Below are 137,880 nucleotides of genomic sequence, written 5' to 3' on the forward strand. Positions count from 1 at the left end.
AATTTTTCTTCTTGTGTAGATATTGAAGCATTCTTTTTCTCTCTTATATTTCATATTTGGTAAGCAGTAAACTATAGGTCCAAACTACAAAGAGTTTATGCTTACTGGGAATTCTTCTGCATGGTTCTATTTTTCTTTATGACAGTTTATTATTCTTTTTCTGGTGTTCAACTTGATGTGCAACTGTATGTACATCAATAATTATTGTACAAATTTGTACAAATCACACTCCCAATTTTTAGGGGAAAAAGGAAATACATTATATCTTGGGATCTCAATTCAGGAAAACATTCAGGAAAATAATCAAAATTGGGACTCTCTTAGTACATTTTATCTTAAAATATTGTTAAATTGGGGTGTGCTCCAAATCTTTAGGAAACAGTCATGAAATAGCATCCCCATCTGGGATAATTTCAACCCCCAGTAAAAATTCCAAAATAGGTGAAATGTGGTTTCTTCCCGAATGTGTTTACCTAAGCATGTTTTGTTGCAAAGCATGCCGGGCTATCCTTCATTCTGCGAGACATTTTGCCACATCCATTGTACACAGGTCATGCTGTTTGGTTAGCTTCCCTTCCAAAAACATGTACTCAGGGATAATTTTGCTGGCTTCCCTTCAAAAAGCCTGTAATAGGGGGTCCAATTCCTAACCCATTTCCACCCTTAAAGGATGTACCAGTATCTCCGGGAATCTGGAACATACGTATGTGTATGGTTGACTTCCCGATTGGGGGTGGGGGGGATTTCAACATGCAGAAAAAATATGTCAATAAACAGAGAGAATCCAAATTAAGCAAAGAAGGCCTATGTGAACAAAAGAAGAGTGTAAAATTCCTAGAGTACATTTGCTCTGTACAGTATGTCAAGCACTGAAAACAAATTTGGTCTAAACTTAAAATCAAAAAATCTTGCGAAACTCACACAACCTTACCCCTTGCATATTAGGGGTACTCACATCAGCTATGATAAACATGAGGCAATCAGATGTAGTGACTCGGGAGTGAATTTGCTACAAAAGCACATTAGATTTCCACAGATTTTGAATCTGTTCTCTCTACTTTATTATAATAACCTTTCAAAAGATAAAGAACCTACATGCATACGTACATCTTGTTCATCATCACTATGCCATACAAAACCTGTATAACAAAACTTCGTAAGTTCTTCACTCTGAGCGAGCAAACATCTAACTAGATACCAAAACAAAACAAAAAACAAGCTATTACATCTCTTGAATCTTAACTGCACTTTTAAGAGCACTGCTTTAGTTTTCTACAGCAGAAGAAAGTGAGCACCAACTAATTCAGAGAGAGAAGAGGAGGAAGAGGATCAAGATCGCAAGACATGTGGTATACTGTAAACGGATTGGCAAGCATTCACCATCACTTACTCATCTTACAAATTATTACAGGTATGTAACAAAGAAATCTAATGGAACATTTTCATAACATACGTTACACGCAGCTGCCAACAATTGTGCATCAAAATCAGAGAGTTCTAATGAGACAAAAGAGAGACTTATACTGCCTATCAAGACATGAAGATACAGTGTACATGTATATCCATTTTTTTTTTTTTTACAGAACCTTCCGCAGATCAAGGGAAATTTGACATTTCTAAGTCCATCTAAGATGAACAAGCTGGACCACAAATCTCATCTAGCTTGGATGATTCAACGTACAAAACTTCTTGAAAAAAAAAATGTAAAGGGAAATTTGAAGATCTTGCCTCATACCTTACTTGGATATGTATGAGCTAGAAATGAAAAGGTCAATGCTTACACTAATGCAGCATTATCTGTATTTACGTTGTGCCTGAAGTCTGCATGTAACTTTTCTACTTGCTAGTCAACCTTGCATTCATCAAATCATCATGGACTGGACATATCAAATCCGGTAAAAAAAAAAAAACACACACACCAAAAAAACAAAAACAAAAAAAACAAAAAACAAAAAACCACACAAACATCAGCTTCTTGTATGTTTTCTACACAAAACGGTGAAGTCAAATTCTTCTACAAGCATCAATTTATACAGGCTTGGCACATGAACAATAATGGCCATGTTTGCACTGAAAGATAAAATTGACCTTAAATTTTGGTTAATCTTACATACCACTGACTCCATTTGCACAATCATGTAACAACAGGAGTATAATGAGATGAAAATACATGAACTTTTTTACAATTTTTTTAACTAGGACACATTACACAATGAAAACATACACCATAATTTAATAAAGTAACATATACACGTTCTACACAGCGAACCATCCCAACTAGCACAAGAAAGACAAATTTGTGTGTGAAGGAACTACATGTACTAATAATGCAAAATGAAGAGAGAGGTTACGTGGATATTCACATGATACATGGAAGGCTTACAGTGTGTATCATGAATAGTTTAAAGATAAAACATAGTTTACATAAGGCTGCATAAACTGTCAAGTTTTGCTCCAAACTGGACACATATGAATGCAATATGTGCGAAAAACTATTGCAATAACACAATTTCAGTTGGGTAATGACAAAAATGTGAAAAATTAGCCAAAAAAGTTCGCTGACAGCATTTTAATCTGAGTACATATCCAATTGTGGTTGCTACATCATATTTCATGACCGATTATCGATAATCGGCAAATCAGGTCATGGTGGCATTCATCAATCTTCCGAGCAAGAATGCAGCTTGTCGGGAAATATCACTACAAGGGCATGGGTGATCATCAAGTAACGTTCTACCGACCCACTACTGAACGGGCTGGGCCGTTTGTTTTAAGAATTGAAGTTGTGTGCATACGCTTAAAATCATTTTCACTCTTTTGATCTCACAATACTCCCAAACAACTCATTATCCTTGCAAATTGCATCAGTCAGACAAGTTTCTTGGTAGACTTTTTTTTTGACATATTGGAAGCATAAATTCCAAATAGTGGAAGATGACTTTTGAGCCGTTGTGAGAACTATGTTTTAGCTTTAATACTCAGTCAATATCTCATGAGGTCAACTGTCAGGCTTATGTCTTATGCCGTAGTCTGCACTCGACTTAAAAACAAAGGAACCTGTGAAGAGGTCAGACACTACAAAACTCTCTTTCACAAAGTGATTTGTAGGTCCAAACTCTTTAGTAGGTTTTTATGCTTCCATATCCTGATATAGTGATAAACCTGATATTAACAAGGTAGTACACCATTTCTTTAATGTACTGCAATTTATGGATATTTCTTTTCCTTCAGCCTAGTAACAAACCATTTCATTCTCCTGCTCCCTCCAATGAAGTTCCTTTAGGCAGGAATTCATTTCTTTCTTGCCTTTGGTGGGCAAGCCTCCAGCAAGCTTTGTGGTTGATTAAGGGCAACTTTTGTGAACTTGAACATGCATAGAACTTGAATACATTACCAAAATGGTCTATTATCACGGATCATAGGTCACTTGTTTTAACAAATTTCCCCTGCACACGCAAACCTCTATTGGCAATCGCAAAAACAACAACAAGAAGCGCCTTTAGCTTTTAATCTATCAGAACAATGACATGCTTTGCATACAACATATATAACTTCCATCAGGCTACTACACAGATCATACTTTTAATAGGCCTACATGCATAGACTCTACAATGATACTATTCATAACAGTCTACTGATGACATTACAAGGCAATTAAAGGAAAACTTTGGCACTATTTTGATGGTCATATTGCTCTCCTTAACCAGAAGCTTACACAATTAGGACAGACCGACAAATGAAAGTATGCACTATCAGACACAATGGAATGAATACAAGAACGTAAAACTCTTCTACTGCTACAAAGACATGAGAGACCTGGGCCCCGTTTCATAAATGATGTTAGGATGGCAACTCTTGCTGGAATGACAACTTTCCATAGCAACAGCCAATCAGGAAGCTGCATTCTTGTCGTTACCACGTCAATTGCCATTCCATCAAGAGTTGTTATCCCATCAACTTTTTATGAAATGGGGCCCTGATGTATGGCGATGGTCTCAGAGCATCACAATGCGACACATTTTGTGCAGAAAATGAAGCTTTTGTCACACATTCTACAGGAGGAAGAAGAGCAGAACTTCAGCAAAGTAGGGAGAAGGATAAATACAATGTAGCTCTGCAAGAAAATGACATTTTTAAAACTAACCCACAAATCTTTACATGGTAAGTTAAACGCGGCAGCTGCTCTGGGACTAAAGGAAAAAAGTGTCTTCAAACAATCACTATCGTAACATGAGCCTAATTGCTGATACAAGCTTAGCATACAATGTTGAATGAATGAATGAATGAATAAACGATACAGATTAACAATGAATCCAGCTGCATATTCATCAGGAGTACTTATCTCTTCAAAATTGTCTGTCTCTAGAAAAAAAATATCACATCAAGATCTCATTAAGAAGTCGTGTGGAGTAGAATCCAAAATATCCCACTTTTTCAAGAACAAGTTTAGGCACTTTCTCGGCACCGAAATGCTGCCACCATCATCTAAAGTTACAGGCAGAGTGTGAAGTATCATATTTGTGATATTGTTTGAACAACACGAGTCAAGAGCACTAGAACAAAAAATGAATGTCTCAAGATGTCATTGGGAACACAACAGGGTAGTAGGGAAACCATGATTACATACAATGAGGTCTATCGACAGCAAGTTCCTATTTTAGAAAGGTACCATGGCATTGCGTAACATGAGCACAAGACTTTTGACTCTGCAATATTTAATCACAGGTATCCTTCATCTGTGAAAAAATGTGAAGGGGGTGTTCTGGTCACCAAAAGTGGGTTAATGCTAGTTTGGTGTGACATCCATGTGTTTGACAGACCATGGCACTTTGTTTTACAGACTACAATTATTCCCTGATGATATTAAGCCCATTCATTCTTCAGAGCTTAAGAGAGATGTTATAAACCTTGCATAAAACAAACAAACAAACAAAGACTGATTTCATCAATCACACATTCATTTGCAAGACAGAATTTGCAGAGCCACTTGGATCAAAAACTTAGATTTCATGTTTTGTCATCAGTCACTGTCTATGATTTGTTTGAAAAAAAAACCCAACAACAGACAAATGAGGGGGTGACTGAAGAAAAATGTAATGGAGATCTACAAGGGCAAGAATGAAAAAAAAAAAAAAAACCCAAAAGAATTTGTGAAACTATTGTAACTTTTCATTCAACACAAGGTCCACAATGTTCACTGAACTCAGTGGTTCTACCTACATATACATGTCATTGAATAACGGTGAAAATGAGCAGGGAATATCAATTGATGAGGTTCATACATGCAGTGTAACAGCTTCGAACTACCAATTTTGTTCTTTTCACTTCACTTTCATTTATGCCCAGACTTGGGATTCTACAAAGTCTCTTTAAATTCAAAGGTTTGACTGTGTACCAACGATGTCTAACATGGATTGAACAGTCTGATGATTTACACTTCAGCAGGTTACCAATTGTAAAACCATGATGGATCCACAAAAATTACTTTTTATTCACACATCTCGGACTCTCTATGTCTATCTACTGTTCATAAATGTGTGTATATGTACGTAAGGGAACACATGCAAAGATCAAACTGAACGAAAGATGGTGAGAAATGCCGATAACTACAGAAATAATGTTTATCTCCTTTGTTGAGAAGACAAACACATACACACTTTCAAACACACACTGACACAACATCTAATGAAGAGCAATAGAGTGTATCTCAATCTAACTACATGTACATGCTATAGCATGCTGTTTTCCTTGGTATATAAATAATCACTGCGATATTCACAGCTGGAATGCACAAAAACTTAACAATTTACACAAAGTTGAGCAAGAATTTATATGGCAAACAATTCTTTTTTTTCTTCTTTTTTTTTCTTCTTACATCTGTAGACGTACAAAAAGCAGAAAATTGCTAGCATGCACTGCCAGCATTATCTTACAAAATCATGATCAGTACCTATACCATAAAAGATCTTAGTATCAAATCCTTAGTATTAAATCCTTGCAAGAATCCACATTTGCCCCTGCCCAGCAAACACACACACACCCAATTCATTCAACTATACAAATAAAACAAAGAAAGATGATCTGATAGCCAGCACACAAACAACCACATAAATATGAATATACAGAAAACCGATTGTTACCTGCCTCTTGTGTAGTGGAATGCATTTGAAAGACAAAACTGTTTGTTTTTCATTTACAAATTGTAACTCCTTGCTCGAATATGCAAAATGTCATATTCTACCCCCATCACTCTGAAGATTACTTTGTCTCGAATTCTGACAAAAATAAAAATGATAGCTCCATATGATGTCTTGTTTTGACAAGAGAGGTTACCACAACAAATGAGATTTCTATATTGTAACTAAAACAATTGAATTTACAACATACAGACCTGAATCTGGTACCAAGTTAAGTGACCCTTCTGAGAATTAATCACTTCTGGAATAGTTTCGTTATTCATCAGAAAAAAGTACAGCTACAATGAGGTTTTTCATCTGGAATATATACTTTGAAGCGGAGAGAGGAGGACTATGCAATGAAGATGTTGATTCAATGTGATTGTCTAAAAAAGAAAAGAAAAAGAAAATCATACAAGACGCAGAAGCCAGCAGATATCAAAACTATAATTCATGTACAAAAATAGAAATGCATGAGAAACTATCAACATAAACAAAAACTTTATGTAGCATGTAGCATGTAGCATGAGCCTATACATGAAACAGCTGTCCACATTTGGTATTAATTTGGTGTATCTGCTTGTTGTTTTAGACATGGCTAGATGTATGGTAATTACATGTATCATATGATACCACAGTAAACACATAAAGTCACTAACAGGTGAAATGTTACAAGGGTCCTATGGACAACTACAAACACACACACACACACACACACACACAAATAACACAAATATATATGTAAATCTTCCACACATGATATATTAATGCAAAGTATACTACATTTTGGTCAAAATTAAGAATAAGAACATAAATAACCAAAGTATTACACAATTTCATGACAAGATACGTGTATGCTTGTGGCAAACACCCAACAGAATCTCCATAGAATAGTGAATTCAATGCTACAAACGACAACACACCCAAGGGAACTACGCCAAGTGATACACATATAATAACAATATACCAACACTTTGAATCTTTGAATAAACATACACTTACATACGGTTTTACCTACAACTTACTTCCTCATCATGGCAACAGTAATACCACTATGTTAAAATCTGACATAGACATAATTACTGCAGTAACCCAAGTCACATCTTCAACTAAACAACACATACAATCTAAAAAAACAAACAAAAATAGCGAATGAAGTAGTCTTCTCCACTCAAGAGTTGATATTGCCAATACAGCACAGGGCAAAAGATGTGAAATGAGTTTTGTGCTCATATCAGCTCTGTATCTCAGCACACTGCTTGCGCGGAAATGGGGGTCTGCTCCAAACATGGTGCCACGGTCTCCTTCCGTCAAACCCCCCTCCTCAGCTCCGGAATGGGGGGAAATTTCGGGCCTCCATCACGCAGTCCTGGTCCCGGTACTTCTTGAGGAGTTCCTTCCACTTGTGGTGGGTCTCCAGGAGGTGCTGGTTACCTGCAGGGCGGAGTCAAAGATGGTGGAGGGAGAGGCTGTTACAAGTAGGTGGGACCAAGAGTGGTAGACATGGTAGGTTGCTATGTAACAAGGAGTATAAAAATGAGGCAGACTTGTGTGTTTGTGTGTGTGTGTTTTGTACAGTAATACCTAAATTAAATTGCTCTTTTTGGTAAAATTTGAAAGGAAGTGAATAAATATGGGGGGGGGGGGGGGGGGAGTATGCCTCTGTGTATGCAGGTAAGGGGGTTGAAAGTGGGTAAAAGCTGAGGTGGGAATAATTTCGTTGGGAAAGGTATTGGCAGTAGGCAGTGCACCAGTATGGAGGCTGGGGGGGGGGGGGGGGGGGGAGGCGTAGGATGGGGCTTTTGGGGTGATGATGATGGTGGTGGTATAAAGGTGTGAGAAGGAGGTAAAGCACAGTGTTGATAGAAGGTTATGCAGAGTGGGGCAGGGGATGGGGTGGAGCCTATTTGGGTGCATTGGAGTGGAAGTGGTAGGAATAGGGGACTGGTGGAATAATCTTGGGGTGCGTTCGAGCGCTCTAAAGCGAACTGTACCGAACTGAACTCAAGTGTATCGTACTGTACTGTGTCAGATTTGGAGCGTTCGAGAGCTCTGTTGAGGAAGCGCACCTCATGAGTTATATTTAGAAAACGTCACACTTTTTTGTAGCAAGAATGTCATTCACCTGGCATGCTTGAACTACTTACAGCTGTCCCGCACAAAGAAAACGATGCCTTTGCATTGTGACGCATGCGCATGATACGCGCATGCTTTACAGCAAACTTTTGGTACGCTTTTGGTACACTTTTGGAGCACATCGGGAAGTGGTCCACTTTTGGCTCGGTAGTTTATAGGTACGGTACACTTTAGGAGCATTCGAGTGCTCCTCTGGTGCGGGTATGGTACGGTACAGTATGGTTCGCTTTAGGAGAGCATGCGAATGCACCCTTGGAATGGTAGGAGCTGAGGTGGGGCATGTGGTTGGGGGGGGGGGGGGTGGATTGTGATTTAAGGTCAGGCAGAGAGCCGACAGTATGCCCTATCTCCATGCATCCAAAGAGGAGGAACTGACGAGCTAGAGCATTGGGGGGAGGGGGGGGGGGGAAGGAGAGGGGCAAATGGGAGGCAATGGTTGTGGGGAAAAGCATGGCGAGTGGTCGGAAAGGCAGACCAGTATGCCTGCCAATTGGGAAATGGAGAACATCATGGGTTCACAAAGGAAAGTCATTCATACAGCACCAAAATGGATGAGCATGTCCAATATGCCTTTCTCCCTCTCCCCCCCCCCCCCTTCACCGACAGACACAAATATGGCTCCAGTGGAGGGTGGTCACTCACCTATGATGATGAGCCCTCGCTTGGCGCGGGTCAGAGCGACGTTCATCTGGTTCTCATCGATGATGAAGCCCAGGTGTTTGCGCTGCCACCCCTTGCCCGGCTTTTCATCGATCTCGATGCGGGGCTTGGAGCGGACAGTGGACAGGACGACGTAGTCCCACTCACTCCCTGGTGTGAGGATGAGGAGAAGAAGACAGTTAATACAGGAGAAGAAAATGAAAATAGAGGACAGCATAAAGATAGAGGGATATATTAGAGGCTGGGATCAAAGAAATATACCAGTATTACACTAGCAAAAAAAAAGAAAAAAAAAAACATGTAGAGCCATTTTTGCCTACTTCAACTTTTTTCCCTTTTGTTTCCAACATGTTTATGTAGGAAATCATTTTTCAGGTCGGAGAGCTGAATGCTGAGTGGAAAGTTGTGATTTTGCTCTTTGACAACTAAAAGGTTGATAATGATTTAAGAAAAGTCCTGGTCAACAACATCAACAAAAAAATAGAACAGTACTGAATTTGGTGACAAGGTTGAGTGGAGAAAATAAAACACATAACATTCTGGGAGGCAAAATTGCCATCCCATGACAATAGGAAGTAACTCTGTGAAATTAGTTTCTTAGTAAAATGAAGAAAAATGTCATTGCTTTATGAAGAAAACTGTAGAGTTGCTTCCTCTGGATATGTCTATATTTCGGAAATTAGGGGACTTGTGACCTCAATTCCTTCACTATCATGTAGAGCATACAAAACTAGATATATCGCTACGGCTACTGATATGCCTCCGCCATAATGCATGGTTCTCCTAATAGGTCTATAGTACAATGTCTTGACAATGTGTGATGACAGTTTCACACAAATGGCAAAATACTAAAATGACAGGTTTGACACAAATGTGCTGAATGTTCACTTTCCTAGAACTAGGTTCAATTGGATGAATGATTAAAATGTCAGAGTGCAGGTATTTGGGGAACTGATGATTTTTACTTGACTTTTGACCCTTTTATAAGTTTATGCATTGAGTAATTTTCAAGGTATTGAGAAAAAGTATAATTTCAGTATCAAATGGGAAAATAGCATTATCTAAACCTGGCCTTTGACCTTTGACCTCACAGTTCCAAAGAGAATCACTGTTAGGTTGAACATGCATAAATATGTAAGTTTCATGATGATACATGTACCTCGAGTTACTTTCGAGTTATGGAGGAAAAAGTGCAATTTAGCACTTTCACTTGACCTTTTACCTTTTGACCTTTGACCTTTTGGCAAGAAACTTCCCCAAAAATATATATTGGGTAATACATGCCATACATCAAGTTAAAAAAAAAAAAACAACCTTCAGGCATATTGCATTTTAAGGAAAGTAGTGATATCTTGAGGAGTTGACCTTGACCTTTGACCCCTGACCTTTGACCCATGACCCCCAACTTCCCTAGATAATCACTGCCCATCGGTACAAGCATATATACTAAGTTCCATGAAGATACCTTGAACCATTTGCGAGATATGGAGAAAAACATGAAATTTCAATTTTTTTTTTCACAAAATAACCTGTGACCTTTGACCTTTGACCCTGTGACCCTAAAATCCACACAAAGTATTATCCCCCAAGGATATACCCTCATACCAAGTTTGATGTAAAACCACCACACGGTTCTTGAGATATCGACAAAAAAAAAAACGGGACGGACGGACGGACGGACGTACGTACGGACGGACGGACGGACGGATGGACGGACGGACGGACGACCCGAAAACATAATGCCTCTGGCCACTTCGTTGCGGAGGCATAAAAATACCCCCAATCAAGAAAAAATTTGATTTAAAATAATTTAAGAGTTGCTTCCTTTTGTCATGGGAGGGCAGAAATGCCTACAAGATATGATGGACGAATGAAGAAGAAAAGATGGTGACTGAGAGGACTAGGGCAGGACCAGGGGGGCTTGCTTGGATATATTATCTAAACAGATGGAGGGCACAGATAGCTGACCAGTGCATTGTAACCATGATTTGGCCTTAAGGGGACGGTACAGTATTAATGGAGATGAGTATTGGGCTTTGGACTTTGTGCGAGATACCAAGAAACCACTTATAAAATAACACAGAGCATACCATTCTAAGAGGAATTTAAAGTTTGTATGATGAAAACTGGTTTTGGAATGGCTGAGACATCCAAAAAACTAATAAAACAAAGCAATCCAAATAAAAGGTTGTGTTGTCTGTGTTGGATACCTCAGCCATATCAAAACCAATTTTCATCAAATAAACATTGAATCCCACTTGGAATTACATGCTCTTTCATATTTCATAAGAGGTTTCTCATTACCTAAAAATATTAGAAACCCGAAGATGGGATTCACCAAAACTATATGATCCCTTTAATGTGAAAGTTGCCAAGGCTGACCACCCACACAGCCGGTCAGTGTCCCTCACCTTGACTGGTGACCACCGTGCTGACTTTGACGCCGGGGATCCCCCTTTCCTTGAGACGTTGCTCTATCTGTGTGCACTGCAGCTTGTATTGTGACAGGACCACAATGTCTCGAGGCATCGCCCCCTTCTTCAGCAACTGAGCGACTATCCTGGTCTGTGGAGGCAAGACAGAGAGTATGGTTGCAATGACGTATGGTTCTGAAGCATGTGGCCATCAAAATTCTGAAACCTTAAGCTTTCATTCTGATGTCTCGGAAGGGAATGGGGAAGATGTTCATCACACCTGCATGAGGAGTATCCTGCAGACACCTCCAACAGTTCCATTATGTTACTGTTCCCTTATGTCAATGTTAAAGAAAATCTTTCGGCTGGACTCTTAATCTAACATCTGATGGCACAACAGCAAACACATTTACTTGTTGGCATTCATCCAGCACCTAGCACAAGCATCCTGGAGCTAACTGACAGTAAGAAGGCATGACATTATCATTTTAATCTTCATCACTGAATCACACAGGCTTTTCTGTAGAGCTGTCAAAGAATCACTCTTTCTGGGTTGCCAATATGGGATAAATGTAAAGTGGGGGGGGGGGGATGGATGGCAGTGATTAATCAAACACTAGTATAAGGTGTCTCAGCAAAATTGCAGCTCAGTGCAGAGGCACATTTTAGGATAACAAAGAAACATTCATCTTGCAAGAGCTGGAAAATTATTGCTGGTTGAAAGAAAAACAAAAGGAAAACACACACACACACACATCAAACCTGTCTTTCACAAGATGTAGTCATCTCTAAGAAGGAAGATTCACTACTCACCGCGTGCATGACCTCCGCCATGTTGCTCTTCGACATCTCGTTCCCTTCCTCCGACTTGACTGTCAGGGTCTCCTCCTTGCCGTAGACGTGGCAGAAGACCGTCGGGGTGCGGCCCTTGTTGGGCCAGATGGCCCGCAGTGGGTCCGGGCTGCGGCTCTTCACCGTCTGGTCTGTCTCCAGCTTGTCTTCATAGAAATTCTGCGAGGGGAAGGCGCAGATTGCCTCGTGCTGTGGATGGATAGCAATAAGGAAAAAATTCAACATGTTAAACCATCAGTGTGCTCACTCAGTTGTTTAGCTATTGGCAAGGTGGTAATGCCTCCAATATCAGATTTACTTTGGGACCCAGGTAAGTAGAAGTTGTACTAGTAGGTATCTGACAAGAGAATAATGTAGAAATGCACAAACACATAAACCTCTGGGGGCTGAAATGAATTGCAATATCAGTCATGCACACAAAAACATTTGCCAACAAAAATTTTGTTAACAAAAATCTTGTAATGTGAAGGTGTCAGTGTTTTGGTGTGCATGGTTGCCCTCTACACGTATGTATTACAGTTAGTTACTGTATAAACTGTTATTTTCACGAGGGTTTAATTTTTGGAAATTTTCGCGAATCACAGTTGGACCGCGATTTTAACAACACACGAAAATGTCTCCATATGCTAAGGTAATAGTGTGCTTATGAAGGCCTCTGAGTCAATTTGCGAAAACAACATCTCACGAAAATGTCCATGACCTCCTCATTTGCGAACATATCTGTACGCAAAAATAACAGCACATACAGTAACTTCTAAAAGCCAAGATCTACCATCCTCCACCTACCATCCGGTACTGAATTGTCAGCATCTTTGCCTTCTTCTGGTACTTCTCCAGGAGTGACTCCTCCATGCCAAGGTCTCTGGCGTTGTTCTCCGTGATGATTGGTCTGCACACAGACAAGGAAAAGGTTGAGAGGATGTTCAGCAGACAGCAGTCATCGTTACATCAACATCGACCTAATCTTAGCACTATGATACTGTAGAAAGGCACATTTAATAAATGATCATCTTTGCTAATCATCATCATCATCATCCCTATCATCATCATCACCATCACTTTCCTCATCACCACCATAATCATCACTTTCATTATCACTTTCATCATCACCACCATAATCATCATCCTCTTTACTATCATCATCAACATCATCACTGTTGTCATCATCATTTGAATTTCTGACATGATCTTCATCATAAGCCATAATCAAGCATGTACAAAAAGAAGAACACCAAACAATCAAATAGACAGCAGTTTCATCACATCGATCGGAAAATTGCACACAAGACCAGTCTAGGAAGCCATCAAAATTTCCAAACACATGACGGTACCACAAGGTAGCAGACTACAGATGAGCAGCATCTTGCACCTTCTACTCCAGTGGCATTCCAACATGACCTAATCCTCCCAATCACAACCATGCTCAGCTCAACCACTCACCCAACCGGTGTCAAACATGACCACACCCATGTCATTTACACCCATCCAGCCAGTGCCAACTATGACCACACCCAGATCCAACCACCCACCCCACCAAGACGAACCACCACCACATCCAGCCAACATCACCACAACCACGCCCACGTCAACCAACCAACCAACCAGCCAGTGTCACGATTCAATGAACATACTGTGATGAAGAATAAATGAAGAGTTTGTTCGCAAAAACTGATAAGTCCATATTTGTCAAATGGAGATATTTGCAATTAAAGGTCAAGAAAAATACAGAGAGTAATGAGAAAAATTTTGCTTCTTTTGACCATAACTTCAAAAATGTAGTCCTTTTTATGTAGTGACCAATATATCATTTAAAAGGTATTATTTTGTACTTTATGACACAGACCATACTTTCAAATCTTCAAAAATGGACTTATCAGTTTTTGCGAACAAACTCTTCACATGGAAGCTATGGTGATGCAAAGCACCGATCAACTCAAACAAGGCGACGTACCTCAGCTGCTTGTGATCTCCAATCAGTACAATCTGGTGCGGGAGAGTGTTGGTGAGAGGAATGAGCGTCTCAGGCTCATTGCACATGCCAGCCTCATCTACGATGCACTGGATGATATTCGTGTATTTCCTGATGCGCCCTGCACCTGCTGCATTGCATGTGCAGAGAACGACGGAATGCTTCTTCAGCTCTTCTTCCTGTGAACAAGAAAAATAAACATAGAAAAACTATTAAGTGACATCTAAAGTGACGTTAGACTAGATAAATAATCATGGCTACTTTCTATGAAATTTCATTGCTAGGAACAAAGAAATCTGGTATACAAGATATTCAACCCTAACTAGGCGATGTATCGCTATCGCGAAAAGCTATCGCCATGACGTTTCATGCTTTTTTCTTTTGAGTCTCCCGCATCTTTTGACACCAAATTTGCGATGCCTGGGAGCGGTTCCGAAGTTGCGCAATGTCAGACCAAAAAATGCTCAGAAAGTGAATTCGTGTACAATTTCAATGCAAACTGTGTTTCCAGGCAAATTTCATAAAAGCATGATTATTTGGGGGTTTTATTGATTGAAATCAATTAATAAAATATTTTCTTGTTCAGAACAATGTCGCGGAAAAATTTCATCGAAAAAACGATGAAAAACATAAAGTCAAAAAAACAATGAAATACATAAGATATTAAAAAAGAACAATAAAACACTTTTTTCTCTTACATTCGCTAAGGACACTAAAAAGAACATTTACACAAAAATGTGCCTGTTTTGAGCTTCATTTAGTGATTTATACCAAATTGTCTCATTTTATGCATCATTACGCATAAATTAGCATAATTTAGCATAAATGACAATTTTTCAAAAAATTAACTTCATGGTACTTTAGATTACGTCATAGGCAATGTGTGTGCCAATTTTCATCGTGATCGCACAGTCGATGGCTGAGATCTGGAGGGGGGCCTGGGAGCCCCCCCCGGCTCTATCATCTACGTAAATAGCCCGGACTAGTTAGGGTTCAGTCTTGAATGACCTTCAGATATGATGTGCAACTTGGAGACAATATGTTTTAACCAGGGAGGTGAGAGGAAAAGGAGTGGGCACTGGATTAGTGTCTTTTGAACCATCCTCAGAGCCGCACTCCCCAAGAGACCACTCCACTAACTAGATTACTGCCGCTTGGCCGCACAGTGCACATGCGCAATCCTTGTCAACAGGCTGGTGGGTCTCACCCCTCCCTGGCCAGAACCTGGATTACTCCACGTGGTACTTGTGGGTGGTGTATACTGGTGCATTACTGGTGCATTACCCAGTGCTGTGCCTGCAAACAACACTGGTGCATTGTGATGTGCAGTGAACTGGTTGCATGGTCACATTTTGAATTTTGCAGCTAGTATTCAAGGTATTATAATTTATGTGCATTTACATGTCCATGTACTATGAGATTTCTTGGGAACAAATGTACTTTGCATGCTATTATGGTGAAATAACTTTTACATGAAATGGAAACAAATTAACACAGACTTAAAAACATTTAATAATAATGATTAGCAGCACCAATGATAATATACTGATTGTAAGAATATGAAGGAAACATGAACAGCTGAGTAGTGGAACACAGGCCCTAATAATGTCTGATGATAATAATAATTTTAATATACCAAGCTAGCACAGAAAATACCAACCACAACAGCAACAACCATCATACAAATACCCATTCAGCTTTCAAATAAGAACATGAACAGCCGAGTAGTGGAACACAGGCCCTAATAATGTCTGATGATAAATACCAACCACAACAGCAACAACCATCATAAAAATACCCATTCAACTTTCAAATAAGAATAAAACAAAAACAGAGAGAGAGACAAAAAAAAGCGCCATGGTGAATATCTTATCAGGCATACAGTGATACAGGACATGTGAGATAGTTCAGCTCTCACTGAACTCTCACATGTTTTCACCATACACCAGGCAAGGAGGCAAGTTATTTCACCAAGATTAGGTCCTATAGTAGTCTCCATCATGACCATTCTGTTGTAGATTCGAGCCCTCCTGCCTCAATATATCCCCAGCATACAACAACAAAAAAAAAACATTCAAATAGTGTTTTCATCCCCTGGAGAACTAAAATTGCTCACTAAAATATGTTAGTGGGACCAGAAAAAACATGTCTTGGCGGATGTACACAAGTTTCCCAAAAAATATGACAAGAGAACCAACAAGAGCGAACAATGAAGTGATACATCAGACTAAAGAAAAACCCCAACATCTGCTGATCTACAGGAGAATTTTGTCAGCACTAGTCAGGATTTACACTTGACATTGCATCGTAATTTGATTAAGACAAGAACAAAACAATGGCTATTGTTAAACAGTTACATTGTCAAAACTCAACTTCTTCTTGGCCGATTTTCAAAATGTTTGTATCTATCGAGAGCTGAATTCTTAGACTAGCAGGTCCCAAGAGTATATGCCGTGTGAGCCTGCATAAAGAATGTAAAACCCTCATACACGTCCTTGTGAACACACACAAGTCAACTGGCCTGTCCATACTCCTAATGATAGAGGGCCAAATCACCGCGGCCCCGAGGATCGGACATCAAACAGCAGTGATAACGATCAGACTGACCTCCTTACGTAAGAGGTCGTTTACTTGTTCGTTGGGGCACTGATCCCTTGTAATCCTGTGTTGAGTGATAGGGAAAACCCTCAGGGCAGAGTGCCCACTCCTTTTTGTCTCACCTCCCTGTTTTAACACATATCATGCTGAAGTTAAAGGGTAACTGCAAGGAAATGATTTTGTTTTTGCTTTATGACAGATAAACCAGTCATGCAAACGTATTACAGTTGCTATCATCAAAAATGTCTACGGACTTTGTTAAAAAAAAGAAATTATGAATTAAACATTTTGTTGGATTGATGTTCTGTGCCGATACATCACTTGATGCAATTGATGTAACATAGAGGGATATACCATGGGCTCCTGCACATTTAAAATGTCAAAGTATTTTAGCCCCCCCCCTCGACGTTTCGTGTGATTATTCCGCAACGCGTGATGCTCTCGCTGCGACATTTCATGACTTTTTTCTTTCAAGTATCGCACAACTTTTGAGACCAAATTTGTCGCTCCCGGGCATACCGTTTTGAAGCCACGCCCCTTGAAAAAAATTTGTCGACCCAAAATTGCTCAAAAACATGATTTTGTGTACAAATCCAATGTAAATTGTGTTTTTGCAATCAATTATATAAAAACAAATATTTTTATTTTCAATGGCTGATAATGATTTATTTTAGCCTGATTATGCTTTTAAAAAGTTATGCGACAAATATTGGCGAAAAAACAAAAACAAAAAGGAAAAAAAGGAAATACATAAGAAATTCAATAAACAATAAAATACATAAGAAATGATTTTGAAGCCGAATTTTTGCTTTAATACTATTATTAAGGATATTGAAAAGAAGATGTTCACCAAAAATAGAAGTCTTCGAGTTTTATTTTTTTTATTCATAGGCAAAAAAAATCATTTTGCATAAATTAGCATACATTAATTAATATAAAATGCATAAATTAAAATTTGAAAAATCTAACTATACAGTCTTGTAGATTACATTGGCCTCTACCTCAGTGCAAATTTTTGCGAGGATTGCGCGATCCACGACCGAGATCTGAAGGGGGGGGGCCAAAAAGGCCCCCCCGGTGGTTTCACGTCGCTCAAAAAACCCGGTGGGATTAGGGTTAACTCACTGAGAGACAAGAGTTAAGATAACAAACTTGAGATTATGGAACAACTATCAGATGTGTTATATTTCCTTTTGCCAGTACAAGGCATCCTTTTCGGCATTTTCCTCTATTTCGAAGTAGGCAACTGTTGCAAGCCAAATCTGGTGACAGGCTGCATGTATCCTTTGACAGGGAGTTGAAGTCCCTTTACCTTGTATCACGGAGGCATTAAGATACCCATACAAATAGGAGTAATGTAATTGGGGATGATCATGCCCTGTCTTAATGACGTGTTAAAAAAAAGAAAGAAAAATTTTGATCTGTATGTCCGGAATGTCGGTCACACAAAATGAGGGCATCAACACTAACCATTGCCAAAAGGAGAAGCTTCTTGTATTTTTTCTTTTCAGCATACGACACGCTGGTCATCCGTGAGAATTTGAGCTCCATTGCGCGGATGTCCGCTGCGTAGGGCGCCCCCGGTCTGCGGATGAGTCGGTGGAGAGTGATGTCTTTCAGATCCTCGTCTGCTCCAGCTTCGTTGGCACGGCGCCACTTGGACGAAACACTCGGCATGCCCGGCAGAGGAAACTCCTTGTTCTCGATCATCTCGCTGTACACGCGCACCACCGAAATGTCAAACTTTAGCAGGTAACCTGCGAGGCAAGAGAGACAACAACATATTGATCATTGGCGAAATGTCGCAACAAGTGAGTTTTATTCCAGTTTCTTGATTCGACTAATAATTGATCTTGTAAAGCCTACCACACGCAACTCTTGATTTCCTAGGCAATGAATTAGAATGGAAAACTAAGTGGGGAGTGAAACGGGGATGCGCTCTTGATAACAGGCTGTGGGAGCAGGGGCCAAGTATTAGCTCAGTCAAATTAATAATGGGGTCTAAGAAGTTAAAACTAAACAACCCCCACCACATACACTCATACTCAAGCTGTTTCAAACAGTGATCACTTCTGCTTTTTAAAAAGAAGATAATTTTGGCCACAAAAACTGACAGAATTTCTGTAATACCAAATTGTATCTATGTTTCTCGAAAAATAACAGGCTCATCCTAACTTGAGACAGTGTACCCGATAACACACTTGGGGTACAGACCTACATGGGTCAAGTGGCCCACAATGTTCTTTCTACCATCTTGTAATTATTATGTTTCTCTTTGCATATAACTCAAGGCATCTTCTCTTGAATCACAAATAGTTATAATGTCTATGACATGAGAATGCTAGAATCAGAAATTGAACTCGGAGGATGAGGGTGGGGATGCCAATAAACTTTGGGGAGCTGGACTACAGAGAAGACAGAATGATACACCTGGGTACTATAAAGTATATCTCATGTGTCCTCTTACTAGCAATGACATCCACTGCCTTGTTGGAGGGTCCGCAGTACAAGACCTGGGGTCTCCCTTTCCCCGTCGGTGGGACATGCTGGTTCACCAGGGTGAAGAAGTATGCTAGATACGCACCGGTCACTGTTTTTCCGGTTCCTGCACACATAGAAACAAGAGAATCATTTGTTTTTAATCGAAAATATACTTTCCTGCCAAGTTTTCAAAATTAATACCCTCGTCACGCTTATTCGGAATCAGCACGAATCAAGCAGAACCAGCCGGAATTAAAGATTTTCCAAATTCGTGCCACATTCGGGGAAAAAATTCAAATTCTAGCAGTTTGGTTGGGAATACTGTTCGAATACTTGGAATGGACTTCGAATCCTTCTCGAATCATTCTTGCACATTCCAAATGAATTAGCTCTCTAATGCTGCTCAAATGTACTTGGAACGCTGGAGGAATATTCAGAATACTGTTAGAATGGGGTCAGAATCTTTAGAAAGCACTTTGAATGCCGCATGAGTGCGGTGCGATTGCTGCCCGAAGTCTGATGGTCGGTAAGTGTCTCGCATGCAGTACAAACTCATTTCGAATGCGGTCAAAACGTTCCAGGAATGGCTACCAAATATACTTTGAATGTTCACGAATTCAAACAGAATGCAGCCCAAGAATTTTGAATACACTTAGAATGTACTTAAAATGCAACACGAGTGTCCCGTGTATGTCAAGAATTCCACCGGAATGGTCTCCAATAGCGTATAAAATGGTGATTTTCACCAGTCTTAACCCGATCATCCTTGGACCATATTGCTACAGATTGCTGTCCTCCAGCAAGACCTTCTTGAAAGAGAGTGTCTAGGCTAGTTACCCCCTGGGCAATTACCAAAGACCCTTCCTATGACCCTAACCCTAACCCTACTCCTAATCCTGAACCTAATCCTAACCCTAACCCAAACTCTAACTCTAAAGCAGTATTTAACTGGGGGTAATTGTATGAGCATTTGAGCATTTGAGATATTATGGCAGAATTTGAGATGCAACACTGTTCCGATTCTCCCTCAAATGAGATCAGATTGTTTCAAATGCTGTTAGAATGCCGTCAGAATATTTAGAATGCCGTAGAAATATTTAGAATGCCATCAGAGTCCAGTTAGAATATCTTTCGAATAAAAATCGATATTTCTCCACTTTGAATGCTCCTCGAATGTTTTAAGCATGCTTACAACATTTGGGCTGGCCACATGAATGGGCCCGAATGTTTGGAACACACTCAGAATGTCATCAGAATTTTTAGAATGCACTTCGAATATGCGGGAAGGCAGGAAGAATTTTCATTCCAACGGCATTCCGGCTCATTCTGCCTCTAGTGTGACGGGGGTATAAAACTTTAATCAATTTCCATGCTTTCAGGCATATCAAATCACTTCATGAACACAAATGTGAACAAGGAAAAGTAGAAATTACGCGGTGCGTAATACATGTCCCCGCCGGAAGTAGCATTTTGTAGCAAAATGTACAATATAGGTCAAAAATCAAGGTCAAAGGTCAAAGAAGTCAAAGGTCAAAATTCTGTGTAGAAGTTTTGAAGCCCTCACCTAGTGCCATCACATAAAGCAAACGGAATCAAAATTGGGTAAGAAATGGCGAAGGAGTAGCATTTTGTAGCAAAATGTACAAAAAATGTAGGTCAAAAATTAAGGTCAAAGGTCAAAGAAGTCAAAGGTCAAAATTCTGTGTAGAAGTTTTGAAGCCCTCACCTAGTGCCATCACATAAAGCAAACAGAATCGAAATCGGGTAAGAAATGGCGAAGGAGTAGCATTTTGTAGCAAAATGTACAATACAGGTCAAAAATCAAGGTCAAAGGTCAAAGAAGTCAAAGGTCAAAATTCTGTGTACAAGTTTTGAAGCCCTCACCTAGTGCCATCACATAAAGCAAACGGAATCGAAATCGGGTAAGAAATGGCGAAGGAGTAGCATTTTGTAGCAAAATGTACAATGCAGGTCAAAAATCAAGGTCAAAGGTCAAAGAAGTCAAAGGTCAAAATTCTGTGTATAAGTTTTGAAGCCCTCACCTAGTGCCATCACATAAAGCAAACGGAATCGAAATCGGGTTAGAAATGGCGAAGGAGTAGCATTTTGTAGCAAAATGTACAATATAGGTCAAAGGTCAAGGTCAAAGGTCACGACTGAAATTCTGTGTAGAAGTTTCAAAGCTCCCATGTAGTGCTACCATATAAAGCAAACAGAATCAAAATTGGCTCATAAATGACAGAGAAGTAGCAATTTGAAGATTTTGATCACACACGGACGCACACACGGACGGACACACGGACACACGGACGGACGGACGGACACACGGACACACACACGTACGGAGCCCGTTTCATAGTCCCCTGCTCGAACTCGTTCGGCGGGGACAGCAAATGAGATAATTACACATATTCAAACACCAACAATACGTAGCTACAATATGTTGCTGATAAAAACAAATATCAAGGCAATTACTACCGATTATGCTCCTCTGAAAACTGAAATTTCAAATTGAATCACGTCTGTCCCAAGTAAGTTTCTCATGCCACATTTGGACAACTGGGGTGTGGAGGCACTTTTCATCTGAGACTTCTTAATTCGGGGTGCACCTCTATATCTTGACTGCATGGACTTTCAAAACGTTAAGTGATTGGACATTTCATAGCTCTACATATGTCGAGAAGCATGTTCAGAAATGTACTAGGAAATAAGTTATTTTGTGAATGTGAAATCCCTAAAACCCTGATCAAAGTGAAATGCAGTTCTCATGCGCCTGCAAAACTTTTGATTTTCTTCTAAAATGTACTCATATGCATTAGAAATGTGTGAAATAATGCTGTAATAGCAACATTTCAGTTGAGTAGATACAAACATGTCAATGCTTAGCGAAAAAGGTGTGCAGAAAATACAATAGTCTGAAAGCATACTTGATCGTGGTTGATACATAATCTTTAATAGTCGATAATCTCTTACAGTGTGTATCGACAAATAGGGCAACAGCAGTACTCACTGATCTTCCGCATAAAAGTGAATCTGATGCAGCTTGTTGGAAGGTACGATTACTACAGCATGATCAACTGCCACATATTGTTCTACCTAACCATAATGTTTTAATCTCAAAATACTCTTAACAACTTATTACCCTGCAAATCATATTTGCCAGGTCTATCTTGTTTTTGTTTTTGTTTTGAAGACCCTTTCCGAATTGTGTAAGTTGAGAACTGCACATATTACGAATTTTGAGTATTGTTCTACCTACCCATAATGTTTTAATCTCACAATACTCCAAACAACTCACCATCCTGCAAATTATATTTGCCAGCTATCTTTCTTTTTTTTCTTTTTTTCTGAAGACCCTTTCCAAATTGTGGAAGTTGAGAACTGCACATATGTTTTGAATAACTAGTGTATTGATGGCTTGCAGCAGAGTGATTTTTCCTACTTGAAGCTTGGGTGAAAATACATTGTACCTCAGGGTCTGCATTTTTTGTTTACCTGGTGGTCCCTGGATGACCGAGAAGCTGCTCTTGAGAGCCACCTGGACGGCTTCCTGCTGAGATCGATTGAGGGGATGCAGTGTGGTCCCCTCCACTCGGAAGTTCTTGAACTTTGCTCCCTTGTCCAGGGCAATTTTGGAGATTTGGTCTACGGAGGAATGCAAGAGATGGATAGAAACTATTAGACAGACGAATAGATAGACAGATATGGAGTAGATAGAGAGATAGATAGATACGCACATACATACCTACCTACCTACCTACCGTGCATACATACATACAAAATGTACATACATAATTAGATAAACAATAAATAGATAATTACGATGTAAATAGACAGACAATTAGACAGATATATATATGTATATATATATATATATATATATATATATATAGATAGATGGATGGATATAAAGATATATAGAAAGATAGATGAATAGATAGATAGATGGATGGATATAAAGATAGATAGAAAGATAGATGAATGGATAGATGGGTGGATAGATACATAGATGGATATATATATGGATAGATAGATGGATGGATGGATAGATAGATATACAGATGGAGAGAGGAAAGGAGAGGATGGGGAATGAGACACAGTGAGTCTTGGCTGGTATCGGTATAATCATTGTTCAGGAGCCCTGTGGGAATTAATGATATATTCATTGTATTTCTTTCCCAGAACATGATTTTCATGTTTAATTTTTGTATCTGTTGACTATTTTAGATACCCTGAACTAGAAGTAGCAGTGGTATACCAAATTTATTGGTTGTCAGTGGTGATAAATAACTTCATACGATAACTGGTAAAATTTCCTGAACGCTACTGAATGAGTAAACAAAGGGTCTTACCATGTAGCACTTCCGTCACTGAATTTCTATCACCACATTTTTATTTATTTTATTCATTTGATTATTTTTTGTCTCCCATGCTAAATTTAGGCAAGGGAAGACAAAGACTGTATTATGCTGTCATAAAAATAAAAAAAAAGTAATGAAAACCCAATATCTGGTTGTGATATCAAATACGTGAACTAAGCTACATGTATATAAAGGACAGCATAAAGTCAACTATAAACCAACCATCACTTGGCTTGCAAGTCTTGTGTAGACAGATGCTACGAATCAGGGCAGTAGAGTCTGGCAATGAGCGAATGGCACTGTCCAAGCGTCTGTAGAAAAAAAACACAAGCACATATACACAGTTGTAACTCAAAATGAAGATATGTGAACTCACAAAAATGCAAAGAAGGAGGAAGAGAATGTTTCCTACATCTATTTTGATGTCCCTGTGTTTGGGTTTTATATCAATTTGGCTCCTGGTATAAAAAGATAGGTGGCAAAACAAAACAAAAACAAAACAAAAAACAAAAAACAAAAACATACATTAACAAGTAAAACTTTCTGTCTTCTTAGGATCAGAGGTACATGAATGACCAACTTTGTATAATATGAATTGCATTAACCTTCATGAAAGCACAATACCATATGTCCAAAAAAAAAAAAATTACGAGGAGACCCTCCACCACGGTCACTTTAAAAATAGCGAACCAATCCAAATACAAATTCAGGGTATGAAACTATAACTTATCACCCACATCTTACAGTAAACCCCATCCGATTTGCTCCTGTGATCAAAGAGAACTGAGGAGTTTTGTAGAGCATGTCGGGAATCCCATCCTTCCAAGTTCTGTCCATTGTGTTCACACATCATGCCATTCCAAGAGCATCAATTATTCAATTTGGAAGAATCAGACCAATGACATGCTTTACAAGATTCTCATTTCTCTGTGACCACTAAACCAAATTGAATGAGGTTTTCTGTAAAATGTACGTAAGATGTTATATTTTTAAGACCCTGAGGTGGCTTTTAGACAGTTAATTATCATATTGGATATTTTCAATGCAAAAATCTGGTTGATTTTTTTTTGGACATACTGTAATACTCTTGAGAGACCCTAACTCACCTTCCTGGCTCTGGTACGGGAATGAGTTCCACAGTGCATGTTCTCTGCTTGCCCTCCGCCTGATACAGCAGCACATCCTTTGGGAATGGTATTGAGGTTGTGTGCAGCTGAAAGGTGACTGTCATAAGCTGTGCCTTTGAGTCTGACTGGACATTAGTGGTGTGCCCATGGGCCACGAAGGTCTGCTCGGACCAGGCGTGCCGGTTGTACGGTCCGATGGCCTCCTGCTTCTTGGAGCGGCTGTCCAACTCCCGCATCCTCAGGTGCTTGCGGCTGCTGACCTGCAGATGAGGGTATCGGATGCAGAGGAAGTCAAACTGGACATCTTCCTCTTCCTCCTGCTGCTTCTTGTCATCTTTTGCAGGCTGAAAAAAGTGGATGTCACGCTGCTCAAGGAAGTCAAAGGGCAGATTGAAGTATCCTTGGTAATTGTGGCCTTCCAGTTCTTGCCAAGTAATGGTGACATTGTGGATAACGATTGTGTCATCATTAGCTACTGCATCGTGGGCATTGACCATGGAGATGATGGGGAGCCAGGCCTTCTTATAGGCTACTATTGACTTCTCCCTTCCTGGAATGGTGGTGGCAACATCTGAAAAGCATGAAACTGGGTTATCGCGGTGCTCAGCGCAGATGTCCAGCATTGGGGTGAGGTTGAACAGCTGTATGTGAGGAGTGATCACTCCCTTGAACAGCCGGGCGTACATCTGAACCTGATTGACGTCTCCCCTGCGGAAGGGCCGGTGAAAGTCAATGAACATCTGCTGCGTTCCCGATTCATTCACATACTCGCAAGTGACTTCCACAGATGACAATCTGTCAGAGAACTGGCTCATCATGTCAGCAAACTGGTTCAATTCAGGGTTTCCACTGTCAATAGCAGACCTCACGGCCCTCTTGACTTGTGCAAAGTCTCCAGACTTCACACTGTTTTGGATGTCTTCCCAGTTGTCTTCTGGCACATGAACAATCCATCTGCTGGCATCCAGTTCCATTGCATCTCTCCGGAGACCCTGTCTCTGCTGTCCATGGCAGTCATAAATTCTGTTCTTCCACAGAAGGTCGGCACAGTCTGATTCTGGACCTGTCTCCGGCCTCTTTGATGGCTTCAAGGTGTTGAAATTCATCTTGCTCTGCATGGGGAGGATGTACGGACGGTGTGGAAACTGGAGCTTCAGACCCCTGTCAGAGAAGGCTTCAACAAAGGACAAGAGTTGCAGAGGAGCCTCTTGCAGCTTGAGTGCCAACTGAAGCGACTGGGACTCCTTGGAGAACCTTTGAGCATGGAAAGCCCGACTTGTACAGTGATGTGTGATGTTTGCCAGTTCTCTCGCTTCGTAGGGGCACTCAAATCCTTGAGCAAGGCTATTGATGAGCAGCCGATGGACAACCAGGTCGATGAACCTTCGGATAGGACTGGTGAAGTGTACATATGTCTGCAGCTGAAGGGAATAGTGGGATCTCTGTGCAGGATCCAGATGGTCGGCCGAGTTGATGTACTCAGATCTTTCCATGATGTGATGGAATTCAGACAGAGCAACTGCCTGGAGTGGATGGTTGGCGTCAATGCACACGAGGTTGCGTACTTTATCCAGTCCTTTCTGGGCAATGTCGTCATCCGATGCCTTCACCAATTCCTTCCAAACCTCTTTTGTAATGGGAACTGTGGGCTCATCATCCTCACTTTCATCATCATCTTCAGCAACATCTTGTTCTACCCTTGTAGCAGCAGTAAGCCAGATGCTGTTACGAACACCATCTTTGTGAGTCACCTTCCACTCCTCAAGTCTTTCTGGATCTGGTGCCAGTTGCCTTCGCAGTGGCGTGCAATCTCCATATCTTGTGAGGAGATGTTCTCCAATGATTTGGTTGGCCATGATCATGAATTCCTCAATCAGGCTGTGAGATAAGGGATTCTTCACATCTCCATCATCATCTTCTGCATTGAAGATGTGCCTCTTCTCCCCAAGACGTGCTGCCCGTTTCTTGCTAGCCAAATCATGCAAGATCCGAATGGGTTGAACTAGGTCTTCAAGGCCCTCAGGGCAATCTCCATGAATAATGTCTTCTGCCTGACTGTAGGATAGCTTCTGACATGACCGAATGATTGAACGATAGACGTTTGGTGGGGCAACAGGTCTACCTAATGAGTCAAGCACAACTATCAGTGATAGAGCCAGCTTGTCCTTTCCTGGCTGCAAGCTACAAAGCTCAGTGCTCAGTCTCCTCGGCAACATGTGTATCGGTTTCTCATGGAATGAAGGGTAAAAGGACGTTGCGTGTAATCGAGCCTCTTCATCCAGTTCTGAACCCTTCGGAATGAAGTAAGAAACATCAGCAATGTGAACCCCAACCTCAAACCTGCCTTGTCCGAGAACTACCACACTTACAGCATCATCAAGGTCCTCTGAATCTTGGGGATCAATGGTGAATATCTTTTTGTCCGTCAGATTAGGTCTCTGTTCGTACTCTGCCTTTGGAATAGTCCATTCAGGTGGAAAGTTAGCTTGAAGGTAATTATCCACAGCTACCTTGAATTTGTCTTTCACACCATGCACCAACTTCAGAATGTGGAGGCCTTGCTTAGCAGTTGTTCCTGGTTCCAGCTCTTCTACAACAACTCCCATGGGATAAGGAGTTTTTGGATACCACTTCCAAAAGCGAACAACAAAGAGCTTGTGTGGACGCTCCTTGTTGGTGACATAGACATTTCTTTCTGGCTGATACTTGCCTCTAGTCTTGGCAGCTTCTCGCGAGATGGTGTGAATAGTCACTGTGACAACATTCTTCCCCTTTGTTTCATTTGTACCCTCTTCATTCTTGACAATGAAGAGCTTGGGGAATGTTCTGTCAACTGGCACCATCAAGTTGTTACTGAAGGGATCTAGAGTACACACTATCTTGCGGAGATATGGGTCCGTGTCTCTCTTCAGTATATGGACAACTTTGCCATAGATCTTATTATCTTCTTCTTCCTGCACAGACTCCTCCACTCCCTCCAGAATCTCTGGTACTTCTGTGTCTTCAATGATTTCAATGATGACCTCATCATTGTCCAGAGCTTGACCTCTGCGCTTCTTGCTTGTGATGGAAATGACCTCCAATGCCTTGCGCTCCACTGGAATGGCATACGTCATTCCCTTAAAATCATACCTGAAAGTGCAGATCTTGAATTTCTCAGGTTCAGTCACTGTCTTTTCCAGATAGGTATCCTCTGTCTCTCCGCCTGGTTCTCCGCATGGCTCATCTTCATCTGAGTCGTAATCTTCTACCTGGCTAAGAGCCCTCCTCGGCAGATGTCTGGGGAGAAGAGCAATGCGGCCTGCTCTCTCAACCATGCGGAAATTGGTACCAGCATTGTTCTGAAGATCTACATTCGCTACAGGAGGAGCTGCAGGCTGGGCTGCAGGAGATGGCTTGGTGGTACGCTGTGCATGTGCCTGTGGTTGTACTTTAGGCTGCGCATTTGTCTCTGGCTGTGCCTGTGGTTGTGCTTGGGGCTGTCCATGTGCCTGTGGTTGTACTTGGTGGTGTGAATGTGTCTGTGGCTGTGCATGAGGCTGTGTAAGGGGCTGCTGCTGCTGCTGCAATGGTGGCGGTGGCTGAGTCTGTTGGTGATGCTGCCAGAAGTCTTGTTGCTGATCTGGCAGCGGTGTTGGTCTCTTCAGAAAATCTCTCTGGTATTCATTCACTTCAAAGGTATCTTGAAATTGAGGCTCTGGGATATCTTCACCTCTTCTCACAATCCGAGGAGGTGAGGGTTCTGGGGAAGAGTCAATTTCTGAATCTGCAGCATCTTCCTCAGTGGACTCACCAGTTTCACTTCTTTCGCGGAGCTCTTCTTTGGTATCCACTTGGACCTGCCTACGTAGCTCTTCCAGGAGGTCATCATCTTGGATGTCCTGTTCAAAATCCTCAAACTCATCATCATCACCAGAGTCGTCAATGTTCTCTGGGGCAAGGCTGCCTCTTGCATTTGCTTCTGGAAGTGTCGGAAATTCATCACTGTTGAGGCGCATGTACGCGGCGTGATGTCCACTGGCTCCTGGCTGAATGAACGTTGTAGATTTAGTCCAAATGTTTTGTCCTTGATTCCACGAGGACACGATGTCCTGCGTCTTGCCATTGACGGAAGGAGCGCTCGCTCCTTTCTGACGGGTTGGAGTGGATGCTGCTTTGCGTGGGTGGAAAGTAGCGGCACTGGGATTGAGCCGTTGCTTGGCAGCTGCGATCTCTTCCTGGATCATCTCCATTGTGGTTTCTGGGGGGACAATGCTGTTGTTCCTTTGGCACTCCTGGAGATACCGCACCCAGGTCATGTGACAGCTTCCCACAGAGCACAGTGCTACTGGATCACCAACGACAATGATGAGTGATTTGGCCCGGGTGAAGGCTGTGTTCAGCAGATGCTCATCTGACAGGAATGCGTAGTAGAATTCGCTCTCGTGCTGAGTTCCTGTGCCTTGGGGAATGGCTGTGATGTGGGCTTTATTGAGCGTTTCACGAGTCCGAACAGTGCTAATCACAATGGCGCGGAACTGCTTGCCTGCACACAAATACATAGTCAAGGAAGAGTTACCAAGGTTTGTCTGTGCAAGACATTATATATATTTTATACACATACATATATATATATATATATATATATATATATATATATAACTTTATTTTAGTTGACAAAAAAAAAAAAATGCATTCTCAGGGGAATGACACATTGAATTAATTTGACTTGGAAACCACATTAGGAACTGCTCACAGTTTGGCATTCAACTTTAAGTGGGACCCTGCAGTATACTTGTGAGGGATCAATTGCAATCAAAAAGTGGCATAGCCCTCTGTCATAAGTAATAAGTACAGAGCATTTTGAGGAGTGAACTGACTGCGGTCACAGACTTTGCCATATCTCTCACTCTCTCTCTCTCAGTAGCTCAAAAGTAGTCCATCAGTCTGTCCCTTACATCTGACATGACCAAATATCATGACTTGCAGTTTCAGAAAATGGGTTCTCTGAAGGTGGAGTTAACAATATGGGGAGGTCACTCAAGTATGAACATGCAAACTCTCTCATATTTTGACAATGATGATGATCTTCTCTCTCGTGTACCTTGTACATTCTGCACAGTGTCCACTGTGACAGATCCGAGGCCTCGTCGACGAAGCTCTTTTCGGATGAGGTGGACCTAGGACAGGGTGACACATCAAGATAATAATTAACATTCCCAAAGTTTGCAGGCTTCAGAGTTTATGCCACCTTGGTTCCACAAACAGGGTAACACTTACACTCCACATTAGCTTATTTTGGTGTTCTCTTTGTCCTTAATCATCTTAAAATTTTTCAGCTGTACCACAAGAAATTTCTTCAAATGGAGATATATAATCAAGCCTTTTTATGCCAGAAACTTTGAACAGTGCATAAAATGCTAATTGGTTTTCTGTGCTAGATGCCACACTTAAAGCAAATAAAGGGTTAATCAATTCAAACACTCTGCTTTCTAAATAAGCAAATAGATGATCTTTTCATTGCTAAGTTTCTCACACTGGAAAGTTAGTCTTTACTGAAATTGCCAAAGAGGCATGATCAAATCGAGTTCCAGACACATTTCCTTTAATATTCCTTCTCAGAAAATGGAATCGTGATGACACACATTGTATGGATGTGCTATCAAAAAATCATTTGAAATCTAACAAAATATATCACAACATATTAGAGACTCTGCTACTTCTGAACAAGACCCTGGATCCTACCTGAAGGGTGTAGGCAGTGAGGACAGCCACTTTCTCTCCCTCTAGCTCACCCCACGATGGGGGCCAATTCTGGATGAGGTCCTGCACTATGAAGGCCACTTGCAGCATCTCCTGGTTGTTGACGTACGACGTTCCCACCAACCTGTCCTCCCCCTTCACCAGGTAGAAGTTGAGGGGGTAGTAGAGCGGGTGCTTGGGGTGCGAGCCTCGCGCCTCCAAACGGGTGCGGTAGTAGGACACTGCAAGGAAGTCCAGGATCTCTGCACAGGTGCGGTAGTTGTAGGTCAGCAGGAGGTCATAGTAGCAGTGCTTCTGACGACTGAAGGTGAAGAGGCGCTGGAGGAGAGAGATGTCAAACCTAGCCTGCCTGGCTCGGGCTGAATAGACCTGCAAATACACAAAAATATGCAGACAAACAGGCGATATAAATGTTGTATATAGTAAATTTTCTTTTCATGCTGTAAACCCAGATAGGTGCCCTGGGCATTTCTTGGTCAACAGTTAGAACCATGAAGGCACGAATGTTGACATGTAAACAAAACATGGGTATCTGAATTGGAGAAGCGCTGTATCTGCTCATTAAAAATGATGTGTTCATGTTTTCCCTATAAAATTATGACTTATAACAAACATAGCATTCCCTCTTTATGTGCCAAGGTGTTACCCCAGTGTGCAAAATTATTTGCTACTCCAACGCAGATATGCTTTGAAAAAACATGTTGTTAATCTCAATATAACTTCTCATAGATTCTTTTTTTTTAATGCTTGACATGTAATGAGCATAGTTGTACGGAAAATTCCAAGCATAGATCTATTGTGAATCTCATGACAAATCTATGATTATTTTTCTTTCAATTGACGAGTAGCTTGAATATTGTTCAGGCATGAGTTTTGTACACAAAACTATGATTCAGCATTTACTTGAACAGGGCAGATCACTTGCTACAATCACCAGACAATGCAAGATCCATGTGAGAGGAATGCATCACGAGTGAAGCTTTCCTCATACTGTGGCATTTGGCGAATTATTGATTGGCTTGGATTTTCACCTGACCCCTAATCCTTAACTCAAAAATTCTCAAGAAAATCATCATTAGGCAGTACATATGTATGTACATGTACCAAGTTTCATGAAGAGAGCATGAGCCACATGGTTATGGGGAAGAATAGGAGATATTCTAGCTTTTTCACTTGACCTTTCACCTTTGAATTTTGACCTCATGGCCCAAAACTTTCCCAAGAGAATATTTACGTTGTCATACATTTGTATGCCAGGTTTCATGAATATACCTTCAAGCATTGCAGAGAGATGAAGAAAAAAGTGACATCTTAAGAATTTGTCCTTGACCTTTGACCTTGTACATCCAACAAGGCAAGTGCCAAATTGTGTCTCGCCCATTCGCGTACAAGGAATTTATATATTTTTATAACTCCCTGAAGTTAATTGACCTGCTTATGACCTTTGACCTTGTGGTGATCTTCAACACCCCAAGGGACATTTACCATCCAAGTTTGGTCACAAACGGACAAAGGGATCAAAAGTAATGAGCCATAATCGAAACTCACCATAAAAACTTAACATTGGCCCTAAAAATTTGTTGACCCCTTTCTGTGACCTTTGACCTTGTGATGACCTTTAACTCCCTAAGGGACATCTACCGTCCAAATTTGGTCACAAACGGACATAGGGTAGGGATCAAAAGTTATGAGCCACAATCAAAACGCACCCTAAAAACATAACATTGGGCCCTAAAAGTCTGTTGACCCCTGACTGTGACCTTTGACCTTGTGACGACCTTCACCTCCCCAAGGGACATCTTCCATCCAAGTTTGGTCACAAACGGACATAGGGATCAAAAGTTATGAGCCATAAACGAAATGCGCCCTAAAAGTTTGTTGACCCCTGTCTGTGACATTTGACCTTAAAGTAACCTTCAACTTCCCAAGAGACATCTACCATCACTCAAGTTTGATTGCCATTGTAGCAACATGTGCTGAGTTACGTGTGATAAGAGAGTCTTGCAAGTAAACTTTAATGTATGACCTCAAATGACCTTTGACCTTATCATGTGACCTCTTACTGCACGATAACATGACGGCACCCCCAGTGCATCCATCACCCAAGTTTGATTGCCATTGTAGCAACATGTGTCGAGTTACGTGTGATAAGAGAGTCTTGCAAGTAACTAACGTATGACCTCAAATGACCTTTGACCTTACCCTGTGACCTCCAACGGCACCATAACATGAAGGTACCCAGTGCATCTATGACCCAAGTTAGGTTGTAATCCAAACAACTTATGTGAAGTTATTGGTCAATAGAGAGTCTTGCAGGTAAACTTTAACATAGAAAAGAGAGTCTTGCACATAATCTTTAATATGACCTCAAATGACCTTTGACATCATCACATGACCTCCGACAACACCATAACATGAAGATACCCCTAGTGCTTCTATCACCCAAGTGTGGCTGCCATTGCTGTAACAGTTGCCATGTTATGTATCATAAGAGAGTCTTGCAGGTGAACTTTAACATTTGTGACGGACGACAGACGGACGACGGACGGGCGCCATTTGGATCCCTTAGTCTCGCCTTCACCTCCGGTGGGCACCTCCGGTGGGCAAGACAAAAATTGATGGGCACAACTTCATCCATACATACAGCAAGTTGCATTGGATACCCGGAAAACATCTTAAGTTATGTGATTCACAATATTGATTACAGATGGAAAGGCGGAAGGATGGATGGACAGACGGATTACCGGACAACATAATGCCTTCAGCGACACTTTGTGATATTGAATAAAAGATAAATCATACATTAGTAGAAAGCTAGAGAGCTAAGAGAATGAAGTATTCCAAAACCAGATAATCAATATTCAGCAACATTTCAGGTCTTAGATGCGTTGGGTCACAGGCCTTCTCCTTTTATTACTCCTGGACTTTCACGGAAAGGAAGCAATCTGCACAACTGCAATCATTCTGTAAGTGTAGCTTGCATCTGCAATGAACCAAAGGGTGGGGTGGGGGGTTGTGGGAAGAAATAGCATTCTGTGACCTCTGACCTTTGGGCTGATCTGTTTGTGATCTCCTGCCAGCACCACACAGGTGTCATTGGTGGCCAGCTGAAGGGGAATGATAGCCTCTGTCTCTAGGGCTTGTCCCGCCTCGTCTATGATGATGTGGGTGAAGTACTCGCGGAGGCTGTCATCACGGGTAAGGTGCACAGCTGTTCGTAGTGTTGCTATGACGATATTTGGCGTCCTCCGCCGCTCCTCATGTTGTGTCTTGGCGTACGCGGCCCAATCTGCAGAGGTGATGTCACAACATATCGTGCAATAAAATATTCATGTTAATAACTTTGTTGAACTTAGTTTGCCAGTCTAAAGGTATGCTAGATTACACTTTTTACTAAAGCAAGTTTGTTGCAATCATACAGATATGACAGTTTTGACTATTGTGGTCCGTTTATTAGAAGCAAATTGGTTGAAGATGAGCATGAGTCAAATTTCAACAAGTTGCGCAGCAAGGAACCAGAGCATTCTTCTTTATGTACACATATGCATCTACAAGCATTCCCTGCCTGTGATCTGTATTCTAATGAAAACCAACTCACCGTGAAGTTCGTCGTCGTATGGATGCCTCAGGTTGCCTGCCTCGTCCAACAAAACGTACTTCATGACCGTCTCGCTGATCGTCGACTTCTGCCGCTCGACGGCATACATGCGGACCATCCTCACCAGATCGCGGGTCTCCTGGCAGAATTGATGCAGGTGCTCAGTGATGTACAGGTCAGCAGCACTGCCAATAATGAGTCCAAGAACAAGACCAATTTATCAAGGAGGATGGTAATGAGGTATTTAATAGTAAAAGGAAGGATTACAAGATTGACGTGAAAGGCGAGAGGGTTTTAATGTATACAACAGCAACATCAGTAGAACACATCAGTGAAAGTTTGAGGAAAATAGATCAATCGATTAAGTTTTGGTGTTGGAACTGCTGGATGAGGAGACTACTAGAGGTTGCGACATGTGAGTGGACAACAGAATTAAGAAAATATAAAGGGAATTCCACAAAAATTACTTTTTCATGAAAATTACACATTCCATCAACGTGACACTGACATATCTTAAGGGTAGCGATTATTCCCCCTGCTTTTTAAAAGCGGTTAGTCATATGCTCTTTTACTATGCTAGAAAAGTGAATTTTTGTGGAATTCCCTTTATATTTTATTATCGTTGTCCATTCATATGTCAAAACCTCTAGTAGTTTCCTCATCCACTGGTTCCAACACCAAAACTTTAAAAATTAATAACTTTTGCACCAATTGTCCGATTTTCCTCAAACTTTCACTGATGTGTTCTACTAATGTTGCTGCTTTCACTCAACTCACATTTCTCTTTGGGTTTGGGTTTGGGTTCCCTTAAACTCTGATCTCAGTATCGATCAGTGTTTTAGTAGTAGCCATGATAAAAATCATGGGCGTACATACTCGAGCAGGATTCAAACCTACTACCTCGTGATCACTGGACAGGCGTCATCTCCACTAGACCACCGAGCTTTCGCCCGACAGCAAGTGTTGGTTCTAATCCTTATAGCATGCAGCGGGTACTGCGTAATTATTCAAATCCATGAAATTCTTCCTCCGAAAACTATGAATTTCCCTAACTATCAAAACCCCAAGGCTCCACCCGACGTTACAGTGCAACCAACCTGTTGGACTGCGTGCAGATGAGGATGCGGGAGTCATTGCGGATGAGCAAGGTGCGCATGATGGATTTGGCCATCGTGTACGTCTTCCCAGTGCCAAATGGACCAAAGATGATGACTGGTCCCTTGCCACGGAAGGAAGGGTTACCACGGAGACCACCGGCACTGCAGATGTAGCGGGCCGCCTTCTCTTGACGGGGATTCATCTTTTCCGCCCGATGCTCCACCTCATGCCACTTCACGATCTCAAATCTGCCAGTGTATACAGGAAAATTTAAACTACAATGAACACTACTTACGTGGTTGCTATAATATTTGTTTGTTGTTTATTTTGTAATTTCAGATCTTGTCTGATCCCTTGTGGTCTTGGCTTGAACGCTTTCAGTAGCAGAGCTGCCAGCTATCATGCCACATTAGGAAGATTGTAGAAAGCTTTCAAGGGGATTACATGGTGCATTACATGCATCTCAACGGGTAAAATGTTTGATGGAGTGCTATCGCAAGCTTTAAGTCGCAATATTATACACTTTCATACTAGCAAGTTCTGACAGGCAAATAGCTCCCAGCCTATGTGATGATTTCTGTCACCCATGATAGACAGCAACTTCTCTTTTTTTTTCTTTTTACCTCCGCCAAGGGAGGAGGTTATGTTTTTGTTACCGTTGGTTTGTGTGTTTGTTCGTGAGTTAGTTAGTTAGTTAGTTTGTCTGTGTGCAAAATAACTCAAAAAGTAGTTAACGGATTGGGATGAAACTTGCAGGAAAGGTTGAGAATGACACAAGTAACAAATGATCAACTTTTGGTAGTGATCCGAAAATTTTGGGGGAATTTATGAAGGATTTTTGATATTTTGGCAGGTAGGGTCAATGAACTTGGCGAGTTCAGGCTGCGCGTATTTGAGGTTTGCATGCGCGCACTAAAGTGCGTGCTCTAGTTTCTGCTAGGGCCAGGCGCGCCGTGCAGCAGACGGTTTATGACGTAACAAAGGCTTCTATATTGGGAAATCAGGCGACTTTCAGCACACAATGCTATAAAATACGTATGGGTGGAAATCACTGATATCTCTATGGAAGAACAAGATCAGTGGTGAAAATGAGCTGCATGCTTGGCGGAGGTCTGCGCTCTCAGAGTGCTTTTCTAGTTTTTTGATGCGACAGGACAGATCCCTGCATTGACTCACTTGTCTTTCTGGGGATAGGGCGGGAAGAGCACCGTCATGCAGGACAGATGGTCAATAGCATGGTGCATATAGACAAAGGGGAGACGGTCAAGCTGAAACTGGACGATGACTGGTACAGATTTGTTCCCCAAGTCGTTTCCGAAGCTGATGTGGGACACAAGATTCTGCTCGTCCACGCACTGCTTGCTCAGCTGCACACAGACGATGTCGTCAGAGTTGCTCTGCGCTATAGTGTTCTGTGCATCCAGAGAAAGAGAGAAACAAACATTTTCCTATTACCTATTCTACAGCAAATGGTCACTGACTAGCAGCCATCATATGGACTGCATTGTGGGAGATCTCATAAAAATGCCCTCTGTGGTCTAAGTGATAGCTCGGCTAGCCAAAAAGTACTGTATACACCAAACATTTGGTGAGGTTTTTGTTTTCGTGAATTTTGCGAAATTAAAGATATGCGAAAACATTGACACAGATCCTGGTGTAAATGTGATGTATGTTTGTACATTTCTCCATTCAGTACAAGACTCCATGATCGCGAATTTAAACACTTTCGAAATCATCAGGAATTCCAGATTCGCAAAAATTTAGACTCGCGTAATATATGGTGTATACAGTAAAATACACACATATGAAAGGTATAGACTGACTTTATCATCACAACTGCATGTGCAGTAGTTGCAAATGTGTGCATGCAGGGGTCAGCAATATATAGCTCAACTCTGCATCAAGAGATATATTGTTACAGAGTGTAAACCAAGGATAACATTGCTCTAGTTTGTCTACCAATACTGCTGAAGTTGGTAGGAAGATTTGACATAAAAATTGTTCTGAAAGAGAAAAAAAGTACATATCCATCAATGCAATCAATGTGATGCTGCAGAGCTTCGACCTGTACAAATGATGTCCTTTCGTGGAGTCAGCAGGAATTTTTGAGCTGAAAATAATTGTGACATGTGTTTAATAGTAATGCATTTCATCACATAGCAAACGCAAAGCCCTTGGTGGACTTTAGGGATTCAGGTGCCACAGTTGGGTTTGACCCCAGCATCTTCTCTTTCAAACCAAGCGCACAATCTACTCGACCGCAAGACTTCTAGGAATCACCCTCGTCCTTCAAACATGGAAGCTCCCTACCTTCATAATGAGAGCCTCGTACACTACGTCAGTTTCCTGGTTGAACTTGATCAAGACTCTGGAGACCTTCTGCTGGACGATCTGCGACGCTTCCGAGTCGTCAAAGAGGGAGTGCTCCAGCTTGATGGTGCCGTACAGCTCACCGTGCTGAGCGTAGTTTGTCCCGTACGGGTAAGAAAACTCCGCTTGAGGAGACACCGTCATTTCTGTGGCTGTGCAGTATCTAGTCAAGAGATAATACACATAAGAAAAAGAAAAATATATGCATGGTGTAGATTGTTTGAAATTAATTTTTTGCACTGACTGGACAGATGTCTGAAATCTAATTGCCGATGAATAGAGTTATGGAATCCCCTTAATCCTTATTGTGTCCCTAAGGATGTCCTGTTAGACTGAGGCACATTGCTACACCTAAGTGGTTTTGGTAACATGGAGTTTTATTCACTTCTGAATGTTTTAATACAATTTGTTTTTGTTTTCTTCATTCTACGATGCATGACATCTCTCTGTGAAATTCTTTAAAGCACTGATTAACAGGTATCACACCTTGTTATAGAATGAACCATTGCGAGCCTTATCAAGTTGTTGTACCAAATAAGTGAAAATAAATCAGGGGAATATGTAATAAATCAATAAGCTGTACAAGCTTGGTAAGAACTAATCAGGTATGGCTTAAGAATGGATTTCTACACAAAATGCATCATATTTGGAGATTGGAAACATTTCCATTTTAATTCAGAGGGACTTCATATGCTGTGGCACAAACACAACAACACAAAAACAACAACACAACACAAACAATGTTTACAGAGGCTAAAGCTGTGTCTCCTCTTTAACCCTGAAAGGGGCGGGGGGGGGGGGGGGGGGGGGGGGGAGGGGGCAGAATCCCCCCAGACGTTTCGCGCTATAATTCTGAAATGCGAGAAGGCCTCGTTGCCAGGCTTCTTGACTTTCTTTATTCAAGTCTCACGCAACGTTTGAGATCAAATTTGCAACGTCCACATGTCCGCCCCCTCCAGTTTTAGCATAGCCACAAAAGCCCGGCCTGATTAGGGTTAAGGACCTCTGAGCAGAGTTTGAGAAGGCCCATCCCCTTTTCAAATTTCAGTAATGAAGTAAAACAAATCAGCTTACCTAGATACGAAAAACCAAAGACACTGAATCTTTTTCAGATTTTATACACTGTAGATGTCTTTTCCTCCATATTTTATTGGTAACATGTTTACGTCATTGGAGACTTATTCACAGGTGCGAGACCTTCAAAGTTGAAGTCTACAGCACCCCCCAATAGCAGGATGGCCAACAGAATCAGTCTTACTTTGTGAGCCGATCCATGCACTCCAGCTCCTCAAGGTTCAGCATCCTGTGCATGTGGATTCGGTAGTTCTCCGAGTTCATCCTCCGATCCTCCTCAACGTCCTCCAGACCGGACAGTGTGCTGGGTTGCTTGTACTCGGCCACCAGCCTGCCAAATGGAAGCAGATGTGAGAATGTAAGAAACAGGGGGAAAATGAGCAAAGAAAAATGGGATTCCACTGGGACTCAAACCCGAAAATTTGTAAATTTGTAAGCAACTAGAAGCAAGTGCAGAGCACAAACCTCCGCCAAGGCTGCATTGACTGAGTCACAAGACATAGAACTGTGCTCAATTCCTTTCAAAATATAATCTTTGATCCCAATTATGATCCACATTGACACCACAGAGTAATTACCTCAGTCTTTTTTTTTTCCCACAATAGACTATCTGGATACATCAATATCTATACGTCCATAAGTTTTTTTAAAGAAATAATGTGGGAAGACAAACAAAAAGCCAGCAAAAACACAGTTACTTTGATGAAGGTAATAATAGCCACTTCTACCAGCAGATTGATGTGCAGCACTATGCTTTAATTCAAATTGATTTGTAGATGTGTCCAAACATAATATGACAGTTATTCACACATTGTATAACATGCAACCACTTACAGAGTCAACATATATGTATGTTGTGTGGTTCCCCCCAGGTCCAAGTCTCAGAAATAGCTTTTTATTAATATCATTTCATTCTTGTCGTGTCTCCTATTGGTCATGCTGCATGATTTTTTTTTTCTTTTTTTATTTGAACGAAAAAACAGAACCAAGATGAATCAATAGACCCAAAGGCCCGAAACTATGGTTTAAACCATGCACAAAAACCAAGGAGCACCAAGTGTCGCATGGAATATTTCGTTATGGAATCAGTCATTTCGTCGATGAAATGATTACTTTGAAACAACATCAAAACATTTTGTAACTAAATGAACATTTTGTTAACGAAACAGTCATTTTGTCGACGAAATGACTAATTTCGTAACGAAATATTACGTGTGACACTTGGCGCTCCATGGTTTTTGTCCGTGGTTTAAACGATGGTTTCATATGTACCACCTTCATGAATTCGGGCCTACGAGAGAGAATCAGGATGGGAAAGATGAATTCCTTGGAAGAGGAGAATGAGGAGAGGATGAACAAAAGAAAGGAAAATATACAAGAGGAAGGAAAAAGGAATAAAAAGGGAAATGAAAAGACCCTCCCTCCAGCCAAAAAGGAGAAAAAATTGCTGAGTTGACCAAAAAACACTCACTTTTACTTCTATGCATGCATCTCCAGCTCACAAGTAGAGGGAGTATATAGCGCTTCCCTTCCCCTACTCCCCCAAAAAGGAGAGAAAAAAAAATGCCAAAAAGGTGAACGACGACTTACGTCTTCTCCCAAGAGTGCATCTCCGTCTCGCAGCTCGGAGAGACAAACTTGATGATCTGACTGTTTCCGCTGTCCCAGAGTTTGATCTTCTTTTGAGTCTCCCGCTGCTTGGCATATCGCTCCAGCTCCAAGGAGGAACCGATGTGGATCGAAAGCTTTCTTACCAGCACTGGCTTCTCTCCTGAATTGCCAGATCAAAAAGAAAAGGAAACTAGAAATGTCGCTATGGCGACTGATGCCTCCACCATAATGCATGATTCTCCCAATAGTTGTATAGTACAATGTCTTCACAATATGTGATGACAGTTTCACATAACTGGCATATATTGATATGACAGGTTTGTCAGAAATGTCTTCAATGTTCACTTTCCTCAAACTGGGTTTGCTATAAATGTGTAAGAGTGCAGGTACACATATTTATATTTGGGGAATTGAGGATTTTTACTTGACTTCTGACCGACCCTGTTATAAGTTCATGCATTGAGTAATTTTCAAGGTATAAAGAAAGAGTGTAATTAGAGTACAAAATAGATTTCTTTTTTTTTTCATTTAAACCTGACCTTTGACCTTCTGGCTGGAAATTTCCCAGAGAATCTCCATTAGGTAATAATATCAAGTTTTACAACTAATAATGCAAGCATTGCATATACTAGTATATGAGGGAAACAGTAAAATTTTGAGGAGTTGACCTTGACCTTTCACCTATGACTATTGACCCATGACCCCTAAATTCCCTAGATACCTTGCCAGTCAGTACATGCATATGTACCAAGTTCCATGAAGATACAAATTGTACATTGAACCATTTGCGAGAAAAGTGAAATTGCCACATTTTCACCTAACCTTTGACCTTATGACATGAAACTCTCTCTGGAGAATCTTTACGCAGTAGTACACGTCTACACTAAGTTTCAATAAAATACCTTCGGGCATTACATACAAAGTAAATGGGGGAAATAGCAACATTTCTAGCATTTGACTTTTGACATCTTGCCAATGTCACTAAAATCTCCTCAACTAATTGCCCCATCATACATCATCCTTGGACCAAGTTTGGTGAAAGCTGCTTCGTCCAGTTTTGAGTTATCACGTGAACAGATAGATTTTAGGATTTGACCTTGATCTTTGACCTTTGACCTCAGTCTGATTTCACTAAAAAACTAATCATGTAATTGTCCCATCATATATCATCCTCGGACAGTTTGGTGATATTTGCTCGATCCGGTCTTGAGTTATCGCGTAAAAGGATACAATTTCATGATTTGACCTTGACCTTTGACCTTTGGCCGATTTCACCCCAAATCTAATCAATTGCCCCATCATACTTTATACTTGGACCAAGTTTGGTAAAATTCCAGTCAATATTTCTCAAGTTATCGCGTAAACGAATGCGGACAGACGGACGTACGGATGGACAGACGGACGTACGGATGGACGGACGGACAGTCAGATGGACGGACAACCCGAAAACATAATGCCTCCGGCACCACTTCGTGGCGGAGGCATAAAAATAATTCATAGAATGGTGACTGTCGATTATTTCATACAAACCCAAAGTCCTTGCCAGTCTATATGAAATGTGACTTTGAGAGATGAAAAATAACAAACTGAATGATGGATATTCCTTTGAACTTAAAACACAATGTACAACATAAAATTATGAATTGTTAGATATTTATACAAGGAAAAGTAGAAATTACGTGGTGCGTAATATATGTCCCCGCCGGAAGTAGCATTTTGTAGCAAAATGTACAATACAGGTCACAAATCAAGGTCAAAGGTCAAAGAAGTCAAAGGTCAAAATTCTGTGTAGAAAGTTTTGAAGCCCTCACCTGCTGCCATCACATAAAGCAAACGGAATCAAAATCGGGTTAGAAATGGCGAAGGAGTAGCATTTTGTAGCCATTGTACAATATAGGTCAAAAATCAAGGTCAAAGGTCAAAATTCTGTGTAAAAGTTTTGAAGCCCTCACCTAGTGCCATCACATAAAGCAAACGGAATCGAAATCGGGTTAGAAATGGCGAAGGAGTAGCATTTTGTAGCAAAATGTACAATACAGGTAAAAAATCAAGGTCAAAGGTCAAAGAAGTCAAAGGTCAAAATTCTGTGTAGAACTTTTGAAGCCCTTACCTAGTGCCATCACATAAAGCAAACAGAATCGAAATCGGGTTAGAAATGGTGAAGGAGTAGCATTTTGTAGCCAATGTACAATACAGGTCAAAAATCAAGGTCAAAGGTCAAAGAAGTCAAGGGTCAAAATTCTGTGTAGAAGTTTTGAAGCCCTCACCTAGTGCCATCACATAAAGCAAACAGAGTCGAAATTGGGTTAGAAATGGCGAAGGAGTAGCATTTTGTAGCAAAATGTACAATAAAGGTAAAAAAATCAAGGTCAAAGGTCAAAGGTCAAAGGTCAAAATTCTGTGTAGAAGTTTTGAAGCCCTTAACTAGTGCCATCACATAAAGCAAACGGAATCGAAATCGGGTCAGAAATGGCGAAGGAGTAGCATTTTGTAGCAAAATATACAATATAGGTCAAAGGTCAAGGTCAAAGGTCACAACTGAAATTCTGTGTAGAAGTTTCAAAGCTCCCACATAGTGCTATCATATAAAGCAAACAGAATCAAAATTGGCTCATAAATGACAGAGAAGTAGCAAATTGAAGATTTTGATCACACACGGACGCACGGACACACGGACACACGGACGGACACACGGACGGACACACACACGGACACACACACGTACGGAGCCCGTTTCATAGTCCCCTGCTCGAACTCGTTCGGCGGGGACAATAATATTGGATGGCCTTGAGATTAATACAAGGAAATATTGGACGAGCTAAGCACAAATATTGGACGAGTCGAAGATGAGTCCAATATTTTGCTTAGCGAGTCCAATATTTCCTTGTATTAACCGAAAATAGGACATTCAATATTATCATTATTATCCTACAGAGGATTTTAGCAAAGAATGTTTTCACTTAGGCCTATCCTTTCTGTCTCCGAGTGCTGTATGGTCTCCTACTGTACTTGATCCTGACACGGGGTATGGTACTTTTGTAAATGTACACTCTTCAGTGCAAGTTAATCCACTTCAGTCTCTCATAACACAGTGATCTATGTATCTAAGGTAGCCGTCATGTTACTGTTAGACCGAAATCTAGCTAATTTAGATCAGAATTAGATGTATTTGTATCCGAGATTTGAGAAACAATTCACGTCACATCTACCATAGATCGTGAAAGATCGAATTAGGCTACTATACCACAACTAAGTCCTACTGTGTACTATACTCACATAACGTACTTGTACGTACAGTACACGTACAGTAACTGTAATATGCATATCGCGCATGCAAATGCAAGCGGCGGCCGGCTACAATTTGTATATCGCGTGTGCGCAATCTAGCAGCAGCGCTGAACAGAGCTGATCAATCGTCGCCTTGCGCCTGCATGCACAAAAAAAACCCCAATGCAACTTGTTTTCATCAAACCTAAATTTAATTTCCTGTTATGAAAGTGATATTTTGAAAAATTGTATGAAAAACAATTTCAACTAATTGTTGTATGAAATTTGTTTGTATAAACACAGAATTTTAGAAGAAACGATATTCTAGTTAATTCGTGATTGACCAATCACAGATGTTTTTACTTCATATTTCAGGTCATCTCATATATATCTCAACCAATCACGATGCAGTTTATAAAAACTTTGGGGAATCCCCCTCTTGCCGTCCAATATTTTAAATATTGGTCGCCTCGGCAAAAAATATCGGTCGAGTTCAACAAACTTTTTAAGTGGGTTGGAGGTTATGAGGTGCGTCAACAATAACACTTGTATTTGGGCTCTAAAAATCCTCTGTATGGATAATAATCATTGATATTGATGTCACAAATGTACACACTAGTAGTTTATGTACATGTATGATGTACTGTATGCATGGTTGCTTTAATGTGTATGTACACAGGTTGACCAGATTAATGGAGAACATTCTATGTGATATAGATATAGTACATACAGGCTGACCAGATCAGTGGAGAATTTTCTAGGTGGTATACAATGTGGCTATGCAGTACATGCATGTAGCAGGAAATACATTATAGCTCACTCAATCTAGAATGATTTCACCCATTCCAGAATGTTCTGGAAAGTGCTAACATATTTGGCTGAGTGAGGCAATGTCCCTGTAGCCCATTGTGATTGGTAGTTAATTTTGGCAATGATGTTATGCAGTGAGTCATCCAGGTTTCCTGGAACTAGGACTTGCTAGTATGTTCAGGGATTGTGGCCCCAGGTTGGAGAGAGTTACAGAATATGCTAGAAAGGGGTGAATGGATAGTATATAAGCCAGAGAAATTCTGCAGTAGGGAGAGTACCCAACACCTCTGCTCTGAGAGTTACGTCACTTCTGGCTCTGAAGCGACTTGTTATAGTCAGTCCTGTGTTACCTGCTGACCTGTTATGTTTGTGGAGATACTTGGCCTGGGAGACATTTTGCCTGCAGATAATTAATTTGCCTACATTGGAGAGAGACTCCATTTTTGTAACAATGGACATTGCTACGGCAAAGCTGTGATGGGCTGGATTTCTAGCTGAACATTATTGAGCAAATCATCATTCACCGCATCGACTGGACGGGGTCATCATAACTTTGGATTCTGCACATTGCGCTGTGGACATATACTGTGGAGTTAAAACGTGGACACCTGATACCGTGGATATAACGTGGAATATTATTGTACCCTGTGCCTCTGGATTTACGTCATAGGAATCATACATTGGTGCATCGGGGATCATTCATCTGTGCATCGACCATCGTATTTGGACATCACCAGGGGACTATAGGAACTCCGTGATTAAAATTAGCCTGTAATACATGTAAGTGATTCCATTACTGACTTACATTTGTTTCTCATGATTATTATTGTACTGATGTGAAAACCGATTACGAGTCTGTACCCACAATATCACTGTTAATAAACCGCCTGAACATTAGTTGATTGTTTCTTTTGTGCGATCATTCACAGTGTGATTTTGGTCGTAACATTGATCACAATGGATAAACAAATTAGACTGGGTCATAAATTCACAGGCGAACTACAATGCTACTGGTTTCTCCACAAGTGTTTACAGCAATCATGTTGGTCTTTTAATATGGTAGCTACAAGCCCCTCCTCTTAAAGACCTGTAGCATGGAGGTTTATGGAACGGGAAGGTGGGCCCGGTTCTAATATACATTGTACCCAATAATCCCTGTACTGAATCGTATACAGCATTATCACCAATTGCCATGTACGTGTTATACATACTGCGAAAGCAATTTGACTGGAGTTAACTGTTACTGATGAGCATGCACGTCATCAATGCACGTATTTGCTGACACATGGCTGAATGATGCTACAAAGTTGTATTCATGGTTTCTTTTAACCCACTTGGGATGAGTCCTGAGTAGTACACTCAGGCAGGTGTCTATAGGAAATGCACGTTGTAGCAAAATCAGTCTGTCCTCAGCGGGTTAAAATGTACCCCAGTGTGCAGTAAATGAAGACTACTTCCATCAGGCCTCCCATGTTTCCCCACACAACCACGTTTTTAACCCTAACTAGGCTGGGCTATTTAGGTATTGATAGAGCCGGGGGGGGGGGGGGGGGGGGGGGGGGGGGGGGCAGGCCCCACTCCTGGGAGGCCCCCCCTCCAGATCTCAGCCGTTGACTGCGCGATCGCGACAAAAATTGGCACACACATTGCCTATGATGTAATCTAAAGAACCATGAAGTTGATTTTTTCAAAAATTATCATTTACACTAAATCATGCTAATTTATGCATAATGATGCGTGAAATCCGACAATTTAGTATAAATCATTAATTAAAGCTCAAAACAGGCACATTTTTGTGCAAATATTATTTTTAGTGTCCTTAGCAAATGTAAGAGAAAAAAAATAAAAAAGTATTTTATTGTTTTTTTTTAATTTCTTATGTATTTCTTTGTTTTTTCAACTTTATGTTTTTCACTGTTTTTTCAATGAAATTTGTCCGCGACATTGTTCCGAACAAGAAAATATGTTATTCATTGATTTTAATCAATAAAACCCCAAAATAATCATGCTTTCATGAAATTTGCCTGTAAACACAGTTTGCATTGAAATTGTACACAAATTCACATTTCTGTGCAATTTTTGGTCTGACATGCACGTGCATATTTATGCGCAATTTCGGGGCCCTGTTGCATAAAACCCTTAGCGCTGGACGTACCACTCCTTTCTAGCGGTAGTCTTCAAATTAGCGGTAAATTTTATAATCCTTGATGCTGATTGGCTGGGACGCCTAATTTTGACGGTAGTTACCACTGAAATTCAACGGTAAGTTTTATGCAACGGGCCCTGCAACCGCATGCCGGGGCATTGCAAATTTGGTGTCAAAAGATGCGGGAGACTTGAAAGAAAAAAGTCACGAAACGTCGCGGCGATAGCTTCTTGCAATAGCGATACATCGCGCGAAATAGTTAGGGTTAAAACTCATCATGCAAAGTTGTTACAATTTTGCAATAATTTGATATCAATAATACGAATTGTTGACTTATCAGACTGGCCGGGGAAGAAGTTCTTGTTCTCTAGTCTAATAGAGCCAGGAGGATGACTTCAGCGTTCCTACAAAAATGCAGAATGCAGTGACCCTATCTAAGCAGCATACTGTAAAATACAATATTTTCACGGCATGAAATTTTCACAAATTGGACCCATCGGCTGTTTTTGAGGCATGAAATTTTCACAAGTTGCCACTGGCATTCAATGCATATAGCGAAGACTATTCATGTGCATTTTGATTGCACAAATCTTGGCTCTCGCGAAATTCGGAAAATTAAAATGCACGTGAATATTCCTCGTCTTACAGTATTCTCTGACGATCAGGGACTAGTGTGAGCGCCCTCACAGGAGGGCACGACAGTGGGAGAAACTCACCAAAGTCAAAGACGACCCACTGATGGAAGAGGCCCAGGATGTGGGTGTGGAAGTGAACTGTGATCTTGAACGACATCCCGTCCTCCTGTGAGAGGATACCACCGGGACACACCTGGGGGCGGTGTTCATCTTTGGGGTTCGACAGGTGGAAGTGAAGCCTGTGCTCATCATACAGGAGACCGACTCGGCGAAGATTTTTCTGTTTAGATAGCAAATTCATGACATGAAAATATGCAGAAAGCACTGCAAACAAATTTATTTTCGTCACAATCTTCTTTATGGAAGCCAACACCACCTACCAAAAATAAAAAATAAAATGGTAAGAATTCCCAAGAATAGATTGCTCGTTTGAAATAAATTTTGGGAAAAAATACATTGTATCTCTCACTGAAGTGTTCTAAACGATTGTACTGCACTCGAGGATTATGCACAGTGGAAACAAAATCACCTCACATCACTGAAAAGTTCCTTTTACTTTGGAAACACCCATGTGCCAATTCAATGATGAGATAATCACTTCTACATTATAATTTTCACAAGACATATAGGTTGAATAAGAAGATACTCACCCTTGCTGAGTGAACTTCAAAGTCCCACTTGTGTGTGATTTCCTCTCCATGTTTCTTCTCTTTGATAGGGAGAACGGGTTTCAAACCTTCTTTGCACTCTGCTGATAATCCTGGTATTTGTTCTGTCATCTAAATCAAGAATAAATGGTGAGAAGGCAATAAACATCTGAAAAATCAATTTTTTACGATCTGTGTTGCCTTTCCTAATTTGCTTTTTTTTCTTCTTCTCTCTGTTGCTTTATTAGTTTAATTCACCTACTAATTTCTGAATGGCTATAGATTGCCTGATTAACTTAGAAATGTGACTGCATCAAAATCTCACACACATCTGGCACTAGCTGTATCTGCATACATTTCGAACCGAGTATCAATTGCTCTTATTACTCTGGTCGAAGTATGTGCATGATACGGGTATTCTCTCATGTGAACTTCTGGTACGCTTTTTGTACCCTTTTGGAGCACATCGGGAAGTGGTCCACTTTTGGCTCGATTCAGTACGGTTAAGTACAAATTAGGAGCGTTCGAGCGCTCCTCTGGCGGGGCAATGGTACAGCACAGTTCGCTTTAGGCGAGTGCACGAACATACCCTAGGAGTACATTGTGACAGTAATCAATTTGGAATAACATGCTGCATCTCTCTCACTACCACACCCCCATTAGAATATATCAAGGGAATAGTTGGTAACGTTGGTAATGATAAAGTCGATCAGAGCATGATTTTGTTATTATCATGACTATCGCATCTTACGGGGCTCTGTGGTAGAGTGGCTAAGGCTCTCGACTTTCACCATCATCACCACCACCACCTGGCTAAGACTCTTGACTTTCCTAACCCTCCCTAACCACCACCCTCATCACCACCACGACCATCACCTCATCCATCACCACCACCATCACCAATGCCATCGCCATCGCAATCACCACCACCAATGCCATCGCCATCGCAATCGCCACCACCACCATCACCATCACCACCACCATCACCACCACCATCATCACCTCGACCATCACCACCACCACCACCATCACAATCACCACCATCATCATCACCATCACGACCACCAACATCACCAATGCCATCGCCATTGCCATCGCAATCACCACCACCACCATCACCATCACCATCACCATCACCATCACCATCACCATCACAATCAGCATCAGCATCAGCATCACCATCACCATCACCACCATCACCAATACCATCGCCATTGCCATCGCAATCACCACCACCACCATCACCATCACCATCACCATCACCATCACCATCACCATCACCATCACCATCACCATCACCATCACCATCACCATCACCATCACCATCACCATCACCATCACCATCACCATCACCATCACCATCACCTTCACCATCACCACCAACACCAACACCATCGCCAATCTTCCATCTCCGGTCATTACCACATCATGTTCAGCGGTGGAGGACAGGTTGTACTCTGTCAGGAGTTCATCCACAAAGGAGTAGAGCTTCTGCTCCTTGGCCTTGGCGATCTTCATCATGCGGTACTCGTGCCGTTCCTTCCACTCTTCCAGCTCCTCCACGCTGTGCGCCAGGGGGCAGTCATTCCGCTCCTGGACCACGCCCGAATAGTTGCAGCTGTTTTTGAGGTCCCTGAGATGAGGAGAGAGAGAGAGAGAGAGGACAGACATGGACGCTGAATTGATAGGATGCAATTCAAATGAGTAGAGGTAATGTGACACCAAAGCCATGCACAGAATGTTCCATTCACGTATCTCTCTTCCTCTTTTTTTTTTCTGTAATTGAGCACTAACTTTAGGCTACTTCTTAACCCGTTGAGGACGAGTCTGGAGTATACTCGGGCAGGTGTCTACTGGAAATGCGTGTTGTAGCAAAATCAAACCGTCAATTGGTTAAGTTGTTACACTGAAGCCATGCTTAATCACAAAAAATATAACACACACAAAAGGTTATCCTATAAGACAATAAAAAACTTCTGGCTGGAAGACAAGTGGTTTTACAGTGCTCTGAACATGCAATGCCAATTATAGTGCTGCAGGAACACTTCTGAACTTGCTCTGAATCATCTACACAAATACCCTAAAATTAGAGTATCCCAAATTTGATAAGGAAATAATTAACCATTCACACTGGGAGTGACTGCAACACTTCATCCAAAGTGGATGTTTGTGAACAGAGTAATTGACACACAAACAAAAAAAAATATGTGAAAAAGCTGACTGAGCAACATTTCCTGACCTTGCACAAATTTGATATTTGCCATCGGTGACATTCAGTGGTGGACTGCGGTACTTCCATGAACGCTCTGCGTCCGACTTGATGCGCATCTTATGTTCCATTGAGTTGGTGTGGCTGTCATACTCATGTTTGGTGCGGAACGGCCGGTTGCAGTAGGAGCACAGAAACTGACTGGTGAGCATCTTGTTGGGGGCCCCACGGGGAGCTGCCCTCGCTCCTCCTACCGCATCACCTGCCACGCCTCTCGGTGCGGGTGGGGCTGATGCCTGCCTCTGGATCTCCACAACTTCTTCAATGGTCTTGACTGATAAGATGCAGGAAATGAGAAAGAAAAAACACATTCTTGTAAGCAAGACACCTTCTTCCCTGTTGCACGTTTTGCCAAAATCTCCACTAAAACAATCGCTTGACTTTTAGAGATCTTGCAAATACTTGAAAATCCCGAGAGGATGATATTCAAGTTTAGATGTTGATGTACCTTTAGCCTTAGCTTGGTAGATCCAGAGTAACCGCTCCTCTTCTGAATGGGGAAACATGCACTGGTTGCTGAACATTTCCCGGAACTGGCAGCGACTTCCCCTCCAGCAGAGGACCGGCTCAATTTCTGGGCGGAGCCGCGGGTGTCGACCAAGGATACGAAGCCAGCGCCTTTCACTGGGAGACTGGATTGCGTAGACCAGGTTCTTGCCCCACTCATGACCCACTGGTGCGGCGCAGTGGGTAGACCTGCGTGGATTTCTCTCCACAAGCTGCTTGCTCTTGGTGAAGCAGAGACCACAGACAATCTGGGGAGGGGTGAAAGAGAGACAAAGTTACATACCATCGTTGAAGTCTGCTGATTACAGAAGCCTAATCAAACTCTCATACTCTGCTTCAAGACAACTGGGCAGACTCTACATGACTTGGAAAGATGATTTAACTCTTTCTGTGCCATGGTACAAACCCCCTGTGTACCACATTATTCTGAGACACAAAAGTAGTCATGCTTTGGGAAAACATGATGCTTTTCAAATCTATGTAATTTATCTGGATTTGTGTTCAGCAGGACATGTAGTTAGCAAAGTTGTAGAGAAAATGTCAAGCTTTGCTTTGATGTAAAGTGTATGACAAATCTATAATTGCTTTTCTTCCATATGACTAATAGATACATTATTGTAAAGGCATGACTTTTGCACACAACCCAGTAACAGATACAAAGCTATGTGCGAGACGAATTGCATGAAATGCTCTCATTGTACTGTGGCATTTGGCAATTTATCAATCGCTTTGGGCAGGTTTGTGCGTTTGAGCAGAATATGCAAACTTGGCACGCCGTCGACAGAGTCGGGCGTGCAAACGTGGCACATGAAAAGTTAACTGCAGGGGACATTAACTCTTTGGCTCAAATTCACGAGGGTGGAACAATTCAAACCATGGTTTAAACCATGGGCAATTTGTATGGAGCCCCAAATGTTGCATGGCCTATTTCGTTATGAAATCAGTTATTTCGCTGACGAAATATTCATTGACTTTCGGATCCTTTTGTTGTAGCAGGTCGCAAATAAATAAAATATCTGGTCTCATCTAGATGGATGTCACAGACTAGCAGCCAAATAAAAGGCCACAAATAATTTTTTTGAAAATCCACAACCTAATAAAGTGAAAGAGATCGACAACAAATAATCATCACAATGATATGAGTCATTCATGCATACAAGTCATGCTTGATGTAAACTTTTCACTTTGCTATCAATGCACTAAGAAACGCCAATAATAAGTGCTATATGAAAAGTTATTCATTACCACTGCCATTATTATTATCGCTTACAAACAGTTTGGATTGACATTATTTTCATGACAACACATAGAACAATTTACCCCAAGCACTGTTGATGGATAGTAACCCAAACACATGAAAGGGAGCCCCAAATTGTAAGAAAATGAATTTAGTCAATACACACTACTCTCATGCATACCTTAATTTTGTGCGGGAATACAGGCCTGGGTGGTGGAGTAGGTTGAGCTATCGGTTGGGATGGAGCTTGCATCATTGGAGTAGCAGCTGGTCCTGGTCCTGTTCCTGGTCTAGGTTGGGCAGCCATTGGTTTCTGCACCACAGGACCATATGTCAGCTCGTCGCTAATGGCAACCAACAGTTTGCGGTCCAGCGGATGGTACGCCTCGAACTCCCACACCACAACCTCGATCTGTGGTTGCAAATTGGCAAGCAAAAGGAAAGTCACTCATGAGGCATATGATATCATCATTGGTGTGATCGATTGAGCTGCCCTTTTCTAACTCTTTGTTTGTTACATACTGTGTCACCACATTTTACACACAACACATTTACACATTTTACACAAGATTACACATAAGGCAGGGCTCGACACTAACGGTGGCCCGGTGGCCCGGGGCCACCAAAATTGAAAGTCGGGCCACCAAATTTTAAAAAAGGGACAAATTTGGTGGCCCGCCTCGGGCCACCAAAATTTTTTGAAAAGTACGTCAATTAATTCGTAACTTTTTGCGCCGGAAATTAGCAGTTATATTTGTTTAAAGGATGGATGAAAAGGACTGAATGAGTGCCTGAGAGTGAGTGTTGCGAGTTTGTTGAGGTTTATTCATGAGTAGATGTATGTCCAACTTCCAATTCTTACTATGACTGGATAAAACTTAGATATTTGACACATTTAAAAAAAACCAGGACGTTTAAATGTTTTTTATTGTTTTTTTTCGGGGCCACCAAATTTTTCTCTCGGGCCACCAAAAATTTGAAATTGAGGATTTTGGTGGCCCCATTGGGCCACCAAACAAAAAAGTTAGTGTCGAGCCCTGCATAAGGAATATAAGAACACCTAAGGACCTATTTTTCCAGTACTTGCAGTTATTCAGTCATTTAAGAACCCACAGCATGGAGTGACACATTCTATTTTACTCTAGTGTAAATCCGTTCACATGTGTGTGACATTCTTAAATGTGATTAGCTTTTGCAAGTTGCAACAATTATTCTCACAGCATGAATAACTTTTTTTTTTTCCAACACCTTCATTCCAACTTTGCTAGGTAGTCCCCTAACAGAGACTCCAGAAATCGATGCAATATATCACCACTGCAAAACTATGTTCCCACTCCTGCCAAATTTGAGATGTTTCAGAACTGCAAATGGACAACCGTGTGGAGTTGCTAACAATTGTGCTCATACTTGATGAAGTTTGTTAAAGGTAAAGTTTATCATTGGGGGCAGTGATTTAAAAAATGTTTAAATAATCACATTTGATGCATAGGTGTAGGTCAATTGTATCACAAAACATCCTACTATACAAACATTTTGCAATAAAGCCTATAATAAATGCCTTTAACTCCTGAAAAATAAAATCACTTGAAATAAGTGTAAAAAAAAATTCCACACATCTACCTCATTGTGAGCAAAGTGGCACTTGGATCCTGTGGGGCATCCATATGTCTTGTTGCGATGCCAACAGAGAAAAGCCTTGGGCGGGATCCCACTTGGGCGCTTTCGCACCTTCCAGAACCGCTCTTGTCCATTCTTGCACAACAGGCGGTGCACCACGCAGCGCGACGGGGCATCCCACGGGTGGCTCTTCTCACCGCCACCGGTGCACCTGGCCGGGTTTTGGGGGTTCTGAACACTCAGGATCTGCGGTGCACCGTCAAAGCAGTGTCGACACAAGAAGATAAACTGGCCGCCTAGCTTCTTGATCAGGTTGACTATCTTTGTATGTGCTATCCTTTCCATGGGCAGTGGCCCTGGGCCCACTCCAGGAGGCATGGCTCTCCCCGTATCTCCACCCGGACCAGGCCCCACAGTTTGCGGCACCCTGGTGGGGGGTAGAGTGCGGACCACTGCAGGTGGCTCCGGGAGTATGCTGTTGGGAGCTTGAGGTCGTTGGTGAGGGTACGCACCAGGAGGCTGCTGGGTACCGATTGGCTTCTTGGGTGGATGGTGAGGGTAGGCTCCAGGGGGCTGCACCAGTGGTTGGGAGGTGTGGACTGTACCTGCCTTGTTGTTTTGGGCGGGAGCTACTCGATTAGCCTGGGACGCAGCCTGCTTATTCTGCATGGCCATGATCTCCTGGTTGAGCTTATACCGGAGAGAGGCGACAACTTCTCGGCCCTTGAAGAGACCCTTTCTGTCAGCCTCCCACACCTCCATCTCCTCAATGCTGTGAGGAAACCAGCAACTTTCAGTGCTAATCTGTGAGGCAAAACAACAACAGCAACAAAGAAGATCAATGAAGCATCTGAGAAGACCGATGCTGCCAATCACATTAGCCCACGTGCCCAAGTCAACTAAAACATGATGAAAAACAGGTAAAATGAATGGGTGCTTGCCTGCCTGATAGTATGGGTCTCCATCCTAAATGTACAGGTAAAAGAAAAAAAAAAACTATTCCGATGCCCTGTCAGTGATTCAACATTGTTGGCATCTATGGTAAGTAGTTCACATTCAAGCATTAAAATTTTTTCTTTCAGTATCACTTTGTTGTTTTGATTTTTCGTCTCTAAAATTCTTTCTACTGCAAATCATTTTCTGAACATCTTTTAGTCAAGGTTTTGAGCAAAGCACTGACTAACATATCAAAACTGATTTATGAAAGAGCAAACAATATATTAGTAGTGATCGAAACATCATTTTTCTTTCTGCATTCTCCACACCCATAGGTGGAGATTTTGTATCTGGACAAACAATACTGCGTGTACAATGTTGATCATAGATATTCTTGCTTCAAGTTCATGCTGTACATCAATGAAATTTCACACAAAACCATCCGATGCCTATTGCCCCGAACCACAAATGCCTACTGGAGATTTGGATCACAGTCTCACCTTGCAGGGTATCCCAGCTTGGAACTGCTGGCACAGCTTGTAGGTGCCCGTGAAATCTTGCTTGGTGCGGGGGCGGATGCGTCCAAAGACTTCCCGCAGTCCGTTCCGCGGCGGCACGTGGAGGCGGCACACCAGCATCCCTCCCTGGCAGTGAGGCTTGTGGGTTGGGTTCTGCAGAAATCTGAGTTTTGACAACACGAAAGATGGCCCCAACGAATTACGGTCTACGGGAATGGATGCTTAGCTTCTCAAAAAGGGGAAAGCCCATTACTTGCTATGTTGACTTTAATTTACAGTTATCTTGAGCATCCAGAAAAGTAAGTGTTCCATGAAATCAGAGAAAATATGAAGTGGGATTTAGAAGCTGGTATTCTATACTTTGTACCTCATGTCCTAATAGTAGTAATGAATGATAAAAATTCTAACAAAAAAACTTCAAAAAGAGTTCAAAATCATAGAGATATGGTTTGATGCTGCATTTCTTCTCTCATTATGACAATACTGTAATGATGTATGTGTGTGTGTGCGTGTGTGTGTGTATGTGTGATGTGTGGGGGGGGGGGGTACCACATTCAGCCAGGGGAAATGCTACATAATACAATCAGTGCTTTGGATCTCTTGGAGTACTGTAAAAGTGGTTTTTTTCGCGTACAGATACTTTCGCGGTTTCCATCGGTGCTGACTTTTTCGCGTGTTTACATTCGCGGTCGGCAAAATCTGTGAATTGACAGTCGGCAAAAACTTTTATTTTCACATGAAAACCCAAATTAAAATCCAATTATTCTTTTATTTATTAAATAGAAGTTCAAATTAAATGCAGGCTTACCTGAAATCCCGTCTCTCTAGTACTTTATAACATGCTTGTACCTACATTGCGTGGTATCGCTGTGTGTGTTGACCATCAAAACACTCAATGCGCAGAATCTTTGTGTGTGCATGCACGCAACAGCGTTGTAACAAGCGACGAGTTCAAAACATTTTCGTGTGATGTTAAATTCGTGTGATGTTAAAGTCGCGTTTCAACCTCAAAGCGCAAAAATAAAACCACCGCGAAAGAAACCACTTTTACAGTGTTGTGTTGCAGCTACAACTTGTTACCCCATTGGGTACCGAGCTGGGTCATCATTGTCCCTGCCTTAAACTCATACATGTATTTGAGCAGTACTCACCTTCGAGTATCTACAGGCACGAGATTTACCTTGTACTTTCTGAATCTTGCGGAGCAGATCTTTGACATACACATTGCTTTTAACCATTGGGAACAGCTATCCCCCCCCCCCCCCCCCTTCTGAAGCATGTACTCTGAACAACCTCGTATCTCCTACCCAACAGAATGATTGTTGCCTAGCTTTAGTGAAAGTGAAATTTGAAGAAGCAAAAAATGCCAATTTTAACCCTTGGGCATAATTCCCAACTTGTTTAATACTGATGCTACATCATGACCCATGCAGCACACTAGACCTACCACAATTATTTAAGTGTAATTGTAAGCAATCTAGCACAGGCATGGCTTTGTCTTTTCTCCTTCTTCTTTTTTTTGCAAAGAAATATTATCTTTGCACATTATCGTTTGCATATATTTTCATATTTGTTTTAATCTTATTGCTCGCACATATTTCTATATTTGTTTTATTAGTTCCTGTATTGATTATTTTCCCACTTCAAAGGAGATTCCTGATGGACGGGAAATAAAACCGTTACCAAAATTTAAGTTCATACAGTACTAACAGAGCGAGAGAGGAAAGATTACCTGAAGGAGTACAGCCCATACTCATTCGGCACTTGATAGAAGCACTTTTGGCAGGCCAGTTTGAAGTCGTAGCCAGCCAGCCACGCTCTCGTTTCGTCTGAAATGACGGGAGGGTTCATATTTCTGACGACGGGCGGTGGGGTAGTCTGGACTCTTGGTGGCGATGTCTTTGGAATGGCACCATTGACCACTGCTGGCCTGGGACCGTTGTAAGGCCCTGGTGGTAACTTTGGGCTTCTGGTGGCAGCGGGTGCTGGTTGCCTGGTAGGTGCTGGGGATGCAGGTCTCATGGGTGCTGATCTTGGGCTGTGACCTTTGACCTTGGCAGGCTGTACCGATTCTTGCTGTTTGGACTTCTTCCTGCCTGTAAGAGAAGCAGCACAATCACAATCAGAGTCCAGTTCTTGAAAAGTATCAGTGACCCTGGTGAACTGAAACATCATCTATTATGGATTTTTATGCTGTTTTTTTTTTTTAATTCTTTTTTACTATTCCTGACTCCCTCACTTACCTGGCATATATTTCATCAAATTGAATGTGCATGTATTCTTCAACAAACACTTTGTGACAAAAGTAACAGTTGTCAATATATCATTTAGTAAGCAATTTCTTTAACGTCATTTAACCAGTTGAGGACGAGTCCTAAGTATACTTGGGCAGGTGTCTATGGGAAATGTGTACATGAAAATATGATGCAACAAAGGATTCTGATAAACCAATGAACCAAGCAGGAAGGAATCTTGAACAGAATTAAAGCTACTTTGGTAACTATCACCAGATATCCAGAACTGAAATTTGGCTCTTTAAACACAAAACACATATCTTAGGGGCTACCGCAAAATCAACCCATACAATGTTCATTATTGGGTTTGGCAACAAACAGTGATGATGAAGATGCGGATGATGACGGTGATGATGGTTATGACGGTGATGATGGTGGTGGTTATGACGATGATGATTTCTGTTCAACATCTACTGTTCTGTTCTATCTAAAACGTCTAGTGGTTTTCACTTCCACACATAGGATTTGGCATACAGGTTGAAACTTGCCAATTTAACAAAATGCGGTTCACAGGTCTGCCAACATTCCCACATCCAAATCAGTGAGATTCCACACAGCAATCTCAGAGATGTCTGTGTGTTACATGCATTTACATGGGCGAAAATGATTCCCAAATCGGGGAGATTTTAATATTCTCTTATTCAAACATGAACAGATTTTGACATTTTCAGGGAGACTCCTCCAGAATCAGGGAGACTTGGCAGCTCTGGGTTCAACAAAGAGGGCTAATCTCGAATGTGTCTTACCAGGAGTTTGGTATCCGAGGTCCAGGTCATCGTATAAGCTCAGATGGGGAGGCTGATCAATATGAGTAAGAATAAAGCAAAACAAAAGAAAAAGAGACTTATTAGATGCAAGTGCTAAAGACAGGAAATACTTGTACTAGTACATAGGCTGGTTATGTGATTTACAACAGAGAGTACTGCCCAGGCTAGAACAGTATTGCTCGAGTCATAGACTTGACTTTTGACAAATACATAATTACAGAATAATAAGATATGGGGTGGTGTGCACATAATCAATCCCCTTGGATTTCCTGGTCATATACATGATTTTTGTTGGGTTTTCTCACAGTTCAGATCTCTTATAAAAAATAACTATATAATTTATACAAGAGTGTAGAAATCATGCTATGAAGTCATACACTTTCTCCAACAGGGTGGTATTTGAAATGCGCCGCCACATACTATCTCACCGGACAAAGCATGCCCACAACAGTTCAATAATTCCACTCACTGGGGAGCGAATCCAACCATGCTTCTGTATTGAAGCCCACATATTGAACATGATATTCAAACAAATACTCAGTTTTCTGCCCAACACCAACTAATACAAGCTGGGATCTAATCTATAACAAGCTTTGATACTGAATTGGGTTTCATTACAATTTCTTTTCATTACTCGAATATGGTTATAATTGTACAAAATACAGAGAAAAATTTGCTCCTGAAAATTTACAGACTTTGTTATTTTATCGCATTGACATTCAAAGCTTTGCATTTCATTTGTATCCCTGACATTAGTTTCATTGATAGTGCAATTCATTTGGGGGGGAAAAAAAAAGAAAATTGGAAATAAACTCAACTCTACTCAACTAAACTTGACTCAACTCAACTCTACTAAACTCAACCCACACAACTCAATCCATACTACTCAACTCGACTTGAACCCTACTCAACTCACCAGGAAAGAGACAGGCATTTAAGTATTTTTGGAAGATGAAAGTTTCTGTCTTTTTACATGTGCATATACATGGAACTCATTCACATTTTCATCATTAAGCTAAAGTGTAAATTCACATTCAAATCTTAGTTGGCGTCTTCAACTTAAATAAATACTGAACCAGATGTTGTTCTTTACCTGTGCCTCACCCTTGGGCAACGTCACACCAAAGTCATCCAATCCGGCGATGTCTGAAGATGGAAAAAATTAACAGAGAAATAGCATGTATTTCTAGCGAAGATTAAGTTCTGTGTACTCAAAACGTAAGAATACTTTATATAAGATGTTATCCATGGTACTGTAGTTCATAACTTTGCCTCAGTGTCGACAAGGGGGTTGCCTCACGTAGCAACAGCAAAAATACACAAGACTGATTTGAGCAAAGGTGATTTAATGCAAAGCAGGTAATGAAGGGAGCTTGGGACAAGGTTTCATGAGCTAGAACTAGAGAGCTAGATTTAAGCATGCCAGTGTAAGGGTCTTCCATATTTGTGACTTCACAGTTATCTTCAATGCCAGGAGAAATCTTAACTTGAGCATCATTCTTATGGAATAAAATTAGTCACTTTGACCTATGACATCACTAAGTTTCCCATCAGCCGTCAGAACAATACAAGGTTGCCTGAGGTAATTGGTTGATATTTTTTCTACTAATATCTGGGTGCAAAGTTTGGAAACAATGGCCGAAGTTGAGAAATTTGGATGGAATTGGTTTGTGTGCCTGTGTGTCCTTCTGTTATTTTACCCTTTTTTCTTTGTAAATCCAGTATATCGAGTGGCCCATATCTCCCCTGTCTTTTCTGTAGGTCTTTCTTTCCAATAATGCAATGATTTTGAACGAATAGTTTGATAAAGGTCATGCACTTGCTCATATTCTCTTTTGCATAAAATGTATAGTTTATGTCTACATTTTTGTAGTACATTGATTTGATTGATTAGTTGTAATTGTTGCATCTGAAAGACTTTGTGACACTGGAAATAAAATTTTATTTGAATTGAATTGAATTTGGAATTGAACTGAATTATCTCCTCTTGCTGGATTTTGGCTCTGGCTGGGGGTTTGACTAGTCTCACATAAAGACACTGTGCTTGTTCCTCTAACACTGTAATAAGCTACAGAGCCTTTGGTTAAGGCTAGGTGCAGGGGGAGGGGTGGTACAGTGCTTTGGACACATCAAGTGATACCACATCAGACTTCTTACTTTGGTTTGGTCTGTCTGAAGAAACAGACTCCAACTCGGAGTCATCATCATCATCATCATCATCGTCATCATCATCTTCGTCTGAATCCTCCTCGATCTGGACCTCCACTTCCCTGCGGGGGCGATTCTGACGCCTTGATCGGGACTTCTTCTTCTTGGTCTTCTGCAATAAGATATGCAGAAATGGTGCTGACAATGTGATGGATATACTGTCAATTCCTACTTTTGCAAACTTAACTTTCTAAAAGCTACTGCATTATTGACTTTCAAAAACTTTGTTGTCAAATGAACTCTTAGGGAAGTGAAAACAAGCAAGCCTTTTCTTAGGCATCTTAGGAATATTACAACTTGTTCAAATACATAATACATTTTATAATATCATCTGTTCACCACTATTGGCAAGGTGCAATAAGAATGTAATTGTGCATTAGGTTCAACATGTACGGTAGTGACAAAATTGCGGGGAAATACTGAAATAGGGGCGGTATTAATACCCCCTCTTCCTGCATTTCTTCCATCATCGCCCAATGGCCATCGACATCAGCATCACCAGACGCATTGTCATCATCATCATCATCATCACTACCACCATCATCCCAACTGATCAGCCAGCAAAGCCACTGCCATCAACATAATGATCCACAACGAGAAAATGATCATGAGCATTATCGTACTGCCTGTTTGACTGGCTGCTGTTTGGGCTGCTTTGGCAGGCCCTGCTTTGGGAGCCACTTCTCATCGGCCCCCGTCTGGGTCTTGGGAGCCGTCGAGGCGGGGCCCCAAGCCGTCGTCTTTGGTGCTTGAGGCTCCTTGCATATGTTGGCCCAGGAGGGTGGTTTGGCCGACCCGGTGCTCTGCCGCTGCGGCTGGTTCTGCTGTAGAATCTCATCGATTTGTGCAGTGACTCTTTCAAAGTGTGCCTTGTCCCACTGGAACTGTGTTGGGGAAAGAGGAAAGTGGAGGGTGGGAGGGAGAGTGGGGAGGAGTAAAAACATGGTTTCAATAGCAAATTAAGCTGATAACAGCAGAATATAACACTGCAGAAACAGAAAGCACCCTGATACTTGCCAGCAGGCTCATTTCTGTACACTGTATTATGTAAATGTACTTACTGACAATGATGGCGGGGTTTACAGCTTCTTCTTTTTTCTTCTTCTGATGAGCAAGGTCAGGTACTTTTAAGCAGGCATGACAGTAATTATTTTATATCAATGAAATTCCATGTGATAATGTCCAGTACTGCAAAAACTAAAAATTCTGAAAATTAAACTGGAAGGCTGGTAAAAAGTAGGGGAAGAAACATATCAACAGTTCCCAATGTGAATTTAGACGAAACAATAGCTATTGAACTGCATTTCTTGTTTGTCCTTACCGAATTGAAACCTCACAGAACTGCTTCGCTTGCAAGATGTTTTTGATCAAAACAGTTTTTCCTTCAGTTGATTTGGTTGATAGTTCATCTTATGTTGAATCACAAAATGTGAAACATTCAGAGTCAACAACTTACATGAATACCACATACATGCATCAGCTGGAAACGGTGTCCTCATAGATTTATCACAAATCTACCCCAAGCATGACAAAAAGTACTTCAAAGGCGTAAGATCGGGTGCAATCAAAACTCACTGGTTTGTTTGAGAGACGACTGATTTTCTTGCGGCAACCTTCAAGCTTGGTGCGGAGGTGCGGCTCTCCATTCCTGTGTTGAGTTAGAACCCCTTCGCACTCTGCCAGGACTTGGATCTCTTCAGCATACCGATTGTCAGGGTCTCCATTGAGCACTTTTTACCAGGAAATGTGGGATTAAAACATTTCATTTAATCATTTTCTAAATGTACATTTTATCTTTTTACAGTATCAACATAGCACAATATATGATTAGTATTACAATACTGGCTACTACTCAGGGGTGAATAAACTATCTACAGTGTATTATATATTACCTAACTACGTGCATCAGCTAAGTGCACAAAGTACTAAAGTAGTGTGTACTTGATAACAAGTTGACAACTCCTCTGGTACAGCTGTAAACATTCACAGCAAACCAATCCACACTATGACAGCAGCATTTATTTGATGAACCCAGGAAGGTGGGATGAACCTAATCATTCTATCTTGAATTACATATAAAATGTATATGCAATAAATGCAACATGAACAAAAACTAGAAGCTTACACATATGCACAGAAATACACCCACATCCCGCCCAGGGGTGTATCCAGGATTTTTTCTGGGGGGGTCGTAACCCAAATTTTTGGACCTTTACCTTTGGAAGGGAGCGGAGCGACCGAGCGGGGGGAGGGTGTGGGAGGGGGGTGTCCCCCCTTCCACGGTAGGGAGTTTTTGAATTCTATATCTTAAAATGGGGCAATTTGGTGCATACAAAAGTGACTTTTTCGGCATGGCAGTGCAGCTTAGAAATAAGGTAAATTATGGCATACTAAAACTAAGTTACGAAATTTACGAGGTTTTTGACAATTTGCTGGAACACCACCTGGTCACTTTTTTTTCCTGTTGTAGGCCTATATAGAGTAAAAAGCCCTAAAAAAAAATGTCTTTTACAAAAAGTGGACCTCTTGAAAATTTGGGGGGGTCGTACGACCCTCCCGACCCCCCCTTGCATACACCCATGCCGCCCACCCAACCCCCCCCCCCCCCCCACACACACACACACAATTTGAGGCTATGCTCTTGTTACCACTGAACAGCATGGAAGTTCTTGAAATTTCACACCATCTGATAATAACTCTCATTCCGTGATAGCAATCACAGTGCTACTACCTGAAGGGGTAATGGAATTCATAACAGCCCATCATGGAATCTCAGTGCATTTTCCATGAGATTGACTGGCAAAATTATCCTTTGTGCCAGCAAACACGACACTTACAATTTTGTGCAATTACAAAATCATCCCTCACTGAAACATATGTTGGGTGGCCCATCAGCTTTGGTGTTTACAAGATCAACATACATATCCTCGATATTGAAACATGGAGGAAACAGGCATGAGTTTCACAACATTACTGTTTCATGCACAACAGATTTACTGACTGTCCTAATTTCTGAGCTGTGGGCTGATTTCTACAGTTGTAGGGTACCAAGGCTTTGCTATTGTTCTCGGTACATGCACCCATGATCCAATAAGTTTTGTCAGGAGATTCCCTAAGGTTGATAACATCCGCCATAGTTGGCACTGGAGACGATATGGTTTGAACAATGTGTCAAGCAAAGCACAGAACAGAATGTGACACTGATAAAGAGTCACTCACCGTGTTTTGAATCTTTGAGGGCGATGTCGAAATGTCTCTGTCAATGAGAAAGAGAGCAGTCGTTCAATCTTGGAAACTTTTCTGGTTTCAAACAATGACATGATATCAGGATTTTCGATTATGAAGTGCAATATATGTATCAAACTGAGGCATTGCTGGCAAGTTTGTGACAAGGAATACTAATTATTTATAACTATTTATGGTCATCTTGTGAGGCAAATATTGAAGGAAACCAAAACTCAAAGAGCAATGTGGATTGAGTGAAAGCAGCAACATTAGTAGAACACTTCAGTGAAAGTTTGAGGAAAATCAAACAATCAATGCAAAAGTTGTGAATTTCTAAAAGTTTTTTTTAAATAGTTCTAAAATGCGAGTTAGGGATGGAAACAATCAATGTAACAATGTCAATCAGTATAATCAAAGCTAACTGGATGTTTTATGATACAACATAACTATGCATCAAATGTCATAACTCGAACAGTTCTTTAATCACTGCTCTCAACAGTAAACAATGGCTTTAATTTCCATGAATTTGTAAAAGCTTAAAGGACAAGTTCACCTTCATAAACATAAGGATTGAGAGAATGCAGCAATATTAGTAGAACACATCAGTGAAAGTTTGAGGAAAATTGGACAATCGATGCAAAAGTTATGAATTTTTAAAATTTTTGTGTTGGAACCGCTGGATGAGGAGACTACTACAGCTTGTGAGTCATATGCGTACAACAGTATAAAGAAAATGTAAAGAAAATTCAACATATTTTCACTTTTTTCGCATAATAAAAGAGCACTTGACTTGCCTCTTTCTAAAGGCAGGGGGAATAATATTACCCATAACATTTGTCGGTTACGAGTCGGGGGAATGTGTGCTTTTTTTAAAAGATGAAATTTTGTGAAATTCTCTTTATATTTTCCTTACATTGTTGCACGCATGTGACATCTCAGTTATTCACACACTGCAGTAGTCTTCTCATCCAGCGGTTACTGCACAAAAACTTCAAAAATTCATAACTTTTGAATGGATTTTCCGATTTTCGTCAAACTTTCAATGATGTGTTCTACTGATATTGCTACATTCTCTCAATCCTTATGTTAATGAAGGTGAACTTGTCCTTTAATTGGGATCACCCACCAGTTTCATTCCACAAGCCGCTCGTAGGAGGAGAACGTTTTCCTCTTTCTTGCTGTCATCCCTCTTCCGAAAGCCAAACTGCGAGAGGATGTCGTACATAACCAGAGCCTGAGTGAGGAAACCACCAGCTTCCATCCACAGCTTGTCGTCCAGGAATGCATAGCTAAGCTTCTGGAGGTCGTCGATGATGCTGCGGAAGAATTGCTGTTCCCCGGGCGACGAGAAGAAGATAAAATTTCAATCAACAGATATGTAAGCAACAGGTCTCAACAGGTGTTTGTGCAAATGTCAATTGGAAGCTATGTCCCCTCACAATTCATTATTTTGACCAAACATGAAGAAATAATGGTAACAGACACACACGAGTATTGCATAACCAAGACCTCTGAGAGATACATCCCAACATTTGAGCTACGATCTTGCCTTTAGAGACAAGAAACTTAATTGGCCTGTCACAACAAAGCCAGTTGTAGGCCTTTTGATATATCATGAAAACCGTCTTGAATTATTTCCAAAATGTCGCTAATGATATCGTTAAAGACTAGTCCTGAGTATACTCGGGCAGGTGTCTATGGGAAATGTGTGTTATATTCACAATTAGCTGTTAATTGCCTCACTACAATATTGATAAATTCCTATAGATGTTGTGAAAAAGTCGATACAAATTCATCTGCTTCACCATGCAAAAGCACACTCTCAAACAGTAATTCACATCTATATCCACACATACATACAATCACAGCAAAGCTTGGAATTTTCTTCAACTTTGCTGTACTTCATTTCTCGCATACAAGCTTCTGTAAAAAATTGCATGTCTTTGAAAAAGATAAGATTTTCAGAAAGTGCTCATGCATTGCGGTTGAAAAATAAGGTGGCACACAGGGTGGTTACACTGTGGCACATGAAGAGCTAAGAAAGCCAAACAAAATGTGCATGTACAGGGATTGACATCAGCAGTGGCTCAAGGCTACTAAAAATTGATGCCGGGCCACCAAATTCCTAAAAGGGCTATCTTCTGGTGGTCTGATCATGCACTTAAGATTAAAAATTTATTATATGTCCTCTTCTTTTGGCTAATGCATTTTTTTTTTTTTTGGGGGGGGGGGGGGGCACCAATGTATCAGATTCAAAGAGTATAGGGGCCCCAACAGGCCAAGTTGGTATTGAGCGCAGCTATTTTACTACAGTACATTATTTTATCTTTACCTCAGGCATGGTGACCAGAACGAAGGGTGGCGATGACCTGCAAGAGAGAACAAGGCAGAAGTAAATATTACATTCCGTGGGATAGCATCGTTATCGTATCAATCATTAAAATCATACAATACTGCATACAACAAATTGTGATACCTCGTGTGCAGTAACTCACTGGAAATAAAACTGCACAGCTCACTGGGGTAAGACCTGTTGTCTGTCTGTCTGTCTGTCTGTCTGTCTGTCTGTTCTTTTGATCATCAATAACACTGGAGTACACAATCATCATATAGGTTGTATACGATACATGCTATTCAAACAAAGAAACAGGGTTACATTTAAACTGGCAAAGAATAAAAGCAAAGTTAGGGAACTCGACGTATCGCAGGAGCTGTCAAGGCTCACTGGTTAAGACCATGGACCGTCAACAAAGAGGTTCCTGATTCATGTCCCCCTGACAGCTGCAGTTATACCCCCTAGGCAAGGCACTTTATCCTCATTGCTTGGTACCTTAGAAGGGGACTAGAAGCCATTGGTCCTGTGGTTGCTTGCTTACAAGCATTTATTGCTCCCTTAGTGGACACTCACATGTTAAACATAAATCAAAATCAATCATTCAAATACAAAATTTCATGAAACAGAAAATCATAATTATGTTGTAATTCTCTTAATTGTGGGTTTAAAAAAAGGATATATTACAAATATTTCTTGAGGGGGAAGGGTAACTTAAATACCCCATCTGAAAATATCTCTTTTGAATGTAGGGCTCTGGTACTCCGAAAATTTGTTCACGAAAAGTAATATAAAAGTTCATCATGCTCAGTCTGGGTATGAATAGACAAAGGGCAGGCAATTTACTGCATGTGATGCAAAGACATCTAGGTATTGGCTTTGTATGTTATAGTATTTATTGCATGGTACAGATTCAACTTAATTTCCAACCTCCTCCTAGTCATGACAAAGTCCTAATACTCTCTTGACGTTCCAATAAAGCAGTGTCGACTGCATTAATGGAAGAAAATTATGGTGCATACATCATTGGTTTGCAATATCCTGCAAGCAAGTCAAAACATGTTTACATCACATAGTAAATTTCTGTTTTTATACCTACACAAAGAAGAGATCAAACACTGTAAAGCAACTACATGAATGAATCATCCAATCACACCGAAACTTGGCAAGCACATTAAGCATGTTCTTGTTTACATTGAAAGTACAAAACAATTTTGGAAAGTTCTTGCAGAATTTTTGTGCATCCTTCCATAGGCCTTATCTGAATTGGTCATAAAATGAAAGGAAAGGCAAATTTGACCAAAGATCGATGGGTCTTCAAAAGCTGCGAAAGTAGTTTCCCTATGTCAAAACTTCAGGCTAAGTAAATGAGAAAGAGAGACAAACGATAGGACTACCCCTCTAACAAATACAGGAGGTTCTTGTCTAAACCAAAACAGCACATAAGAAATTTTAAAGGACAAGTTCACCTTCATGTACATGTGGAATGAGTGAATGCAGCAATATTAATATTAGAACGCATCAGTGAAAGTTTGGGGAAAATCTGACAATCCATTCACAAGTTATTAATCTTTAAAGTGTCTACACAGTCACTGCTGGATGAGAAGACTACTACAGTGTTTGATGTCACATGCGTACAACGATATAAGGAAAATATAAAGAGAATTTCACAAATTTTTATTTTTGTTGAAGTGCACATTTTCTCGACTTGTCGCTGACGTATGTTAAGGGTAATATCATTTCCCTTGCCTTCTGAAAGAGGCAAGTCAAGAGTTCTTTTATTATGCAAGAAAATGAAAATATGTTGAATTTTCTTTGTTTTCTTTATATCGTTGTACACATACAACATCACAGGCTGTAGTAGTCTTCTCATCCAGCAGTGACTGAGCAGAAACTTCAAAATTTAATAACTTTTTAACGGATTGTCCAATTTTCCTCAAACTCTCACTGATGTGTTCTACTAATATTGCTGCATTCACTCAATCTACATAATGGTTACGAAGGTGGACTTGTCCTTTAAGGAAATGAAGTACATATACTGTACTATGTCTAGGTCCCAGAATCATCATAATAGAGTACTGCAGACTTCAGACAGACAGAATAAGAGAAAACTAGAGAGGGGCCGTCAAAGGCGGCAGACCCACGCCTAAGTACAAAGTCGGGGTAAACATAATGTGCATTCGGTCATCTACCAGAATTCGGCCACTTAATTGCCAGTGTGCTTTATCACCAGCCAGTGAGTTCTACCAAAGATCGTACACTGAAGTGTACGATCTTTGGTTCTACAGTCACATCACACGCAAATCACATCATTACACATACGGTATTAACACTCATTCACGTACAGGAAAGTCCTTAAGTCTCCTCCAAAAATCCATCGAAAATCCCAAATTCCACCGTCAAAAGTGCAGAATCGGAACTTTTCCAAGCGCGCGCGAATTAAGTCCAGTTTTAAGAGTATTGTCTACGCGACGGGTCGCGGAAAAAGCGCTAAAAATCGAGAAATACGCCGTTTTCTTGCGGGATATTTTGATTATAGCAAGCCGAGAGTGTGATGATATCAAAGGTCGTATGAGTGTACGATCTTTGATGGTATCCACAAAAGCAAAAAAGAAAAACAAAATTTACGTACCCCCTAGGCAATTACCCCTATGATTAGTGTCTACGGGAATTATTCAATGCAAGGGTTGAATGCAAATGTCTACTGCACCAGTATTCGGCCACCAACGAGCGCCGCAACGTCCCCGGTGCAATTTTGCACCAACAGTGTAGAGCGCGATGCATTTTCAGCGGCCTTGCACACGCATTGACATTGAGCACGCATATCGTGCAGTGTGACTGCGACCGAGCAAAATGCTCCTCCAACGAAAAAAACAATCAATGTTAATTTGAAAAATCATCAAATATCAAAGGTCGTATGAGTGTACGATCTTTGATGGTATCCACAAAAGCAAAAAAGAAAAACAAAATTTACGTACCCCCTAGGCAATTACCCCTATGATTAGTGTCTACGGGAATTATTCAATGCAAGGGTTGAATGCAAATGTCTACTGCACCAGTATTCGGCCACCAACGAGCGCCGCAACGTCCCCGGTGCAATTTTGCACCAACAGTGTAGAGCGCGATGCATTTTCAGCGGCCTTGCACACGCATTGACATTGAGCACGCATATCGTGCAGTGTGACTGCGACCGAGCAAAATGCTCCTCCAACGAAAAAAACAATCAATGTTCATTTGAAAAATCATCAAAATACGGGCCAGTTTGTGATGACGGAGAACGAACTTTCATAAATCTAGAAGGACATAGTCCCTCAAATAGGCCTAAACGTAAATTTCGGAATTCTTACGAACATTTGAGCAGCGAAGTCGGATCGTTGGGGAGTTTATGTGTTCGTATGGTAGCGGAAAATCGCAAAGTGAGAAACGGGAAATTTTCGGAATGGTCACTATACCATGGGGTCAAAACTTCAAGGTCACACAGAATTTGCAAGGGTCAACCGATTATCACCAAAATCTAATCGATTCTTTCCTGTCATTATCCAAACATTCCCTGAACATTTCGTGCAAATCCGTTTACCCGTTCTCTTGTTATCTTGTACACAAACAAACAAACAAACAAACAAACAAACAAACAAACAAACAAACAAACAAAAAAACAAAAAAACAAACAAACAAACAAACAAACATACGGAACCCTTTACATAACCCCCTGCCGATTTTCATCGGCGTGGGTAATCATACAAAATCAGAGAGATAGACACAGGAAGAACAGCTTCAATGCAGAAAGAATTACAGAGAAAGATTTTTATATAAGAAGAGGGGAGGGATAGATAGACAGACAGAATCAGAGATTTATAGACATACAACACAGGGAGAAGGGTAGAAAGACAGAATGAATCAGAAAAAAAAAAGAAAAGGGATAGACAGACAGACAGACAGACAGACAAATCAGAAAGACACACAGATGAAAAGAAAAGGAAGAAGGTAGAGAAAGGGTCAGATGAATGGAGAAATACAAATGGGGAAACAGACAGACAGAACTACACAGACACAGCCAAACAGATCAGTAGAAATAGACAGAGGAGAGAGAGAAGGAGAGAGAGAGAAGGAGAGAGAGGAAAGGAGAAAGGTAGAGAAGGAGGGGAAATGAAAGGAACATACTGTAGAGAGACAGCAGTTCCGCTTTCATTATTCAAGTATGGGTTATGTTACAGCTTACCAGGTACAACATAGATGGCAATACATATGTACAGTACATGCACCAAGCATAACAGGCGCGAGGACAGTGTACTCTGTACTTTGGCGCCAATGCACGTACACGGAAGAACACAGAATGTATTCCCAAACATTGTATCAGGCAAAACACATGTCTATGAACCTGACCTACATACATGTGATGCGTAGCAACACTTGTAGCGTGATTTGAACACTGCATGTTGCCTTCATTATTATGCATACAAAGGCAGCTTGATTTTGTGCAACTAAATCATGCTCCACTCGTTATTGTGTGGGACAATGGATAAAATAATGTGTCTGTGAGGCAAATGTTAATGTCTAGACACAGCGGTGAAAATAAAGAACCAAGAAGAAAGAATGCTACTTTTTTTTTGGATATGGCAGTATCCTATCCAGACACTAAGTTTTCTGTTATGTACAATTACCTAATGTAGGTACATAAATGTATGGCCCATTATGCATTGTATGTTACACTGTTTATAATGTTATATTCTTCACATTTTCTAGTCCTGTAGTCAGAAATTTGCTGAACATTGTAATAATGACTAGTAACCTTTTTACAGTATGTGCTACCTCACTCCATACTTGCCAACTCTACCGCATTTGGCGGTAGACTACCTCTTTTGAAAGATTTCATTAGCATTCAAGCTAGCGCTGCTCACATAGGCATCCTGGATTCTACCGCTTTCTCAAATGAAAATGTTGGCAAGTATGACACTCCTTAACCTCCACGACAGCAGCAAGATGTTTGAAGTGCCCACAAAGATTTTATGATAGTCCACAAAAAAAAATAATAATGAAATGCAAAATTCATCTTATTCAGGTGCCTTGGGACCAAAGAATCACTCACAAGAAAATTCCACTTTAAAGTAAGAGTGACCTGACACTCTGCATAATTGAGGTACACTGCATCTAGCTGTACAGACGCTATTGTAGCTTGTTGGTAGCGCTTGCCAAATTATACAAAACTTCCGTTCAATATACTGTACTGATGTCTAGTTGGTGCATGTTCAACACACAGTATGGGCAAACATGGCAGCCACAAGAGTACTCATACATTTGGAACGAAAATATCATTCTGTATTAACCTGTTGAAGACGAGTCCTGAGTATACTCGGGCAGGTGTCTAAGGGAAATGCGTGTTGTAGCAAAATCAGTCCGTCCTCAACAGGTTAATACACTATTTCAGTTCATTACAGCATCAACCATGCTCTTGGGTTAATTCAAGCACAAACCACATCATGTTTATAAGGGCATTGAATACATCCATGGATCCTAACTTGAAATCTGGTTGAAACCAATGTTCTGAGAGAACTGTTCTACTGTACCATTAAAAGAAAGTCACGTGATTGTAATGTGTTTCAAACATAACAAGACTCATGTTATGATTGCCAAGTGCTTCAGCGAGCACTCTCAACATTTATCGAGCAGTGAAACAAAGACCTGAAATCATCTGTACAGTGTACAATGCAAGTCTGCAATCAGAAACTAAAGAATGGACACTGGAAGGAACTGCCATGTTTTCCCCTCCCCATCCCTCCCCCTCCCCCCACCAACCCAAAATAAGCAAATCAACCAAATAACAGCTGAGCCATTAAAGAATGCAAATTATGCTTGCAAGTTTTCATTCTTAATTGGAGGGAAGATAAAGTGTAACAGAGCCCATATTCATTTGCCAGTCCCTACTCAATAACTTACTGTATATACCATATCAGCATGAAAAAAACCCCAAAATGATATGCATCTGATAATTACAGCACAAGTTAACCTTCCTTCTACCAACCACATGCTACAAATATAAAGGGGGTAGGGGGAGGAGCTACCTGATGATTATTCTGGAATGATACATTATCACGTCTCGTGGGCTTGATGCATTAAGTGCTGTAGGGCTGGGATTCCCACATTGTGACCTTTGACCTTATATACAATACATGCATGCTCCAAAATCTGGTGCGATGGGAAGGATGAATACAATGAGCTGCATGAGTACAGCCACGACTGATGGTAATGTTCCCCAAGGATGTGTCCTACCAACATCTCAACATTCACGGATTGTACCTGTGATTGAATATCATTTGCTGAATCCCATGTACCCCTGGAGCACAAGATAGTAATACAGAGCTCTTTCTTTTAATCTTCTACTCAAATTACACATATAAATTCTTCAGAAGTATAGTACAGTCAACTTTGTTTAAGTCGACCTCGCATCTACTATAATAATACTCGAAGTTGTTGTTGTTGTCGCGGCCTTATGTATTTCCTGTTTTATTCCGGCGTTGCTGGTTTTTCTATCTCCTCCCGAACCGTCGGCTCCGGGCAGCTGCGACCGGTGCCGTCGGCCGCAGGAGAGTATCCTGCATCGAATGGCGCGGGTTCCGTCCGCGCTCCGCCTCCGTGTCGACGTCGAGGACGAAAAAGAAAAATTAATTAGATAGATGCATAATGCATTTTTGTGCGTGATGAAAGAGCCGAGCGTTTTAATATTCATCGAACCTGCGCTGGACTCCAGCTTTCTCGACCGTTCATCTATTAGCTTGCAGAGACAGTGGGGATACTAAAGATGATGGATGCAGCGAAATCTCTGACATCTTCCGGCGGACGCGCACGCACACACACGATGTACCTCACAGAACTCTACACACTCTACACTGTGTGTATTAGTTCTGTGATGTACCTTTGCCTCCGCCTGTTGTACGTGTATGTAATGTATTGACGATGGTTACACGAAGCACTATATCTAGATCTGCGTACGCGTGCGAGTCGAGTGATATCGGCTACAAGGGCATTTACGTACAGTTCGCCATTGGCGTCCCCAAATGAAAACAACGAACGTTCTTATTTAATTGTATTTTGCACAACTGCAGAATACTATGCAGCTCAGGTACGTCATGTAGTTTGCTCGCCGTTTGCTCTCAAGTCCGATGTCATTGTGCGCAGACTGTTTAGGACGGCTAAATATATTTGCCGATCGTACCTTTCCATATCAGATCACACGCGCAGCTGTGTCCATTCGTTTACTGCAGTCGCAGAGCTGCTGTAATCATACATATTCATAAGATGAGCGGACGTAGGGGAAAACCTCGCTTTGCCGACCGCCTATTTTTAAAATTACAAATGGAAATAGAATGTGTGGTTCTATGGTCTATCAAACCAAGTTTTGGTGACCAAAAGAAAAAAAAAAGAGGGAGCAAATAAAGACGAATATATCATTCTTCTTTCTTCTATAACATGGGAAAAAATACTAAAGAAAAAAAAAATGAGGTCGTGAGACCCTACTCCCACGGGTGCCTATTAAACCTGTCCCCCTCCCCAAATAATAACAATGATAATAATAATAAAAATAATAATAACAATAATAATAATAACAATAATAGCAATAATTGCAGGCCTAATATTAATTATGATAATGTACAGTCTGAAGCAGATGATGGTTTTATGATAAATCAAGCAAAGTTTTGGTGATTAAAAACAAAAAGGAGGGAGCAAATGAAGACGAAAATATTTTATTTTTCTCTCATAACGTGGGGAAAACAAATATGAAAAAAAACAACAACAACAAACCGAGGCCTTGAGACCAGCCGTGGATTCCCACGGGTGCCTGCGTGGATGCAAGAGCAGGGGGTAATCAAAGTCATAGTGTTGATATCTTCCCGTTTCGACGGGAACAATCTGTGGGCAGAACTATCGGGGAATCTCATTTGCGTTTTTGGTAATTTTCCCTGAATGTTTTTTTTTTTCCCCCCTGCGGAGGTGGAAATGTGTGTGTGCGTGAGGGGGGGGGGGTGAGGGGCAACAAGACAACTGGACTTCAACGGGTGCAAATAACCCCTCGAAACTCAAGTTCTATAATAATTAAAAGAAAGTAGTGGCGGGAATGATCCCTACCAATGGACTGGATCGCCGGGCACATACTACAAAAGATTATTAAATTTCTGGGAAGGGTGGTCATTTAGAAGACAGCACAATTAACGAAAGAATGAGAAGACTTTTCTTAAATAAAAATTTGCAAAATCATATTATGCGAAAAAAAATAAACTCCCTCAGACCCGTGGATTTCCACGGGTGCTGCTAGTTAAGTCAAATAATCGGCTAAGTCGAAGGTCTTTTCAGTCCTCTTGAACTCTTTTTATTCTATTGATTTTAATCCCTCATAAATCAAATTTTCTCTAAGTCATTTCTTCAATCCACAATAGATTTAACCCTAACTAGGCCGGGCTATTTAGGTAGTTGATAGAGCCGGGGGGGGGGGGGGGGGGGGGGGGCTCCCAGGCCCCCCCTCCAGATCTCGGCCGTCGACCGCGCGATCGCGACGAAAATTGGCACACACATTGCCTATGATGTAATCTAATATGCCATGAAGTTAATTTTTTAAAAAATCATCATTTATGCTAAATTATGCTAATTTATGCATGATAATGCATAAAATCAGACTATTTGGTATAAATCACAAAATAAAGCTCAAAACAGGCACATTTTTTGTGTAAATATTCTTTTTAGTGTCCTTAGCAAATGTAATAAAAAAAAATTGTGATATCAGAAAAAATTCTTAAGTATTTTATTGTTTTTTTGAATTTCTTATGTATTTCTTTGTTTTTTCGACTTTATGTTTTTTTTTGTTTTTTCGATGAAATTTGTCCGCGACATTGCTCCGAACAAGAAAATATGTTATTCATTGATTTTAATCAATAAAACACCAAAATAATCATGCTTTTATGAAATTTGCCAGTAAGCACAGTTTGCATTGAAATTGTACACGAATTAACGTTTTTGAGCAATTTTTGGTCTGACATGCATGTGCATATTTATGCGTTACTTCGGAACCGCGCGCCCGGGCGTCACAAATTTGGTGTCAAAAGATGCGGGAGACTCGAAAGAAAAAAGTCATGAAACGTTGCGGCGATAGCTTTTTGCGATTGCGATACATCGCGCGGAACGTCGAGGGGGGGGCCTCGGAGGCCCCCCCCCCCGGCCTAGTTAGGGTTAACTTAGGCAAGATTGACTGTACTTTCTTCACCACAGCAATTTGAAACATGCATGCTGGTATGAATTCTACAAAAATGTGGTGAAAGTAAGAACTGACGCTATCAGGCACGCACACAATTATACAAACTATACTCATGACACAATTACACTGTAAGTTCACATTTCCATGGTGAAAATATAAAAGCATCCTGTAAAATATTTTCTCACAAGTAATTTTTCTGTGCTTGGCAGGATTCTTTTTTTATATTAAGATAAATCTTTACATGCATTTTGATTCCACAAAACAAGGCTTTTAACCAGTGGATCATACAACAAGCAAAAATATTTGCATGCTTTTAATTTCACACTAGTTTCTGGTGGCACAAAATGCTTGAAAATTTCCTCTTTTACAGTTACTATCATTTTCACCAATTTTTATCATAATGATGAATAGTTAGTGTACCACCAAATCATAGTTGTAATGAACATTACAATACCAGCACCTGCTGCAAACGAACAAGCCGCACTGGCTGTTGGGTGGAAGCTCGCTGCTCTAGTGGAGAAGATGTCTGTCCGGAGATCAGGAGGTCATACGTTCAAATCGTTCTCGAGTATGTACAGCCATAATTTCTATTAGCATGGCTTCTACTAAATCACTGATCAATTCAGTGCTTATTTATGTTGATGTACAGAGCAATTTGTTAATCTATTACAATAAAAACAACTCGATGGAAGAATTTCATGAATTTGAATTCCCCACTTAAGTGTTTCTCTGTCCTTGCTTCCTTCCTTCCGGGAAATGTTTAGCCGTTGCCAGCCTGACACTGGCTGGATCCAATTTCTGACATTCAACCCACACAAAATGACAGTTCTAGCGTGCTGTCGCTCTGCCCTTGATCTAACGAATAACAATTACAAGCGCTCAGGATCATCTCTCTGTATTTCACTATCAGGAATGTTCTGGGCTGCTCTGAACATAGTCATCACAAACATACTGACAAAAGTATTTTTTTTTTATTGTTTTTTGTTTTAAATAATAATAATAATAATAATAATAATGTACATTTATATAGCGCTTATTACAGTAGTTTCTAAGCGCTTAACATTTAAATCTTAAATTAAAGTCATCTGCATTTGAGTACCATTCAAGCAAAGTCCTAACTCTGCCCCCCGTCTGGTGGGAAATTGATAACACTGGTGGCGATACATCAAGACATGAAAATGTCTGTACTTGTATACACATGTGTGTACACAGAATATTTGTAGGATGTCATTTGTATACACTGTATCACATTGAGATCCCATGTATTATTTCATCACTCTTGACAACTGAAATGGACAAGTCTCAGTTCAGGCTTTCAGCAAACTCACCCACCCAAAACAAAGCAAAGAAGTATACAAAAATCTGCAGGAATGGGAATTTTCTACATTTTGAGTTTCTCGAAAATCAGTCTCAGGCATCACAATTAATCCTTTATCTAAACTGTGCATAAGTCAGCACAACAAATCTTCTTCTAAACCAGGTAACACTGAGCCAACCAATGCAAACTCTCTTGAATTTTCATTGACAGCCTTTACTTTGGCTCTCCATAACCCGTACTGGGCTTTGTTCATTGATTATCTACTCTTTGAAGCAGTTTCTTTGCCTATTGGCACTGGTGTCTAGAAACTAATTGTCAATAAACAGAGATTATCTAATCCCATTAATCCCCACTGTGTCCCAATGGCCCTCCTTTTGGACTGAGGTACACCGCTACACCTGAGTGGGTTTGCTAACTTTATACATTCCGCAAAGTCAAGTCTGGAGGTATTAATGAATGCTGACAAAAAAAGCTTGGCAAATAAGGTTAAGCCTCTGAGCACATAAAGGGCTTGGTATTCCCAGCATCATCTTTTCCTGAAATTTGATTTTCATTACTAGCATGAAATTAACTGCTTCCCTCAGTTCATGACATAGATACTTAAAAGTTTGATGTATGAAGGTCAGATAAATCATTAAACATGGAAACAGTCCTAGACTGTAGTGCCGAAAAACAATCACTATGAGCCATGACATCACCACGACAGGATACATATCATTTATTGAATCCAAAATTAGAACCCAAAATAGGCTTTGTTTGGCTTTTTCTCTACTTTTGTTGACACAATGTAGTCTGCATCCTTCCTCTAACAGGATGGAAAGTGGTATACTATTTCTGGCTTTGTAGCCCAGACCTTAAGAATATGGTGACATTTTAGTCAATTACACTCACAAAAATAAAAGACAAAAACCAAGAAACAAAATGTGAGCAACATAATAGTCATGTGACCAAAAATTTTTGAACAATATGCTGGCCATGTATCATGTTTGATTTCTTACCAGCATTAAAATGGTGAAAACTTTCCGACCTTTGTCAATTATCTTACCGCATTTTAAACTACCAGTATCATTTCACAAGGTTGAATCCCTCTTCCGGCAAATGTGTGGTATATCATGTGCACCCGCATACAATTTTCTCCATTTTAGGCAATTCCAGTTTGCTTGTTTGTTAGTTTGGTTATTCCTGTAAAATGCTGCAAAATACCAGAGTGACACATGAATTTCACGTTGTGAAAATACTTACGCAATAAATTCCATCTTCTGCGCCACCCTGACCTGACGTTGAAATCTGTCTGTCATCTTGAATGCAGGATGGGGAGGGGGAGGCAACCTTCCCCCCTCACGACTAGTAGCAAACTAGATTGAGAAGATTCTCTATCTCTTGTCTTCACATCAGCTGTCTTCTTTAAAATCTGAAACAGAACATCAGCGACAACAAGAAAGAAAGATCAAGATTACAAATGAATACTTTACTTCCATTTCAGTGCTGACATAATTCTAAGATGTGGAAATATAATTTTGCCCTTTGAACTGTGACAGAAGTCGAATTAATCTTCCCAAGGAAATTCGTCCCAATTACTCTCCTCTTTTGTTTGTAAATGTTTCATCATGATATAAATTGCTCAAACACGAATTCCTTGACAGAAAACAAACACTACCATTCTCTTACACTAAAATTCATTCAGGCTGTGCTGGCACAGCCTGCTCAGTTTGAAACAAATAATTATTTTTAAAAAAGTGTAGAAAGTCATTAAAAAAAACCCCACACAAATAGCCGGCCCATGAAACATGAATGTCAATAGAAGCATGATGCATCATACACGTACTTCCTTTCTAAGTCTAGAAACTTCTACATTGGTACTTGACAGAATCCATCATTCCGGCCCGTAGTGTTGATGGGACTACTGCGAGTGTCCCATAAGGTGCACGAAGAATACAACGTACAGGTGAAAAAGGCTACACCTATGCTGTGTATGCATACCTCTATATTGACCAAGGCTTGTAAGAAATTATGACCTGCTTGAGTAAAATATTTGTTTGATAAACAGTTTAGGCAGCAGTGACTACGCACATTATTCCTACAATAATGCCTCACACAGAGTTGAATGAAGTTTTCAAAGTGTATGCCATACAATTGTACAATGAACTAGTTGTCACAATTAACAGCACAAACCAGTCATGATGTACAGGTTTGGCCCTTTTATGTTCCCTGTGGTATAGATGCTAGACTCATTGGGGCCATTCTGTGGACACCAGAGAATAAATTGTCACTCTTTTTCCCCCTCCACCATCAAAACACCTTCACACTTGACAGATTTGGTCAAGTTTTAATCAAAGAACAAAGAACAAAGATCATACAAACTTGCTTCCCCTTCTTTTGGTGATCACTGTACTCCTTGGTAGTTTTGAAGAACATTCTCAATTATGACAATACATAGTTTCCTGTCCAATATTACAATCCTTGTCAAGTCTTGATAAAATCTAAAATGGTTACTTTCTGAATAAGAGAATGCTTTTAAAAAAACTAAGTAAAATGGACAAAAAAAGAAGCTCAACAGCTCCAGGATGACTTCCCCAAGTTTAGAGAATGGGCTCCCACACGGATGATGGAACTGAACTCCACAAAATGTCATGTGATAACAATCTCCAGGAATAGGAACAAGATACAGTATCAGCACATCCTGAACTGTGGTTTCCTCAGTGCAGCAAATTCAAAATTTTGGGATCACAATTACACCTGACTTGAAATGGTACCAGCACATTAACAACATACTGTAAGTTGCCAAAATGCCAACAATACTCTTACCTTCCTCCGACATAACCTGCGCATCACCTCCCCAGAACTGAAATAACATACAAAACTTTTGTCCATCATCTTGTGGAATTTAGAGCTAGTGTGGGATCCTTGTACACAAGCAAGAGCATCCACCAACTACAACTGGTCCAAAGACGAGCAGCCAGATTCACATTGAACAGGCACAAAAACATGTCCAGTGTGCAATCCATGCTGGGAAGAGCTTCAATGTTCCTCCCTCCAACAATGTAGAAGAGAAGAGTTCAGACTCACAATGATTTAACACCAAAACTCCATCATCACTGTATAAACTTCCTAGAATAATCCTCCACCACACCAGTTGCTGCATCTTCAAGCACAAGGAAATATCATACCATGGAGCTATAGTAGCTCCATAGTACATGGTCATACCACCACGCTCCTGAACAGGACACTACAGTCAAAGAGTCGTTCTTCCCCAGAGCACTAGGAACATGGAACATCCTCCCACATAATAGCACACTGCAACTGCATCATCCCTGCCTGGAGGCCTTTGTCGATTGACAGTCTAAAGGCAGTGGTCTTATGTCAAGCACTGCAGGTCCGAAAACATGGAAATCCCTTCATTGAGATCCAACAAGGGCATCCACATGACCAACACAGAGAAGGCAGAGTGCCTCAACTCTTTCTTCCACTCAACATTTACAAACAACCAAGCTTGTCACATGCATAAATATATGGAAGGCTCCATGCACTATCCCGACATAGGTCACCTGCACATTCATCGCCCTAGTGTGGCCAAGCAACTGTCAAGCCTCAACCCATCCAAAGCCTCTGGACCAGATGAACTACCACCTAAGTTTCTCAAGATTGTAGCTGATGAAATTATTCCTGGCCTTGCTTTCTTGTTTCAACAAAGCTACAACTCTGGCACTGTTCCAGTGGAATGGAAGTATGCCTTAGTGGCACCCATACACAAGTCCGGTGATAAGTGCAATCCAGGCAAATTACAGGCCAATTTCATGGACTTGTATCTGCAGTAAGGTGATGGAGCACATAGTGCTCAGCCATATCTCAAAACATGTAGCTGCCAACAACATCCTGGTAGATGAACAACATGGGTCTAGGCAGAAATTGTCCAACACCACCCAACTCATCTCTGCCACCCATGACTAAGCACACACCTTGCAATGCAGAGGCCAAACAGATGTCATCTTCCTCGATCTTCAGAAAGCCTTTGACCGGGTACCTCATCATCATCTACAGACCAAACTGGAATATTATGGCATAAAAGGAGACACACTGCATTGGACCATGTCCCTGCTTTCCAACAGGCAGCAAGCAGTTGTTGTCAAGGGCTCCCACTCGTCTTGGATGCCTGTGACATTTGGGGTATATACCTCAAGGATCGGTTATCGGCCCAGCCCTCTTTCTGTTTTATATAAATGACACCACCAAAAATATAAAGTCCAAGACGTGCCTCTTTGCAGATGACAGTGTGATCTACAGAGAAATGCAAACCATAAATGACATCGCCATCCTTCAGCAAGACCTTCAAACCCTGTCAGACTGGTCAACAAAATGGCTTATGGCATTTAATGTTGAAAAGTGTGCTTCCTTCACCATCACAAGGAAGAGAAGCCCCATTGAGCGCAACTACAACCTTTGCAATGAGTTTGTACCGGTACCCAGGGTTGACAAATACAAGTACCTCGGAGTCACTATATCTAAGGACCTGCGATGGAACACACACTCTTAACTCGTACAAGGCAAGGCTAGCAAAACCCTTGGGCTGATAAGGAGAACCCGTCGTGTTCCAAAGCTGTAAAATCCAAAGCATACTTGGTAAGAGCCTTACGTCCGACCACAACTGGAGTACGCTTCTGAAGCCTGGAATCCCTACACTTCCAGAACTGCTGAAGGCTTAGAAAGAGTAAAGAAAGCAGCTGCTAGCTGCTCGCTTTGTCACCTGCGACTACAAAAGATATACCTCAACTTCAGGGCTTGTCTCCAATCTGGGATGGGATCAACTGCGCATACGTCGTCTCCATGCACAGAGCACCATGTTCTACAGAATACATCACCAGCTAGTCAACATCCATCTTCCTCACTTCATAACCCCAGCTCCATATGTCAGCAGAAGAGATCATGTGCTCAAGCTCACTGTCCCCGTAGCATCAATTGATTCTTATAAATTCTCATTTTATCCCCGAACCACTCGCATCTGGAACCAGTTGCCAACCATGGCAGTTACTGCCCCAACAGTAGCTGCCTTCCAGGAGGCTGCCCTTCCTGCCATCAGAGGGCTGAAACCTCCTGTGGGTTCCTTGTTGCTGTAATTCTTACAGAATTGTAAGTGTGCACATCACTATTTTAATTGTAAATATACGACTGCACCATCACCCACTGTCACAGCACATCCCATCCCAATTTTAGTTCGGAAAGAGCTGCTCCAACAGGGATTATCTCATCAAGGTTCAAGGATAAAGTCCAAGGACTCTTTTTACTCCCGCTGCATAGGATAGATCTTTGTCTACAAGTGTAGATATAGTATTAGAAATCCTGACCTACTCTGCGCTCTGTACCATTTCTTTTTCACAAACACACACACACACACACACACACACACATCCAACTCAAAGTCAAGTTCGTAGAAATCTTCATGAACTTGAAGGAGGCCACACTGCACTGTCACTGAACCAGAACTAGAACCCGTTGGCGTTAGAATTCAAGAGGAAGAAACTCTAATTTCATCTAAAACAAAAAATGTAGAAAAACTTAATATAAGTTGCATTTTTTTAACATCTTGAGATGACTGCAAGCTAGGCCCAAAAAGTAAGGATGTCGCTATAATAGTACAAATTTACAAACGGCATGGGTGTGCGACCAGCCCGAACGCAAAGTCCCGATCCCACAGGCTGTGTGAAGGAGCGCGCGCCCAGGGTTTAGTATGTCGCGTGGTGGTACACTTGCGTCTCAGTCTGCTGCACACGCATGCAAGTTGATGGCAATCATTAATTTTGTCTTGGGATAGTATTTACTCTATCTAGAGTATAGAGTCAAAAATTTGGTTACTTTAAAATTAGCAGTAGTAACATAAGCACCTACCTAAATATTCACTGAAACATATACACCAAATGCTGCTAACAAACAGGGAGAAGTATCCGAAATGAAGCATTGAGATTGAGGAGATGTCACCGCTGTAAACTTGACTGACTTCCCCGTCACAGATCAGCAACTACGTAGCCAGCTACTAAGTAACTGTGCTGGCTGGAAACCCTCATCGGAGTAGACCGGGGACAGTTTGTTGGGCCGTTTGTTGTCAACACTCTCCTCAACTTCAAACCTAAAAAACTTGGTTCCTAATATGAAGAAATCGGAACTAAGGCAGATGTGAGTCCTCGTAGCGCAGAGCTGGCTAACAGTCACGTTAGCTGTTCAAGATGTCTTGTTTGCATGGATGGTGCAATTTTTGATATGTTAAAAACACACTGACACATGATGCGCGCCGTGCCGATCGGGTGAACTGGAATGGGATCTTGAGCAAACAGAATCTGCGTACAAGGTTCTACAAGCGCACGCGCGCACACGTACACGATCGTACTAGGAACTGAAGCACCTATGCAATTTCAGCGAGGGTTTCTTCTTCTTCTGGAGATTCTTGCAGAATGTGTTATTTAGACTATAATACAGTTTATTAACAGATAAATATTAGATAGATATTAGCAGCACAACGTTTTACTCATACGCTGTCATTTCCAGTAGTCCGTCACGAACCACATGCACAAGGAACATAGCGTGTGCTGTAACTCACGTGAGCTTCAGCATTTCAGCCGCTCACCACTGCACATGGGAGAATTGGCATTCTTTGGCCATCTTTTTTTTTTGTTGTTGTTCATATTAAATTATTTCCTCATCATCCCAGTATCCGCCTTGTTTTACGACCTGCTCCGCAGTCCGCACACATTGTTCTAGAACACGGAACATTGTATGCTGCGCGGCGCTGCATGCACGCACCACGCAATGAAATGATTGCATGCTGCGCGCGATGGGCTGCATGACCTTCGTTTACGGCACGTACTGTTTTCCATAATATGCTAGTATGTTAGCTTCAGCCTACAATCGAACACGGGGAAAACCAAAACTAATGACACGTAGTTCATGAAGGCGATCAAAATGAAATTTTCTAAAGACAATTTTTTTCATTAATTTCGTATAAAAATAAATAAAATCAAATTTACAGAATATTTTTGTGACATTCTATTTGTATGATGAAATATTGCTGATAAAATATTACAACTATAATTCTTGTCGTAAATTGGCATTGCAAGTTATACCGAGTGGGAAATCCCCTCCCCGCCACAGCTGCGTATGCATTTCGCGTGTTGACAAAACAACGAATGACCGAATACAGTCGCGCTGCATGCTGCAAACATAAAACCATGGTAGCTCCATGGGCCCATGCATGGGGTATATCAACTCCCGTCGTATAAACATACCAGGGAGGTCCTGTACCAGCAAGGTATGCAGGATCTTTACAGGACCATGGGGTCTGTATATATTCTGTCTTGGCTCTATGAGATGTACTTGCATACATTTTGTATGCACTCCTATTTTGTGAACACGCATGAAATCTTGAATAAATAAATAAATAAATAAATAAATAAATAAGGAATCATGTCCCGAAACCTCCATGTCATGTCACTAGCATCTCAAGCTACTCTCTCTCTCCCCCCACCCCCATTTCTCTTTATCCCCATGAGCCTTTTTTAATTGTCTTCTCCTCAATGCACGGTTTGTCATGTCGGCAAATCATTAGAATTATTGAAAGCGAGCCTCCATTCGTAAGAACCTTCAATATTTGCACCGTTATTCCCCATCAGTGACTTATCTATAATGATCTAGATGAGGACACAAAGGCAGTTCTTCCAAATTTTTTTTGTCAAGGGTTATCGTCAGATATACAGATTCTTTGTCTCCATTTCACCCATTCATGTTTCACCCGGCCATGAGAGTTTCAACTTGTCAACTACTCAACATACTCTATAGTATAAGCATGACGGGGCTGCATGGCATATAGTAGCTCCGTGGTGTTATGCTGTAGGCCTACTCATTTTTTTCTCAACACTGCCCACTTGATTGTATACCGACTCAATTTAGGCCTCAGAATAAAGCTCCTCAGTATATATCTCCTATATACCACAAGGTACTCGTGTTTTTCAAAGATTTCACTGGTTTTTTTTTATATCATTAGGAAGAGATCAATTGCATTCACTTGGATCAAACATGAGACAGCATGAAAACATCATTTTACTATAATAATTAAAGCAAAATGCTGATTAATTCCTAAGCTTGTTCAATTTCATTACAGATTGTTTTCCCTTTTTCACTTCGACATTCTTAGGCCACCATCATTTCATGCATGTCATGCATGGATTTATACGAGTGCTGTTTGATGCATTTCCCCTTTCATGAATATTCATTTTATTTGATATCGATTAGTCATCTTTGATAATAAATTTGCAAGTTCTGTTTACATTGTATATCTGTTGTCAGTAATGTTGAAAAAAAATCATCACCTGGTGAATGGTGTCATTTTGTATTGTATTGGTAAAAATGCAGATTTTTTTCTTCTCTCTTAAAAAAAATGAAATGAAAATCAAACAAACGGAAATATAGAAATTTCATTCAAATCGGACGCGAAGGGAGAAACATGGGATTCAAAGACCCCATTCAGCTTTCGTATCATCACCGCTGGTCATCATTTTGGGAAGACATTTGGAATGGTGTTATGCCATCCAAAAGCAACATAATAACCTTTGCCACAGTTCCTCTTCGATGAAATAAAATATATAGGGGCCCTGATTCATTAGATAATAGATAAGCAACGCTGAACTGTAATGGGAAGGTTTATATAGATGCCTATAGTGTACAGACCGGAATTCCTTGCAGTGGGATATGTTCAATGCGTCATGCAATTGTTGAAAATGTCACTTTGTCCACTTCTTATTGATGATTACACACTCTTAACGTAGATTCGACCAATGTTCTTCTCTGTTGTTGTTTAAGAAAAAAAAAACAACAAAAACAAAAACAAAAACAAAAACACTCACAAAAACAAAAAACTCAAATTGATGCCACTTAATGATTATAACTTGCCTGATTGAATCATTTAACCTGTTCTTTTAAATCATCCTCTTTTAATGTATGGTGAATCAATTTGAAGTGTACGCTTGCTTTACCTCTGGTTTCAGCGTTTATAAATGCTCCCATGATTATAATCATTACACTACTAGTAGTTCTCATATCTTGAATACGTTCCGAACTTGATGGTGTATATCTGCCCGTATAGTTGTGTATTTATATGCTGTTCTTTCACTCGGTCCTTATTTTTTTCTTTTTTTACTTTTTCTTTCTCTTTTCTTGTACTTCTTTTGCCCTTTTTATCTTGCAATTTTAGCTGTCATATAGTTTTGTCATTAGTGCTTCGTATCCTATCTCCATTGCAAAATGTACTAACTTTTTTTTTTCATGGAACCCGCGGTTACTTTTGCGGTTCCTTCATATTTCACGTTATTGAGAAATGGCTTTTATGTACATAAAATTATGGCGACACACTTTCTAGTCATAATCCACTTAATCATATTTTGTATCTTGCCTGTATGTTTTTTTTTTGCATGGTATATATATATATATATATATATATATGTAATTATATATATATATACATATATATATATGTAATTATAATATACATATATATATATATATATATACATATATATATGTAATTATAATATACATATATATATAATTATGTATATATATATATACATATATATATACATATATATATATATATATATTGTAATTGCTCCGCGTATTGGCAGTACTAGAAATATAGCAATAATAATGTCACAATTGAGGAATGCATTGAATGCCAATTGCCTTGATTTTAATTCAAAATCCGAATTTTCGGGGACCTCCCCCTTCGTCAGGGATGACGGTGCTAATGAATTAACTAAAATTCATTAAAATTTATTAGAATTCATTAAAATTCAACAGCACTGTCATCCCTGACGAAGGGGGAGGCCGCCGAAAATTCGAATTTTGAATTGAAATCAAGGCAATCGGCATTTAATGCATTCCTCTATTGTGACATTATTGCTATTATGGTATATACTGATATATATATATATATACATTTGACATCAATGTCAAGTGAAATATGGAAATGAATGTGCTTGAACTGTTCACTGTGTCTCGACTGTAAGACCAGTGCAGTTTTAGTAATTCATATTATTCAATAATTCAATTCAATTCAAGTTATTTAAGCCCATCTAGATTAACTCTGTAATGTTCATCTCCGATGTTAAATTATTTTATGAAGCTACCTTGTAGCTTTATGGTGGTAATACTTTCTGTGGAATGGTGACGTCTCGACAAAAATTTAATACTCGAAATTACATGAATTTATTTTCCAAACAATGCATGGAATTTCATTATAATAAGTGTCACAATCGCGCACTGTTCTTACAAACAGTCAAAATCTATCATGTAATGATCGCTTAGGGGAGGTTACCTTTCCCGAAACACATTTTGCATTCTCAGTAGGGGTTACCATGGTTACCACATACGACTAGAATGTGATAAATAAAGCCAATAAATCATAGATCATGATTTTATCTATATTACACAGTAAGTACAAGATGCCCGTCCTCTCAGTTTTACTGATGAGACTCACAAACATTTTTGACAAAAGGGAGAAGTTCCAAAGCATAGTGCAGAAAGTTTCAGCTTGCGGTAGTTTTCAAGTATTAGAGGGGGCCCAAAGTTTGGTAGAAATTGATTTAACGATTAGATGTACATACATATATATATATATATATATATATATATATATATATATATACATACATATATAGGTCCTACATATATATTCTCACACGGAAGTTAATTAATCAACGATAAACGGCATTTACATATCTCACCTTTTAGATATACAATTTTAGTAGCACACCATGTACTCATAATCCAGTAGGGCTGATGGGGACTCTGGGTGATTAACAACGGCAAAAAAGACAGCAAACTAATATTCCAGTGCACAGTATGAACGCTAAACAAGCAAGGGAGGGTGTCGGTAAACTTGGCGCTAGGATAGCTACGGACCAAAGTGTTTATTCGCAAATCAGGTGTCACAAGAGCGCGAACGAGCCCGGTTTTACCGATGCGCGCGCAAGACATTATGACGTGCCCAATCGCAGTCTGACCTTGGTAGTCTCTGCTACGAAGCATTTTTTTTCATGGATTGGTTTAGTTTTGGGTTTTTTTTAGCATGTTTGTCTGTATCTGGTTTGTACCCATGTTTATATTGATTACGCGCCATTTCATCGTCATTTTCTTTATCCTATCTTCTCTTTATCAAATGTGCCAGATTGGAAAGTCACAAAGTGGGTAATTTAGGCATATTGATTTCCTTAGATTTAATGTCAAAACTTACATTTAGCAATCATATTTGACTACTGCAAACAAGTACATATTATCAACTAGTAACCGTTGTCTGAGCCTATTGGTAATATCAAAGTGTGTGCAAATTAGGTGTAGACGTATTAACTGGTTAAGACGCAAAGGGTCCAGCCGTGTCCGCGCATACAACATAGTCAATATACGCGAAAAATTGTTTGTTTTCATTTGCTGTTTGTTCTATCTCTTGTGTGTGTGTGTGTTACTTTGTGCTACTATTTTGTAAAAGCTACTCTTTTTCGATGACAGAAAATCATCAACAATTACACTGCGAGAAATGGATCGGCGAAATGATAACAATATTTACTGATCCACTTCTTTTGTATATAAAAAAGTCATATTGAATTAAAGTTCAGGTTTCGAATCTCAATAATCAATCACAGTGTAAATTCCTTTCTTGTCCTTTTCACCTCCTACTAGTGAATAATTTCTCTTCTGTTTACGAGACAGGTTGATGACAAAAATCACGAAATGACATTTCTCACCGGGAAAGCAAAAATATGGCTCTCCTCTGCCTTACGTCAGGACTAACATAATTTCGTATTGGGCCTACTGGGGAAGCATAATCTTACCCCCCCCCCCCCCCACCTCCCGGGTTTTTCAACCTCTTTTGCGCAACTATTAGAAAATACAGCATCCGATGATATAATCAGAAGGCTCACATGTACACTTAAAAAAACACAACAATATTCGGTTTGTCATACCTTCTATATATCGGACTCTGCATTGATCCATCGGCATGTTACTGAGCAGCAGAGGAGCTTGGGAGCTTGAGATGGAATCAAATGGAAGAAGTGGTCTGAAATTTAAGAACACACACACAAAAGAGGGAGAGAGAGAAAGAGAGGAAGAGCTGCCATATCGACCATACGTATAGCGGCGCTAAAGAAACAGTGCTATGGAAATCCCCGCTCGCTGAGACGGGGAATTCCAGCTTCATGAGCTAGAGTAATTCGTGAACTCCAGCGATGTTCACGCAGAGATTGCGCAATGTGTGGGTGAACTTTGCTACTGCATCGCGCACATTTCGCAACCTTTGTTTTCGGTGTCAGCTGGTCGTGATATTATTGCGTCGTGCTTACGCTCTTTGTTCCGCAGTTTCCTGTTTTTCTCCAATCTTTTAGGAGGGTCTGTCTCAATTGTACGATAATATTCTATTACTTTCTTCGTTTGATACAAGACTATATAGAACTCTCAACTACAAGCTAAAATTTGAAACAAATGGAATGATGGACCAGGATTGATAGAGTACTCAAATTTAGTGTTTTCAGTCAAAAGACAAACGATTTCTCGTGAATTAAAGCAATGTCACAGCTATATACCATATTACAAAGTGTCTTACCTCTCTGCAATTCGTTCCGACTGGTTATTTTTATTTGTCCTTTGTAGTGAAGTTTTTTGTACTTGATTACTGAAGTATTTTGTCAATGCCGGAACCATCCCTGAGAAAGACCAACGATGTATAGGCTTTGTATTTTTAGTGGGTCCCTCCATTTTCTGAAGTTTGTGTATTGTTATTTCGTCTTTATCACTTCGGTTCTCATGACAACGTATTATTAGTATATAAGGTTCAACATTTATATTCTTCTCAGTTTCCTTTGTTTTGCTTTTGCAATTCTCTGTTACCAAGGAAAGTCAAATGTCGAAGAACATTATATATGTTCTTTTCGAAAAGTGAAATAGAATTTGAATTGAATTGAATTGAATTGAACTGTATTGAATAGGTATCCCACAGTCTCTCTATTACAGGTGAACCTATTCTTTACAAGCTCGTTGTAGCTTTTTAGTAGGTTCCTAGTATAGCTTCTGTATATAGACCTATAGTTGCATGATGGATACACTTCTTTCCCCCATTTTTTCTTCCCATCATGATTAATGCATATCTAACTTTATACATCTTCAGACAAGTTGTGTCCATTAGGTTGGATTGATATGTGCCTACTTTAGAACGGGTAACTACTATCTTTAATTAATGGTCTTTCGTGTTTGTCACTGTTCCATGTATGATTCATCAGCGGTTATACTCCAAGCCTCTTCAATTGTGTCATATCTATACGCGACAAAAGGTAAATTGAATTAAATTCTGGAAATAATCGTCTGCATGTCATGTAAGAGTGGGGTCATCCCACTGGACCGACACCCACGAGTCATACAGCCCACGAGTTCGACATTGAAAACAGGTCCATGATTCATACAGCTCACGAGTCATGAAGCCCATGAGTTCGACACTATATAGGTAGGGCTCCACACAAACTTTTATTTTTTGTGGCCCAAAGGCAAACATCCGACCTTTTTCGGTGGCCGGATCAGGCCACCAAATTCTTCATTTTTGAAATTTTGGTGGCCCGACTGGTGTGTTTGGTGGCCCCGGGCCACCGGGCCACCGTAAGTGTCGAGCCCTGCTATAGGTAAAATCAGCCCACGAGTTCGACAGATACAACACGGCGCGTAATGTGTCGGTCTCGTGGGCCTTGTTGGCTTAGTGTCGAACTAATGGGCTGTATGACTCGTTAGCAGTATAACTCATAAGGGATGGGCTGTATGACTCGTGAGCTGTATGACCCGTGGGCTGTATGACTTGTGAGTTGTATGACTCGTGGGCTGTATGACTCGTGGGTGTCGGTCTCGTGACGTGCACCCGTGAGAGTCAGTGTAGCTGTACTTCCGGGTTTTTTTTTTTTTAATCAATGCGTTTCGACATTATTCTTTGCTTGTATCATTTTATCGGATATATCGAGAATAGAATAAAAATAAATGTAAAGTCAAATAAAATCTTCATTTACGTTTCCTGATGTCTATAACATTAGATGTTCTGCTAAAGTGATCGGATTTTGCTGAGAATAAGCCTATGAATGTTGCTTTCTGGCACTCTTTAACCACCGATTCCATTTTGAAAATCCTCAGTTACACTGTCGTTCATGCTATCAATGCTTTTGATGATATACATTATATAGCAATAAAGGGATGGATAATATTTGAAATGCTTTAAGAAGGTTTGATGCATGGGCTACCGTGTTGTTATTTCCAAGGTATACATTACTTTAGTGTTATAGAGTGAACCATTCCGGTACTGCATATTAGCAAAATGATATTTCAGTTTTGTTCACATGAAATAATTGAAAATGACAGCATAATGATCGCCATTACAACGTTGAAATCATTAAAAAAATAACCTTTTAAACTTACTCTAAGAAAATGTCCGTGAAAGAGATCATAATGGTAAAAGTGTATAGGGTATAGTCAAGATTTGTAGTGAATAAATGGCCTTGAAAACGCTTAGACAAATCGTCATATTGCTGGTATACAAACAGTTTCTGTGTAAAGGTCTCGCGGACACCGTATAGGCCTATATACATCATTGCCATTATACTCGTATAGCGTGCTTTGACACTGAGAGAACACGAAGCGATACCAGAATTACATTTATCTTTACTGAGAACGCGAATCCAGTTTTTGGGGAGTAAATGAGTTCTGCAATTTGAGGGTTTTTTTTCAGAGGATAATAGATTAAAGAATAGTTCGAAAACTGCTACGATATCGTTGCAAGTGATTGACAAATAATCTTGTCCTATATCGACGTAATTTGAATAAGCCATATACATACGACATTGGCTAGAAGGCACTGCTGTATAATACAATCTGCACAAACCGACCAGGCATGAATTTACGAGAAGCATTCTGGGTAATTGTTGCTGGTATGATGGATCGGATCAGTGACAAATGGACTGTATGAATATGACGTCACTTTACCGTTATAATTAATGTTATATAGGTTAGGTATCTCTTTATGTATTGACATACCAAAATTGCTTGGGTATTAAAGTTTCCATTAAAGACAAGCATGCACGGTAAGACCCTGGTCAAATCTTTAAAAAAATAATTATCTATTATCCCAAACTAAACTTTATAAGGCTGAACTAAACTGAACCTAACTAAACTAAATTACATATCTAAATTATGACTGCTTACAAAGAAAATGAAACAGACCAAAAAAGTATAATATTTAACAGTAACAGTAGCGATGTATTTCAAACTAATTCAAACTGAAAAAAAACCCACAGTTTTTAAGAGATATGTTTTTTGTAAATTTCTTATTTCATACCTTCCAATAGAATATTTCATATCATTTCATTCATTCCAATTATTATTACGTTTCCACGTTAATTACATTTGCCAAAGATACAAAACTCATGTCATGCTTATACATTTACCCAGTCTTGAAATACGAAATCAGGATGTGGTATAGTTATAGGAAAATGTAAAATGGGGGAAAAAGAAAACAAGAAAAGAGAAGAGTAAAAAAGAACAGATGTATAACAGTGAGGGGAAGAGATCACGTTTAAGCATGAAATATAAATCCCGATACAATTGTTGTCTTTATATTCTTCATTGGGCTAGCAGATGTTGTGTGTGGAGTAATACGGATATGTGGTGTCGTATACATAGGATTAAAATTATTGTTCAGCATTGTTATATTTCTCTCCAATGGGGAAAAGAGTAAACTGGAAATGAAATACTAAGTACGTGCAATGTATACACTTTTATGTAGCTTTTCTGAGAATGCTCGACCGGGAATTCCCAAGAACTCTGCAAGCTTTGATTGATTTTTGGTATTCATCGTTGCTGATGTTGGTTTTCCGAAACACATTCTGGAATGCGGGATTCTATGCCATGTGAAGGGCAGTGTTTGTTAGTTTGTTCATTATCCTTCTGAAAAGATGGCTGGATAACCCATATTCACCTACACTAAGCTGGTCTTCCATTGGGGTCCAGTTGGCTGTGACGCTGTAAATTAAAGAAGAGCAGAATTGCTGGAATAAACATCTCATAAAAATCGGACTTAGGAAAGTAAACAGATGAAATGTTTAATATTGGTAACTATATTACAGGTTGTTATTTTACATAATATGCCAATATTATTCCTATACAGGGTGTCTCAAAAGAAAACAACTATACACTTTTGAAATTGCTGCCGGATAAGATACATATGATTCTGGGGGGAAAAGTTTTATATGTATTGATAGCTTATGGACTCAACTTTTATATGACACCAAAAAGTCTACAAATAATTCATGTTTGAATGAGCACTGCTCACTTTTGTAAAGGTTATGAAAATCAGGCTGCGCAGGAATTAGCCATTTAAATTTGCGACAGGTGAGTCCATTGGAGCTTACAAAACTGAAGTTGATATGATAAATTTATGATCAATTGCGATCAGTTTGGGTTTGCTGAGTGAATTTTATGGTTTATTAAACCAAAATTTTATGCATTAGTAAACAGCAGTTGCATCTATTTTATTGTAGCATTGCAAATTTCCCTGGTAGACTCAGTGGTGTGTTCAAGTGAGTCAGGGTGAGGTGATGAAACATGTTGCAATTTCCATGTTGCACACTCTTATTTTGACATCTGTGATTTGAAAGAAAACCTCCACCCCACATTGAACATCTCATTGATTTACTTAATACCCAGGTAGGGATTATGTAACATTCAATATTCAATTATGGATTGTCAAAAAAAAAAGAATGTCAAAGATGTCAGCCATTTATTCTTCATGTCAATGGGCAACCTGAATAATAAGTAGCCAGTGGCTGTGACATTCCTTTTTCAACAAAATGTATTTGAATAATGAATTTACATAATCTCCATCTGGTTATTAAGTAAATCAATGAGCTATTCTACTAATCTGAAAATAACTGCAATGTGGGCAGCTTCAGTTTTGTGGGCTCCAATGGACTCACCTGTCGCAAATTTAAACGGCTAATTCCTGCGCAGCCTAATTTCATACCCTTTACAAAAGTGAGGAGTGCTCATTCATGCATGAATTATTCGTAGACTTTTTGGTGTCATATGAAAGTTGAGTCCATAAGCTATCCATACATATAAATCTTTCCCCCCAGAACCATGTATTTCTTATTCGGCAGCCATTTCAAAAGTGTATAGTTTTTTTTAGAGACATCCTGTAGACAATGTATGAAACTGTCCTTTTTTTAATTTTACACGTAAAATGATATCAAAAGTTTGCATCATTTACAGAAATAATAACACTATTGTAACATTTGCTATGTTTATCATATAATTGGCAATTCAGCTCTTGTATCATACTACCACTGGCGAGTATAGTTAGTGATGAGTGTCACGGTCTCTTTGGAGTGTTGGTGCTTAATTATCCATCATTGGCACTATGAATAATTACAGTTATTGCAAATATTATCATTATTGTTTGTGTTCCCACAGCCAGTATTTGAAGAGCTTGCTTCCAAAAGGCGCTAAATCCATCATTTTTCAATGGATTTAGTACCTTTTAGAAGCAAGCTCTTCATTTCTATCATTGTGATTATTATCTACTTGCATAGTCATTACACTAATTATCATTAAAGTCGTTTTCAGCGGTGTAAACCATTTGGGAATTAGCTCATGTGCACATGGGTTCAAACGACTTTTCTGTTTAGTTTTTCCTCTCATTGCTCGACGCAGCAAATTTATAGAAATCATCAGTTATCCTATCAAACGAAGTATGAACTTGCTTAGACCAGGTGGCCAGAACAATATTTTTATCAATTAACACTTCTTCTTTTTTCCAGTTCCAGTTCACTTCAATTGTGCTTTTATTTTCACCCAGTAACAGGGTAAAATGCAGGTACAAAGTATATGTTAATGAATCATAATCATACTGTTAGCAAATTTTACGGTTAGCAATGCAGCTCATGAAGTCTTTACATAATGTATAATAGATGCACGAATGAATAGAAAAACACTTAGGAAAGCATCTATTTCACTATTTGCATTGAATGTATTAACAATCTATTTCTATTGATATTGCCAAACGCACCACTTTTGCTGTCTGGTGGATTTGGTGGCAATCACCATGTATTTTTAAGGATTACATGAATAATTATTAAATCACAGATGCTTATATCAGTGAAACCAGCATAGTACCCTTTCGGTACAAAGGAACACTAACTTCTTTAAGAAGGTTGCGTGAAAGTCTGCGGATGGCTCGGTATACCATCCCATGTTGTTAATTTCCAAGGTTTTTATTACTTTATTGTGTTTTAGTGAACCATTCAGAAAATGTATAGCAAAATGATATTTCAGTTTTGTTCACCATCAATTATTTAATGACAGCACAGCCGCTACAACGGCGAAATCATAAAGAAGATATACCTTCTAAACATATTTCATAACCCAAACTGGCTTATTGTTATCGTCATTATCGGAGAGAGGATTTTTACTTTTGTACTTAACTCTTTTTTTTTCATTTAATAATGATACACGATGCCCCGCATAAAGATATTTTCTTGTATATATCGTCATGTATAATCTTTCTATCAGCATGACATAAATCCTGGAGAATTACTGCCTTAAAGGGATGGTATATAGTATTGGTGGAGATGAGAAGTGGGCTTTTAACTTTTTGTGAGATACCAAGAAACCACTTATGATATGATACAGAGCATACCATTCTAAGAGGAATTCAAAGTTTGATGAAAATCGGTTTTGGAATGGCTGAGGCATCCAAAAACAAAGTAAAACAAACTCGCAATCCTAAAGGTGGATCCCACCTTTTATTAGAATTGCTCTGTTTTGGATATCTCAGTCACTTCAAAACCAATTTTCATCAAGTAAATATTGAATCCCTCTTGGAATTACATGCTTCTCCATATTTCATGAGAGGCTTTTTATTATCTCACCATGAAAAAAAAAATAAAAAACTGAAGTTAGATCTCAACCAAGACTATACGATCCCTTTAAGAAATACTCTGTTGTTAAAAGCTTTTATAATCCAATATACCTTTTCTATAACTGGCATTGATGTATTACAGGCGTCTTCGCCACAAGTATAGAGTCAATCGGGATCAGTAACAACAACCACAATTTTTCACGCATGCAGGGCGACATGAACCTATATGCCTTTAGATAAAGTCATCTTAAACCTTGGGTAGAAAGTATTTACTTCATTTTTCATTTTTAGGGCATGACTTCATTATACAGGTCATTAACACAAGCCGAAAATCAGCCAACACAATCATTGGAGAGAGAAACTGTTTATGAACTATGACGTCCGATCCATGGGACGGGTCGAGGAAGGAAGTGTATAGGAATGTGCCTATGTATTTCCTTCTATGGATCGTTTTTATACAGATAAACCACTGTCAGTTATGACCGGATGATGTTTACATTATAACCATGGGATTAACGGCGGTGAGGGGTCGAGCAAAAAGTAAGACTGGGAATTCCCACAGCTGTGCATGTATGTGGGATTCCCAACTTACCCCCTGCATTCTCTGCGTGCAAATGCTGGAAATTCCACAATGCTTTGATCAATGATATTGGTGTCAGGTATAATAATATGAGAAGTATAATGGCGTACAGCTATGAGGATGGAAATCATAATAATACTTAAAATATGATTATGGTTATGATCATGATCATAATCATGATCATAAACATAAACATGTGATCACAGTTACAATCACAAGCATAATCAGCAATTACGTATAAGTTATTCTTTCAAACACATAGATATCATTCTATAAGGGTTCGTATGTATACAATGATAATAGTGATCTGGTGATGATAGTTACGATAATACCTAAACGGAAGAAAAGGAGGAAGAAAACGAATAAGACTTTCAGTAAAGCATACCTGATACTTAACAGAGCTAGACCTGTTGATCCATTCATATTATTTACTTTTAGCAAACGCTAACGATGTCATTCGCATACGATAGAGATTTTTACCTTCTGCAATAAGTCTTTTTTTTTGATTGACGGTTCGTAACTAGATAATATGAATAAGACTTATATTTCTCCATTATGTCTAACCTACTACAAATTTAGCCCCATCGTCCCCCCCCCCCTCCCCGCAAGAGGGAGTTTGATCCCTCCACTATACACGAGATCCGCGGACGGGTCGTGCACACAGAACTCTTAAGAGTTCTGTGGTCGTGCATTGAATGGGAAATAGGCCTACCCTAAATAGTGAATTCAGAAATATCATTATAAGAGAACACACCAGCACTGAAGTTTAAGGAAAATCAATTTCTGACCATCTGTCGTCATCGCAGGATGGGAAGACTACAACAATTCGTGACGTCAAATGTTGTACCAACCATTGTGGTGAGAGATATCGGGGCATCATTTCATGAATCTTGTTAGTCACTGGCAATTGTTTTAAGTTACTGAAATCCTCGCATCTGATTGGCTGCGAGCAAGTTTGTCAGTGAAAATCCGTGACAAAGCATTATTGATGAAATGTCCCCTGATGCCGATGCCCGCCCCCATATAAGGCAAGGCGATGTGCAGAGAGACGCCTGTGGAAGATGAGCTTCTTTTCCTCACCTCCGTGGTGCAACCATAAAATGAAAAAAAAATATATATATATATGAAGAGGATTCTGATTATAAATACTTTCTTGTGTAACGTCAACGTTTCCTCGACTTAATTGTTTCTTGTTTGAATCCGATTTTTAAATTAATCATTTTATTTATTTTCATAATGAAAGGAAATACATAATGCAAGAAGATACGTCATCACTGCATAGTTTAAACAATTTAAAGGGACAAATCATCGAATACATATCGCAAAATTATGTACGTTGATAATGTAGCGAAAAAAAAAGAGAGCAATGTATACACTTTGCGATTGTAACAAAAGCAGAAATGCGGTATGGCGACGGAAAAGAGTGATCCATCGAAAATCACAGCTTGCAGGAAGAGGATCACTTCAATAAAAAAAACAAACAACAACACCAATACACCAACATATCGTATATTTATGCTGAATTATCAATTCAGCATAAATGGAGCAGTCAACCATCATAATGGTGCTAATGACATACAATATATGAAAAGTTTGTTTGCAAAAACCGATAAATCCATTTTTGAAGATTTGGAGTTACGGTCTCTGTCATAAAGTACAAAATAATACCTTTTAAATGATATATTGGTCACTACATATAAAGGTACATTTTTGAAATTATGGTCAAAAGAAGCAAAACTTTTCTTATTATTCTCTCTATTTTTCTTGACCTTTAATCGCAAATATCTCCATTTCGCAGATATGGACTTATCGGTTTTTGCAAACAAACTCTTCATATCCTTATCAGCGGTTGTTTAAAAGAACATACAAAATACAACCTTATAAGGTAACAATCAATTATAAGGATGTGAAAAAAATCAACACGCACGAACAAAATCAACACGCACGAACAAAATTCGCAATCATACTCAATTACTCAGTAGGCCTACTGCTCAACGAAGAACTCAGTGTTGCATGCGTGATACTAAACTGCTAAAACTATATTTCAACTATACATACCCACAACCTCCTTAGAGCTCCCAAAGTACGGTTTCCGGAATCCCATACATACATGAAATGACTTTACATTGAGAATTATTTAAAGCATTGCGACCGCACCTTTTGAATACTCGGTATACACGTAGCGCAGTATTAACATCACTGCGTGGAACTCTCAGATACGTCATTGTCTCTATAGGCCCTATAAATGGACAAATTAGACATTCAAAAACTCTAAAAGCCGATCTATTCAATAAACCAATTCGATTTGTATAGTTGGTAACATCACAATACATTAGGAGCTATAATATTGCATTGCTGTAAAAATAATGATGTGTGCTAAAAAACAACAACTGAGTATTCAATAACGTAAAATCTGTTGATTTTCTGAAAGTGCTGTAATGACCAAGAGGATGTTTCAAATAAGATTGAATATGAGATAATGGTGATGGTGATGAAATTGATAATACAATGATTGTAATGATTGTGATGATAATGATATTGATAATGATTGTGATGATAATGATATTGATAATGATACTGATGATGATAATGATAATGAAAATATAATCATTTGAATAAATGATGATGCTATCTTCAAGAGTAGATAAAAATAATTATAACGGTGATACTCAATACACATTGTCATGATACACGTATAGATTGTTTATTTGTTTATTTATCAAGTCAGGGAATTAAAAGACCCTCTGTTAGCCGATAAGGCTGTTTTTCAGAGAGGCCGTGAATACAGTATAGCAATTGAGATGTACATATTAGGGCGTATATTATATATAAACATTTTAGGTTTTTAATTGGGTCCCTATCCAAGCCCTGAGGTTCTAGAAATTTATAAGATGCAGTGCAGCTGTAGATTAAAGGCTACCGAAGAGTGGGACGAGTGCAAAATAATTAAAGTACAAGAAGGCATATATCAGCTATAAAATAGTGCATACCAGAGCATCATCTAATACTAGTAACGCAAGGGACATTTTGTGACATGGGGCCTAGATTGCTAGTGCCAGCAAATTCAGGGCACGAAATCATGTGCTGAATGACATGCAGTGTATTATGTCATGTACAATTGGCCAACTAATAACAAATCAAATTTTTGGCCTATATAATTTAGACTATGCTGCATATTATGGGCGATGGTAAGATACATTATACTGATGTAATCATACTTGTGCTTTAGGCCCTATATCTGGGGCCAACTGTGTTTTTTTATATAAAGAAAGGTCTTTTTATTTTTGATATTTACTTATTTTTATTTCATTATTGTTATTATTTTTTTGGCGAAAGTCAAAAAGAGAGCGCATATGGGTTGGGGAAGGAGGGAGTGGGATTTGTGGTTGGTATAAGGGGTTTCACCCCTCCCCCCTTTCCTCAGGCCCTGCAATGCACCATAAACTGCATTACTTCCTTAGTCATTATTTCTTATAAATTACAAAACTATATAACAGCAAAACGAGTGAAGCAAATTTCACAGTTCAAGTGGTGGCCACTGGGGCCAACGCATCATCACCTGGGGGTGTTTCATAAAGCTGTTCTTAAAGTTACGAACAACTTAAGAACGACTGGTGATCAGTTTTGATGTGCTATAGGCCTACTTATCAGAATTTAAGTAATTCAGCACAAGAACTGATCACCAGTCGTTCTTAAGTCGTTTGTAACTTTAAGAACAGCTTTATGAAACACCCCCCCCCCCCGACAAGGTTCTAAACCTGTACTTTTTAAAGTTTTAATTAATGCAGTAAGTGTTATTTGAACAGCCTCATAAAACGCCTCTTTGCTTTAAACGCCTGTATTTTTTCAAGAGGTATTTAACGGATCATATAAATGAGAGAGCTGTCACTGTCAAAATGTGGTACATGAAGAAAACCCTGCAATTTGGTTTTTGTTTCTATAGTATGTCTTTCGTTCTTCGTCGTCTTCTAAATTCTCTGCTTTAGCCTATTCAGCACCACGGCATTATTCATTAATCACTTTATTCTTGGTTGTGCATAGGTATTTATGCATACCTCAGGCTCTTTTGGTTTACACTATTTTTCGATGATATTTTGAACCTGAAGTATAAGTACTAGAGTACTGAGTACTTTGTCCTGCGAATAAAGATAGCAAGAATACGTCATACCATACTGAGGAGGCTAACTACTCGAGAGGAAATTATGTCAGTTCCCGATAAAGTAACATTACCTCGCTGCTAGATGGCGCACTACTCTTTCAGTCCGGGCGGATCGAGTACGTACCTAGTACGTGTACCACCTGGCCGTGATGATGGGCATGGTTATGCAGTAAAAGGGTGTACACCACCACTGTGTGTTGTTGTATTGTAAATTGTATTCTGCGTACAGACAGCATTTTAACAGGGCAAGGACAAGTTAGTACAGTATCATGCAAACTTAGCCAGCCGAAATCACCGTTTTTACCACCACCAAAAATGGAGGCGCTGCCTCGCATGCAAATGCTGAGCGTTGAGCTCAAGGAGAGCGCAGAGAGAGTCGAATTCGGGCCCGAATTAAAACAGGTAGGTGGTGTTATCACAAACAAGTTTCATCCGTCCAATTTATGATTCAACAAGGCTGCCATTCAACAACAAGTGAACTAGACTAGTCTAGACCTAGACACTATGTCTAGCTAGAACCTTTCTACTACTACTACTAGTGAGCGTGATTTTTCCTAATCCTATTCATTGTCAACATGGTTATCGACCGAGCATTATGACGATGTGGGGCAAAATTCTTCTATTCCATATAAACAATCTATTCATCACACACTAATTAGCCAGTTAACCGATTGAAGAGGGGTGTGTTCTAGGCTGCAGTAACTAAGAGTGCTTGTGGAGGAGTCTCGACTTCAATACTGATGTTAAGAGAATGAAAGCACGGGGAAAATAGTGCAAAGTTGATGTGCCAGCTGCCAGCATGATTCATGAACACCTGTACTATAGTGTCTATAGACCAATAGCTAGAGAAAAATTGCCGTAGATGTCTAATCTTGACATGGACAATTACTGCAGCTCTGTATGCAGCAGAAGCTGATGAGTGAAGGGGGGCTAGTTAGTTGTGTAACTGTTAGTATTTGTAACCCTGGAGTGCTGTTCGTGTTGGGGTTTGTCGGTGCGGTTAGGGCGCTGGTAGTAAAGTAAATGGGCAAAATTGCGAAATAGGCCCCACTGCAGTGCGCGTGCACCCGTGTGTTAGCAAGCACGGTTACAGTAGGTTTCTAAGTTTAGGGTTAGGGTTTAGGGGTAGGTAGGGTTGTATTTATGGTTAAATTGGCCATTGAATTAGTCAAGGGACATTAGGGAGTCCTTTCGAGAATAAAAAGTTGAAGACCAAAAAAAAAAAAAAGGAGAAAGGGAGGACGAAAGATGTTATGCTGTGGCAATCGGCCCCACCCTGTATCAATCTCGCGTAAACGCCGTTTGGTGGGACCGCATTCACAAGTATTACACTGTGGAAGATAGCCCCACCGCCGTGCTTATCTACCGATGAACGCCACATGGTGGGACTGAATTCACGAGTATAAATAGGTGAGCCACCGTAGTATTAGTACAGACACGCAGTGGTGGGGCCTATTTCACGAGTATGCCGTTAAATGTACAGGGTCTGCAGTATCTAGACCCAAGGCCCTATTACACTGTTAGTCTACTTTCGTATACATATCTTGAATTCTACTGAACCAAATTGCACCAAAATCACACAGCATAGATTGGATCAAAATACTGGTAACTTATGATTTAAATTTGACGCCACGCCACCTGGTCACGACCCAGCTCATCTTAAAGACTGAACCTGGATCTGAATACAGAGGCTCAGCCTGTGTTCAGAATCTTCCATAGATGGATGAACTTATTTTTCAATCACTCATGTGAATTTCATTCATTATTATTGACTGTAGCCAAAGCATCGACCATCGACTTCAACTTTTTCAGGTCGTCGCTCAAAACATAAATCAAGTTGGGCCATGATTGTGGCAAGTTGAAAGAAGGCAGTTATTAATATTGGATGTGTAAGTCTGTCAATCAGTCAGTCTCTCTGTCTGTCTGTGGTCTTGTGAAATCTAGGATATAGGAACTGTATTTCTCATCTGACTTTATTCAACTCTACATTAATCATTTTTTTTTACATTGTACAGCTGTAGGCCTACTTTGATTTTGTCCTCCCGCTTACCTGAAAGATTGGTCACATTTTTATTTTAATATTGAATTTTGCGTCCAGTGTTTGATAGTTTTTTTCATGATCATGACATGAAGTATAATCACAAGAAGTTTCACACCTCTCAAAAGATGCTTGTGCTTGGCTATGACTATCAGTGTTAAGAGTATGGTCTTCAGCATCTGTTGAGAAAGGCTCATTATTGTACTTGTGGGTGCAATCATGGCTTTCCCTTGAGTGACCCCCCCCCCTTTTTACTCTTTTTGCCGCCAAATTATACCAAGGTCTCTTCTCTCGAATAGAGAGGAAGGTTTTGGTAGATGTTGTAATGTGGATTCAGTAATACAGACAGTGAAACAATCACTTGGAGTAGGACAAAAATCTGCTCCAAAGTTACACAACTGCAGAGTTTAGGTTAATTTCATGTGCTGCTGTCTAGATGAGGATGTTTTGACCATATTTGATGTCAATATAGTAGAAAAGCACAGAAAAAGTGTTGCTAACCTCAATTTCCTTAAAATGGAAAGTATAAAGAGAGCTGCTGAAGTACAGAGGCTATGCCATCATTGTGCATACATGTGTGGGACAGTCCAGATTTATGACCAAAGCGATCACAGTTAATGCTAGCAGATGTAGTGCTTTGAAGTTCAAGAACATTCTGTGCAAAATGTTTTCCCAATTTAACACCAATGGGGAACACTTTCCATTTTGTAATGGTAGCATATAATGGTGATACACATGAACTGGCTAGATTCCAATGTATGTTTTCTTTTTTTTTTCTTTTCTTTTTTGAATGCCCATATGCCAAATTTTGTTATGGCTGCAAGAGAAGCAACAGGATGACTGTTGAGTCACAAAGTCCAAGATTTGTTAGATTGCTTTTTAATTTGTCCTGTCTTCATGGCACTGAGGTTGTTTGAGCTACTAGGTAGCCATTTTGGGTGCTGTCGATGGGAAATATACATGTGTATGTTGTTTAGAAATGCTGAAATTGCGTATGTGCATGACAAGCCTCTGTGGACAGTGGATGTCAATGCATTTGCTGCTCCAAAGTTCTGGGAGTTCTCACCACATATTTGAAAATCCCCATCCACTAATGCATTCATACATCAAAATTAAAATCCTGAGATGTTTCAAAGGCTTTCCAGTACCAGTACTAGTAGATTGCCCTATCTTCTTAACTGTACTGTTACACTGTTGTACATTTATTTTTTTTTTTTACATAGTGTTGTATAATAAATGATAATATTTGATAATGATTAACCTGTTCATTACAGGAACCTGGTATCACAAATAGCAGGTTCCCAAAAATTTCATTGTTTGATGGCATATATGTACATGTAGTTAACCATGGAAAGGGGTGGGGGGGGGGGGGGGGGGGGGTGGGAAGGGTGCTGGATTACCAACCTGTCCGTTCTCTGTCAACCTACAGAAATAATCTCACTTGGGGGCATTGAAGGCGCTCAGAGAATTGGAGGAGGAACAGGTTAACCGCACTCTGCTTGCATAGCACATAACGCATAGTGCATGTATGTCCCTGTGCGCTCCATGTGCATGAGTATATATCCATTAGCTGAGCATATTAATTTCACCTGATTATTAAATTGTCACTATTTTTCCACTGTTTATTACAGCATATCTCACAGCATTACATGGAAGATGCCTCCAAGTACAACGAAGAGATAAGACAACTTGACCAACTCAGAATTGTAAGTGACAGTTCTAATGAGCTATGCCATTCCTCTGCTTTGAGTATAAAAGTACTTTCCATAAAGGGTCTTAAATATTTTATAGTTTATGAGTGACCTTTTGTTATGGCAAATTTTATGTATACTGCTTTATAATTATAGCAAATGTTGTTCCAAAACCTAGCCTTACAGCTTACCTGACACAAATGCATTCATACTGAATAGCAAGTGCTGAAATTAATTTGTGATGAAGGGAATGGAAATGTGTCTAACCGACTCCTAATGAGCACTACATTTATCAATTTGAGCATCGGTAACACAAGCTATTGAATTACATATCTATCATTACACAGTATGTAGCTACATATTGATTGAGTTATTAATTAGGTTTATTCAACACTTCCATAAAAAAACAGATAGCAGAAATAGAGAGCCTTGCAAACAAAAACCATGAGAATTACTAGTACAGTCATGAGAAATATGGGAAACAATATACAGGTAATTGGAAAGTGTAAGGAGACAAGCAGGAAGGTAACATATTATCTTTAAGCCTGTCTCTGAACAGAACAATTACATTGTACAACGTGTACATCTAAGGTGTTATCATGAATCATATTGTCAAAAAATATTGTTTCATAAGTACACAAACATAACTCGCATTCATATTGACAAATTTCTCTAATACTCTTTGTGCAGAATGCTTGTAATGTTACAAGAGACTTCAATGGGATCAGTACGCTCAAGAAATACTATGGCCAGCTCCACTTACTGACCAGCCGTTTCCCAACAGATACCCTCACATTTTCCTGGTGAGTTTTAATATGATGTCATCGGTGTAATATAAATTGCTCTATAATTGGCACAGATACAAACGGCTTGGTTAGCATTCATGCAATGTGTTCCTTTGCTTTTAAAAGGGATGACTATTTCTTTTGTTGTTGTTTTGCCTCATATGTGTTTGTGTGTGTGTGAGGGGGGGGGGGGTACAAATAATGTAAATTGGCATATTGAAAGGGGGTTCAGTTTACTCTTTCTTTTCTTTTCGGCAATGTGTTGTGTAGCCCTGAGTGTTTCTTCCTTCTTCTTTTTTTCTGTGAAAAAAAAAAAATTAGGAGTGTACCGTTACTGTTTATAAAATGTGCATTCATTTTTTTTTCCTTTTTGTATTTATATGACAATTTGTAGCGTTAAAACTGTATTAGTTGTGCATACAGAATGTTTGAATGTAATGTAATTTTTTAATGTATTATGATTATGTTATTATTTCATCTGTTTTGCTGTATAATCTCTGTATATCTGTGTAATTCGACTTGTAGTCGCCGACTCAGATTTTATTTGAATAAAGACCTTTTAATCAATCAATCAATCATATCCAAATAAATGTGTTATAGTGACATCAAAAGTGTAATTGCTAGCTGTACAAGGTCGTGCCCTTCTGTGTACTGCTTTCATCCAGATTTTTTTTTATTTTATAGCCTTGTCCAGCTCAGTTTCATTGGTGATTCTTATTAGTCTATATGGTTCTCAGCATGCTTTACTAGCACTGCATGTCATGGGCTTCCATCTTCTACAATTTCTTCAATGTCCAACTTAATACAATTTTGTTGCTACCCAAGCCTTGCATGCGAGCCAAAGAAAGAAGAAATGGGCTGGATACAATATCAGACATAAGAAGAGTGCTTGGATTGGGGCTAACCCTTGTTTAGGCAGTATGAATTGGGTTTGGTGACCATGAATATTTTCCTTTTTTTTGTAAATGTCCATTGTACAAGTATATTGCAACGGGGGGGGGGGGGGGGGGGGGGTGGGGCACAATCTACAAGCTTCGCTTTTCAGTGGGTCCTTCATCTCCATCCTGTGATTGATTTATCATCATAGTATTCATTTGTATGATCCCCTTCTAAAGTATAATGTACCCTCTTTTTATTGACTACTTATGTTAAAATTCTTTACTTTCACCTACACTGCGCATTATGTGTTATCGATTATGTTGCAGTGGACAAACAAAAAATGGACTGAACTGAACTAGCAGGAAGAGTGACTAAAAAGAGATCACTGTCTCGTAGCATAAAATTATAGTAAATTTACCATTAGTTGTACCTGCAATCAATAGCTGTTACCATAGCAACACTCTTCTATAGCCAATGAAATTGAATATAAGTGTATGTGCAGGAGGAGAAACAGCAAATTACTTAGAATTCTAGCCAAGAGGTGTAACCGGGGGGCAGAGTTGTACTGATTGAGTGGTACGAAGTGTACATACACTGTACATGGGTTTAGCTGCATGGAGTAGAGATCTACTGCACCAAGGGCATGCTGAGGTTTTGGTGTGTGGTGCATCAGTGCAGTCTCAAGAAATTATCTCTGTACTGGTAATCTCTTCAGGAAGGCCAAGATTATGCATGTACAGGATACTGGGATGCAGGGATTCACACAGGGCGAGGATGGGGCCATCTTGTAGTAGGGTAGAGCCCTTATCCCCCCCCCCCCCCCCCCCCCCCCTGTTTTGGCGAGTAACATAACTGAAAGTGCAAGTCTGCTCTATGTTCAAGATAAAGTACAGTGTACATATTCAGATTAACCAAACAGAATCAACCAAACAGAAAAGTTTCATCAAAATCATGGTAAAAAATTTATGGACAAAACAAAATAAGAAAGTGGTATTCCATGTACGTAGTCATTCCCATGGATATGAAAATTAACAAAATCTGTTCATGTGTAATTGAGGGCTGACATGTAATTTGCCAGAATTTAAAGTCATATTTACAATGTAAGCTTAAATTCATCTATAGGTCATGTTGTGACTTTCCAATGTTTGTGTTGATGTACATGTTAGATATACAACAGTGTAGGAGCAACATGTCTGTACAATTGGACCATATGAAAAAAAAAAAAAAGTGAGCAACTGTATGATTGCTCCTAGGGGAGAAGGCAAAATTTTCTTAAGTAACGTGATCATTATCAGTAGCTGCATGTTGTTGTTAATAGATTAAGACTAGAATAGTACTATAGTACACATTAATTTTTTATCTAAATCAAATCTATTTCTTTTTTTTTAGCTGTCATTGGTATTTCACTATTAGCCACTGAAAGGAAGTGTTGATAGTAAACATTGCTCTTCTTTATGGAAATTTTGCAGGATTGATACCTACGATGAGGAGCCATACACACATACCGACGTCCACTTTGAGCAGTCCTGTGTCCTGTACAATCTGGCCACGCTACACTCCATCCTTGGTGCAATTGAGTCGAGAACATCAGAGGAGGTAATGAGAATATCTCTTTGCAACTGATTGACAAATTGCCCGACATCGAAGTCGATTTAGGGCATTTTGTCAATCAGTTGCAATGAAAGCATCTCAAGGGAAGAATTTCATGAATTTGGAGAATATCTCTGTGGTAGCATATTGTGCTTCATCAAAACTTACCTGGTAGTGCTTTTCTTTAAAAAAAACCCCAAACACTCCAAAAAACAAAAACACAGACCCAGAACAAGAGCATTTCCTCAAACCTTTTTGTCTTCAAACTCTCTATGTTGAAGTACCATTGCTGTACTGTATGTGACTAGAGCTCTTCAAATTTGAGTTCTGCTACCAATCATACTCATATTACATACAATGTACATAAGCACTTTTAGATTTGGTACTCAATGGAATTGGTGAAAGGTACTCCTAATATGCATATGTTTCCAAGAATAGGAAAAAGAATGTTTGTTTGTTTTTGTTGTTAATGTTAACATTTGCAGAACGTCCTCTATCTATTGTTATGCAGGGCTCGACACTAACGGTGGCCCGGTGGCCCAGGGCCACCAAAAACGTACGTCAGGCCACCAAAATTTCAGAAATGAAGAATTTGGTGGCCTGATCGGGCCACCGAAAAAGGTCAGATGTTTGCCTTTGGGCCACCAAAAATAAAAGTTAGTGTGGAGCCCTGTGTTATGGATAATTGCTAATACTGTTATAAGGGGAATTGACATTCATCAGTTTGTTTCTTGTGGTATTTTAAAGAGTAGATCTGTACTCTTAAATGCATCAAGTTTGATATTAAATCTCAGTATGTTAATTTCTTTTTAAAGGTTGATAGCTTCCCTAGAGGGGCTCAAACTGCTGCAAAATGTACGTACACAAGAAAAGTCCAACATTTTGAAAAAGATGTGATACCAGTGGTGCTGTATAAAAGCGTTCATGACAATAATGTATGCTCGTGAGATGGTGATCGTGTAGACTTGTTACCAAGTTCTGTCATTTTTCTTGTGCAGGAAATGAAGGTAGCATGCACACATTTCCAGTGTGCAGCGGGAGCATTCACCTTTCTCAAGGACAACTTTCAGTGTGACCTGAGTCCAGATATCTCATTTGAGCTGATGAACATCTACATCAACACAATGCTGGTAAGATGCCCGAACATTTCCTGTATGCCATTTACTGTTTCTGTAATGTATTACATTTCATTGATGTTTCTTTTTTTTTTTTCTACAACCTTGTAATGAAGCATTTCATTTACTAGCTCACTCCAGTTAAGTTTCTTAGGCTGGAAATCACTTCCTTGTTGCTAGATAGGGCAAGCCTCCGGCAAGCTGTGGGGTTGTTATGGCAACTTTTGTGAACAAGTCATGTGTAGAATTTAAATACATTATGGAAATGGTTTATTCCCAAACGTGTTACTTCAGTGTCCTAATGCAAACTGCCAGTGCGTACTTCCACTGTGCTCATGAGCAGTAGAAGGTAGTTTGTTCCAATGGGCATGCTGGTTTTATAAGTCACTGAGATAAGCGTCTGTGATATGGTGATTATTCATGTATTCTTTATAAATGGTACTTGCAAGCACATCCGTCTGACAGCAGGTGTAGTGATTGGCAATATTGGCAGGAAAAAGTTTGTTAATACACTCAGTGCCAAGTAATGAAATGGCTACTTCCCAAGTTTTTATTGACATTAATTTTTTTTTTACCTCGTCTACATATGTTCATTCTTAGTTTGAAGATGATTGATGAATTCCATAAACTGTGATGTTCTGCAGGCTTATGCATTATGTCCGGATCAGTAAAGAAAAATACTACTCAACAGAGTAGATATCTGACATTTGAGTAGCTTGAGCCGTGTGCTCTTGACTTATCCAACAGCTTTGAAAATGAGAAAAGTGCCCAACCAACTGAGAAAAAAAAAAGGAGAAGGTCATTTGTGCTAATGTGTGTGTGAACTAAACTCTGAATTGGCTTATCCCAGTTGCTCTCTCAAAGTGATATCAGAGTTAATTTATCTCTTACTGTCTACAGTGTATGTCCTGCTCTCATATCCTTTGCTCAAAATAGAATCAAATATTTTGCTGAAACTGCTTTCATCTGTGCTACATGTCTTGCAGATATTAGTCATTGATTTTATTCAATGTTGTATGTATTGTGTATGAAAACAGAAGTAGGATCAAATTAAACTTCAAAGGAAATCTGCGATATCAGAAATAGATGTGCCACTGATATTGAGTTATATTCATACATTGTGTACGCTCTATATGTGAGAAATCAAAGAGATGACCATTTCGTAGATGGCTATATATTTCTGCTGTATCCATGACCTGATGACCTCTGACCTTGACCTCTTTCTGTGTGTGTGTGTGTGTGTGTGTGTGTGACCACCACAGGGGCAGGCGCAGGAGTGCCTGCTGGAGAAGTCGATGCAGGACAACCGGAAGAGCTCCCTGGTGGCCCGCATCAGCATGCAGGTGGTGGAGTACTACCGGCTGGCCCTGCGGGGTCTGGAGGACTCCAACGTCACCAGCCTGATGGGGTCTCGGCGGAGCAAGTGGTGGAAGAAGACGCTGCAGATAAAGGCCCTCCACTTCACCAGCATTGCCTATGTGAGTTCCTTTACCCATTGATTATCCTTTTACCCACAATAGACTGGGCTATTTCGGATGCTTTAAGGACTGGTGGGGGGCATGATGGCCCCCCCCCCCAGTCATTTTAGGGTTAAGCGCCTGAAAGGATTAATCCTAAACTCTTTCAATACATCGGGCTGTCATAGATTATTAATGGTACTGAAGGGAGAAGAGGTTACTGCAAAAGTTAAAAAAAAATTGGGGTGTTGAATTTTTTGCACATTTTGCATGACATGGAACTAGCGCAAAAGTGAAAGCATTCAAATTTTTTTGCTTGTTATATGTAATGATATTTTACATTGTGGTTTTGCAGAGTTAAAAACATGCAAAATTCATCGGGGGGGGGGGGGGGGGGGGGGGGGGGGGAGATATACGGATGTAGATCATTCCCATTCATTGATGGCTGGTTCTAGGACATTGCACAGGTCAGAGAACTACACACACTTGCTGAAGATTATACAATTAGCAAACAAAGCTCAGAGAGGGCACAAGGAGTATTAACAGTGTAGTAGACTACCTCTTTCTACAGCCACTGAATACTTTTAAGAATTTATTGCTGTAAGTGGTTGTTAGTAATCAAAATGCGTTTCATATTCAAGAGTTAACTGATCTACAAGTATGTCTCTGGGAAACTGGAGAAATAAAAAGAGATTCTGTGTGTTGTTGTTGCTTTGTTGATGCTCCATGCATTTTCCATTTAGTTTGTTCAAGAACATTTAGAAAGAATGTATTCAGTTGTAAAGCTTTTCAATGAATGTTGATCAGTTCTCACAATACATAAATGTATGAAGTTACACAATACTAGTTTCATTCTCCGGTTGTTTTTAAAGACAACAAGAACAAAATGATAACAAAATATTCTGCTGTTATCTAACTCAGTACAGTCTGTTGGTAGAATTTCACTCATTTGCATGGTAGGTCTGCTTTCTGTTGTATGTTATTTGAATATTTTTTTTTGCTGCTCCCTTTCCAGCTTTACATGAGCAACCAAGCAGAGGAGCAGCACAAGTATGGAGAGAGGGTGGCATACCTGACCCATTCCCAGAACAAGCACAATGAGGCAGTCAAGATGAGCAAGGTGGGGGTCCTCATTTCATTTAAAATCCCCCCCCCTTTCCCAACAAAAATCATAAACACAATATGAATATCTTAAAGCAAAGCATGTCACAAATGTACATCTTTTCGCGAAATTGGTATATGAGAAAGGAAGCAAAATTTAAACTGGTCATGTGGACTTCATTCTTGTAACAATAGGTACTGTATATGGAATTAGGTAGGTTATGGGAAATGGAGGGGACTGGAAATCTCAACATTCTACATTTGCCAAGAGTCATCCCAAAATGAATGTGTGCTGATGTGTGATGACACGCGAGAATATGAATGGTAAGCCTTTCCCATGCCTGTTTTAGTCCAGCGACTAACTGTTAAATCTGAGACCCATAAGGCACTATTTGTTTTTCTGATCCTTATATTGACAACATATTTTATAGGATTAAAGTGGAAAGATAAGTGTACCTTAATATATAAGTTTCTGCATAGTCACTGCTGGATAAGAAGACTACTACAGCTTATGATATCACATGCGAAGAACATGGTAAGAAATATATCAAGAGAATGTGACACAAGTTACTGACATATGTTAAGGGTAATATTATTCCCCCTGCCCACTAAAAGAGGCAAGTCAAGTGCTCTTTTATTATGCAAGAAAAGTGAAAATATGTTGAATTTTCTTTATATTTTCTTTAGGTCATTCTATGCATATGACACCAAAAGCCGTAGTAGTCTTTTCTAACAGCGATGATAGCACTGAAACTTCAAAAATTTGTCACTTTTGAATGAATTGTCGGATTTCCCTCAAACTTTCACTGATGTGTTCTAACATTGCTGCATTCTCTTAATCCATATGTATATTAAAGTGAACTTAGCCTGTAATCTCTGCTCTTCAATATGAGAATTTGCTAGATTTTTCCCAATTTTGTGCAGATCTCATGAATTTCACTGGCTCCATCTCATCTTTCTCTAATATTAGTATTCAGTGAAATTCAGAGTTGCCAATTTGATAACAAAAAGATGATAAAGTCAGTAGCAAAAATTTTCTTAGTTCTTGATGGTGTTGAGTATATTGTATCTTTCATTCAGGGTCAAAGAAAGAACACATAATCACTAACTTGAGATATTTTCCTCTTCAGGGTCAACCTGAGAGCATCATAGAAGCCCTCAACTTTGCCAAAGACATCATTGTGGGAAAGTGCCAGTCTGCCAAGAAGGACAACGAGTTCATCTATCATGAGAGCATTCCAGCGGTAGAGACCCTTCCTGAAATAAAAGGTGAGAAAACCAGAGCCTGTCACATGTGCTCTGCAGCCACTGATGCTCTATACTGATTTGGAACAAGTTATATCTGTTTCGTTATTTTCTCACATTTGATTCTGTTACAGACATTTCATTCAATAGTATACAAATAATACACAGGTGAGAGTGCGTAAGTGGAGATGCAGCGCACTCAAGGGTATTTACAACTGTGAAACATGCACGAGGCGAAGCTGAGTGCATGTTGCACTACATTGTAAATAGAGTGAGCTGCATCTCCACTAATGGCACGAACTTAAACCTGTGTATTATTTGATTTATAAAATAGGTCGAAAACTAACGGCATTTTTCTTGTACCTTTGTGGGTCAATACCAGTCAGCTACATGTAGCACTTGCTCAAAAGTCGAGATGTCCGAAGATGTTCGTCCCAAACATTTACGCAAGTCGCACTCGATCCCGCACGTATGCCACATGTTATGCACAAGAAAGGCCGACTGGCAGCCCGAACTAGAAGTTGTTTACAGGATTGACAGTGCGTATAGTAGCGCGCGACGCACTTGTAACAACTGATTGAGTGTGCACTGCTAGTGTAAGCATTGTGACGTCAGTGACTGAGCAGTTACGCTTTCTCTGCAATGTCCATAGGATAACACGCCGTGCTGTTATGACTTTTCGTTGCACACTTTTTGCACGGCCGTGCATGTTAGTAAGAAAATCATGAGCGCACATGTGACTCATTTCAGCGCTTCCCATTGGCTACATTCTTGAACCCATTTTATAAAAACTGTTCTCACCTGTAATTTTGCTCATGTCAATTCTCAGGACTAAATTGTGAGGTAAGTAGTTATAATTTTGGAGCAATGACTAATTTAGAACATACTTATTTTGATTGCTGTATTGAGGTATACTCTGGAGCTCAATAAAATTCTATTTCTTGAGTTTCTGCAAGAAGTCACAGTGTGAGCCCGCTCAATGCATGTCATATTGCTTCTACGCATTTTCAAAGAGGGAATAAGTTCCCTCTATGCAGTCTCAGAATCCAGTCAAGTTCATCTTGTGTACCTGCTATCATACTTTATCCCAATCTTGATAATTCATACCTCATTTAGAGGTAAAATATTGTTCTAAAAAGGACTATTTAGGATTTTCACTATTTTGTCACCCCAGTTTTAGACGTTGTGACTCATATGTTGATGTAATAATGTGATTTCAGTGGGACATTTCCCCTAACAGAATGCAGTTTCTCAAGAAGTCATCATTCTTTTCAGATGATGTAGTACAAACAAACTCAAATTGACATTTGGGGTGAGGATAATTTTTCCCTTCAGTATGATTATCGTCACTTGAATGTGATTTATACAAAGTGCACACACAGATATCTACAAGTAGGACTGTTACAAATGGTCACATGGAGTTCCTTCTTTTTTTTTTTTTTTTGTGTAATGTAATTGCTAGGATTAATTTAGAAAATCAGTGTGAATTGAGAGATGATGCAGAATTGATGCAGAAAAATACTTCAATCTGATAAAATTTGCAGGCGCTTCACTCGTCAAGGCGCTGACGTTCCAGCCATACGACGAGGGTGTGGCCGGTCCGGACATCTTCCGCAAGCTGGTTCCCATGGAGGCGCATGAGGCATCATCCCTGTACAGTGAGGAGAAGGCAAAGCTGCTCCGCAGAATCGGGGACGCCATCGAGGAGAAGAACAAGAACCTTGAGTAAGGAGACTTGAAATACTCTTTGCTTTCATTCATGCAACTCCCACTTTCCCCTGAAAAAGAGTTATTGTTGTATTTTGTTTTTATAAGCAAATATATATGTAGATTAATCAAAGCTCAGGCGTAACATGGCATCATTTTGATTACTTCTTGCCAGCAGTGAGCCATTTTCATGTTTATGAGGGATTATCATGCAGTCATCAGCCAGACACTTTGATCTTGGCAGTTTGTGTTCTTGCGTGACATGACTTACCTTTTAATAGCTCTAGTGAAGTACAACAACCTTGTTCCCGTAAATACAGTCAAACCGTTCTTGGCAACTACCTGTCTATAGTGGCCACTTGCTGTATATTACCACTAAAAACAATATCCTCCAAGAGAAAATGCTTGTTGTAGAACCTGTCTACATTGGCCACCTGTCTTTAATGGCCACTTTTTTTTTTTTTTTTTAAATCTCCCTTGGGTGGGCATTATAGACAGGTTTGACTGTAGATACAATAATATGTGATTTTTACTAGGAATAAGGGGAAATCAGTATTCACTGTTGATATGTTTTTCCAATCAGTTTGTGCATGTTTGATGTCAAGTATTTGTAACTTACCACAGATTGTGTTTCTTGGGCCATAACCACAAATTTCTTTACAGGGATGATTTTTTTTTTCTCTTTCCCACAGTCAGTTTCTGTCAGCCATCCAATTGGAACAACTCAAACTACCTGGTAACGATCCAGAGAGATTACCACAGGTTCTGTTGGAGGTGTGTGCTGCCCTCAGTGTCAAGACGGAGCCAATCAAAACGCTGGTCAATTCAATGCAAGGTGAATGTTATTTGAATTTAAAGCCATGTGAGGAATACACACCAAAAGCGAGCCCCTCTTGTATGTGATTGTCATTACCTGCTAGTGCTCTATGTAAGTGATTCCCTCACCAAAACATGCAATTTTGGGCATTCTTTTTGGCATCACAAATGACTGAAAGCTCAAGGATTGCATATCTTTTTTACATTTTTTCAAATGTTGATATTTAGAAAGCCTGTCTCATATTTGTTTTGTTAGACATTGTATCCAAAGATTAATATTTTCATTTCAAGTGTTTACATTGAAAAAAAAAGAAGACATTTAAAAAAAAAAACTTGGTGTAGATTTCCTTTGAGGGTATTGCGGAATATAAATTTATAGATTTGGAGTAATACATTGTGGTAACATAGGTATTCGCAAAATCTTATCTGCAGAATGTTATCCAAATTTTGATCTGGCTTTGACTCAAAATTATTAGATATTCCACTTATATGGCACTACCTTGTTATGTTTGGTAAGAAAGCTATGACTACCACAAGGATTTCTTTTTTCGTCTTTCCAGAGCTGTCTGGGGTGGTGATGGATGTTGACTCCTCACTGAAAGAAATCGAAGGACTCCTCAAGGAGGAGGAGAAACAGGAAGCGGAATTCCAGGTACTGGTGGCCTTTTTAATGACCTAATGCTCTTCATTCATGCATTCATTTATTTTATTTTGTCACGGTACCGGGCTCCAGCCGGAGGCTGTTTTTCAGCCAGTCCGTGAATCAAAAATACACGATACACAATAAATTGTACCATACAAAAGTTACATAACTGAAAATGAGTAAAAAACAAATCAAAACGAAACAAAACAAAAACAAAACAAAACAGCATAACAAAAGGACAAAACTAAAGACCTACAAATATGTACAAAATAATATTATCAGAAATTATACCAAATTTAAGATAATTGTCATAGTCAGCTAATTGCAGACTGATCCCCCCCCCCCCCCCCCCCCCCCGCCCACGTATTTATACTAATCTCCGGTGTTTACTGAACTCAAATATTTAACGTTATGACATTATTCACCTGTCTCCTGAAGTCATTCCAGCCGAGCCCTTTTATCTCATTCGTTAAACTATTCCAAAGTCTTACCCCACTAAACGACAAGCTTCTTTTGCTCTTGTGATTAAACGTATTATCTTATTTGTTAGAATGTTAGGGGAAGTCCACCCTTAATACATGTTTGTTGAATGGAACCAGGATAGTGAAAATCTAACCAAATTCCGATTAAAGATAAGAAAGAAATTTTGAAGATGTGACCAATGAAACAGAGATTGACAACTCCAATTTAGCTTGGCCATTGCTTTTCTGCATTTTTGTCATTAACAGAAGGAGTTTGGAACGAAGAGTGCGAAGTCGCTGGGCGAGATGAAAAAGGACCTTGCGAAGTGTCAGGAGTTGCATACGACGGCCAGCCAATCCAACACAGAACTCCACAAAGCCATGCAGACCCACATGGAGAACATCAAGCTACTAGCGTCGCCTGTCGAAACCCTCCAGGCAGCCCTGCCGTCCTGTAAAGGTGCCAATAGTGAGTCCTCTGTCTCGTACTCTTCCCTGTCTGTTTGTCCGTCCGTCCGTCTGTCTGTCTGTCCGTCCATCTGTCTGTCTGTCCATCTGTCTGTCTGTCTGTCCATCTGTCCATCTGTCTGTCTGTCTGTCCATCTGTCTGTCCATCTGTCTGTCCGTCTGTCTGTCCAGCTGTCTGTCCGTCTGTCTGTCCATCTGTCCATCTGTCTGTCTGTCCATCTGTCCATCTGTCCATCTGTCCATCTGTCTGTCTGTCCATCTGTAAATCCCTCTCTCTCTATTTCTGTCATGGAAGTCCATTGTGGACGAGGTGGCGAGGTACAGCTGTATAAACCTAATATCCTGGATTGTACATACAGTTGTAGTCTAGATTCTGCATTTTTTAATATAACATTTTATTTGAGCTGCTTAACCAGTGATGGCACATTCCTGAGAACCAAAGAAAAAAGAGTCCAGACTGATTGGTTTCAGCTGGTGACAGAGGTCAAAAGTTCCCAACTTTACATGTATTTTGGTTCCATGACATTTGCTCCTGCAACAATTGCTCCTATGAGATATCTGCACGCTATAGACAAGCCAAACATAATTTCTACGTACAGACATCTAATCCTTATCCTTACATCAAACTAAATCCATAACCCCATCACATCCCTAACCCTTATTCTAAGTCCTGGGAAAAAATTGCAATTGGAGCAATTGTTGCGAAAATGTCGTATCACCATAAATTCATGCTTACACTCACACAAAATTCTTAGGGAAAGTCATTAGCCGAGAGCGATCAGTCTAGATTTTTTTCCCCCTCTGATTCTTGGTACTGCTCCATCACTTGACTTTGACTCATACAGGTTAAGCAGCACTTGAATAACAATATCATAAAAAGATTCCAGAATCTATCCTACAGGTATAGAAGCCTTTAACATCAAGTCAGGATCTTTTTAACTTGCACCTTGTATTATATGCATGACCTGCCTGCACTGCACGGAACACTCATTATACTTTAGTCCCCTCGTTACAACGCTACATTCAGAGTAAGGAATCCTGTCGGGTATCAATGTAGAAATATTAACTCGTTGGAGATGAGTTCCGAGTGTACTCGGGCAGGTGTCTATGGAAGATGTGTGTTACAGCAAAATCAGTTCGTCCTCAACTGGTGAAAAGTGTAGAAGGGTAAGTCTCCCAAGTAGCCATGTCATCATGTAGAATGGCACAGAGTGAGTTGGCCATTTCATTCCCTCCCTTAACCCGTTGAGGATGAGTCCCGAGTATACTCGGGCAAGCTTCTATGGGTAATGCATGTTGTAGCAAAATCAAACTGTCCTCAGCGGGTTAAAGATTTTATTAGCCTAAATGAGCCACCAGAGAAAAAAAAAGTTAGTGTTGAGTGCAGAGTATCATGATTTCACCTTGTCAAAGCAGTAGTATCAGGAGAAAACCAAGAGCTCTGCCTCTCGTTTGTGCCGTGCCCAGATGATGGTGATGAGGAGGTGGAGAAGAAGATGCAGAAACTCCTGGACAAGGTGGAGGAGATGAAGACACAGCGGCATACCCTTGAGCAGCAGCTGAGGGACCAGATCAGGAACGACGATGTGACGGGTGGCATCGTGACGAGGACGAGGGGAAGCATGCAGGTCAGAGGGCAAATCAGATGTTGCATCACACAGCTGAATTCCATTATTTTTGCCTTTCTTATCCAATTCTGTGCTAATTGAGAGCACTGTAGGTATTGTCTTAAAAAACTACAGTTATGATCTGGGAAAAAAAAAAAACCAGATAAACTTAAGCAAAACTATTAGAAATTATGCATGTACATATTAATGGAAAAATAAATAGATAAATATATTCATAATTTGTGTGTGTAATATCTGTTCATGAACACGAAAAGAAAACTGTAGGCTGTAAAACCAGATTTTTTTTTTCCGATGAAATGCAGTTTGCAATAGTTTCTACACAATACTCTATATTTTTTCCAGTGTTGACAATTCATGAAAGTTTCATGCCACATTTTATTTTTATACCCCCGCCAAACGAAGTTTGAAGGGGGTATATAGGAATCAGCGGACGGTCGGTCGGGCGGTCGGGCGGTCGGTCGGGCGGTCGAGCGGTCGAGCGGTCGGTCCGTTGCAAATCTTGCGTCGCGAACTACTTCCTCAGTTTTCAACGGATTCCCATAAAACTTGGCACAGATGTGTGCCTTGGGTTGTAGATGTGCAAGACGTATTTTTTGACAGTACCCAAAAGTACGTTGCCATGGTAACGGCATATTATGGGCAAAAATGGGTACAAATCTTGCGTCGCGAATTCCTCCCACAGTTTTTGATCAATTTTTATGAAATTAGGTACAGATGTTCGTCTGAATATGTTAATGTGCAAGACACATATTTCCGCAGTGGCAAAAAGTGCGTTGCCATGGTAACGGCATGTTATTGGTAAAATATAGGGCAAAATGCTTCATGGCAAAACTGCTTCATCAGTGTTCTTCCAATTCTCATGGAATTCATATTGAATGTTTGTCTTAGGATATAGGTCAGCATGACACATTTCTTGACAGTGACAAAAAGTATGTTGCCATGGTAACAGCTCACATATTATGAGCCAAAATGATGGAAAATTTTGTGTTGCAAACTACTTCCTCAGTTTTTGCCCAATTTCCATGAAACTTGGTACAGATGTGTGCCTTTGGTTGTAGATGTGCAAGACGCATTTTTTGACAGTACCCGAAAGTACGTTGCCATGGTAACGGCATATTAATGGCAGAAGATCAAGGAAAGATCTTGCGGATTTAACTACTTCCTCAATTTTTTGACCAAAGCTTATGAAATGTGGCACACACAATAGTCTTGGTGGGAAGATGTGGAAGACATATTTTTCGGACGTGTCGGAAGCTGCGTTGCCATGGTAACGGCATATAAATGGCAGAAGATCAAGGAAAGATCTTGCGGATTGAACTACTTCCTCTGTATTCGACTGAAGCTCATGAAATGTGGCACACACACTGGTCTTGGTGGGAAGATGTGCAAGACATATTTTTTGGACGTGTCAGAAGCTGCGTTGCCATGGTAACGGCATATTAATGGCGGAAGATCAAGGAAAGATCTTGTGGATTGAACTACTTCCTCAGTATTTGACAAAAGCTTATGAAATGTGGCACACGCAATAGTCTTGGTGGGAAGATGTGCAAGACATATTTTTCGGACGTGTCGGAAGCTGCGTTGCCATGGTAACGGCATTTAAATGGCAGAAGATCAAGGAAAGATCATTCCTTGGGTAAGACTGTCGTCACGGGGCGGGGGTATTAATCACCTTAAGTGATATTTCTAGTTTTTTTTAACGGTAAGGTGGTTGTAAACTGAAGGTTTATTAAACTGAAATAGCCAAAAAAAAACAAAACAGTCTTTTGTGGACATGATTTCTTGGTTTGTTTGTTTAACTATCTTTTTGCAAAGTTACCTTCTCCAAAAGTGAGGCTTCCTCATGCTACCTAGTAGATGCTGAATTCTGATTTTGTTGACTTCATCCTGGTTTTGACTCTCACGACAGGAGTTTTTCGCCCAGGAACTCAAGAAGCATGACTCACTTGTGACGTACATCGAACAGAATCTCACCGCCCAGGACAACATTCTTAGAGCCCTGACAGAGACAAATGCGGCATATGCCGACAAACGCAAGATGGTTACTGATCTAAGTGCCAAGTAAGTCTGGATGCTTGGACTCTTCTGCATAAATCATAGTTGATGTATTACTCTTACGTATATGTGTTGGCAGTTAATGAAGGTTGCGTGAAATGACTCAAGACTTTACTTGACATGTGACTTTAAAGAAAAGATAAACTACAGATTAGGTGAAATTGAAAAGTCTACTTTCATTATGAAACTATAGTTTGCTTCTAAACTTTTGGTTGCATGTGTGACAACTCAAAAATGCTAATGACATCCTCATTTTATATGCATAATTTTTTTACATTTAATCTAGTGATGTAGTCTCCATCAAGCTTGATCTCAGTTGAAAAGTTTTGGTGCTTAAATCCTAGAGGAATGATCAAGAAAAGAGAAAAGAGCTGCATCTTCTTTCCACTCTGTGTCCATGGATCAGTAATGGGTGCTCTTTGTGTCAAACTTGCTTGATTGCAGACGAGAAGAGAAGATCGGAGAGCTGATCAGCTCCTACACGGTCTACGATGACCTGATAGAGAAGTCGAACAAAGGGATCGGATTCTACAAGAAGCTGGAGGGTACAGTGAGCAAACTGCTGGCCAAGGTCAAAGGTCTGACAAAGGCCAACCAAGAAGAAAGGCAGGAGAAATACAGGAAGCGATACCGTGAGTAGACCACTGGCCATACTTCAGCAGGTTTTTCTTTTGATATGAGTGTGTGTTTGTGTGAGTGTTGTGGCTGTTCAGACACAAGTGAAGTGGAAATATGTACTGGTGATTATGTTTTGTGTAAATCATCTTGGGCTCTTTTTAATATGCAATCTGTCTCATCGTTTCGAGCAGTCTTTTGATGAAAATAGCACCCTGTGTACCAGAAGCTATTTGTGAGATTTGTTCCTCGTTAACCCGTTGAGGACGAGTCCTGAGTATACTTGGGCAGGTGTCTATGGGAAATGCGTGTTGTTGCAAAATCAAACCGTCCTCAACGGGTTAAAGTTTGCTTGATTTGGAGATACTGCAATTTTGTTTCTGCTTTTTTATTCAGAGGAATTGTTATGTCTAATTTTGTGTCCTTTGAGATTATCTCTGCTTGGGAAATGATTCAAACAAGATATCCAATCATCCTTCATTTACAGCTCCACAGAGACCAGCGGCACCCAAACCAGCAACTTCCTTGGAAGGGTATCCCGCAGGATTTCCTGCTGCAGGAGCAGGTCTGGCTGGAATACCAGGTGTTGCAAGCCAGGTTGGGCCTATGGCTGCTGTTGGACCAATGGGATACACAGGGCCATCAGCTCCCGACCCTTCAGCACCTAAAGGACCAAAGCTCTCAGACTACTGGAAGCCGAAGACAGGACGGACAAGCGGTAGCGCAACCCGTACACAGCCTCCACCATCCCAGCCCAATGTATACCCGGCAGTGTCTCTACCAAACTCAACAGCAGTGTCTATGCCTGGGCAGCCTCATGGTGCTTACTCCCAGGGTGGCATTCCTGTGGCAGGCGCACACCTTCCCCCTGGCTCTGCGGCTAATGCTCCCACTCCATTAACTGATGCAACAAGAGGAGCTGTAATCCCTCCGGGAGTTTCGAGTGCTCCGCAAATCAGTATGGCTCAGCCGGGAATTGCAGGTGCCCCGCAGCAGTACATGATGCCAAACAATCTCGGAGGTCGTCCAGTGGCTGTAGTTCCGGCATCAGGTGCTGGACAGAAAGGCCCAGTCTCCTCTTCTCAGCATCCTGTGCCATCCGGCTCCCAGCTCCCCAATCAGATTCCCCACATGCCACCTCAGAATGTATCTCAAAGCCCACAGCAGTCTCACGGCATGGTCCCACAACACCCTGCTGCTGCCATGACTAGGCAGGACAGCTTCTCCAGCAACTCGAGTCAAAGTCCAGTGCATGTGCCACAGCCGGTGCCTTCGGGAGGCTACGTGCAGCCAGTGGCAGGGATGACACCACCGATGCAAGCACCTGCCTCGGGTCATCCAGGGACACCTCCCACACACGGCATGGGTGCTAGATATCCACCAGTTGTACCAAACCAGGCTTACAAACAGCAACCGCAGTTTAGTCAGAACCAAGCCGTGCCACCTCCATCTAGTAATACACTGCAATCTCAGCAAGGCCCCCACGCAACTCCCAGTTCAGTTGCACCCCAGGCACAGGTGGGACAAACCATGACAGGACCGCAGGTGCAGTCATCGGTACCAAATCAGTCTCAGATGGCGCACGGTGTTCCTCCAGCATCATTGCCATACCAGCAGCTGCAGCAGCCACCTCCCATGTATGGGTCCAAGGAGCATGCTGCTGCCAAAGCTGCCAGTATTGGCCTGTCCTCTCAGTCCCCACACCCTGGAAATACTGCACAGAATATTCCTCCTTCTGCATACTCTTCTGCCCATTTGCCAAGTTCCACTAATACAACTGCCAGCAACATGCCAGGATATGTTCCACAGAATCAAGTTCCTGCTGGACAGCATAGTTCTGATCCTAGAAATGTTCCTAGGCAAATCAATGCAGCTCCATCAAATAGTGGCCAAGGTGCCCCTGGACAGATTACAGGAAAAGGTTCATACCCCGGTGGTGGTGCACAGGTAGGAAACATCCATATGCCATCTCAGTTAGGAAATCCACAACATCAAGTGCATGCCCAACAGGGGCAATGGCACCAGCAGCAATATATTGGGCAGCAACAGTCGCAGCAACCACGGACACCTGCTCCAGCAACTGGTCAGCCCACTCCAAATGTTCCTCATCTTCAACAACAGGGCCATCAAGGACTGCAACCACAACCTGGTACTTCTCAAGCACCACAGCAGCAAATCATGCCGCATCAACCACAACAGCAGCACCCAGGATACCCCACTGCAACTTCTCAGAAGCCATTGGCGCAACAAACCTTCCCACCTCAAAACTATCCTCAAGTTCAGGGTTCACACGGCCAGCAAGTGCCAGTATCTCAGCCACATTTGAGTGGAACCCCTCAGCAACCACATCATGTGCAGCCAGCACAGCAGCATTCAGGCTTCTCTCATTCACCTCAGCAGTTACATCAGCAACATCAGCAACATCCTCAACAACCACAGCAACATCAACACCAGCTGCAGAATCAACAACAGCCACAGCAGCAGCAGCAGCAGCAGCAGCAACCGCAACCTCTACAGCAGCAGCCAGGTTATCAGGTCCCAAAGTCCCTACCCACTCATACTCCACACGCTATGTCGCAACAACAACCACAACACCAACAAGTGTACCAGCAACATCAGCAGCAGCATCAACTGCAGAATAATTATCCTCAGCAAGGCTATAAGCAGGTTCCTCAACAGCATGTAAATCAACAAGCTCCACGAATGCCATATTCCCATGGCCAACCACCAACATCCATTGGACAACAAATCACTTCTACTAGCAAACAAGACATGCAGACCAGGCAATCACAGGGACATACCCCAATGAACAGTGGTTCACCTCATGTTGCTGGTCAAACAAATCATCAAAACATTGTCAGACCTGTAGTGAGCCAGCCTTATCAATCAAGCCAACAACAGCCAGCGCAGATGCAACATCAAAATCAACTACACCATCAACAGTCGCAGCACCAGCAATATCCGCAACAGCAAGTGCAGCAACCTCAACAACGATATCCCCAGCCACAAGTACAACAACAGCAACAACAATATCCACAGCAACAGACGCAGTCACCACAACAAACCTATCAGCAGCAGCAACAGCCTAAGTCCATGCAGCCTGGTGTACCACAAGGGCAACAGCAGGGATTTTCTCCTCAACACGTGCCCCGACCACAACAGCCATATCACCAGCAACAGATGCCAAACAATCAGTTTGTCCAGCATCCACGGATGCCACCACCAAACCAGGCTTATGTTGCCCAGCGTAACACAAATTCCACGTTCCCGTCAAGTCCTCAGCAGCCTTTGCAGCAGCGTCCCATGCAGCCAGTCAACCCTGTGCAGCAGATCAGCCAGCAACAGAACTTTGAACAGCAGAGGTTGACTCAACCAGTATTACAGCCCATGAAGCCTGGCAGCAAACCAGCAACTGACCTTCTGTCTACAAGTCCAGATAGACAAAATCAGCCTCTAAAAGATGTTCTTGCACCTCAGACTGCCCCTTCCTCTTCAGAAGGGGTTCCGTCACTAGCTGATCCCACTTCAAATGTTTCTGTTCTCGCCAGTATTGAGATGCAACCCAGCAACATTCCGCAGACTCAGCCTCAAGGAGTGGCCATCCAGGCACCGCTATCCAGTACCAACACGGTGCTGACAACAGCTGCAACAACAGCGACTGCAACAACTTCGACATCGTCCACCACAGAGCTGTTGGCATCTTTGAAATTACAGCCGGCCCTGTCAACCCCACCGGCTGCAGCATCGCCAACACCCGTGTCTAGCGGGCAGCAACTGCCTCCATCCAGTGGTGCGTTGCTCTCTGGGAACAACCTGGCAACGCCACAGGCAATGCCGCAGGCACCGGAAGCAAAGTTGGCAGTAGGACCCACTGCGGGAGATGGGAGACCGGCAGAGAATGATCCATACGCCAACAAAGACTGCCTGGATAAGTTTGTGGAGGAGGTGGAAAGATTAGACAAGTACGTGGAAGGCTTGAACAGGAAGATGCTGAGTGGGCCGACAGTTATTGACAGACTGTGGAAGGTAAGAGCAAATTACACATTGCCAATTTTGCTATCTGTCTACCCAAAATAAATGATCATCATTCACTTCTCATTACATTTAGAATAGAGCTGTATTTTATCGCTGATTAAATGCCATTATGCAGTTCTTAATTTCATTAAACAATTTTGCAATTATAGCATAATCAGTTCTTGTTATAACATTCCTTGAAATAAAGCTTACGCCTTTTTGATATTTTGATGTAATGCTTTCATTCATTGTGAAGATTACAGGGGCCCACGGATGGCAATTCGTTCCCCCGTACAATAACAAAAATAAATGAATAGGAAAATGCCAAGGTTAACGGCATGGTCGTAAGTGCTGTTTGAAACTTCTTATGCTTCAATATGAGATTTTAAAATGAAATACAAGATTTAGGATTCTTATTTTTTCCACGGCATTAGTGCTAGAATGAACCATTTAGTGAAAGATGAATTACATGTATCACTCAAGTATTAGTTGCAAGACTCATTTTCAGGCTTTGATACGTTTGAGTGTAGTTTTTATTTTTTGTTTTTCGTGGTCATCAACTTGTCCAGCAAAGTTCATCATTTCTATTAGATTGAGCCACATAGCAGACTTGTTAAATAGAGTATTTAAAACTCATATAAAAACCGTTTGTTTTTCAAATTGCTGTTTTTTGCAAAGTTTTGTTGATGTCAGTGATATCTTACAGTGTTCTAAGTCATTTTTTAACTTATAAAATGCTGACATATTATCTTAGAGGGTAGTATGATTTCGCAGGAGGGGAAGTGGGGGTCATTTTAGGGTGTATAAAACAACAGTATAATCAATGTGTCCATATCATTTCATAATTCAAGTCTTTTTGAATAACTTTGTGACTGTTCCATTATACATCCCCCAGGAACTTACTGATTACCAAGACCGTGAGACGCGACAGTTCTCTATCGCCATCGCCAGGTGCTACTCGGTGAAAAATACTCATCCTGACATCATGCCGTGTAAGTCAACTGCAGAGGCCTTATTTTTCAGAATATGTTTTAAGTCATATATACACATACATGTAGCTGCAGTGAGTCCAATTCTAGAAGATACCCATGTGAGATATGTCAGAGAGGACAGCTTGTTACAGCATGCTCCACAAGTTATTCTATTGTGATTGAACAGAAGTTTGCATTCATAGACTAATTGTAGTGATTTGTCTATAGCAAGGAGCAACTTTCAGTGTTTCATGGTGTATGATGTTGTCACTGAATGTTTACCCACCCCGTCTCTCTGATCCTCACACTCACTCCTTGCCCCACTTAGCATGTCAAGTGAATTTTTTCTCTACGTCCATAACATGTCAGCGGTGATTTCCTCCCTTTTTTTCTTGGCAGATGACCACAACAGGGTGTGCCTGCGTGGAGCGAGGGACGACTACATCAATGGTAGCTTCGTACAGGACCTGGTCCCATCGGGCCCCTGCTTCATTGCCACCCAGGCCCCGCTCCAGCGGTCCGTTGCCGACTTCTGGCTGATGGTGTACGAGCAGCAGGCTTCCATCGTTGTCATGCTGCTCTCCAAGCCAGCTACGGGAACAGTGAGTTTGGGATATTCCAGATTTTGTTTGCTAAATGTATGATCAAACTGGCAATGACCAGTACTAGCAAAGTCATATCTAAACTTTCAAGTGTATTTTAGAGGAATGGGTAATGTAAAAAGCCTGTTACTACATCCTCAGGGGAAATTTGTCCATGCATTTGAACACCAAAATTCTTATAAATCATAAAACTGGAATGGAAACTTACATCGTGCAACGTTTCACCTATTAGCAATCAGCTTCTTCTGGCTTCCATCCAGTGGAAGAATGATCCTTATATGCATGAAGTTGTGCAGGAAATTCATGCACTGATGCACTTTCAGTGTGTGAAAGACGGCTTGGAATCTCTCGGATGGCCTGTCCCAGACATGTGAAAGTTTGAAACGGAGGTCCCCCTTCCTGTTGAGGCAGGGCACTTGTTCCCAAATTGATCAAATTCCTGCACGACTTCACACATATAAAGACCATTCTTCCACTGAAAGGACACCAGAAGAAGCTGATTGTTAATCGGCGAATGTAACATCGCACGATGTAAGTTTTCATTCCAGTTTTGCGATTTATAAGAATTCTGGAGATTACACATCAACATGATGAGTGATAATGTACATTAGTTTACATTTGAACACGTTTTACTTAATCTGCCTTTTCACAATGTCTCATTTGTCCGAATCCAGGGTTCCTTCAATTTCGTCACCTACTGGCCAGAGGACCGAGGGGCTCCCCTGAAGTTTGGGGACATTTCTCTCAGCCTGCAGTCCAAGCGGACCACAGATTACCACGTGGAGCGCATCATCCATCTCACACATCTACCCACGAGGCAGATGAGGACTATTACTCACCTCCAATTCACGGCGTGGCCAGAGTTGTGAGTTTGTCACGATTCATGCCTCATTGTCGTAATCATCTTCCTTTTTGTCTCGCCCACCGGAGGTGAAGGCGAGACTAAGGGATCCAAATGGCGTCCGTCCGTCGTCCGTCGTCCGTCGTCCGTCCGTCGTCCGTCACAAATGTTAAAGTTTACCTGCAAGACTCTCTTATGATGCATAACTTGGCAACTGTTACAGCAATGGCAGCCACACTTGGGTGATAGAAGCACTAGGGGTATCTTCATGTTATGGTGTTGTCGGAGGTCATGTGATGATGTCAAAGGTCATTTGAGGTCATATATTAAAGAGTATGTGCAAGACTCTCTTTTCTATGTTAAAGTTTACCTGCAAGACTCTCTTTTGACAAATAACTTCACATAAGTTGCTTGGATTACAACCTAACTTGGGTCATAGATGCACTGGGGGTACCTTCATGTTATGGTGCCGTTGGAAGTCACAGGATAAGGTCAAAGGTCATTTGAGGTCATACATTAAAGTTTACTTGCAAGACTCTCTTATCACACGTAACTCGACACATGTTGCTACAATGGCAATCAAACTTGGGTGATGGATGCACTGGGGGTACCTTCATGTTATGGTGCCGTAAGAGGTCACATGATAAGGTCAAAGGTCATTTGAGGTCGTACGTTAAAGTTTACTTGCAAGACTCTCTTATCACATGTAACTCAGCACATGTTGCTACAATGGCAATCAAACTTGGGTGATGGTAGATGTCTCTTGGGAAGTTGAAGGTAACCACAAGGTCAAAGGTTACAGACAGGGGTCAACAAACTTTTAGGGCCCAATGTTAAGTTTTTAGGGCGCATTTCGTTTATGGCTCATAACTTTTGATCCCTTTGTCCGTTTGTGACCAAACTTGGATGGAAGATGTCCCTTGGGGAGGTGAAGGTCGTCACAAGGTCAAAGGTCACAGACAGGGGTCAACAAACTTTAAAGGGCCCAATGTTATGTTTTTATGGTGCATTTCGATTATGGCTCATTACTTTTGATCCCTTTGTCCGTTTGTGACCAAACTTGGATGGTAAATGTCCCTTAGGGTGTTGAAGGTCACCACAAGGTCAAAGGTCATAAGCAGGTCAATTAACTTCTGGGAGTTATAAAAAATATTTATTCCTTGTACGCGAATGGGCGAGACACAATTTGGCGATTGCCTTGTTACTCCCATGGAAGGGTAGAGAAGAATTTCAGTTCTGTTCAGTTCAGTGACATTTATTTCCTGGAAGCAAGATAAGTACAAAGAATATTTCAATCAATTTGATCATGCTGAGGGCACATCTCAAGAAGTAAAGATTGTGTGGCAAGTGTGCCCTAGGATGAATGAATATGAAATGCAGTATATGAAATTCTGATACTGTAAAATGTGGTTATTTTGGCATTAGTAATTTTTTGCACTCAGCTGGGTAAGATGAATTTCATGTGTTTTTAATTCCGCTTAATCAAGATATTTATTAGGCAATCACTTGATGTACAAAAATATTTGCATATTTTTATTCTCGCGTTGGTTTCTGGTCGCACGATACGTGCAACACTTTCCACACCATGAACATTTCCACTTTTACAGTAGATGGAGACACAAAACAGAGATTGGGACAGAGACAGAGGCTAATACAGAGGGGAAGATAGAGACAAAGGCCGGGACATAGGTTGGCAAATGAGAATTGATTCAAGTCTTACTTGGTGGAAAAATGCTGTATTTAAAACCTTTTTGCTTTCCTTCTGTTTTGTGCCCCTCTTTTGCAGTGGTGTTCCAGCGACCCCTGGAGTTCTCCTGCAGTTCATCAGTGAGGTGCAGAACTACCACACCCAGCAACGGAAACACCAGATCCCGCTGGTGGTACACTGTAGGTAAGTGACTCTTGCTATAAAGCCAGTTGTTGGAGTTGGGCTGATCGTGATCACTCTGGTCTTGTCTCCTCTTGTAACAGAACATCAAAGGCAGGAGGTATTAGATGGGTGGCAAGCACTTTATGCTGTATATGCCATATCGTCGCTGGGGTGACAAGACCTCGTATCTCAAAAATGTCAAAAAATTTTTTTTAGCTTAATGGTCAAATAATGGGTCAAGTGATGTCTTGGCCAAATCCCAACTGTCTTACTCCAAAAATGAAGCCACCATGACATGTCAAAGAGAAGGCTTTCCCATTCACTATAGTGCTTTGGCCGCCATGTTTTTTCGCTCTCCTGAACATTTGACATTTTCGAGATACGAGGTTTTGTCACCCCAGCGACGATATATTTTGTGGGGTTTCTATTCTTGTGAATTTTGTGAGTCTGCTACTATTTGAGAATATAAAAAGATTCAAAAATGTCAACTCCGATCCTGCCATGAATGTGACACACACACGCATACAGTTGTGCATTTACTGATACACAGTACACATTAAATGAACAAGATGCGTGATAATACCGTACTCCACGATTGTGAATTTAACCACGAGCGAAATTGTCAGGAAGTACCGATTTTTACCAAGAAATTAGACTCTCCAAGTATATGGCATATGCACTATATGGCTATTGTAATGAAAACCTGATATACTTGTAGAATTGTACAAGTTGTAGATCTGAAGGTTGAATATGAAGACCTACTCTGCATATACCCATGTTCTCTGTCACATACTTTTTTTTTACTCATGCAGTGCTGGGATTGATAGGACAGGAGTGTTCTGTCTGGTGTACACAGCCGTGCAGGAAATCAGCCAGGGTCATGGCATAGCAGATATTCCGCAGATTGTCAAGAAAATGCGTCTGCAGAGGAAGTGGATGGTAACAGAAAAGGTGAGAAGAGGAAGAAGTTCCAAGTGTCTAGATTAGACATGTCTGTTATTTCTTGGATTAAACCAGTGTCATGTTATTTCCTCAACCAGTTTCCCGAGCAGCAAAAAAAGCTTTGGTTTGATGGATAAAGTTACAAGAGTAATGGGAGTGGATTTTGTTTGTCTAACTGCCTAAAAGCCTGTTCTAAGTGACATCGTAAGACATTCAAGAAAAAAGAAAAGAAACATGTAGTCTGTCATACAAACAACAGAAAATCAGGTGGGAACTTCTTGTGATTTTAATGAAAGTATGTGTGTCCTGTTTTGGTAGAAAGTGTCAGAAAGCTTGTGTTTTTGTTTTTGGTAATGATTCCTTTTGTATTGCTTGTAATTCCAAATTGATTCTGATAACCATTCTGTAAAAGATAATATGTGACCCTGCACCTCAAAACAAACAAAAAGTCGCCAGACATGAATTTTTAGTTAAGACCATATTCTGAAAGAACAGACTTTAAACAAGCTTTAAACAAACTTTAAACAAACTTTAAACAGACTTTAAACAAGCTTTAAACTTTAAACAAGCTTTAAACTTTAAACTTAAAGAACAGACTTTAAACAAGCTTTAAACTTTAAACAAGCTTTAAACTTTAAACTTAAAGAACAGACTTTAAACAAGCTTTAAAATGATGTATAACTCAAATAAAATGGACTCTCCTAAATATTGGAAAGAAAGCACAAACTCAGGAAAAGTGTGAACTGAGAAAAGAGGCTCTGAAGTACAGTGTCTATTCAGGCGCTTAATCTTTACCAAACCGTGCTGGCTGTGCAATGAATGGGACAAAAAACAGGAAGTAAACCACCAGAGTAACAACAATGAAGGGATTATCAGATTAAACTGAAATTAGAAATGCCTCATTAACACATTCTGTCCATAATTAATGCCAACTTTCAAAGCAGTAGCACTATCCTTTCAAAAGTTATTAGGGTTGAAAGTGAAGAGTGTGGACAAGGTTTTTCAGAAATGAAAAAGGGATTCTAAAGACACACCTAATCACACTATTCTACCAAAAATGTTCGAGATAAACTGCTAAAAAAAACACACTTTCCTGCCTGTTTTATGATACCAAATTTTAGCATAATGTAAAAGAAGACCCGCTCTTTCAGAAAATATGAAAAAGTCAAGTTTGGCTAGGTTGACCCATTTCACTTATTTTCAGTCCTCACGCAAAATCAGTGTGTGCGACTTTTTGTTCGTTTTGAGGTGCACGGTCACATATGGCAATAATTGTACACATTAAAAGATTGAGAAAGATGCTCCTAAAGGTAGTTTTTGACTTAATGAAATTCATTGTTAGGTTTTACATGCCTTAAATGTTTCTTTGCTTTTTCCAGGAACAACTCAAATTCAGCTATGATGCCATCTTGTGCTATGCACAGCATGCTCTAGCAAAGCGTAAGTGGATTTTCAACTTTATCTCTATATGTGCCCAAGCTGTTAGCTTGATTCGCAAAGATCTTTCTGGCAGTAGATTTTTGCATCATTTCATGTTTGTCTGTTTAGTGGAATTTGATTTCCTCAAGTGCTTGGGTTGACAGTTAAAATGTAACATTATCGTAACAATAATTTTTCCTTCTGTTTCAATCTTTGTGTCAGATGTGCCTTTTTATGCCTCCACCATGAAGTGTCGCCGGAGGCATTATTATTTATATGTATTCAATATGTAAAAGCAAACAATAGATAAGTCAAGTGTCCTTGCAATGGAGAGTTTGAATTAGTGCCATGATTTGCTGCTGCTCAGAAAGGTAAAGTCGAGAAAAGCATTGTGAAAAACTTGACTTGCAGTCTGTACGCCAGCACAGTATGTCATTTGTTAAAATGCAAGCCTCATACGGATGTGGGAGTCGATCCTACCAGCTCTTTACAGGTATAGCTTACCATAATTTGGAGCAGTGATTAAAAATGTTTGAGTTATCACATTTGATGCATTTGTGTAGGTCAGTTGTATCACAAAACATCCAACCATTAGAAAAAAAAAATGCAACAAAGCCTGAAATTTAAGGAGAGATCATTATTTTTCCTCAATAAACCATATTACTGTAGATGGTTTATTCTAGAAACAATTTAATTATAACTATTGTTCACATTATGTCTATTTAACAATACTCAACATTGATTATACTGATTAAAATTTTTACATTGGTGTTTTCTATCCATAACTCACATTTAGAACTGTTTTGAAGCACTAAAGCTGGGTTTTGTTTCGTCTTGAAATGGTAAATAATGCCTTTAAGAATGGTATGAAGTCTGTACTCTCACTTGTATCCACCAAGTGTTTTTATGATTCTGTTGGTTTCAGGTGGAATGTCCCAAAAGGCTGTAGCTCCAACCTCCCCTCTGGATGCCAAGATGAATCCATCCCGTCTGAATTCATTCGATGTCATCATGGGATCTGACTGTGTAGACACACTGATTTCCCGCATCTCCAAGTTCAGCGTTAAGCCTAACCAGCCATCAGCCACACCCGAATCCCAAGTGGAGGCACCCAAGACCGCACCCACCACCACCACGGATGGAGCACCGGCGAGTGAGGTGCCGCCTGCGACTGCAACCTTAAGTGCATCTATGCCTGCAACATCAGTGGCACCAATGATTGATGCATCTGGGAATGGGACAGGGGTTGATGGAGGGGATATCCTAGAAGGAGGGCTGGTGTTTGAGGGTATTCCAGAGCAGCCAGGGATGGGGAATGACCAGGATGTCCAAAGTCACGTGCCCCAGGACACGCCAAGCGATGCTGCTAATGGCACACCCTCGGGGCCCAGCTCTTTCTCCTCCTCCCCGGCCCACCCCAGCCAGAAGCCCAAATCCCTGGACCAACTGCAGGCGAACAACCTGGAGGTGTTCTCGCAGACCCTGCAGAACTTTGTCGCACCGGATGTTGTGGAGTCCAGTACGAAGCAGGATGCCATTGACACCGCATCCGATGGGGTGGGGTCACTGGATGGGTCAAACTCCTCTCTCCCCTCCATCCTGGCTGACCTCACGCCCCAGAACTTCTCCATCAAGGAGAAGGGGCAGTCAAAGCAGAGGGTGTCGAAGGCAGATTTCCTGGCTGGAACCAGTGGCCTGAAGGACAGTGTGGACAAGGCTGACCCCAGTGATCCTTTCAGCGGAATCGACCCTTTGTGGTCCCTTAAGTCAAAGGGCTCAGAGCAGCCTAAGCAGTCCTGATCCCAAGCAGTTTTTTTTTGTCATTGTTGTGAAAATGCCTTTAAGTTTTAACCAGAGTACATGTACATTGAGGACAGCATTGCTCATTATATCCATCATGCATTATGGTAATCACAAGGACATTTCTTTTTTTTTTTTAGTGTAGTGTAGAATGTTGTATGAGTGCAAATTGATTGATTGATGCTGTACATATAACTACATTAGTTGGCTTTACGTTTCCAGTGCTTGTGGTAATGCTAAGAGGGAGGCAAACTGCTCACTATGAAGTACAGGAATGAAAAACTGGAAATTAGCATGAGTGCTCATCAAACACTAGTTCGTAAAGGGGATTAGGTAAAAGACATTTACCTGTCTCATTTATAGAAGAGAAATAAAAGGAGTGAAAATGTTTGTTCTAATCAAATAAGGGGGATATACACCAGATAATTGGTTGAAATTGCAATAGATTTAGATTATTTCTTTTGGAAGAGATGATATTATTTTGCACTGTATAGTTGCAGAAATTTAAAAAGGAAAAAAAAATATTCCAACAAAATTTAAACAGATGTTACTGACAGATAAAGTGGGATATTAATGTATTACACGTATGTCAAAATGTAGATGCACCTGAAGATGTACATTGTACCGTGCATACTAGTTATGGTCACTGATCGTTTGTGTGTTTATTATTGTGCAGATGACATGAATGCTACAGATTCATTCTTCATTCCCCCTTTCTCCGTGTGAACCTTTATTCTCACTTACTTTATTTTTCTCGTGAAGCTCAGTGCCACATCACAGAAATTGTCAAATAGCATATAAAAAGTCTGTACTCTGTGCGTAATAGTTTAGGCATAGCATGCATTAAGATGATCTTCTTCTTGTAATTGCATGTTATGGAAAGCAACTCAAGAATTCATCAAGTCTATGCTTTGAAAAAGCTATCTATTTCTTTTCACATGAATGTCTAAATTTGTTTACATTAGGAATGCTAAGTCACTCACCATATTTTAGTTCATCACTTGAGATGTCCTAGAATGTGAGAGAGAATTTATCTGTGGTTGTAGAGAATGATTATGTCTTTTCTTTCACAGCTCTGCTTACAGTCCTTTTTAATGATAGCATTGAAATATGTTCTTCAATTGATCTGTTGGCATCTTACAGATAACACAAAAAGATAAAGGATGATTTTTTTTTTTCTTTCTATTTGGGAAGAGGAATGGTTGTCAATATTGATGCATCTTTACAATCTTATTTCATTTTGAATGTACCATGATAAAGAACATAAATTGTAAGACATGAGATTGTCTATACATTGCCATCACACTAAAATATTACAGGCATGCTGTAGATTTAAATCTGTATTCCGATTTTATTTTTCTTCTAAAGTGTGTACACATTTTGCTATTTCCATGTGTTAAAATCGCCTGAAAATTTCGATTTCCAATTTTTTCAAACACTCTCAATATCATCCCTGAATTATGGTACTAAACTTTCTGATGCTGCCTTTTCATACGTAGGATCACTTTGCAGTACTCGAAGGTAAATTGCCACCTGCTCAACGGTAGTCCATTTAGAGAGCAATGTTCAATAAGCATTTTGAAAAAGACATGGGACTTGAAATGTATGTATATCTCTTGTTGAAAGAATTAAAATTGCTGGTCCTGCTGTATTTTGCAATACTGTAGAAACAGGAATGTTCACGTGCATTTTATTTTGGGGAATTTTGCAAGAGCCAATAGATTCGCGAAATGAAAGTGCATGCGAGAGTTCTTGCTTACACTATAATGCATTGAATGCCAGTGACAATTCACACAAATTTCTGCTGGGAAAAAGACTATTGGCTCCAATTCGCAAAAATTTAATGCAGCAAAAATATCCCACTTTAAAGCAATCAAAGTCAAGCTATTTGCTGTGTGTCAAGTATATGAGTAGTTGTGATAGAATCTTTTGTGCCACTTCTAGTCTAATTAGCTGTACTTGCATATTATACTGTACATTACTGCCGAGAACCATCTGTTTATATTGTTTCCATTCCTGTTTATGTAAATATTCTATGTCATATTATCTAATATATTTTATATGGAGCTGTATTGGTGCAGAACAGCCACATTTCAGTTACGTAGTTTTGTAGTACTGAGCTCGAAGAAAATGTGCAATTAAGTTCATGAGGGTCAGCTTACACATAAAAATTTATGTCAAAATACGCTTTTGTGCCCCGATTGTATGCCAGAATAACACAACATGTGAAAAAATGTGTATCTTTGCAATTGTAATCCCAGATATGAGTGCTTATTGAAATACATTGCATTTAGTATGCACGATAAACTCTTATTTTTGTGTATGTGTGAATTCATGTTCGTTGTAAGCTACAAAGAAGTTACTAGTCTTGTAGTTCCAATATTCTCTCTGTATAGTGGGAACAAGTTGCAAATTTTATTACACACCAGTGTTCAAATATGCTGCTTCACTTGTGCAAGTGTGTAGGTGTTGTTTATGTAAACTTACAAACATGCATGAAATTTGCAAACTTGGCAAGCTGTCCACTGAGTAGTGCATGCAAATGTAGCACATAGAGTTAAACTGGAACAAAAATAAAAGTAAAAAGGAATGGGTCCTGCAAAATTACCTAGTTATAGCAGGTATCTCGCCATATCAGACCTTGTTACAGTTTTTTGAGGTTCCACTTAAGTTCAGGTGGCACAGTTCTATATACAGTGCAATCCCGTTACAATGAACACGGTTATAACGAAATTTCGTTATAACGAAGTAAAACTTGTGGTCCCAAAATTATCACCATTAAAGTCTATGGTACAAAATTCGCTTATCACGAACACGGTTATAGCGAAATTTTCATTATAACAAAGTCTTTTCTGGGCACCGCTGACAAAGAAAAACAAAAGAAATGTGCTCCGTTATAACGAAATGCGGATCGCTTTCGAAAATACGTAGCGAAACAAGGGATTTACATCGTCTCTGCATGGGCGAACGCGTCACATCACTGTGTGTTTGCTTGGTGTGTCACGCAGGGGAACTTGCGTTATTGTAATACAATAATCTGAAATTGATTAACTATTTGTTTTAATGTTCACATATCTTTCCAGTGATGACGGAGTATTCAACAAACAGAATGTCATATATGCGTGGCTTCCTTGTTTGTTATATATTGTATTTGTTCGGTTATAACGAAATTTCGTTATAACAAAAGAAAACTGCCGGTCCCGAGCATTTCGTTATAACGGGAGTGCACTGTAATTACTTTAAAGAAAGATATTGTTTGGAGAATAACTGCTGAAACATTTCAAATAGTGAATAGTGTGTAAAAGACCAGATTTCATAACCCAGAATGTTTGTTTTCATCCATTTCATCATGCAGCTCAGTCACCAAAGTCCGACATTTTTTATTAATACTCACTGGGACAAAATACAAATACAAGCGTATATTTTTCTCTAATTTTATTAAAAAGTATCCCAATAAATGGCTTACAATGACACATACATGTCAAAGAGACTTAAAAATCAACACTAGGACAAGAGAAACAAAGAAAAGCAACACAGAGCCTGTATATGTGCATACTTACACTTCAGAGCCGAATATATCTGCCTGATGATGTAACAGGCATAAATGCATAATAGATGGCACAAACCCCCTATCCACTTGATATACCAAAAATAAAATTGACACCTTGATTCAAAATCTGTGCAAGTATAATTTGCACAAAGAAAAAAAAATAATGAAATGTCAATGCTTAATCTGATAATAAAAATCAAGAGGGGGTGGATGGAATAAAAACAATATAAAACAAAAATAAGTTTTACTCCAGAAATTTATTGTTACACTGTGTACTTAAATGCTTGTCAAGGAAGCAATTACTCCTAAAAGAGTGATTGGAACAGGGTTCGCTTTATCTTTGTATGCCTCACCTGTACATACATTTGTAGGACAAAATTGTAAGGATGCACAATGCAACAAGAGGTCTGCTTCCCAGGTGTACATCTAACACGTAGGGCCTACATGCCTTAAGTTAAAACACCTACCAACAGACAAAGATTGAACACATTGTACATGTCTGCAGATAGCCATTTGTGGTTTAACATGTTCACACTAGTCATGTGCACTGGTTGGGCATCCTCTAATTTGGATAGAAACTTTTGAATCTTCTTGGCATCATAAGAATAATGGAACAAGTACAGATTAGTGCTTTGACAAATGATCACTGAGTTATGTACAATCATGCCGAAATTTTGCAATGCATTACGTTACATTACAATAAAAGAATTAAAAAAATAAAGAAAGAGCAGGCAAATTTGAGAAATTAAAAGAATTGTTTGTACTTCCTTAAGTGTGTTCAAGAACTCAACATTAAGGACATTACTTTCCTTAAACTATTTCTTTTGAACGGACAGGTATATAACGGATCAGGACCACCGGAAAAACCATCACATCTCTGTTTCCTGCATGTTTTAACATGGTTCAAAAATCTTGATGACTTCTCAAGCACCTCTATGTACATGCATGTACACATGGCTGTGATGTGACACACCATCACTGATGTCGGGATGCGGAACTTGTACAAGTATAAAGAAACTATCAAGCTTGATTTCACCCACCCACCCCCCCCCCCCCCCCCATTAGATCTTCTGTAAATTCTTCATCCAATTCCACCATGGAGTTTGAGATGACATGACACGCTATTCTACTATCCCCTGAGATGTCCTATGCTTCAATCCCTTCCCCCCCCCCCCCAAAAAAAAAAAAAGTAATACACATGATCAACTGTTCTCACTCTAATGAGTAAGGAAAAATTTCACACATTCCTGATTTTGCTGACTGTTCACATGTTTAGCATACAGCATCTTTGAATTCTTGACAACACAGAGTAAAACTACATTGTATTTGCACATTTTTCATGTTTGTAACATGTGCATAAAGAGCCACACCACAAAATGTATTCTTATTAATGGTTTGCCCGCACTGAGCATTTTATGGCTATGCACACTCCCACAAATTGTAATTGATGCACAATTTCCAAAAAATAAAGAAAGAAAAAGAATGACCTTTACTACTTAGTGCATTGCATCAGTAATGTCAAAGGAACTATTCCAATGCACAGTATGCTCAGGAAACTTCCTACCTAATATCAGAGACAGAGTAGCAGGCTACAGAAGACTCAAAACATAATCCTGTAAAA

General features: G+C 40.2%; 2 protein-coding genes across 2 annotated transcripts; one reads left to right on the forward strand and one right to left on the reverse strand.

Moving 5' to 3' along the window:
- Positions 1 to 7,494: 7,494 nt before the first annotated feature.
- Positions 7,495 to 87,169, reverse strand: LOC139717027 (3'-5' exoribonuclease HELZ2-like). Its single transcript, XM_071628541.1, has 39 exons — positions 87,005 to 87,169; positions 77,484 to 77,652; positions 65,683 to 65,719; positions 64,477 to 64,680; positions 63,345 to 63,381; positions 61,701 to 61,855; positions 60,749 to 61,009; positions 60,075 to 60,237; positions 59,011 to 59,063; positions 57,897 to 57,948; positions 56,589 to 56,952; positions 54,839 to 55,019; positions 53,406 to 54,206; positions 51,967 to 52,197; positions 50,490 to 50,796; positions 50,012 to 50,315; positions 49,195 to 49,405; positions 47,776 to 47,904; positions 47,207 to 47,405; positions 40,247 to 40,427; positions 38,841 to 38,987; positions 37,523 to 37,745; positions 36,389 to 36,624; positions 35,212 to 35,460; positions 34,115 to 34,299; positions 33,564 to 33,805; positions 30,499 to 30,885; positions 29,858 to 29,933; positions 24,754 to 29,299; positions 23,870 to 23,958; positions 22,782 to 22,931; positions 19,273 to 19,410; positions 18,276 to 18,562; positions 14,190 to 14,386; positions 13,025 to 13,127; positions 12,200 to 12,427; positions 11,384 to 11,537; positions 8,955 to 9,122; positions 7,495 to 7,610 (listed from the first exon to the last, which is right to left on the reverse strand). Exons 2-39 carry the CDS (start codon positions 77,537 to 77,539, stop codon positions 7,501 to 7,503), a joined length of 11,841 nt encoding a protein of 3,946 aa, XP_071484642.1. The 5' UTR covers positions 77,540 to 77,652; positions 87,005 to 87,169; the 3' UTR covers positions 7,495 to 7,500.
- Positions 87,170 to 100,192: 13,023 nt separating this feature from the next.
- On the forward strand, positions 100,193 to 133,387 carry LOC139717004 (tyrosine-protein phosphatase non-receptor type 23-like). The gene is made up of 23 exons (XM_071628521.1): positions 100,193 to 100,358; positions 103,626 to 103,700; positions 104,376 to 104,488; positions 106,819 to 106,945; positions 107,938 to 108,069; positions 109,317 to 109,532; positions 110,527 to 110,631; positions 111,743 to 111,881; positions 113,402 to 113,582; positions 114,257 to 114,399; positions 114,941 to 115,032; positions 115,752 to 115,953; positions 117,420 to 117,580; positions 119,490 to 119,641; positions 120,080 to 120,267; positions 120,738 to 124,276; positions 125,160 to 125,256; positions 125,635 to 125,837; positions 126,512 to 126,702; positions 128,465 to 128,569; positions 129,361 to 129,499; positions 130,870 to 130,930; positions 131,835 to 133,387. Exons 1-23 carry the CDS (start codon positions 100,272 to 100,274, stop codon positions 132,707 to 132,709), a joined length of 7,323 nt encoding a protein of 2,440 aa, XP_071484622.1. The 5' UTR covers positions 100,193 to 100,271; the 3' UTR covers positions 132,710 to 133,387.
- The last annotated feature ends 4,493 nt before the right edge of the window (positions 133,388 to 137,880 follow it).

Source organism: Diadema antillarum, unplaced genomic scaffold (assembly GCF_040938485.1).
Source record: "Diadema antillarum isolate AM-2024a unplaced genomic scaffold, OU_Dant_1.0 scf00000071, whole genome shotgun sequence".
NCBI classification, from domain to species: Eukaryota; Metazoa; Echinodermata; class Echinoidea; order Diadematoida; family Diadematidae; genus Diadema; species Diadema antillarum.

Coding starts and splice junctions, on each gene's coding strand:
- LOC139717027 (XM_071628541.1), bottom strand. CDS start 77,539: ATGACAGACAGATTTCAACGTCAGGTCAGGGTGGCGCAGAAGATGGAA. Junction 40,428..47,206: donor GTGGGTCGTCTTTGACTTTG/GTGAGTTTCTCC, acceptor CTGGCAATTCAG/GAGAGAAGCCAGTGCTGGTA. Junction 36,625..37,522: donor ACGAGGCTCTCATTATGAAG/GTAGGGAGCTTC, acceptor CTGGATGCACAG/AACACTATAGCGCAGAGCAA.
- LOC139717004 (XM_071628521.1), top strand. CDS start 100,272: ATGGAGGCGCTGCCTCGCATGCAAATGCTGAGCGTTGAGCTCAAGGAG. Junction 106,946..107,937: donor AGTCGAGAACATCAGAGGAG/GTAATGAGAATA, acceptor TTTCTTGTGCAG/GAAATGAAGGTAGCATGCAC. Junction 117,581..119,489: donor GGACGAGGGGAAGCATGCAG/GTCAGAGGGCAA, acceptor CTCTCACGACAG/GAGTTTTTCGCCCAGGAACT.